Raw genomic sequence first — 130,998 nt, forward strand, 5'->3', positions numbered from 1 at the left:
TGGGGCCTGCATACATGGCAGTCGCACAGTTTCTCCAGTTGCAGGGATAAGTCTTTTTTTTCAGGGCCTCAGAGCCAGCTTGTGAAAACATGTGAATAACAATACTCTTCTCACTTGGATGTGTAGAGAGGATAACACTGGCAACAGCTCTCTTACCTCTTTGACAGATGTGTTATATTCATGATGAGATTTTTAGTCTTTGCCATTCTTAGAAACTTGCTTGCACAGTCCCCAATCAGAGTGGGGTCTGTGGGGTCAATATTTCTTTTGACCCTTGGCCTAGCAGTTGTTTTGAGGCTATTTCTTTGGTTTCGGCCAACCTTACGGCCAGTGGTGTGATTAGTTTTTCGGGCCTCAACATTGTTTGTATTATCACACTTTTAGTTGTTAAGAATTAGTGGGTCACACCTGTTTTGCAATGTGAGTTCAGGTGGTGAAGTGGGTGGTGGTGCCCTCTCATTTAATGTGTTGCTGGATTTGCCTTTGTGGTGGATGACATCATCCCAAGTACTGGCTGTGGGTGAGTGGGTGCTCTTGGTGTGGTGCCGGTGCAGTGCCAGGATTAGGGAGCCTCAACAGCTGATCCATTGGTGTCAGCCAAATCTCTGCCAGGATGGTCTAAAGCTGAAGAAATCTTGTGTATAAAAGTCAGTCCATTTTTAGCGCCTTGTACAGAGGCTGCTACAGAGTGAATGAATAGTTCATTCTCAAGTATTTGATGCAGGGTTGTTGCAGTCCTCTTTTCAAGCTGTGCAGTTTTCAGTAAGTCGCTCACACTCAGTGCAGCTGACAGATTTTGTCGTATGGAGGTCACATTTGCACAATACTGAGATATAATGAAAGTGCTAAAAATATGGTGGTAGCCTTCTGTTTCTTTCATGAATGAAAGTTCCTGTAATTTCCGTAGACGTATCCAGGATCTGCTTTTTTCGAAGCTTTTGGCAGAAAAAAAAGATATCAGCTAAAGAATGTAAGCAAAGCAGGGAGAGTGTCTGCTCTGAAGGCTTTGATCACATACAACATGCTTAGGTGTCTTTTTTTGCAATGGTTTTCAATGGTTTAGATGCATCTGGTGTGCCTCTCTACCAACTGCTGCGCTCTGTGCTCTGACCTGCTCTGACCCACCGTGAGGCGCCAGAATGTGACAGGGCACCCCAAGTTGAAATTGTGGCTACTTTAGCATGTCAGCTGTCACTCTGTGGTCAGGTCTTTCAAGGAGGTTTGCATTTGTGTAAAAATTTGTGTATCAAACAAACAGCAGGGAGCAGCTAGGAATAGTATCTGCAGGCTATTAACAGGCTAATAAGCGTTGTTACTATTGAACTTGCAAGAAAATAATTGTTTCCTCAGACACTGACATTTAGTCTTATTGTATTGTACAGGTCTCATTGGGATAATCCAGTAGGTGTACTTTTGAGTAATCTAATCAGCAATAAAGCAAAATAAATACAGTGAACTAATTTTGGAAAGTGGTTTAACTATCGACCAAGCAGAGATTGCATTTCAGCATAAACTGCTGACCAAACCCAAATCTGTTTTCTGGAAATTCAACTCGTTCAAGTTCATTCAACTGAGTAGTCATTAACACAAGTACTTCTAACACTCAAATGTGTTTGAGGATTGTTGTGTGTGCTTTTTGCATGAACCATATGGGTTTTTTATTGCACTTTATTAGTTATAGTAGTTATAGTAAAGTACAATCTACAAATATGTACCATGACCCACAAATATCCGACTATCCAAAAGCATTTTTTATTACATAAACATAAACAACAACATAAATACATGATAAGTGATATTTATGCATTTGTTCATCCATTTGTACATGTCAAACTGGTTTTGAACATTTGTGGATCACTTGCTGTCAGTCTTTGGGCCATGTGGCATTTGTGATTTTCCTCCTGCTTGTTTGCAGAATTGTGTCCTCTGTGTACTAAGATAAGATGAGATTAAATAAGATAAGATAAGATAAGATAAGACATTATTAATCCCCAGCTGGGGAAAATCGGGTGTTACAGCCAGCAGGCAATAGCAGTAGTAAAAAAATAGCAACAGACTAGAGAAATACAAAATACAAAATAAAAGTTGACTTCATACGTATGTGTGTATGTGTGTGTGTGTGTGTGTGTGTGTGTATAAATTTTATACAAAGGACTATATAAAAGAAAAAAATATGCAAAAAAATATATATTTCCACAAAGAACTATACAAAATATGTCCATAAAATATACTACCAAAAATTCTATAGAATTTAGAGTTTTTACACAGATTGGGTAGAGGCAGGTATAGGTAGATAGAAATTACACATGGTTGGTACAGATAAAGTGAGCATTCACACTATTGCACAGGAATAAATATATATGTGTCACAATAGAATTTGTGTATGATAAATGACACATCAGTGCACAAACAGTGTGAATATGGACCCAGTGCTACATTAAACAATGCTGGAATTGAACACTCTGACAGCTGTTGGTATGAAGGACCTGCAGTAGCGTACCTTCTTGCAGAGTGGATGCAGCGGTTTGTTGCTGAAGGCCCCCAATGGGCTATGTAGGGTGTGGGAGGGGTTGTCAATGATGGATGTCAGCTTGGCGAACATCCTCCTCTCACCTACGTCCTCAGTGGTGTCCGGAGGGCAGTCCAGGACAGAACCAGCCCTCCTGACCAGTTTATTGGTTTGTGCAGAGAAGTAATGCTGTCTAAACTGGGCTCTGGTGGTTGGGGGAGGAAACGGGGGTAGAGTCAAACCTGTTATAAAAAACAGTAACAGATTAAGTCCATTAGCCCATTTCCGGTCTCCAGATTCAGGGCCCCTGCTGTTGTAACAGCTGTTTTCAGCCCCCTCCTAACCTCTCTGGTGTTGTTCCCCTGCAGGCGCTCTTCCAGCTTTCTCCAGTAGCCTCTCCTGATCTCCCTTTTCACCTTCCTCTCCACCCTCTTCAACTCATTTCTGTCCCCAGGCTTAAAAACCCTCTTCATTTGAGGGGACACACAGGTTTGTTGTTCTGGAAACACCTGGTAGGCACAGTGTTGTCTACACAGAAGTTAATGTAGTCCATGATGCAAGTTGTCAAACTGTCAATGTCCTCCCTGTAAGGACTGCATAACACTTCCCAGTCGATGGTGTCAAAACAGTCCCTGAGTGTCATACTGGACTCCTCTGATCATGTCTTCACATACCTGATGATTGGCTGTTGCTTAATCACCAAAGGTATGTAAGTAGGTTGCAGATGAACCAGGCTGTGATCAGATCAGCACAGTGAGGGGAGGGGTGAATAGCTGTAAGCATCCTTAGTGTTCATCCTTAGTGCATGAGCGCTGCTCCTTAACACTGATGTGTCCTGGGTTACACAATCTGTTCTTCACAAACATCACTACCCCACCCTTCCTCTTACTGCTTGCCGTCCCTTGCCTGTCTGCTCTCAGCAGATTAAAATTGTCCAAAGCGACATACGTGTCCAGTGTGAGTTCGTTCAGCCACGTCTCCGTGAAGCACATGATGCTACACTCCTGTTAGCTCTTCCATTTTATTCCGGAGAGATCTCACATTCCCCATAATAAGAAATGGTATGGATGGTTTACACCGTCTTTGCTTCTCCCGGCACTTAACTCCAGCTATGTATCCCCCCTTTGTCTCCTTATCTCCTCGGGGATCTCCGGTCTTTCTGCTGGGAGTACGCTCGTGGACCAAGACAAACCTGGTTAGTTTAGGCTTCAGCCTATTTGGGCGGCTTCCTTGTTAATCTCTTTCTTCTTTCCCTCAAAGGCATCCACTAGCTAGATGGGTTAGGGGTTTGTGTTTTGTTTGCACCCTTCACACACAAAATCACTATGATGTACTGATCATCAGCAAAATATTATATCATGGTTAAGTGGTACAGATCATTAAGTTATTCACCCTCTTTGACTTTAATTCAGTACATTACTCAGTGTATGCAGAACTAAGTTAATGTTTAGTGTCAACTGCTGCTAAAGCAGCTGTGTTGTCTAGTGATCTAAACACATGCCCTGTAATAGTAAAGCTCTCCCAATCCAGTTTACACCTTGGTGTGTGCATTATCCTCTTTGCCCATTCCCAACCTGCCATGACAAATATGTAAGTAATATAATTTATTTTCAATATTATTCTCTGTGTGTTTGTACAACAAAAAACATAAGACCTAGAAACTCCAAAAAGTGGCAGGTGGGTTACAAATTCCACCCACCAATCAAGCTCATATAATGACACTCCCTGACCTCAAGGTGGCGCTGTAATTATCAAGTTTATGTTTTTTGCAATTATCTCAAGTCAATGGTCATAATATTTTCGTCATTCCAGTCTGTCAAGTCATATTATTATCTTGTCTAGTGCCCTCAAAATGTGAAATTTTGCAAGTTTTCACTGCTTGGACTCCAATTATTGCCAATTGTGAATATATTCATTTCTCATTTAATAATTCAAAACAAAATTTTTCTTTTTGAATAATATTTTCCACATTATGTCATGTCTCGTCGTGTCTGTTAATGTGTTTTGTTCACTAGCGTTATGTCTTGTCTTGCACTTCCTGTTTTATTGTGAAATCTAATTCTCCTCTTGTTTCAGACCCTTGACTTCCTGGTGTCCTTCCCGCCTGTATGATTGTCTGCCCCTCCCTGATAGTTTCCACCTGTTCCTTGTTACCTCTGTATATATAGTCTGTGGATGGATCTCATTTCTCAAAATTGTCGTTTCCTCGCTCCTCGATCCTCGATCGAACCGGAAGTACTTCTGGTCCGCCATATTGCCGGCCGTCCCAAAGCGAAAATTGCGGCTCTGAGGAGCGAGGATCGAGGAGCGATGAGGGCCCTCGGAGGAGCTATGAGCGAGGATACATCAGTGCATCCTACCCGGAAGTCTGTCAACTGAACGGTATGAAGACTCCGCCCCCACAGCTGGCGCGTTTGAACGAGGTGGAGGAGAAAGTGCGCTAGTGTCAGTATCCTGCAGTGAATGGCTGTAATTCAGATGAGCCTAACAACGCTACGTTCTCCAAAGAGCGATAATACAAGAACATGAGGATCCGTCATGTTTCAATCACGTAAGAGATGATGTTTAGTGAGCAGGGACGATAGGAACCTGCTCACTATTATCCCGCTTAGAACTCTGCTCACTACTAAAGCATTCAATATAAAGTGACACAAAATAGTGATTAAAACATATTTTATTGATTTAAAATTAGCCTACTCTCGTCTGTCACCGCTCTCACTGCGCAGCGGCTCTGAAAGTAAAACACGTACGTTGCGTAGCAACCGCCTTTGACTGTGCGCAGGACGGCAGGCAGGAAAACTTATTTCTTTACAGATATTCAGAGAAATCATGTCAAATGTGGAGAAGAGACGGGATATCCCAGACCTGAGAGAGACGTAGCTGGAGACAGAGTTTGGTTTACCGCTGTTATTTCTACTGATGGATAAAAGTCCCGCAGCAGCTGATTTCTGCGTTCAGCGTCTTCCATTAAAACATCTGTCTCCAGTTTTGTCTCCACTCAGCAGTCTTTAATCTACAACCTGTTCTAACACTAACACATCGACCTCTCGTCACTCGTTCTGCGTGTTATCTGAGTGAAATAATGTGTTTCATGGCATTGTCGGTTTGGCTTCACTGACAGCTCTGAAATGTGTCTCATTGAACAGGGACAGAAGACACAGCGAGGCTGATAAAGTTCAGCTCAGAAAATGACCACCTGTTCACCTGAAGAGGCGTCCAGCCAAGAATGAACTCATTAATTCTCATGTGTGTTAATAAAAGTGTTTCATATTCATTTGCTAGTGCTGGAGACTTTTTAACAATGTAAATATAAGTATAAAATGTAAATATATCGAGGGCGGGGGGCGGTGGGGGTGTGAATATAACTGCAGCGGGTCCAGCTGTGTTGCGTCATCAGACACAGAGGACGTGACGCTTCAGAGGAAAGGACGTCTCAATTCTCATAAAACATGTTTCCTCGTTTCTTCTCTCCTTGCGTGGTTTCCTTGCATCCTCTCATGCATCCCTGGTGGGAGGGACTAAGACACAAGGAAAAGACGCAAGTGAGGGAAACGAGGATGCAATTTTGAGAAATGGGATCCACCCACTGACATCTCACTTGACCAACCTGTTCATAGCTTAGAATAGCCAACAGGAGTCTGCACTGAATGGAAGTGCCTTGTTCTCTTCTCTTGTGTAAAGAGTCAGACAATTGCAACCATTTGTGCTGATGAGTGGCGCTTCAAATATATTACACAGGGTTTTTTATGAACAGAGCAAATGGCCTCAATATAAAGATATGTACCCTAATTATAAGTAGATACCCAAAATAAAAAAAAAATAGATGGCCTAAATATACTTTGCCTGAGTATGAATAGAGATATTCATCTCAGTACAGTATGGCCTTTTCTGGAGAATACTTACTATATTGTTAGAAAAACGTAAGTAAAATATTCATTTTCTGTGCTATTGTTAGCAATTTTTATTGAACTTGGACTGGAGTAAGGCTTCATGCTGTGGACTCGTTGATGTTTCCAGCTAATAAAAGTCAGATATATTCATTTGCAGGCATCTATTTGCCAAATTATAATAATAAAATAAACAAATCCATGCAAGTAGCACTTCTGATTGCTGGGGATACAACTTCAGTCGTACATTTCAAAAGAGACCAAATGCACTATGTATGCACTCCAAATGGTTGAAGAACAGCTTTTAGTTTACTTTGGGTATGCCTTTGATAGGTCTTCTAGACTAGTTTTATAGGAATGGGAAAGACGTTTTTGAGCAAAAGCGATAAACCTCTTGCCCGAATGCCTGCAGGTTAAGTGGATGTTTAAGTGGATGTAGCTTTTGACAAAAACCCGGTGTACATTCAAACAAAACACTAAGCTATGGCAGTAGAGAGAGAGGAAGACAACTTTCTTCTTGATGCCATGCCAGTGTCAAATGAAGTCCTCGCCTGGAAGAGGGAGGTAGAGGCGACTGCCAAAACCTAAACACCCGGGAGGGAGGGAGGGTGAGAGACAGACAGAGAGAAGCGCTTTCCTAATATAGCTCGAGGAGCCTTGAGACCAGACCTGGACAGGATGTGCTGATGTTCAACCAGCAGAAAATGGAAGAGATGTTTCCCTGTGTTCTGCCTTCCTCTTTTCCTATGTTTCCCTCTCTACTTGTGCAATTTATGGCTTCACGTGTCCTGTCTGCTTACACATCCAGATAACATGCCTTTTATCCCCTGCAGCGTCTCTATATGCTAACCGAGGAGTGTGGACAATCCAGGAGTTTCGGTAAGGATGCCTCTCTTCTTGTTGATGTACAGAGCCTGAGCCCGATCACACTGCACAGTGCTGGAATTCTGGAATGGAATGCATTGTAGGAAAATACAGCTGTTTGTGAATCTTTTCATACCAGTGATTACAGTGAAGATAGTCTGATTTTAGTAGGCTAATGATTCCATCAGTTTAAATAAAGGTGTTTTTTTATGATCTTGGACAAAATTGTTATTTTAAATTAAACATTTCATTTTAAGGTTGGAATTAATGAGGTTTTTGTCAATCTTCTACTGAAATTTAATGTAGCTGCAACATAATTTTAGTTGTATTTCAATTATTTAAACAGTCATTTGAACAGGTTTATTTTGCAAAGATCCTCCATCCAACCCATTACTACCACTACTTGAAGATTATATGTATCTTGGATCAACAAATCTCCCATTATCCCAAAATGTCAGTTTAATGCTCCATTGTTAGTGGAACCATCCTAAAAGACTTAAGGCTTTAGCTCAAGTTGATGCTGTAACAAGGAGAACCTTCTTAGGAACAAACTTCTGCTGTGTTCAGTAACCTGTGCTGAGCTGGACTAAATTCCATATCAAAATAACACATTTCTTGTGTTAATCCTGTGATGGTACATTTTTTTCTGTCCTGCAGCTAGTTCACTTCATATTCTGCAAACCTGAGGCAGGAGGCTCAGAACACATTCAGTTTCGATGCTTCTTTATTGCTGTAACTGTAGGCTTTCAATAAGCCCATTGTGCTATGATGGTTTCTGAATACCACCGACAGCTATCTGCAACACTGTCTATGAAGCCAAGATCTATAACATATTCAGCATGCCTTCATATCACACGATACTGATTAAATATTGAAAAATCTCATAGCAGTCTTGATTACTGTGCCAATTTCTTAACCCTGAAAGGTTTAAGTTGTAGTGAACATCACAGTATTATCTCTGACCACAATAGATAGACAGTATTGGTGTGTAGATAAGGATCACCATCATATATTTATGACAGTTTAGTCTCTGATCACTGTTGGTCATGTTTATAAGCAGGTACAGTGTGCACTGAACAGACTTCATGAAAGCCCTAGAAAATATAAGCCATTCAAACATGTAGTCTGCTCATTTATTTTTTATCATCTGTTAACAGAAAGTACAATATCTCGTACTTGTTGAAAAGACAACTATAACAAGGGCAATCCAGCAAACCTGTAACAATGCATTAATCCTATCACTGACTGAAGTACCTTGCTGTCAGTAATTATTAATTGTCCAGTTCATATGAGCAAAATGAGTTTGACATGGCCACCTGTAATCCTTCCTTGCATGTTGTTTTGGTAATCCAAATTATGTGTATCAAGTTTAGTTGCATCAAACTTTTGGTCTTGTTTCTCCAAAGAGAACACCATTACTATTGGAAAGTAGTTGTCTTTGTTAACTGTTGGTTATGGAAATTTTGTACATAATTCAAAAGGCCCATATTTTGCGACATTTGAGATAAATACAGATAAATGGAACTCAGCATAACGCAAAAGTTTTTTTTTGTTTTTTCTGGCCAGAGCATATTGGGGTTAATAGAAGTGTGTGTGTGTGTGTGTGTGTGTGTGTGTGTGTGTGTGTGTGTGTGTGTGTCTGAGAGAGAGAGAGAGCGAGCGAGCAAAAGACACATATTATATAACATTCACATGAAGCAGACAGTGAGCTGTCAGAAAGGAATTAAACTATAACCTGAGCACAGAAAGCACCATTATCTTGTGAAAGCCTGATAACCTTATGCAAAATGGCCATTTCACAAGGTGTTCTTGTAATGTGTTTTCAATATGAGCGTCATGTAGTGTTAAGTGTTAATATGACACGTTGCTCATTTTCTTTATCATCTTTGACCTTATTTCTGAATGAATAAGTGTTCTATGGTTTATATAAACACGGTAAAAAGTAATTTACTACTGCCGTGTGCCTTTGACTGACAGCAGGTTCAGTCAGTGATAACAGCTTTCTGGACCTTAACAGATAGACATGTAACTACAAGCCATATTTACCAGGCAAATAAGCCTTACCTCCCCCTCTGCACGGCACACAACACAGTTTGCATAGAAAGCGAAAGGATCAGACGAAAGTTATTCTGATGCTTGACAGCTGCACAGAAAATATGAATCAGCTAAGAGCAGAGGGGATAAGTATAAAGGATCAAGGACAGAAGGTTAGACAGAGTTCTGAACATCAAAGACCACGAGCAAGATGTGAGTACAAAAGCTGTTATTCATTATATCTATCATTTTTTTCCGTTATCTATTGAGGATGTATCTCAGTTGAAATCTTACAGTTTTGAACTTCAATTCAACAATATGTTTCTCCTGTGCATGGAGAGAAATACAAAACAAGATAGAAGGCTGCAGTTCTTCTGACACTTGGTTTTGAACAATACAGCACCACTGGATGTTAGTGTTAATATTTCCTATGAAAAGTGATCATTTACTTTGTGAATGAAACAAGTGATCATCATCTGACATGTAACACAGTTACACAAACATAAAAATTTATAAATCTTAAGTTTGATCTTTAAACCCTAGTGTCAAATGGTTATAAGCTGGTTTAGCCCACGATGACTGATTAAAACTAAGATTAAAGTATAAACACAAATATGTCTGTGCTCATGATAAAGACGTCACCCAGTGGCATGGTGTGGCTCATTGATGTGCTATTTATAGTTCTTGGACAACAATGAAGGCCTACGGTACAGAAGAATAGGATACTCTATCAGGTTTTGGATACACACATACGACTTGTTAGTAGCATCAACACATTCTTGGTCTGGGTTTGCACATGGGATTTATTGACAAAAAATAAACAGAATGTCCTTTAACCATGTTATACTGAAGCTGTTTCTTAAAAATGGCATATCACAATTTGAAACAAATCATTAAAATAGTTTAGCAATACAAGTGTGACATTGAGCATGAACCCTTTGTTGCGTATTGTACATGTTTAGGTGGAGCAGGCCAAGTCCAGCTCTGAGCAGGTGGAACAGCTTCAGCTCAGCAACTTCAAGTCACTGTGGACAGCTGAGGTTAGACACTGCCTCACTAACACACACAGTCACACTTCAGATGTAACTACTTGTGTACGACAGTGACACATTCTCAGCTCTGTGCAATACTCCTGTTGGCAGTGTGATGGACATACTCAACCTGTGGAATGATGACCCGGAGGAGTTGCTCTTGGATCTGGGCTTTGGCTGTGATGAACCTGATCTCTCTGGACGCATCCCGACTCGATTCATCAATCATCAGTCTCAGGCGAGGGGAATAAACCTCCAGGTGTTCCTGGAGGCCCAGAAGAACCGGCTGGACCTTGACAATCCAGATGTCAGCAGTAAGTCTAACTTTTAGCAGTTGGTCAGTGTTTATGTCTAGAATGACCATGTACATGTGTGTACCATGTACCATGTCGTCATAATATTAGTATCACGCTCTCTGTTTATCCTTTCTGGTTCTACACATTTTTGGAAGCTGGTTGCAGTAATTTGCTCCCAATTAAACACAAGAGCATTAGTTAGGTCCCACACTGATGTTGGAAAAAAGGAAAAAAAAAACTGACACAGATCAAAAGAACACTGAAGTATGTGATGCCAAATAGGATCCCACCACGCACAAGAAATGCCTGGATCCACTGGAGTCATGTATTCAAATACTCAAAAACAACTTACAAATTATTGTTATTTTTTTCTTCCTCAGTCTTGCACATGATTATACAGTCAAAGATGTTTGTGTGACTGATATAGTTGATTAGGGAAAATGTGGCATAAATATTCACATTTTTAACACATTGAAATCTAATACATAAAATCCAAAACATATTCAGAAAAAAACAATTAAAAATACAGAAGATTTAGCAATGAGATCACAAAAGCAAAAACAATATAAAAGTGAAAATTGCAGCCAGACATTAGAGGCAGAAGAAGTGGCAGTATTTGATGAAATCAAAAAAATCTAGATTTTTGCTTTTTACAGTACTGTTCAAAGTTTGTCCTGCCATGAAAGCTTAATTAAATGGCTACTCTATATTTTTTCATGCTTTCAGTTTGTGAAAAGTCCTCTTTACAAATACATCTATGAGAGTTCACAAAAAACTATTTTGTATATGGAAAACAAAATGTTGTACAATGATTCAACTACACTGACAACTTGAAGGGTAGAGAGAAACAAAGATACCTCTGAACAAAAGTTGAATAAGAGTATAAGAAACCATTAATCATTGAATAATAATAAAAAAAATGGAAGCTTACCATAAAATGCTGTACAAATTTACATAGAAACAGGTTCCTGTTTCAGTGTCAAGTGCACAATATTGCCAATAAAAAAACTGAAATTAACAGGCAATTTCAACTTCAAAATGTTAATAAAAAGTTACTCTAGGGTTAGCACAACTGGACGTTACATGTCAGCAGAATGTACTGAGGCCCAACCAATCAGACTACGTATGGCCATTTTAATGGTAACACTTTACAATAAGAGTACATTAGTTAGCATTGGCTATAGCAGTAATAAGCACTAACTAACAGTTAATTTGCAGTCAACTAATGTGTCTCACAATATTTACTAATGGTGCTCATGTTAACTAAGGTGTTAAAGGATAACTTTTGTTTTTTACAACCTGGACTTTATTTGTAGCATTAATTACAACCATTTAAACACCCTGACAACTTTGGTGGCATTTGGAGTCGTTTTGAAGAAATTAGCCCCAGAGGAGCGGCGTGTATATCTGTATAATGCGAGTTTTCGGGGCACCCGTGCGTAGCCTCTATAAACGCATAATCTGCGGCGAAACTCGTTCATATTCCAATATTTTGTTATGATATGCTGGTGCTATTCCCCTCTGAGCCCACGGTGGCATGTTATCAACATCCAGTGTCTCTAGACAACTACTTCTGACGTGGATGACGTCATTTTCGAGAGGCAGAGAGAGGCACAGCTGGCCAAACAACAACAAACGGCTGCGCGTCCACGAGTAGACGGTAACTGGTGGTGTTCTTGTGGACAATGTTCATCGATGACAACAGAGGAGGATATGTTCATTGATGACAACAGAGGAGGATGTGTCAATAAACGTCTGTATCACAACACTGGAGGATTTCCACACAATGATAAACCAGGCTGTGGTGGAGACGTTTTTTCGTGTCCCTAAAGTGAACTGGAAGACCCAGCCAAAGCCTGCAGGACCAAATGGGCAACTTTCGATTGAGTAAGTAGCTTACACACATGTATAGATTGTTTATTTGCCTTGGTTTTGTTTGCCAGAAGTTTATCATTGCGCAGAAATCCTCCAATACAGACATTTATTGACACATCCAGACGCGTATCTCCTGGCCGCAAGTCCCACTCTGAGCAACAGAGGCATTCCTCCTCTGTTTTCCTCTCTGCTTCCTCTCTGCCTCTGCGTCCTCCTTTCAACGAGCTCCTCGTCCGTGTACTCTGGCTCAAAACGGTAAGGACGTCCATCGTAAACAAAGTCATCGTCCACCACCTCAGAGTCGGAAAAATATTCATCCATTTTGTGAAAAATAACAGTCGCAAACTACAGCTAAACTAGCCGACCGCTGCAGAGTTAGCCGTGTTGTGGCTGGTTGCTCGCAGCGCGTGGCGCTCGAAAATGACGTCATCCACGTCAGAAGTAGCTGTCTAGAGACACTGGATGTTGATAACATGCCACCACAGGATCAGAGGGGAATAGCACCAGCATATCTTAACAAAATATTGGAATATGAACGAGTTTCGCCGCAGATTATGCGTTTATAGAGGCTACGCACGGGTGTCCCGATAACTCGCATTATACGGATATACGCGCCGCTCCTCTGGGGCTAATTTCTTCAAAACAACTCCAAATGCCACCAAAGTTGTCTTTGTGTCTAAATGGTCGTAATTAATGCTACAAATAAAGTCCAGGTTGTAAAAAACGAAAGTTATCCTTTAATTAATACATTATTAGGGAAAGTTTCTAAAGATGCAATTGACATTAGTTAATACTGGCACCCCATCTGGTGGGCCATGTGCTCCAAATTGCTTTTGATGAGACATCATGTTCAAGCACATTTCAGTTGGGGGTGCATTAGATTGGTTATGGCAGAGCTGATAGTGCTTGATATTCTCTCAGTGACATTAAGTGTTGGAAGAAAATCATAGATTTAAAAATGCCAGATCTGATACAATATCAGTGGATGAGGCTGTACCTTTTCTTGTGTTCTCTCTTCTCCTCTGTCTTCTTCAGATCGTTTTAGACAGCTTGAGGTTCTCCAGCAGGTAACTACAGCATTTTCCTCTTTGGTGGGGTCTTCCTCCTCGCCACTCAGAGCAACCCAGGGGAAAGACCTGCTTCCAGAGGAGCAGGAGAGAAAGAGGCGTGTGGGCATGTTGTTCAGACAAGCATCAAAGAAGTTACTCACCCAAATCCACAACAATAAATCCCAGGACCGAACCACACCTGCTGCCACCCCCCCTCATTGTGCTGCACTGCAACCTCTACCCAGCCTTGGAGACAAAGAAGTGCTCGTAAATAGGGCGAAACCTGGACTTCAGGAGATTGTGTGTCTGAGTCCTCTGGCAGAGGAGCAAGGAGCTGGTTTGACAGTGCAGGAAGGAGCAGGAAGAGAAGGTCTCCCCCAGCCAGCCAAAACTTTAATAAAGAGGAAGAAGAGCCCAGGGCATGTCAGCGAATCATTTGAAATGGAAGAGGCAAGTCAAACTCCAACAGTTCATCAAAGGCAGCACTAACAATATTAAAGCAGGGTGGGCTGTCTGTGGGACACGAGGCCCACACATGTGGGGATCACACTCTTGTAGCAATAAAAGCAATAGTAATACTATTTGAGTGATACCCCGAATTCATTTTTTTAATACCAAACAGTCACTCCCTGTAGACTCCCTCCCTTTAAATACCACATTATTTGCTATATAATTAAACAGAAATATGAATGCTTGATTGCATTGAAGTACATGTCCAAATGTGTCTCCAGTGATGTGCATTCATTTATAATGATTGCATTTTGACTTACATTTTTGGAGAAAACACATACTGGCCACCGTTCTGATTTTTTTTATGATACATTTTGCTTGAACCTACATACAAAATGTTCATACTTGCAAAACATTCTCAATCAGTATTTAACTTGTTTTACTTCCAACTTCCACTCCTCACAGTAAAAACATGATTTGTATTTTTATGGTTCTGTTTAACCAACTCAAAACCCTTTCGTTGCATTCACACCTAAATGTCTGCTTCCTCAATTGAACCAGTGCGAATATAATAAATTGTTTCAGCTTTCACAAAGGCCAAACTCAAACGGTCCAGGAAAGTAAACAAAACGATGGGTAGCGATAATGCACCCAAAAGCTGTTTGTCATCCGAAAATAAATCCAAAAGAGGAGGAATGTCGTAAGAGTATTGGTCAGACAGTTGGCAGGTAAAAAGAAGACAACAAACTCTACTTTCTACCTGGACTACTATGATATTTTCATTTCTACTGGACTACTATACATCATGGAGCACTCTCAGGTTAGCTTTATGTTCATGCTTTTTATGATCCGGAGATTGTATCAGCAGACTAGAGGATCAGAAATGGCACATGAAGTGGTACGCTTGTACAATGTTCAGATGGTGGTCACACCACAAATGAACTGATTCTCAGTTCACTTGACAGTGGACTGGAACTGTCCCTTCGAGGTGGACCAGGGAGCTGTTATTTGTTCCTGCATTCACACCACCCCAAACGGATCGCACTTGGGGGTTCAGTCCAACCGGACTAAACAAGGCCAGTGTGAACGTGCCCTTAGTTAAGTGTGATGTTCAGTGCAATTCAAAAGTGGACTCAAGCGCAGGACACCAGACAGGCATGTAGAAGAATCAAAAGGTGGGTTTAGGGTTACACAAAACAGGTAAGCAACACAAACAGAGGGAGCAGGCTGAGACAATCCAAGAACACAAGAGGAATACATAAACCGAACTAAGAACAAACTGGAAGAACCTGAGGAACACAGGCTTGAATACCATCTAAGAACTCTTGTGACTAAAGCTGATGGCCTGACAACTGAGATGGCTAAAACACAACAGGCTATTTAACTAATGAAACACAGGTGACACAGAAAACACACTATTAAGGAATTGTCATGAGTTATTTAGTTTTCTCGCTTCCTGTTTTATGTTGAAGGTTTGCCTCATTTGTCATCTTTTGCTTTACTTCCTGTGTTTTCACGCCCTTGTGATGCTTTGATTTCTCTCACGTGTGTCTCTTCAGTTCTCCTCCCCAGTGTATTTAAGTCTGTGTGTTCCCTTTTTGTCTTTGTCGGTCTGTCCCTTCTGCTTGGTGTATCAAGATTTCTGTCAGTTTGTGAGTATTTCCCTGGTTATCCTTTAGTTTGGACTTTTGCTTTGTCTGTTCCCTGGACGTTGCTTTTCCTTCGCTGGATATTATTGGACTTTGCTCCCTTTTCACTCCTTGTTTTTGATTTTTGACCCTCATCTGCCTCACCCTATATCTTTTGGTCTGTGTATCGGTTCTATCTGTCTCTTTTTTTCCTTGATACAATTGCAACAGGAATGTGATGATTAATTAAGGGAATTAAAACATGACACTGGAGTGTAGTAACTTTCAACATGAAACAGGAAATAACTAAAGCACAAAACCATAACACAAAGTCATGTGCTTTGCTGACCCCCTCACTATTACCTTTCACTGTGACCATCACACTACTTTCTGCATGAGAAGAAAAAAAAATGTTGCCAGTGGACACTGTGTCTACTAATGTTGTTGTATTTTCTAATATTTTCTTTGATGAAGTCAGAATACTTCACATCCCTGCAAAATTTATTCAAGGGGACATATTATGGAAAACTCCTCTCTTTCAGTGCTTGTGCACGTTTGAATATCTGGAATGTCATCCAACGAACAAAATGTGAACTCAGACGACCCAGTCACTTTTTTGTGGGCTGGCCTGCTCAGAAAGCATTGCATTCAACAAGCCATTCAGATTTGGCCCTCCTTCCTATGTCGATTGTGGGGTCATTTGCCATTCAAGTATTGCCGCCCACAGAATGAGAAGGATCTTTGCGAAGTGACACCAAGCAAGACCACTAGCATTTCAAAGCTAAGAACTAAGCACAGGAAGTGCTCTGTTGATGGCTGCATAGAGCTACACATATTGCTCTGTCGGCCTTCAACCTCAAGCGCCAGTGCAGCTGAGTGGATTAACTTTTGATGGAAACATCGCAGCTGCAGTCTGCAAAAACAAGTTCGTGTGTCCACTCGGACTGCCAAGAAAACTTTTCCTTAAAGAGGGATCCATACCAACCGTCTGTAGCAGAAATGTAAGTATCTAAAAAATGATTATGCTATGTATTTCTTTGGCCGGGTAACACTAGCCAACAGCTGAGGTAAATATTAGATGTAAAACGTTTAGTTAGTTACTTGCTGCAGGATCCCGAATAACGCAAATGCTATTTTATTAGTCAAATGTCTGTTAAATGAACTTATCATCTCTGTAACAACATGAGTAAAATAAGAGAACAGATGTAACTTTGATGTCTTTGTTGCTGATTTTATAGCATATTACAAGTTTACGACTTGCTGTGAATCACTGAGGCCATTTTATCGCCAATCGCCCCCCATCCTGTGGTCTGCAGCCAAAATTATAATTCTAATTCAATAGCTTTCTTCAAATGTTTACACGAGATTCATCTGATTACCCTCGATGTTGTCGTCCTAGTAAATCGTCATATCTGCATTTATGTACACAGTGTTTAATAGCTTTCCATGACATTTGGAAAAAAGTGCATGCATTAAATATAACTGCTCTTGGTGTTTTAGGCAAGCACATGTGGACAGTTGGCTGTGGTACATAATGTGGCCTGCGAGATGGAACCACCATAGAGACGTATAGTTGATCTCCAACCTCATTTCAAAAGTATGGGTTCTTTGACCTTAAGTGACTTTATGTGATGTCATTCACTATGTTTCTGATGTTTTTATAAGTTGAAAGTGCTTTTTTTTTTATTAGGCATGATTAACACAGTGTCTGTTTTTATGTATCAAAGGCAGACAGACAAAGGTATCCTGCAGTGATACTAGTGTTGGCACTGTTGCCTTCACAGCTTCACAACCATTCAACACTAAAAAAGGAACAACTTCTGTAAATTTTACATGCTTTTATTGAAAAGTAAATGTGCAAAAGGCATACTAAATATAAAGTGACAAATGTGCAATACTGCTACAGGACTACTGGGTTATTGGACAATTTCACAAAGTATAAATCTTTCTTTTCTGTATTACAGATTACATAGATTAAGTGTTGGACCTCATCTTTGAGTTTTCCAGGACCCTGCCCCATATGTGGGTAAGGTGCTGAAGGTCCCCATCTCTGAGGATCTCTCTGTCCAGTGTGAAAGACCAGAAGACCAGGAAGTGATGGTTTGCTACATGTCAAGATTCAATCAAGCACAGTTCTGAATGCCTCTGTAACTCCCATGAGCTTGAGAGTGATGACACAAATTTTGTTACTGTAAAATATTTTTTTGTATCAATTATGTCTATTGTGTCACAATCAGGACTGTAACAGGTGGTACATTAAATCATTTTGTTTCAGAAGTTGTGTGGTATTTGCTGCAGTTATCTTTCTGTCAATAAAAGTCCAGTCTATATAAACGCTTGTGTTCTTTCAGTTCTTTCGGCAGGCAAACCTACACCCCTTGCTGACTTAACTGTTACTTGAATTTATTTAAATACTATATGTGTCTATATATATATATATATATTCTGGAGAATGTTCTTGCTCACGGTCTGATCTGGAGCCATCTTCCTCTCGTTGTTGCCAAGGTAGCGTTGGCACACCCCGTGGAAGAGGGAGCAATGGCTCATTCTCATTTAAAGGAAGAGGCACTCAAAGCACCCACTCTGAACAGGACTGTTCAGACAGAGACAGCAGGGGGATGTGGTGCTTGGTCCTTGTGGTATTTCGACCAAAGTTTGTCACAGACATTTCGTGAACACCACTGGGGACCTTGTTTATTTGCAGAAAAGGCGTACGTCACCTTTAATTTTGTCTCATTTCAAATCTCATTACAGATTGACAGTTTTGATGAAAGTTGTGTCACACCGAGCTACACAGGAGGAGCAGTAAACTTAGGTGGGTCATAGAGTGTATAAACATAAAGTGCAATTCGTGGGCACAAGAACTTCTAAATCATTTGGATACAGTGTCAGCATCATGGGACTATCTACCTTCATGCAAAAATGCAGTGGGTCGTCAAAGGCTTTTGTCATTTTCATTTTGGGATCATATGTGGTTGTACTGTATGTCACGGGTTTCCTGTCAGGGCAAGATGTTAAGGATGTGAATTTTCACCACCATGTGTGCACTGTCTTTTTTTTTTTTTTTCAAATGTATTATTTATGTGTGATAGAAGAAGCTTCTGTTGTTGGTCCTTTCTCTCTCCCTCAGGTGCAGGGACTACAGTATAATGTACAAAACAATTTAAGAGAATGACAAATTCAGTATGAGCCTGCAGTGAAGTTAGATGAGTCAAGCAGTTTCTCTCTGCTTCCAGACTTTTTCCTAAGCTCAACACAATCTCTGTACTCATTACAGACAAACTGATGTCTTCTCATGTATCCCTTGAAAAGAATACACTGGATGTTGTTAATTTCTGTTTGTAATGCACTGTCCTGTCTTCCCTTTCTTGTGTATGTGAGCAGTGCAGGGTGAGATGCGGACCAACAGCTGCCACTCAGACAGCAGTGGTTTTCTGGAGGAGCTCTTCATCCCCTCCTTGTCTCAGCAGGAATCACCAGGATCTGATCACATCAAGGTCTCCTCATTTACTAATGCATACTCACTCCTCTCGCAAGCTCCTAACTTTATGGGAGTGCAATGCTAAATCATTCCCTCTCCCTTTAATCACTCACACTGACTCGATGACACAATGTGCTAAGTCACTAGAATGCAATGTATAGTATATACAGTGTATAAAAAACAGTTAACATGTGGGTGTTTGACTGTCTGCATTGTCTGTTTGATTGCAGGGTCTGTTGGGCCTGTCAGGCGGCAGCACTGACAGCCAGAGCAGTGAGAGGCCAGGCTCCCCATTATTTCACACCTCACCATCTCTCCTGCTCTCCTCATCTCAGGCCTCACCTGGTGCTGACGAATCTCTCCTTTCCTCACCCTGTCCTACACGAGGAAATTCATTATGTTTTGACCCTGCCCAATATCCTGTCTCATTGCATCTCCCAAAATCTGACATGCAAATTTCAGAGACAGAGAAACCACTGACTCAGGAACAGTTTCCACCTGCGCTCTTTCCAGCACTGCTATGTGAGAACCTTTGTCCTTGGTCTTCCTCATCTGAGCAACAGAACGTAATTCACTTCCAATCTCCAGCGATCCCCTCTCCTGCCTCCTTTACCTTCCTCTCCGACATATCTTCTCCCATGCAATCTGCCACACTGACTGGAGGGTCAGAGAAGATCAAATCTGAGGACAAGGATGCACTATCCCCCCACCTTTCTATTCTTTCTCATGATCCTGAAGAGACAGCATGCTCTAACTTTTCAAGTGACCCTTCTCGTGCCCCAATTCCTTCTCCAAATTTGGATCATACATGTTGTGCCTCGATTGGTATGTCTGACTCAGAATGGACTGAGGTGGCTTTTCATGAAAACTCCCTCTCTGCTGATGGCTTATCATTTCTGCTCCCGTCCTACCCCTATTTACCTCCCGATGCTGCTCCTGATCGTCACTCTCCATCCTTTTTAGCATCTCCCCCACTAATTCAGTCCCTCTCACAGAGTCCAGATCCACTGACCAATACAAACAAGAAAGAGGAAGAAACACCCTCCTCTCTCTCCTTTCTGTTGGACAAGGACATTCCCTTAGCTCCACCCTCTCTCATTCTGGACTCCTCTAAGTTTCAGGATGGTTGTGCCACACTGCTCTGCCTGTCTCCTAACTGTTCCAGTCCAGTTTGTCAGTCTACCGTGCCATCACAATCGCATGATGCCGATGGTCTTGTAGATGATGATAACATAGACTGCACTTCAGCCTCTCCTATCCATAATATTATTCATGTTAAGATGGATCATCTTCCTTTAAACTCAGAGGATACCCTTAAGATGAATAGAAAGGGAGATGTAGAGCATGAGAGACATACTGACACTGTGCAGACTCAAGAAGCTGTTGTTTACAATTCAGATACAGTTAGTTCTGCTGGTCTGTCAGGAGGTTCTAGATTAGTATCTAACAAAGTATGTAACCAAACAAAAATAGATCCACAGGTCCTTTTCTGTAGTTTGCATAAGCTTTCAACTGAAACCAAACCAGAAGAATTAGGAAAAGTCTGTCAAATGGAAATTAATGGCACAGATAGTGAATCACTCAGTTCTTTAGTTTTAAATGATGGCCTTCCAGAGGTACAGAGCACAACTGAGGTTGAACCAAATGATCTTATTGAGATTGACAGCTTAGATGTGGTATTTCAAACCTCAGTAGATGGCTCAGAAAGTGAAAATGGAGATGTGGATGCCTTTTTTCAGCAGCTTGAGACTGAAGGGCGAGTCTACTGGGCAGAACCCATCCAGGTTTCCAATCCAACCTCTGTGCTTGAAGAGTCGAACAGCTTTGAAGCCTCACATGGATCCCCTGGAAAACTGTCTTTCACCAAGAGGTCTGATTCATTTTCATCCACAGGCAGAGCTATACCTTCATCTGTGTCACCCTCAACGACAATGGAAACTGATCAGACCTCAAGAAAAGCAACTGCTTCCCCTGATTCACCCTCCTCCTTGATTCTACCCCCCTTTCCATGCCCATCTACAATACCAGACCTAAAGCCATCAAGCCGCTCTGTTTCTGTCCAGATGTCTTCATCGCTATCTTCTCATATTGTCCACAGGAAGGATATTCCCTACATGACTGCCTCAAAATGCTCCCACCTGCCAGCTGTTCTCCCTTTGGACACTTCCACCCCTTTCCGTGCAGTCCAGTCATGGACTGACCGACAGATTCAGCAAAACACTCTCAACAAGCAGTTATCACATGGGGCTCTTCGTACAGTTGCCAACAAAGTAACTGTATCTGCAAGTGCCTCAGAAATTGAAAAAAGACGTACACTGATCTTCTCTTCATCTCCATCTTTCCCTCTGCTGTCAAATGATGGCCAGTCACATGACTGTCTCCCTGGAATGGCTAGAAATTGCCATACTGTATCAGCCTCTATGGATAAAGGGCTGGTGTTTGATGAGGAGGAAGAGGTGGACAGGAAGGGAAATGAAGATGAGAAGCATCTTTGGGAGGGCAACCAGACATCCACCGTAGCATGCTACTGTGCCTGTGACCATCAGTGCAGCCGGTGCACTCAGAAGAGTTACAACAAGCAACACACTTTAGGAAACACTCCTGTAAGTAACACTGCACGCTCCATACTGTGTCCGTATTTCACTTTATCTATTCAATCAAGCACGAAAATCATGTCAAACATCGATAGCTTCCCAATGTATCATCTTCTGCTTGTGATCCAGTTAAGTCACAGGTCTGTCAGGTCTCAATGTTGAGTGACAATGTTTTAGAATTGGAGTTGCATTTATACTATAGTATTACTGTTTTACAGCATGCATATATGCTTGGAGCTCAGTCAGACATACCATATCCTTTGTGGCTGTGCAGGAATATGACAACCTTTTTTGCTTCTAACTGTATCCCTGGTCACTCATTTTCAATGTCAGTGTAGCTGATCTGACATCACAGCTGCTATCATTAACTTGTATTTTTGTCTATTTTCTCTGATAATGTCATGATCATGACAAAAATAATAATAACATCTGGAGTTATACTTAGAACCAAGAAATACAGAAGTGAGAACAGCTGCAGTGGTAGCACTTGAAAGCAAAACTTTTCCACCACAGTGTGGTTGCGGCTCTCTACAGGGTTGCAAAGCAGTCTCCAGCCTCATAAAATTCAACTGTCCTCCTCTGTTCTCTTTTCTTCCACCAGGCATAGCAAATTCCCTCTCTCATCACTACCGTATATGTATGCAGTGAGGAGTCCCAAGGCAGCTCGTGAATTATCTTACTGTTTTTCATATACAGAGGCTGTGCTGGAGTAATCTGTTTCACACAGGCCTGTAGATATTTAGCCAAAGATGTCTGAAGAAGTTGTTGAAATATTAAACAGGCAAGACAACTTCTCTGTAATCAGTCATTTTCAATGTCGATATATTGCACAGCTGCTGTCATTAACAGGTTTCTATTTTGGTTTTGTCAGAGGATGTCTTTGTCATAAAATATAGACTTGATCAGCTGCCAGCAGTTTGCAATTACTACTGGTTAACATGCAGTATTTTTAGCCATGATCAGATCTATTTCTATCTATTCTTACTTGCCACATTGTCTGCCAGGCAGATCTCAGGAGTCTCAGTGTTGCCACAAAGGTGAACAGGTGATTCAATGAATACTGGCTGGAAGGCCAGAGCTTTTATACTGTGTCAGCAGATGGGTCTTGATTGAATAATTGGTATCAGGAGAGGAAGAGACTGGACCAGACCTGCCAGCTACGCCCTGCAGTAAAAACACACACACACAAGACAGACAAGAGACAGGGAAACACAGAGGCACAAGAGGACAAAAGGAGGGGGAACTTCAGACCCTAACAAGTATCAGTGATCACAGACAACAGGAGGGACAGGGAGTACCAGGCTGTCTCTGAAGCCTTCTCCTGAGTTGACTTTTTTGTTGAGAGGGGAGGGTCTTTTATTTTTTTCTGACCATGCAATTATATTTTATTTCAGCTTTCCCTAGTGACATTTATCAAACAAAACCAAATCAAAATATTGCTTTTTTTGCAGTTTTGTAAAACAATGGATGTGGGTATTTTGTAGGTTTAGTTATTAATGGTTGAATCTCTGTGTTTTACTCACATAAAGCAGCTCCTATCATTTGTTTTCCATTTCAGCAGAAAGCAGAATACTAGAATCAAATGTAAAAAGTAGCCCTAACATATCATTAAAGGTCAGCATCACATTTTGTCAGCTTTTTATGCTAACGTGTGAATTTAAATTAGAAGAACTGTGGCTGTTTACAGTGTTGAAATCCATGAGTGATTTGAAATGACACACTTAATTTGTTCTTCCTCAACTAAACTATTATCACAGCAGTTTCTGCACAGAACAGTGTGTGTAAAACCAAATAGGCTGTGGGCAAAACTAGACCTTATCTCCCTCTCTTTAATGATTTACTAAATGTAATTCAAGTGTGTTTTTACATTTACCACAGTCTATGTCAGGGGTTCTTAACCTTTTTGACGTTGAGGCCCAATTTTTAGAGTACAAAGTGGCCCAGGGCCCATAAAATATTTACACTGTATAGGTTTAATTACCTTACTCACAGTTTGATTTGTATTCAATAATAAACCAAATCCACTTACAGTTTAACAAGCAAAAACCTTGTCAAATAAAATGACATGATACAATGGGATCATCACAAAGACTTTTATTAGACATGTGTATGTAGACCTGCACACCAATATTGTTTACTTATAATAAAATAAAAAGAATAATAATAATAAATGAATAAATAAATAATATAAATATAAAACAATTAATTAATAAAAACTACTAGTAGTACTGTCCCAGCGATAGCGAACAAAAACCAGCAGCAGTGCAGCTTTCGTGACATCCGTTGACTCGTCCAGTTGTAAAGAGAAAAACTGGCTACTTATTCTTCTTTCAAGTAGTTGATGCTGTATGTCTGAGGCCATGTCAGCGATGCGGTGACTCACAGTGTCGTTTGACAGTGGGACAGCGGCCTCTCCGATCATCTCACGGCACATATCAACAGCGGCAGGCAAAACCTACTCCTCCGCAATGGTGAACGCCTTCTTGCTCTGTGCCACACGTCTGGCTACGCGCATTTGGAGCTGCCAGTCAGTGACACGACCGACCTTTTCTGCATCTGCAGCCCACTTTCTTTCCTTTTTAAAAATTCCACTGGCTTTCCCACGAGCGACGGGTGTTTGGTCTGCAGATGCCGCTGTAGTTTTGAGGGCTTTAGTGCCTCATTTGACAGCGTTAGCCCACAATCCGCACCCTGGGCTCTGGGCACTGCCTCAGTACCTCCGTTTACGAAGCAGTATTTTATAAAGTCAGGATTGTACCGACGCACAAATTTACTCTTTTGTGGGGGGTCGGCACGATGTTCGTAATTTTTCAGTTTTCAAAAACTTACTTTTACGTCTCTGACAACTAGCGTAGAAGAAGACAGTCTTCTTCTCTGTCTGGCCTATTGCAGCATTACCGCCAACATAAGGTCGAAGGTTGCATTGTAACTGAGCAGAACATCTCTCTGGTGTCCTCAGTTGATAGCCTATGCCAGTGTTTTTCAACCTTTTTTGAGCCAAGGCACGTTTCTTTCATTGAAAAAATCCCACGGCACACCACCAGCTGAAAATGTGAAAAAAAACCCATTTATTAACAATATAAGTGTTATGTTGTTAATATTAGCTTTTTGTTTAATATTGAAGAATGACGTTACATTATAACATCTTGAATTAAAAATATGAATCTAATAAACACAAAAAAATATAATCTTTCATATTTATACTCACTCAGTGTGAAACCTGGACCTGCTTCGGGTCCGAGCATCTCATTTACCTTGGCTTTGCAAGCAGGAAGTATTAATTGCTCTGCCATAGTGTGGGACTTTTTTGATTTAGCCACAAGTTCAGCGACATGGTAGTAAGCTTTAAGGGCTCTCTCGTTTACCTTTGCAGTTTTTCTCATGAAAGTTGCCTGTTTCTCCGTGTGTTCACGCACGCGAACAAAATACTCCACATTTTTGTTTTGAAGTGAAGGGTGGTCGTTTGGAGATGGCGTTTAAGCTTACTTGGGACCATAGCACTGCAGAGCTTTTCATCACATACCAAGCACAACAGAGTCGGTGCCGTTGCATCTCCGGTAAAAGTAAATGCAAATGAAAAATAGCTTTCGTTGTATTGCCTCGCGCCAGATACTTTGCTGGACGTCACCGTCTTTGCTTTCTTTTGACCTCCACTCATACTAGGGCCTTCATCTGGGTCTGGATTTTGTCCAGGGTCCAGTTCAGAGTCAGCATTTTTCCTCTTCCAAAACTTATCCATCACTTTCACCGTCGTCCTGCTATCCACAATGCCACCGTCAACGCCACCTGCCGCTGCATCCATGCGTCTCTAATTCGCTTGTCTCCAAGGACAAGGCAATTAGCTACCTGCTGCTGCCACCTACTGGTATGGAAGAGTAGGCTGCTACGACATGATTACTCTGCCAGGCGCTAGACCGCACAGGCACACAAATTGATAATTTCCCACGGCACACCTGACAATATCACAGCGGTTGAAAAACACTGGCCTATGCAGTCCCGCGGCCTTTGCGGCCCACAGGTGCAAAACTGAAAGTTTTTTGCGGCCCTCGAGGCGGCGCAAGTTTGGGCCGCGGCCCTATGGTTAAGAATCACTGGTCTATGTAAACTGATGCTGAAAGGTAATACAATTTTGCTGAAAATTATGTTGTATTGTAATTATGTTACACATTTTGTGTAAAACATTTAACTCACTTCAATAGCCTACACTAAAGGTAAAGGTGGACTCCAGGCAAGTACAGAATTGATTGATGATTGTTGTTTGCGCTGCACTGCTAATGACAATAGCTGTGTGATCAGCTATATCAACAATTAAAGTGAGTGATCACATGTTAGAGGTAACAGAAGACTGTCCTCTTTACTCTACTAATCTAATCTTGTGGCAGACACCAGGAAAAAGGAGTTACTGACTATGTGTGCTTCTCCAAACCCCATTTTTTGTTAACTTCATTATGAAATGAATGATGAAGAACTAAAAGACTGATATTTTGCATATAAAAAAACTATAAATTAGCCTATATGCTATTTATAGTTTGCACAACTAACCGAGTAAGGGATTCATGTGTGTGTGCCTGCTTTGCTGTGGCTGGGCCTTCCACTACCTGTGAAGTTCACACTGATAGGCCATTAGTGGAACAAGGGGATATGTTGTTACAGATTGTGGATGTTGAGGCTGTAGTGCTAAACCCATCAATGTCTGGTTAAATCTACAAAAAGGTTATCTTTTAAAAGATCTAAATTCCCTAAATGTGGCCTGAAACATCTGTCAAATCTCTATTTTATGATCATGAAGTTGTCTGGCAAAATAAACAATCAGGGTTAAAGACAACAGTACTGTGTGATAGCAGAGACGCTACCAGTGACCATCAATGCATGTCATGGTGCAGTATGAGCTCATAGAAGGGGAATCCTGAATTCACACCTTGAAAATACAGAAGGCATGCTCTGAATGAAGTGAAGTTATTTCTCAAACCATCCCCCAGACTTTTTCTACAGACAGCAGACGTGGTTTCCCCGTGAATAAACAATGTTTAATATTTCCCTGTCTTTTGTATCAGATTTCAAGATGCCAAATATAGCATATGTTTAGGACAGCCAGCCATCCTTATTTTGACCAAGCATTGAACTAAGCAGCTGGTCACGGTCTGGAGACACCAAACACTAATCAGAGAAAAAAAGCAGACAAACACAGTAATACATACAATCACAGCAACAGGCAAGATGCTTTCTTTCTTTCGTTTTCACAAAGACCCTCAAATAAGCTTAGAATTTGACCACTCTCACAGTGAAAAAGAATCCCTTATTGTAAGCAGTACAGTATATATTTTTCATAGACCGTGATTCAAATCACATCCCAAGACACAGTGATGTAGTGAGTTTAGGTGTGCAAAGCTGAACACCCCTGAACTACTGACATTATTAAATCATGTGGCACAAGTGCTGTGCAACCAGAGCTTTCTTGTGGTGGGGGCGAATATTGGTGATATGGAATGAATAAAAAACAAATTCTGTATAGGCTTAATGTTATTTTGAATACAAAGTATAAATGAACAACAAAGCCCATAAGCTACATTTTGGTCAATAAAACTGTGTCATCTGCTTGATTTTTTATTGTATGTGAGAAGCAGGAGTGAGCCGTGAGCCACAAAGAGTCCATCTTCTAATGAGTCCTGATGTTTGCAGCAGGATATTTGTTGTCATGTTACCATAGTTCTTGAGATGGAGGCCTTTCAAAGCCAGGCTCATATTATCATATGAATGTCTCATTTACATTTGGAGCCTGTCGAGCTCTCTTCATGACAGGCCATCAAGTCTTCCTCTCCCCATTCTTTAGTTTTTCTATTTAAATCAATATAATTCATTAACATCCATAAATGACACCCAAACTGTGTGGAGAATTTATATTGAAATACAGGAATACGGTGCAAATAAGCAACAACGGAGCAAAATAATAATAACAATAATAATAATAATAATAATAATAATAATAATAATAATAATAATAATAATGATAATAATAATGATAATAATAATAATAATAACAGCAAAAAAGACATAACAGCTGTAAGAGTTTAAGTGAACCTTTTCCCTGCAGTAGTGGATCTGGATGTTTATAATCAGAGAAGAACAAATAAGAACAAACAGCGCTTTTACAACTGTAAAAGTTTAAAGTGGCTTTTGCCCTGCAGTCGTGGAAATAATCCCATCTGAACTTTAAAAGTGGCTTGCAGCTCACAGTTTGAAGCCTTGATTTAAAAGAACAAGTGTTGGACTGAGGTTTAGCTTGTTCCCGGGAACCACGCCTCTTACTGGACAGCTTCCAAGAGGGTAGCTCAAAAACAGGATCAGGCAGAGAACTGGTTGGTTCTCATGCTAGCTGACAGGTCAACAGGTTCACTGCTAGTAGCCTGGGTGCAGTCTGGCTCCAGAGTAAGGTCCAGGGAGCTGGATATCAAGGAGCCTTGATGTTAGATGCAGAAAGGATGTACAGTATGTGCAACACAGAGCTAATACAGTTCATGGTAAAAATAAAGGAAAACATTGGCAGGGTTGGAACGATAGACGCACAAGGTAAAAAGATGAACCTGCAGGGTGGAGGGTAAAACATAGACTTCAATGTGCTATGGAGGGAAGGCGAATGAGGGACAGGTGAAACTAAACAACATTCAAAATAGTGGGAAAACACACAGGAAGTGAAACAAAAAAACCTTCAACATAAACAGGCAATAACTACTCAGACTCAACCAACCAAACCAAAACCATAAGACTTCAGGCTTTACTAAATACAGCAATTAAATGTAAATGCAAAAACATTCTCAAACAAATCCATGTAAAATGAACAGTATTAAACAAGGTTACAATTGTGGTTATCCATGTTTGAACTCATGAAGATCTTGTCCACACTGCTGTGGTTTGAAGGGAAACAGCTGGTGCAAGGGTTTGTCTAGCTTGTTGCGACTGTCTATTCAGGAGTGGCAGGTGGTTAAAGACACAATCAAACATGAAGACTTCTGTTTTGATACTCAATATGTATGTAGTTGACTATAAGTATAAAGTTGCATTAAATATAAAAATGCTCAAGTTAAGAACAAGAACCTCAAAACTGTCCTAAAGTAGACTACCTAAGTGAATGCTTGTAGTTACTTTCCTCCACTGAAGATGTATGTGCACCATTTTTCCTTTTGCAGCTCTGCAATTGAAAACAAAATATGTCATTGTCTTGTTGCATATAAAAAGCCCTTTATGCATTTGTTAACTAGATTAAAACCACACTCCAAGTCTGCACTTGTATTTCTCCACAGTACTCTCTGGATGAGTTGGAAGAGATGATGCTCTGTCTGCAGCAGTTTTGCTCTGTGCTCAGCAACATGGAGGAGCAGCTTTCTGAAGACCAGGCTGCAGTTTACAGTGTCCTCTCTGACCAGGACAGGTGCATACTCGGTTTACCTGACATGTACAGGCTGCAGCTTCCACTTAGTGTCAGCATTTTATGGTTGAACCATTCTGACACTATTTATAATGTGCATGAAGTCTCCATCACAGGTATTAGAGCAGGGCAATGATACCTTTTCCTCAGAAACAAAAGAGACAAATTTCCTTGTGAACCAATAGCACCTGCTACGCCAAAAATCTCCCATCTCTCAATTTTTTGAAACTCAGCTGTGAACAGTTTTCATTTAATCAATAGTGAACATCATCAGTGAGCTAAAACAATAATATGTGTGATATTTAAGATTTGTTTGATAAGGGACACTAGCAGATAATGTATAATGTGTTTATAATGTAAGAGTATGTTTGTGTGTGTGTGTGTGTGTGTGTGTGTGTGTGTGTGTGTAGGGAGAAGGTTCGAGACATTGAAGAGCTGAGGCGAGCGGTGAAACAGGAGGCTGCAGAGCTGGAGCAGCAGTTGAATGAGCTGGCCCATAACTATGATGATAGCTTGAAAATGGTAAAATACTCAGTCAAATCAACACATTCACTCAGACCCTGTTTTCTAGGATTTACAGATACTGTAGATTTACAGAATTGAGAATCGGTGCGAGCAATGATTATGATGCATGTGCCTCCAGTTTTAGAAAGTTTAAGGCAGAGACTAATGAAATTTGGGTGAAAAGTTAATTCTAAAAAGGTCATGTTATTAGCTGGATCAAATCAATTCAAAGAAGTATCAAAATTCCCTACTTCTTAAAAACCCCAAAAGCTAATAGAAGAGAACAATCCAAGAGAAAGACAACATGGGGAGAGAAACAACAATCAAATCTCAAGACTGACAGTAGGAGGAGGAATTGAGCTTGGAGAAGGAGAGAGGCCATTTGCTGGTGAACCACTGACCTTGAAAATACCTTATATATCCGATAGAGGGCATGGCATCAGTAGAAAACTTCAGAGAGTAGGAAGAATGAAACAGATTATTATACAAAACACCTTGCATTATTCCACTGATCCAGCAAACAAGACCAGAGTTTTAAATCATTCACGAGCAAGGATGAGGCAAGGTTCACCACGTTCTGACACACATAATTATAGACAGGATATTACCACATGGGATGTGTGCCAACCTTTTTTTGGAATCAGGTTTGTATTTGGTAGTACACTACAGAGAGACGGGGAAGGTCGGAGAGAGAGGGGGCAACTTAAATTCTCAATTAAATGGTAAGGGTCTTAATCAGTCAACCACCAGCACACTCCAGCTTCACTTTATTTTTTATTTTATTTTTGGTGAATGTCTTTTTTGTATATTGTATAAAATTTGGGGGGGGGGGGTATTAAAATTATATTTAACATATTTTCATTTTTTCTGTTCTATATAAGTAAAGTAGTGCTGTTATTTTGCCAGTGATGTGTTTTATGGCATGTTTTCTAATCATAATTCTTTGTTTTTGAGTAGAAGATGCACAGACTGTTGGATGAGCAGTCCCTGCTCTGCTCTCAACTCAGAGTCTTTCTACCTGGGACTCTGCCCACATCACTGAGCCCCACCCACAACAGGACAGTAGCCACTCAGTGCTGTCTGCTGCCCTGGATCCCTCCAGCTGAAATGCAGAGTGGCCACATCTCCTCCTGGAGCACTTGGAATGTGGACTCCCCTAGACAGTCACCTCCTGGATCAGAGAGCATCTGTGAAGGCCTGGGCTGCTCTCCCACTCAGCCAGGCAAACTGGACATAGTGGGCTTCCTTCAGAGAGTAAGAACATCACATCACATTGACATCACGTCATATGCTTTAATGGGACAACAACTAATGCAAGTGGACTCTAAGTAAAATAATTACTTATATAACCAAAAATAAATCTTTCATTGTCAGGGGTGCTCTATATTAAATAATCCAAATAACACAATAGTAAATATACACAGAATTGCTTTTACAATTTGCTAGAAGGTATAGTTTTATATATGTAACTGAAATAGACCTCCTCAGGTGTGAGCTGTATTACACTCAGTACAACACTCACACTTTTTATGTACTTAGGTCTAAACAAACAGCTTCAAATATGCATATATTGCATATATTCTTCTATTTCTTTGGCTTCACTGGATTCACAGTATCGCTGTTTACTGCAGAACTCTCATGCCTGCAGCAACTGGTGGAAACTAAAAATACACCACATTTAATTTAAGTGGATGACAAGTTTGTGATAGTGTTCTGTGTAGTTGGTCAAAAGTAATAGCTTTTATATTAACAGGTGAATTGGTTTCCCCTTGCTCAGACACCTCTTCCCACTATGCCCTCTTACCTGTCAGTGTGCATTGTATGAAGCTATATGCAGTCAACCCTGAAGCTAAGCAGGCAGAGGGTGTGTTAACCTGGTTATTAGCATGTCCTCTCACTGAAACAAGATGTTCTACTTGTCTGCCAAATATGGAAATCAATAACCACAACAGCTACTTTTCATGCAGTGATGGAAGAGTTTGCCAAACAATGCACATCCTTATATTTAGACAGTAGTTTCATATAGCATAGCTCTTACTGTTACTGGGGTCATAATTAAGAAAATGACACTGCATGCCATACCTGGGGTCATATAGTGCAAGCATAGAAGAGGTAACAGAATTAAAGGAATGTTCATTAAAATATGCAGATGAACTGGAAAACATAGAGAACGTGTTTTACTGTTGAGTGCAGGATATGCAGAATTTCATGCTAGATGACAGCAACTATACACATAATTTCTATCATTGTTTCACATTTTACAGATGTATGTATCTGAAGTCATACTAGTATGTAAATGCTGAATCCTGTGTGTCCTGTTTTCCAGCTGAAGGAGTCTTTGCGTCATTCTGTGAATACAGACTCATTGGAATAAACGGTGAGTTAGCAACAACTGCCCTAATCAGCCTGTGACTTTTTGGCTCTTGGGTTTTAACAGCAATGATTTAATCATTGTTGAACAGTCCACTCATAATTCAGTTTCATCTTTTTTCCCAGTCAAGAAGGCTCATTAAAAAAAACTTTTACCAAACATAATACAAACATGTATCTGACACAATGACAAAGAGATGCATATGCAAATATGATTTTTGATAGGAATTTTAAAGTCATGCAGACACATGGTCCCATGTTATCGATCATATATCATCCCCACATCACCCTAGAAATTCATTTGAACTCTGAATATATGTGAGGTCTGCACATTCTTACAACACCAGCTGCTTTAAATAAAACTAGATTGTGAGCAGGCTGACACACTCAGCAGATGGTAATGCTTGAATGTAGCAATAGGTAAAATTTTCAGTCAGGACGCAATGGTTCAGTCAAGGGATTCAAATCTTTTATTGAACTTTTACTCTCTCCTCAGTCTTTTTTATTAGCAAAGAGCGATCCAGAAGACAATTTAGTATTTTTAGCTCGATCTGATTGTCGCTGGTGCTGAAACACTGGGGCTGGTTTTACAAATGTTTTTCAGACTGGTCTGCAGTGTGAGGCCAGTTTGAGCCATTTTGCTCTTTGCTCTTTATAATCTACGTTCAATAATTTGACAAAAATAAAGACTTGATTTATTTTAAGCCTTAAAACGTCTGTTCTGAGCCCTCAGTCCAGCAGCAAGGAAAAAAATCTTTTAACAGGCAAAAACCTCCAACAGAACCAGGCTCAATCATGACATTATCAGATGTTACCAATGAACCTGTTTGCTATCATCCTGTGTTTCAGGTGTCAGGGCTGCTGCCTGAGACTGCATCTGACTGACGAGAACCTGAAATTTTCCGTTCACTCTTGGATATGCCATACCTTTTCAGATTTACACTTTTAGCTTTTACTTGGCATTCATCACATTTTGTAATACATGTTTCACATTTGACTCAAAAGTAAAACTGGCTTGTTAACAATGCTGGGACTACAACCTCTATAAGCTGCAGGAGATGTGACACAGGATGGGCTGTTTTTAAATTATTAGAAGACCATATTATACTTTGTGTTTTTCCTTTTCCTTTAGTGTGTGAGCCTTTTTGTACATGTGAATCATCTCCCAACTTATGAAGCCCAAAGTTCATGCCAAAGGAAGCTATTTTCTCCCAAAGAAAACTCTGCTCCAGAACTGCTTGAAACATCTTGTCAGTAGTACAGCCTTTTCTTCAGTTACTTGTCTATGTCACTATGTAACACAGCACCACCTACAGCTCGGTGACCATCCACTGTCTCTGTGACCATCCTGGCCACCTTGTGGTCTGCCCCTACTATAGGAAGACGTGGAAGGTAACGTTATAAGCAAAGCATTAAATTTTTTTGTTGTTACCTCCAACAACCAACACAAATCTTCATTTAATTGCTCCATCTGGGTATAGACACAGCAGATTAGTTTTTTGGTGGAAATGTGACAGAATGTCTCCACAACTGCAAAAGTTTGCATACATTTTAATGCTACTCCTTTTGACTGCTTGCCACACTGATATAGACTCATAAAAATAACATTAATTTATGAGAAAGTGAAAATATTAAGCAATTGTCAGCTAATTAGACCTATAAAATCCAGCCTTTGGACAAAACGCTGTTGAGGACACATGCCACCTTGTGTTATAAATGGACTAAAATACGTCATGAAGTGCAACATTTCCTATTTTAAAATAATTTTCTATTGATTAATAAATATTTAGTGACATTGAATATACAGTGTAGATCATTCACAACGATCCTATCCCCAGATGAGTGTGGTCCATCATTGACCACCGGTCAATGTTAACTGCTATAGAGAGACTGTTGTGTGTTGTTGCTGCTGAGTTCACACATCACCTGGAAATTTGTTACAGCTCCTAAATCCTTTCTCTAGTACACAATTTCTAAAACTAGTGTAAATGCACTTGGTTATGTGTATTTGTGTTTATTTTTTGTTTATTGTCTGGAAGCCACAGTAGGGGGCGCTCTGCACTGTGGGGGGCAGAAATGATTAAATAGAGTAAGAGGTAATTACTCAGCAGGTGTGCTGCTGAATGAGAGAGAGCAAACAGTTTTTTGACCGTCACGTCACGTCACGTCACGTCACGCCACGCCACGCCACGCCACGCCACGCCATGTCACGTCGGATTGTGTTTGTCGCCTTTGTTTATGCGTTGTGACAAATTATGTGAGCCTTTTTGTTTGTATGCACAGTTCAGTATCGGCGCATAGTGTCAAGAACGTAAATCTATAAATAAATGTTGATGATTGCAAACGAGTGTTGGATTCATTGGACCCGGAAGACGACGGACGCGCCAACTACTAGTTCCAGCAGGTAGCAGCAGCCCCTCAGTGGCTTAGGTTTGTTTTGTTGTTTTGTTAAGAACAAGTCACTATAATATTAATTTATTGATTAAATGTTATTTGGCTTATTGTTAATCGTTCCAGACCCCTGAACTTGAGATCAGATGTGGACCTTTGAGTAATAAGTTTGAGAACCCCTGGTGTAAACATTAAGCCTAATTTGAAGCCAACTTCATGTGAGATTTGATGCCATAATTGTTTTTTCATGTTGTCTTTTGTGACCAAAGACCATTACAAAGCCTAAGAAGATACAGATCAGATTCATGCTCCAACATGGAAACAAAGTGAGCAGAGTCTCCTTACTCCCATGTGTACTGACCAATCAGAGCAGACTTGGGAGCATGGCCTAAAGGAGGACTGGAAGTAAAATGGAGTGTTTTCAGACGGAGAGAAAATAAGTATTGCAGCAATGGACATGATGAACACTAAAGCATGTAAACCTGTTGAGTGCAATATGGCCTCTTTAAATGCTTATTAACAATAAGAAGTATGAGTGAGTTAATGAAGATGTTATTAAACACCAGGTTTCTGCTCAGTGAATGCACAATGCTTCAAATATGAATATGAATAATACCACCACAATAAACCTTAAATCAGTGAAACATGTTTTTTTTTGTGTGTGTGTTCACGCTCTCTGTGAATTTTATTGTCACACATTGAGGCTGTCGCCAGCAGGAACATTAACAATAACAACAATAACTCAGATGAAGAGCAGCATTCACTTCTGAGTAGGATGTGCCAATTACCTGAGTACAAAAGGCTTCGGCTGGATTGGAGCATCAAGTGTTTTATTTGTATGGAATAGAGCTTATATGACTCATCTGCAAGAGAAAGAACATGACCGGAAAGAATCTGTTGTTCCTGTTCATTTCACAATGTCACTGCATATTAGACAGTTAAATACTCGTGCAATATAAAACATTTCAGTGTTTTTATTTTCTTAATGCTTCTTAATACATTACAAAATGTAAAATTAAACAATGTACCTACATATCATCTGTTGTGAATAGTATATACCTAATGACACAAAGAGGGTGTGATGGATTTTAATGGAGAATGTATTTTACCTGGATTCACTTTGTTATTGTTCTCATCAACAAAGAGTCCAAAGATTCAAAATTGTGATTTGAAAATATTTTTTTTTATGTTTTCCAGTGGTCCAGCCTGGGCTGTCACACCACCCTTACCACTGTTCACATACCCCTTACATTTAGGGTACACACAGTGAATCCTAAAACTAAAATAAGCCCTTAGTTTAAATATGAATTTCTTGAAGGATATGTGCACATCACTTATATTGTGATTTTTAGAGAGGCTACTGCAAGAGAGACAACTGGTGGAGTGACTATGAAAATGGGTGGGAGATAGTAGAAATGCAGTCATTGGGGGAGCATGTTTCTGATGTTTCTGCTCCTCTTAGGCGCACTAATGATTGACAGATTTGTTTTTTCCCCCTCCATGTGATACACTAAAATCCATGTGGCGCATTTTATGGTGGTTTTGCCTCCTGTCACAGTTATTTACAGAAAACTACTTGAACAGGAAGACAGCCTGTCTGCCTCCCTGACTTTTGTTCTCTGTCCTCATGTGCCTGGCTCGTGCTCCAGTCTATGCCCTGTCTGTCTGCCTCGTGAGTTACTGGATCTGGAATCCCTCTCAGACCCCTCTGGACTGCTCGTCTGCTCTTGTGATTGGACCTCTTAGATTTGACAGCTTAACATTATTTGAAAGATCATTAAACTTCTGAGCTTCTCATTCATACCTGCCTCTGTGTCTGAGTTACAGCATTTGGGTCCCTATTCTTCTCAAAACAAAAAAAACCTGCTCACATATCACTTGTTATCTGCTGAAAAGAGAGTCATTTAGAAAGCAAATGAAAACAAATGAGTTTGTGGTCTATGCTAAAGGAAGCAGTACGTTGAATGTTAAATAACCCTCGATGGAGGAAGCTGGGGGGGATGCTTCTGTGGCAGATAATGGATGAAAAGGAGAGAGGATGCTCCTCCTCCAAGCTTCATAACCCAGATCACACTGCTCCAGTCTGTCTGTGTGACACTGCTGACTGAGGTAAGAACACACTTTATCATGGCTGCTTGGTTTTTGTCTATGTTTTATTTTTATTTGTCTTTTAGCTGAAACTTTGCATAGTTTTGTTTTCTTGTTCTTTCATTTCCTCTTATTTATTTGCAGGCAAATTCTTCACTACATTTGCTTCTTTTTTAGTTATTTGGTTTCCTTCAATTTTCCTCTTGCTGGCTGTCATCCCTGTCCATTTGGAAAATCACAAAAGATTAGCAACAAAACTCTGACGAGACAAAATGTTATAACAAATGTGAGATTATTTGGACAAGGTATAGATATAAAGATGTAAAATCAGTGTCTTATAGACAAAGAACTGCTGTTTGGATGTGGTGGGTTGATAAACGTGTATGTTCTTTAGTTTTGTCAAAATGTGAAGCAGATTTGTCAGTGAGGTAGTCTCACTGACACACACAACCCTGAAGTGCTTTGTTAGTGTCATAAAGTCCACTCATGAATAATGAATTGTGATTGTGATTGTGTGTGTGTGTGTGTGTGTGTTATGTGATCTGTGTAGAAAGCCCAGAGGGCCTCAGAGATGACGACTGGCTGTATGAGGTCGACCCTGGAGCCTGAACATCGACTGATGACACAGGAGAGCACACACTGTAAGTACAGTGATCTGCTTATTTAACACATTGTGCACCAGATAATGAAACACAATAAGTGGCACAAATAATACAGGGTAATCAAAATTATAATGTAACCAGAGTCCAATTTTCAATGAAAAAAAATCCCTAAATTAACCAAAGAGCAAATCAGTTTGCAATAATTTTCACCTGTATTTTCTCTTCCAATAGATCACAGTAAAGGTCCTATGTGATGAGCAAAGCTACAAAAGTAGGCCAATATGCAATAGGTGAACAGAACACATCAGATAATTTCTGTGTTCTAGAACAAAAAAGAGCCAGATGCCCTCTTAGAAAACGAGACAGCATTAGCTGTTTTTGACTGGGCTATTCCATGGTCAGAAACCTTCAGAATGAACACCCTGAACTATTTGCACCACTTTTCATCCACATGTAACAGGTATAAATATGTAACCAGAAAACAGAGCTAAGGTGTTTCGTATAAGTCTGTTTCAATGGAGTCTGGTATGGTGAAGGTGGTTGAGAATGTAACAGTCTGTCTGTCTGTGTTACAGACCAGGAGGTTCTGGAGAGCCTGGTGGATAGAAAGTCAGAGATGAAGGACGATGAGGACGAGGGTCTTTGTGCAGAGAATCAGCAGGAAGACCTGCTGAAGAAACCTCGCAGAAAAGACACACCTGTCCTTAACTTTCCTCCACATATACCAGGTCAGCACACACGCCCACCCACACAAGCCTTAACCATGATTTCCTTAATTGATGAACTGGAAGTTAAGCAATAAAATGTTTCGGTTCTAAAGCTATTTAGGAATTGTAAGTTTTGAATTGTAAAAAGCATGTTTTTGTTGTATTACCTATAGTCATATACACAAACAACCAATACGAGCTTTTTCTGATCTCACACTACTGGCAGGACAATACTTTCCGAATCATAGATGACCATTACAAAAATGATTCATGTGAGTATTTTCTGATATGTCACTACAACAGTTCATCTTTAGGCACATCAAGGTCTCTGTTAGTTAGAGCGTGGTTAAAATAAATACTTTGTTTTCATTATAGAAACCTCTTCACCACTTGGGTCTAATAATGGGACAAAATAATCTTAAATCAGCATATCATGTTTTCTGGAGCTTTCAACTACATCTTATGGTTGTCATCAGCTAATGACGATGGTTCTGTTGTCATCATATGACCTATGGATGGAACTTTGGAAACTTGATAACAGGTGAGAAGTGGGGAGAAATCAGGTGTAAGATATAAATATCCTCCATGATCTTTCTCTATCCTCCACTGGACGATGACCCCTGACCTCCTCCCAGCAGATGTAGTAAGTGGTTTTGGTCTGGTGTTCACAGACAACTGATGTTGTCTGTTTCTGGAGTTCTGTCTGTTTTCCCAGGGTCCTTCCGATTTCACCGACGGAATTTTCCCCACAGGTGATCACATGTGATGTCATGATGATGACTCTACTCCAGACCTTGGAACACAGCAATATGGCAACAAGTCAAACAGAGCAAGAAACAGAGCAGCCAGAGAGTCAGACAAGTTGAAAACAAAGCAACAGTTTATTCATACTGCAGTTTATTCACAGCATCTAAACCACTTTATTTAGAGGTCAAACTGGAAGTGAATGCAGCCAACATTCTCTTAAGAACCCCTCCTTGCACAGGAAAAAAGTTGTTTAAATCATAGTTTGATATCATTTGACATCCTGCTGCATTTACCTTGAAAAATAGGAAGCTTCTCCCAGACAATCATCATAATGAAATGGTTTCTTGGTTTAAGGCTGATGACTCGTGTTTTCCTTCTCTTTAGGAGTAAGAATGCTAAAGACAGAGAAGCGGATGGTCCACTTAGAGGATGAGGAAAAGGATGTGAAGGATTAAAGCCTTTATTTAAAATGTGCCCATTTTGTTGCCCATAAATGATTTTATGTTAACAGTCTCATTCAATGTTGTTTTGATTAAATGTTTAATTGTCGAAATGTGTCTGCTGCTCCTTTTCTATTCCCCACACTGTGAAGGAACAATGAAACAAAACAGATGTCAAGGGATACTTGATACTACACAGGCCACACACAAGATGTATTAGAGGCATTGTATTACTACATGACATATCTCAAAAATGTACAATTGTGCCACTTTCAGTGCACATGGATTCACAAAGTTTTAAACAAAGGATCCCATTCAGTGTTGAAAGTGAAAGTAGTCCATCCAAATCATTAACATGACAACAAATATCATGTTATACCACATGTAAAAGTCTCAGACTACAAATTAAGGATTTATGGCTGCATAGAAGGACTCATACTGGTCATTTTTATGGTTACTGCACTTAAAAGCCCAAAAAGTGTAGAGGAAAACACAGGCAGGACAGTCAATAAGCTGTAGATTGCAAATAAGATTCAGTATTTCAGTCTAACCTTTAACCTGATCAGCATGATGATGCTTTCCTCTGACAGTGATTGTGAATGTTGGGAAAACACAATGGACTGGCAGAAGGACAAAAAGCCACACTATAGGGCCAAAAGTACCTGGACATTTACTGTAGTGCATTTTTGGTCCAACAAAGGGAATTCCACACACAGTGATGCTTTCTTCCAGTTTTGTGTTTCAACATGGCGATGTCCCCATAAACAAAGCCAGCTCCATAAAGAGGTGGTTTTCCCAGTTTGGTCTGGAAGAACAACGAGAATGACTGGTCTGCACAGAGCCCTGATGTTAAAGGATAACTTTCGTTTTTTACAACCTGGACTTTATTTGTAGCATTAAATACAACCATATAGACACCCAGACAACTTTGGTGGCATTTGGAGTCGTTTTGAAGAAATTAGCCACAGAAGAGCGGCGCGTATATCCGTATAATGCGAGTAATTGGGGCACCCGTACGTAGCCTCTATGAATGCATAATCTGCGGCGAAACTCGTTCATATTCCAATATTTTGTTATGATATGCTGGCCCTCTGAGCCCGTGGTGGCATGTTATCAACATCCAGTGTCTCCAGACAACTACTTCTGACGTGGATGACGTCATTTTCGAGCGCCGCGCACTGCGAGCAACCAGCCACAACACGGCTAACTCTGCGGCGGTCGGCTAGTTTAGCTGTAGTTTGCGACTGTTATTTTTCACAAAATGGATGAAACTTTTTCTGACTCTGAGGTGGTGGACGATGACTTTGTTTACGATGGACATCCTAACCGTTTGAGCCAGAGTACATGGACGAGGAGCTCGTTGAAAGGAGGACGAGGAAGCAGAGAGAGGAACAGCTGGTATTGGGAGGAATGCCTCTGTTGCTCAGAGTAGGACTTGCGGCCAGGAGATACGCGTCTGGATGTGTCAATAAATGTCTGTGTCACAACACTGGAGGATTTCTGCGCAATGATAAACTTCTGGCAAACAAAACCAAGGCAAATAAACAATCTATACATGTGTGTAAGCTACTTACTCAATCGGAAGTTGCCCACTTGGTCCTGCAGGCTTTGGCTGGGTCTTCCAGTTCACTTTAGGGACACGAAAAAACGTCTCCACCACAGCCCGGTTTATCATTGCGCGGAAATCCTCCAGTGTTGTGATACAGACGTTTATTGACACATCCTCCTCTGTTGTCATCGATGAACATTGTCCACAAGAACACCACCAGTTACCGTCTACTCGTGGACACGCAGCCGTTTGTTGTTGTTTGACCCGCTGTTCCTCTCTCTGCCTCCGCGTCCTCCTTTCAACGAGCTCCTCGTCCGTGTACTCTGGCTCAAACGGTAAGGACGTCCATCGTAAACAAAGTCATCATCCACCACCTCAGAGTCGGAAAAATTTTCATCCATTTTGTGAAAAATAACAGTCGCAAACTACAGCTAAACTAGCCGACCGTCGCAGAGTTAGCCGTGTTGTGGCTGGTTGCTCGCAGCGCGCGGCGCTCGAAAATGACGTCATCCACGTCAAAAGTAGTTGTCTAGAGACACTGGATGTTGATAACATGCCACCACGGGCTCAGAGGGGAATAGCGCCAGCATATCATAACAAAATATTGGAATATGAACGAGTTTCGCCGCAGATTATGCGTTCATAGAGGCTACGCACGGGTGCCCCAATTACTCGCATTATACGGATATACGCGCCGCTCTTCTGTGGCTAATTTCTTCAAAACGACTCCAAATGCCACCAAAGTTGTCTGGGTGTCTATATGGTCGTATTTAATGCTACAAATGAAGTCCAGGTTGTAAAAAACGAAAGTTATCCTTTAACTTCATCCACCACCTTTGGGATGAATTGGAACACTGACTGTGAGCCAGATCACATCAGCCAACATCAGTGTTAAAACTCACTAATCCTCATCAATGTGTTATCCTTGTATATGGCATGTTTGCTTTTTTAGGTTAGTTTTAGTTTTTTATATTGCTGCTGTTGTGTTGTTGCACACTCACTTGCTTTGAATTGTCCCTTGAGGGACAAATAAAATACTGTATTTTGAATTTAATTGGATTCATACTTATAAAAGCCAGTAGGGGACTATATTAAAATTACAATGTACATTTCAAAGTATAAAATGCCATTGTGATTTTTTTTGATTTTCCACATATTATTTGCTATTTGCTTAAAAATGAAAATACAATAATCCAATTGCCATTGTCCTTTCCACATATAAAAAATGGAAAATGAATGAAAAGAAGACTCAACCTCTTAAGTGGACATTATTCAAAAATTAATTAAAATTTTAAAATAAAAATGCAATATAAAAATGTAGCTTGTCCAAGCATTAAGATACAACTAAAACTTAAACATGAAAACATTTGCCATTTTATTTTAAAAAGATTAAGTCTATTGCATTAACATTTACATGTCAGCATGCTCTTTTGGTGAAGGAAAAAAATGCTATCTGTAGTCCCCTCATCAAGGTGGGTCTTCAGATAGGACCTCACTTCCTTACTGCGTAGTGGTCCAATGACTTCCTGCCAATTCTTTGCTGCAGCCTATGCATGGACAAGGGCAAATTTTTGGGGGTGTTTGCAAGATTTATCATGGCTCAATGTCAATGGTGAACATATCAAGTAACAGTATGATGGAGAGGATGTGCATTTCTAATGGCCCAACATTGAAAACCTGAAATCAAAATAGCTGAGGATACAGCAGCAGATTAATGCCCATGGTTTAACTATCACACATGCATACAATGTTAAGGTAGCCACAAACTTTTGGCCAGAGCAACATTGCCTGAGCCATGTACAATCTACTACTAAACTACTGACAGTGTTGCAGGTAGCTGACAATGTGCAGTACAGCCGGTTACCAGATCATCAGGTCAGGTTTCCCCCATATCTCATTCTCTTACTTGTTTTTGCAGAAAGCACACAAACCTGGCAACTCTACATATAATGGTTCTTACGGGTAATACTGTGATGAGAAATGACAAGATCATTTGAGATCATTAGGAGCATTTCAGTATCAATATCTATAATATTAGTCGGGAAAATTCAGCAGTGCCTTGATATTATCAGTCTTGTCAGCCCTAAACATGACAGACAAAAACACACAATGAGAATGAGCTGTAAAAACATTAGCATAAATACATTAAGAGCACATAAATGTTCCCAGCTGGACAAAAAGGAGGAAAAGCAGTGAAGCAATGCATATGCCTTTAAATGTATACTGCAGTGTAATCATTCAACTACATAACAGTTTTCTAATTTTTTGTACATTGTGTATTTTACAACAGCGAGGCAGCACTGACCTATACCAGAGAAGAATCGATCATGGCATAGATGGAATAGAGGGTTCAGTATGCAAATATAAACAAAAACTGATTATCATGTGATAGGAGCATTACACTGATGGCAAACTCTATAATATAAGTTCACTTTCGTCGACGCAGGGAGATGCGCTGCAGTCTCCTGGCTTTTCCCCTGGCATCAATGGGTCGCATCTCAGTGACCTTTGACCTGACCAGCTGGTAGGACCTGGCACAGTAGCTGGGTCTCTTGTAGTACTGGATAGGAGGGCGGTCAGACTGAGGGTCTGCAGGGACACCAAAGTTTAAGTTAGGACAAATTCACAGTCTAGTCTTCTAGTCTATAGCTTTGAGCTGTGGGTGTATGTGTGTCTTATCAAGTCTTGTAGCTTGCAGCTTGCATAGCTTGAAGAAAAAAGCAACTTTGCAAGGTAGGAAAGCTCTGTATCTGTAATTGCACAGAGCAAAAACTGGCAAGATCACATTAGTGTAATTGATATGCACTTATATGCAGGGGTGCACATAACATTTTTAGTCATGTATGCAGATGAGCACCAGGAGATCGTGTTTGGGACTCACCCTTACATAGCATAGTCTTAATAAACGCCCATTACTAGCCTTAAGAAATGTGGACTGAAAAACTTACAGGGAGCTTGCCATTGTTTTTCACTTAAATTGTTTCGGCATTTAGCAAATGGTAAATGGACTGCATTTATAGTCTCTCACTGAAGGTGACTTCATTGGGTCAAATGTGTTGACATAGGTGACATGTGCTTATTGATGACCAATGACAGTTGCTGCCGTCTTCTTCTTCTGTTGAGTTTTATGTTGCATTAAAGCGATCTACTAGACTGCAACACCTTCACTATATCAACTATTCACAGTGTTCACTCAGAGTGATCCCACTCACAACGTTGTCTGTTCAAAAAAAAAAAAATCAGACCCAGTTCAGTTGCTGCCTGGTCCAAAAAGGCATATTTGGAAACAACTGAAGAAGTTGAACTTTTTTGTTTACCATGAATGATTACCTGTGTGCACCTCTGCTTATATACGTGAAATCTTAATGGCACAGTAACAAGTAACTATGTGTCAAATACAGTACGTACAGTTATTTAATAAAAAAGTAAGTGCCTCTGAAATGTAGTGGAATGGAGTAAAGTCACATAAAATCAAGTTTAGTTCTCGGGTAAAGGTTCTTTACACTGTCCCTGTCAGGCCGGTACACAATTAGGACTCAGATGCAGAGACTTTAAATGATCACAGCTTAATTTAGCACGAAATCCCAGACCTCTTCAATGAGCAAAGAAATCAGGGTCTATAAAATTATCTAAGATATATATATATATATATATATAGATATAAACAATAATATTATTCAAAATAATGCTAAACTAAGAAAGGAAAAGGGCTAACATAAAGTGCTCTAGCAGAGGATAACAAAATAACAGAAACACTATGATGAATACTACAAACTGAAGTCGCTCCCAACAGAAAACAAAACCTGACTAGAAAATCTATCGAAATGAAAATCCCTCTTTAGAAAACAGAGGAATTCTAACGCTAAGTATGAAAAAGTCTAACAACACAAAACTCTCTTAATGGGGACTACAAAACGGGTTAACTTGGAGAAACAAAAAGTCAAAATCTGAACTATAAAACTTAAAAAACCAAAAACACTCACGAAGAGGACAATGGAACACGTGGACGAGATGCTGTGGCTATGGGAATGGGACAAAGACAGGCACGGGTGAATCGGCTCTCGGACTAAGACACACTGGCACAAGACAAGGGAGACGCAGACTATTTAACACATGGAGGATAATCAGGAACAGGTGGAGACAATGGGTAATCAGGACGGACACACCGATGACACAGGAGGATGGGCAAGTGCTCTGAAACGAGAGAAGAGTTAGACTTTGAAAATAAAACAGGAAATAACGAGACAAAAACCCCAAGACGAGACAAACCTCACCACGGTGTGACAGTCCCAGGTAACAAAAAACGTTCCAATAACATTGCCGGAACGTTCCTTACAGGTTTCTTTTTCTTTTCATTTTTCCACAATGTTCTGAGAATGTGGTGCAAATGTTTTTGGTCAACAAAACATTCCCAAAACATTCTCATAACCACACGAAGTAACATTTTTTTGGGGGTAATTTTGATAACACTTCCCTGATGTTCCCTGGTGGTAGCCTTTTGTGCTGCTGATTTTAGTAGAAGTTATTCAAAAGTGTTTTCTAATGTTTTCATGTTTTTGTGTTATTTATATTGAAAAAAAAGCAAAGGTAATTTTAACAGGCTGATAATACTAAGACCTGCCAATAAAACATGGTGTAGTGTATAGTGTGTGTGTTTTACAAGTTTGCATCACCTTATATACAGTACGGCTTCAAGATTTTTGCAGGAGAAAGCTCCTTAGTGAGACTTGCTTTAAAAGCAAAACATTCACTTCTTATAAAGGTCTTGCCTGAGTAATTTCTTAGACTATTTGCAAAACATGTCAAAGAACAAAAAAGTTAATGAAAGTATTATTTCACTACATTGTTTCAATTTATTCAGACACACAGTAATCAGATTAGCATTGTATCCGCAGGACCCACTTTTTTGATACACTCAGTAATTTTGAACACAACTCAGTCAATGGGTATGATATACCAGGATCCAGTGATCTTTTGTACATCAGCTGACATTCAGTTTAAAAGAAAAAGTTGGACACTTTTGAAAATATGCTTCTATGCTTTCTTGCTGAAAGTTAGATAAGATGATCGATACTACACTCATGTCTGTAAATAAGAAGCTACAGTCGGCAGCCAGTTTGCTTAGCATAACATGAATACCAAATAGAGGGGAAAATGTTCCAGAATTTTGCTAGCTGGGGTGTAATTATTCCCACAGCAGGGTCCATATGAAAAGGCTGTTGGGGTGCATACCATTCTTACAATGCCACTGCTGAGTCCCTGTGTGGCCATCAGACTTCTTCTTTTCGGTGTGATTTGGACCTGATCCCAGCAGGGAGCCTGCAGCCCCTCCTTCTTCTTCTTTAAGATTGCGCTTCTCGTGCTGCCTGCTGTTCTCCACCTCTTCCTGTCCCTCCATGTCTGTTTTCCTCTCTTTCTCTCCTGTGTTGGGTGTGTCATCAGTTCTCTTGGACTCTTTTTCCAGCTGTGACTTATTGTTTTCCTGGCCACCCTCCTCTCCTTCCTTCTTGCCATTTTCCTCCAGGTCTACAAGTGTGGGCACACACACACACACACACACACACGCACACACAAAATAATGTTCATAAAAGATGGCACCACACGAGTGGCAGCTTGTTACAGCAGCTTCAACCACTTTTCCTTGTTTCCTTGTGTTCAGTGTTTTCTTGTGTTTTTCTCATGTTTTTTCCATCACTCATCTCTCATGCATACTGACGGATGTACAACAGGTGAAAAAGCGATTTGCTTTTTACCCTTTTCTGAACTTTTCAACACAAGTTCAGGAGATCCATTCAGCCATGGCTCCATTGTTTACACTCGGGAACTGAACGTGCTCCCAATGGAAAGACTGGAGATCCTCATAGAGATGAGGATACAGAGCAGAGGATGCAGATCTGGAGCAAAGTGCTGGGACAAGCGAAGAAGGTATAAACCATCCATACCGTCTCTTATTATGAAGAACATGAGATCTCTCCCTAATGAGATGGACAGTGCTAACCAGACTGCAGCAGGAGTACCAGGAGTGTTGGATCATGTGCTTCATGGAGACATGGCTGAATAAACTCATGCCGGACACCATGGGTGCATCTCATTTCTCTCTCAAGTGAGGGAAACATGCAATTAAGAGAAATGGGATGTACCCCATGTTGCTTTGGACAGATTTCATCTGTGAGCAACAGAGAGTGGTAAGAGGAAGGGTAGAGGCATAGTGATGTTTGTAAACAACACATGGTGTAACCCAGGGCACATAAGTGTAAAGGAGCAGTGCTGCACACGACATCGAGCTGCTAGCTGTTATCTTAAGGCCACATTACCTCCTGAGGGAGTTCTTGCATCATCGCGATAAAGTTGTATAACAGACCCCCCCTGGCAGGCCCCCACAGGCCTTTCTAATCATAGCCTGAAGAAACAACTGCCAACCATTAGGCATGTGAGAAGATGGTGGCCATAGCAGTGACAGCAGCCCTGAATCTGGAGATCGGGAATAAGCAAATGACCTGAATCTGTTTTTCAGTAGATTTGATTCTACCCCCAGTCCCCACCACCACGAGGGACTGTACAGATCAGCTCTGTGGGGTTGTTCTGCATGTCTTCAACATGAGCCTCAGCCTGGAGAGAGTTCCAGCCCTGTGGAAAACCTCCTGTGCATCCCAGAGAGCCCAACCACTTCAGGCTGGTAGACTTAACTTCCCACCTGATGGATACCTTGGAGAGGATTATACTCAGCCACCTCTGTCACCTGGTGAGCAGCGAGCTGGACCCCAGCGAGGCATTTGTGTGGAAGATGCAATCATCTATCTGCTCCATCAATCTCTGTCCAACCTGGAGAGCACTGGGAGCAGTGTGAGGGTCATGTTTTTTACTTCTCCAGTGCTTTCAACACAGTCCAGCCAGGAAAGCTGGAAGAGGCTGGAGTAGACTGCTGCATGGACAGTCGACTACCTTACCAACGGACCGCAGTATGTGAGGCTTCGCCACTGTGCGTTGGATGTGGTAGTTTGCAGCACCAGGGGTCTGCAGGAAACAGTGCACTCTCCTTTTCTCTTCACCCTGTACACATCAGACTTCAGACAACAACAGAGACAGCTGTCACCTCCAGAAGTTCTCCAATGATACAGCCGTTGTTGGATGTGTATCACAAGGGAATTAATTGGAATACAGGGAAGTCATCACTAACTTTGTTGACTGGTGTAGACTAAACCATCTGCACATCAACGCCAGCCAGCAAGGCTAAGGAGATGGTGATAGACTTCCACAGGAAAATACCACAGAGTACACTGCTGTGCATCCAGGGTTTGGACATTGAGATCATGGGGGAATACAAATACCTGGGTGGCCACCTCAACAATAAACTAGACTGATCCACTAACACAGATGCCCTGTACTGGAAGGGCTAAAATCGCCGCCATCTGCTGAGAAGAATGAGGTCCTTTGTAGTATGTAGGGTACTGTTAAAAACTTTTTATGTCTTTTTATGGCTACATAAAGCAATCTTGCTTGGGCTTATATTCAGACTGTTTTTACACTAATGTGTGATTTATGCCTACTTAAGCCTGCAATGACATACATGAAATATCTTGTGCAATATAACTTTTTCATTCTTCATTCAAGTAATCAACCAGTGCATATATGCTTTTTTTCTATTGTGACACATATATATGTATTACTGTGCAATAGAGTAAATACTTGACTAAACTTATCCGTACCCACCATGTGCAGTTTCAATCCATGTGCACTTTCTGTTAAAACTGAAAATTACCTCAATATTCTTTCTAGCTTCTTTCTAGATTTGTGGCAATTTATATTTTTTCTTCTATTTTTTTAATAGTTCTTTTATAAAAGAAGATTAACAATGTCTTGTCTTATCTTATCTTATCTAAATCAACTTTTTATAATAACTACACTGCTCTGTAGTCCTTTGTGCTGTACTAATCTGACCGTCAACAGTTACCATCACATTTCATCAAAATTCTAAATTTACATAATCTATAGAAGAAAAAAATGCAGTATATGCACTCTGGATTAAAGCTCAAGGAACTTCATTGGCATGTAAAGGCAAAGTTAAAGGTAAGGTCTTTATCAGGCAAATGTACAATATGAGAAAGACTATGTTGTCCTTGTAAAGACTGACTTGTGACACATACTGTATTAACAGGTCAGTGTGGCTACCTTTTGCTGCTTGGGCCCTCCATGTCTCCTTGTTGTGACAAATCTCTTGGTTCCATGTGACCTTGAAGCTCTTGAAGTCCACTGTGGTCAAACAGCAGCTGCTGTCCGAGACTGTACTCTTCACACTGGAATGCTTTCCATCACTGCCACAAATACTGTTGACACTGTGGACAGTGTAGACATGTATGCACACATCACAAACATATATACACATTCATGCAGTCATACATATGCAGGTGTACACTGACTGTTTAATTAGTGACTGTATGGTGGGAAAAGAGGTGGTAGTCTTTGTTTCAAATAAGGAACTGGGTCCTGTGGTGATCCACTGTGAAGCTGTTCACAGTATAACCATGTCATGCTGAAATTACATGCACCAAATGTAGAAGAGGTCATGTCCTTTTGTTGTTTTGTAATATTCAAAGAGCTCTTTGAATCATACAAATTTCATCAACAATGGTGGCAGAATTTCTTTACTAGCTCAAATACAAATAGTCTACTAAACATAAAATTAATCGTTATTTGTTTTAACTTAAAAAATAAATTGTCTATATCTTCTTAATTTCTAATTCACAAATTTATCAAAGTAATGACAGCTGGTTCATTGTAAAAAGCCAGTCATTTCATTCACTCTTCATCTCATGGCACCATACTGACATCTACTGTTGAAATTATACACGGATATTTTATGTTTTTGTGTCATAGAAATCACACATTGACAAAATCACAATTGTTAACAATTGTCAGGATAATGTTAAAATTGTTAAAGCAATTTGCAAGTGTTTTTGATATGTTACAGTTCTATGCTACATACCATAAACGTTAATTTAAACACTATATATACTATACTACACTGTATACTAGTCTTAATACTGTAAAGTCAAGCCAAACTCAATATATCATTAAGAATGGTAAGGATATAATTATTTCCACACTAACAGCTACAACCAGGGTGAGGTCAAAACAGTCAACACATACATGCCCAGGCAGTCCTGAGAAGAACTATAATGACACATCATAAGTCAATCACCTGCGAGGGTGTGCGGGGCCTTTAATAATGGAACTGGCTTATTGACTCAAGGTTTAGAGTGCCAGAGGATGATACCACAGATTTTGCGCATATGCCACTGTGTTTTGACCAATAATACAGTTCCATAATACACCTGAATAAAAGACTTTCGTGACTTTGTGATTGAATCATAGGCAACATCATCATAGAAACTGAAAACAGATGTATATAGGTGGGATTTGTGGGATTTGTTTTAAAATTTCAAGATAATGCCAGAAATATATAACAAAATGAGCGTCAGGTATGTCACACGGGACATGAGAGTCTTGTGTGTGTCACCTAGAGTGTCTAAAGCCAGCCAGTCCAGAGTGAGAAGCCTCTTCAATGAGCGGTGTCACAATCCTCTCGATCATTTCTGTCAATACAGTGAATGTTGGCTCCACGATGAAGTCAATAAATCCTGCAGGAAACGGGAACCATGCCAAATTATCACTTTGTACCCGCTCTTCGTTCGGTTTAAGAACTGGAAATCATTAGATGACCTCAGGCTGGATCAGCAGTGTCAGATGAAAACAAAGCTGTATGAGACAGCATCAGTCAAACAAGTCAGTCACAACTGTTTCTCATTTATCTAAAAAAAATTGCAAATGTTGAACAGCCAGTGGTGGTCAGGCGTAGAGATCATGGGCTATTCCCGAAACTGGAGCACAGTGGTGTAAATTCAATCACACCCCAGCACCAGCCAAGCACTGGACAAGCTGTGTGGAGTTATCAAAATAGGGGCGACTGTGGCTCAGGAGGTAGAGCAGTTATCGACTTTGTCAAAAGGGTGGCGGTTTGATGCCTGGCCTTGGCAACGGCAACTGATGCATATAACTGAGGCAATTTGGATAAAAAATCAAAGTCAAGGAATGCTCCAGAGAGCTTTTGGCAATGCAATGAAGCATTTTCTCTCTCTGGAGAGAGTTAGCAACTTTAGGTACCTCGTGGTTCATATCAGCAAGTAGCAGAACTGGATTCTTTTTCTTATTAATATATTACATTTGACTCACTCACCAGGCTACTACAACATTACATGTTACTCTATACTTTATTTTATTACCATGTTTTAGCTGCTACATTATTTTATATCTTAGATTCCAACAGGAACAAAATACAAGATCGATTCCCAAGACACTCAATAAAATAATGGATTCAGATGCACAGAACTGTAGTTTTACCTGTAGAATCTGTTACACTTAAACATGTAAAATTGCTTTTATCCATATTCTAGATGAACAAACACTATCAGGACTACATATAAGTTAACTAGATTTCTGGTATTGAATAAACCAAAGACAAATCCAAGAGAACCTCATAGTCTTAGCAGCATTATTTCTGTATCTTACCGATCTGAGATTGGGCCACCATGGTGGATTTGCGGTCACAGAGAGGGGAGAAAGGTAGACCCATGTCTGCTTCTTTATCACCCTGAAAACAAATTCAACATCACATGGTACTGTTAGCATAGGTACACTTGGGGTTCACTTACACATAATATAATTTTCTTCTCTTTAAGCATCAAAATATAACTACAATTGCTTAGTGCCCCGTGCTTTTTGGATACAACAAGCCTACAGCCAAACAAATGTAATGCTTTTGAACAACAGAACAAGACATGATTGGATAAGGTCTATTAAGGACTACACCAAATACCAACCATCAAGGGCAGTTTTTAGGCCATGCAACTGTAAATGCTATTATGCATACTCTTACTCTGTTGCTGATGTCATCTTTAGGGCATTCAATCGTTCGCAACTGGACCTCGTCAGTTTGTCTTAGAAGACGTTTCGCCTCTCATCCGAGCAGGCTTCATCAGTTCGTACGCAACCAGACTAGATAGGACAGCTCTAGTCCAATGCAATGGTGTTGGGTTCAAGTATTTATCCCCTGAGTGAGACCAACCCACAAAAAACAAGAATGGTATCACTCTATTGTGAGGCAAACAATCCCCCCATTAAGGCGGGGTGGGGTGCAACCCTTTGGTGTCAACGACAGTCGTTAGCCTCGTTAGTGTCCCATTGTTGTCATTGGGAGGCTCCTGGAGCCATGTGTGAATGGCTTTGTTGTTTGTTTTCAGAGGCTAAATCTTTGAATCTCTTAGGGAGAGATGAAAGGACAGCATTGTATCTGGGAGATAGGTGGTGTCTTAGACCTCCCCCTCTGTTCAGAGATGGTTTTTCAACCTTGACATAGATGGCTTCTCTTACTCAGACAAACTGGCGAGGTCCAGTTGCGAACGATTGAATGCCCTAAAGCTTACAATGACCTGGATGAATGAGAATATTCACAGGCATCTTGCTGATGTCAGAAACCTTGTTTTTGCACCCATATTGGACATCTCGTTGTGGCAGAAATGCTCATTACACCTCAGGAATAGTCCCCATGAAAAACACAATTTTAAAACTGATTCACAAATTGTCATTCTGAGCTTGTCACTACTTGTCACTAGAGCCGGTAGAAATCATGACTCACAGTTTTCAATATGGTGATCAGTTGTTATATAGATTAGCCACTGCAGGACACCAGACAAAATGCGATTACAGGACCTCTGTTCATTTTATTATGGCAGAGATTGCTTACAATACCAGGTAGATTTTGTTAACAATATTTATTTATCTTAGACTTAATATTTTCAAGGGACACTTCACTTTTTTTATTTGCCATGTTGAGCATTTGACTCGCCATGAGCCCTATGAAGCATGCATTTAATCATCTCTGGAAACTGTTGAAGATTAACAGCAAATTAATAAATGGTGGTGGGGGTGTGTTCTTTCTTTTGGTAGAAGCATGTCTTCATATGCAGTAGACATGTTGGATTTATTATGCTTCTCCATGCATTTCCAATAGGCTTCAGTTGAACTGGCACCATTAGAACATTGGTATCAAAACGGACTGGCCCATTCTTCCTCTATAATGTATTGTATTGTATTAGAAGGCCCCAGGCCAGTAAAGCAGGAAGTAGGTGAAAAGCATTTTGGTGACTACCTGTCTGAAGAACTCCTCCAACAGAGATGTGGTCCAGCGATGGTGGAGGTCCCATTGCTTGGCAGGGTGACTGATGTCAGCAGTGTGCAGCAGCAGGGATAAGGCCTTCGGTTTGTCAATCCTGAAAACAGAGTCCAGTCAGTCATTGCTGGACTGCTGTCAATGACTTAACCTGATGTTGGTCAATCGCTACAGAAAAGTATGTACTTTTGCCAACACTGAGTAGCTCATTTCATACTCTGGAGTCTTAAAGTATTGAAAGCTTATAAAAAGGACCCTTGAAGACAAATTCTCTTGAGAGAAACCCAAATTGCAAAATGTGCCTACAGGATAGTGTGCAATTTCACATTTGATTAGAAACTGGAATGCTAATGAATTGCTATGCTGGTAATAGTTGGCACTTTTGCTATTATGAGCAGGTAAATAATTTGGCTTCAATAACGCAGCAGCTTAGATCACAGCAATGTTTTATTTGACTAAATATTCCATATTTATTTGTAATTCTTATCCATATATGATTTATCATGCATTTATCTTGTCACATTTAGTTTATATAATAGCAAACTTCTAACATAGAAAAGAATAAAAAAGTCATCTAACACTCAGAGAAGTGATTAAGTAATAGCATTGCATTCAACATGTGTGTCCCTTTTTTTTGGAGGAAAAGAAGAGGGTCTCTAGGTGTAACTGCAGTCAGTGCAGATGAAGTCTGTGTTTGGCAACTGTTTGGAGAGCAATGAAGATTGTCATCTTTGCGTACTGTGATGTGTGCAATCCTAAGTTGACCTGTTGGGGCAGATATGGGTTTTCATTTAGCCATATGCCTTAAAAGTATAATGTGTAAAAATTTGCCACCTGTCAAAGGTTGTTTCATACAAGTAGGGCGTGGCACATCGCCAGAGTAACCGCAAACTGCTGCTTTTTGCCGTAGCTATCTTTGGTTGTAGCTACAAGCTGCTGTTAGCTAGTTAGCTCAGTAAGTTGTGCAGCCAGTGGCCCTATTACCTGACTAGAGTCTGCCCCGACCGAGAGATCAGACCACCAGGAGATTGTTGGTGTTTACACAGCAGACCAAGGAACCAGGCTCAGAAGTCTCCCACTGAACATGGCTGGATCGGGACTGAACACAGCCCCGAAAACCAGCAGCTCTGACCACTTTTCTTTGCTTTAGTGTGTTATTGTTATTGTTTTTTTGTGTGTTTTCCATCACCAGTCTTGGTCAAACATGTTCACCTACAGGTGTACAACTGGTGAGACGAGTGATATGCTTCCTACTCTTTTCTGGACAATTTAACACCACAAATTATGTGTCTCCTATTCACCGTTTGCAGTTTATGGCAATTAAAAAAAAAATTTCAGGCGATTTCTCACTGCCTCTGGCACTCTAGCTGATGACATCACCCACTTTAGGGGCAGAAATTCTGAGCATTTTTTGAGAAACTTTATGGTCTTCAGATGGTCAGGGATCGAAAACCGTAAGAGCTATCAAAAAGTGAGCCAAGGTTTATTTTGAGCCGACAACATTATCGTTTTAAGGTTTGAATGAAGTCTCTAGGACAGCCATGTCCAAACTATTCCATAAAGGGCCGTGTGGCTGCAGGATTTCGTTCCAACCAAGGAGGAGCGCACCAGGCTGGACTCATTTAATCAGCTGATCTCCCTTTTCAGCTGATAACTAAGGGATCCCTTGATGTTGATTGGTTGGCCTGGTGTGCTCCTCCTTGGTTGGAACGAAAACCTGCAGCCACACGGCCCTTTATGGAATAGTTTGGACATGCCTGCTCTAGGAGAAAGTATGGCGAAGCAGCGGACAACTGAAAAAGGCTGAAATTTGAGGAAATTTCCCATTCATTTCTTATGGGAAATTCTTCACAGTTTTTTGCTTATAACTTTGCGAATTATTGACGAAAGAGCTATAAAAGACATAGCACACCATTCCCGATCGAGCCGCACATTTTGATATATAGTTTGTGAGGGTTTTCTCAGAGCTGCAGGTTATAGCTCTTTGAGCTATAGAGGCGAGTGGCTCTTGCGTTGCCTCGTGCCACTAAAAGTGAGAGATTACAATAATACTTGGCAGTGTTGTGTCTGCTGCAAACTGCCACATCCGACACACAGTCCTGAACCCTCACATGCTGTGGTCTGTCAGTGATCAAATGCAGAGTCTTTGGAACTGGAACCACATAGGAAGCTTTCCACAGGGCTGGAACTCTCTCCAGACTGAGGCTCATGTTGAAGATGTGCAGAGCGACCCCACAGAGCTGATGTGCACAGGTCCTAAGCCAGGGGTGGGCAAACTTTTTGACTTGTGGGCCACAAAGGGTTCTAAACTTTGACAGGGGGGCCGGACCAGGAGCAGATGGATGGAGTGTTTTGGTAATCCACCTCATAAGAGAAAATAAAATCTCATAGGATATGTAGAAAACATGTAATTTAATTTCAATTGAAAATGAACAAAAGCATTACAACTAAATATATTTACATAGTATTTTTATTACAAACAGTTATTATTTTAAAGCACTGAAAGTTCTGTTATCCTTCAGGTTATTATCATCATCACTCTCCTCCTGACTGTCTTTTATTTAAAAAAAAAGGTTGAAGATGCAGGTCTACTTGTCCTGCTCCTTCTATTCAATCATCCCTAAAGCCAAAACTCAACAATGAACACTGACAACGTGGTTTCCAAGCCCAGGCTTATTGAAGAAAGCAGCTGATCGGTGTTTGGTACAGTTAATTTAAACACAAGATACTTGTGCTCAAAAAGAGGATTCATTCTCAGTGAAGAACCTTGGAGCTCTAATCTGCCTCTATACCTGCCAAAGAGCAGTGATTCCTAACACGTCTCTGGGGGTCATCAGGTGGAAACCTCCCTTCAACAGTGTTTCGCCTACTTAGTCCCACTACACCTCCAGGAGGTTAGGCAGTGAACTCCGGCGTCCCAGAGTCACCCCCCCTAGTGCCAGTTCACACTGCTCCTACACAATCCAAACAGCACCGCCACGTTCAACTGACCCAGAGATGCTCCAGGTAGTGCCCAGTACCGATGCTACCATTTAACTATTGCTAATGCTAATGCTAACCGCTAGGAAGAACAGAAGAAGACAATACAGTTCCGATGCTACCATTTAGCTAATGCTACGTGCTAACCGCTACCTGCTAAGAGGAACAGAAGAAGACAATAAAGCTAGATTCACCTATACTATTAATGTTAATTGCTAGCTACCAATACTAACTGCTAAGATACTATCATACTCTCACCGCTTTAGCTATTGTTAGCTGCTACAATGCTACCACAGGCCTAGATGCCACATGTAACTGCCGATTGCCACACTACCATCATCTACCCCTGCCTCTCACCAACTGCACCAAGAAAAAGCGGGGTGGGAATACAAACCCTGGTTCGGGTAGGGGATAGAAAATAAAGAGGTAGAGTCAAAAGATGAAAGTAGGGATTGGATACAGACCCTTGTTCGGGTAGGGGGTGGAAAATTTAGAAGGTGCTGAAGGTGGAGGCCTAAACCACAGACTAGATTTAACAGCCTCTTCTAACATTTCCTTCAAGAAGCAGCAAACCCTACCATTTCCTTCAAAAAGCAAACAGAGCAGGAAAACAAACCCTAACATTTCCTTCAAGAAGCAAACAAAACAGGAAAACAACCAAAAAGATCAAAAAACAAGCCAACTCTGTGTCTTACCACGCAAACTCACCTGAACAGGCCGCATGGTCCCAAAGAGAGACTCTAGCTGGCCACACCCCCACCTTATCTAAACTTCCTGGTTCTCTTCCTATTGGCAGAGCGAGAAGATGGGGCGGGGAAAGCAGAGCAGAGGAGAGGTGTCTTGTTCAGACATTAACCTCTTCTCTTGCCGGGTTAGGCATGCATGTCCTCTGCCCCCCCCCCCCCCCCCCCCCCACTGTCCCTATTTCACCCCCAACTACTATTATTTCTCCTGATCCATATCCACTGACTAGACCTAGCAGCCTCATCTGACATCTCCCTCACTGTCTTTCTTAAATTTTGCCCATGCACTCCCAGCTCCCTCAACAGTGAAACAGCTGACCCTGCAACAAAACCTCTACACCCCACTTCAACCGGACAGACCCTGGTCTTCCATCCCCTCTGCTCAGATTCTGTCTTTAAATCTGCATACTTAGTCTTCTTCCTTTCATAAGCTGCCTCCACTGAATTTTCCCAAGGGACTGTTAACTCAATAAAATACACAGTCTTTTTACTCATGGACCATAAGACAATGTCTGGCCTCAGATTACTATAAACTATTTCCTGGGGCACAACTAGCTTTCCTCCCAAGTCGACCTGCATTTGCCAATCATCAGCCCCTACCAGGCAGCCACCTACCTGCTTTCTCCCTGACTTAGCAGCTCTATTTTTCTCCCCCTCTCGAACAAACTGCACATCTAACCTCTCCTTTCTAGAACTTCCAGAATTCACCTGCTTCCTTCTCTCCTCAATGCCTGCGGCTAAGCTTCTCAGCACCTGATTATGCCGCCATGTATACCGGCCTTGTGATAAGCTAATTCTACAACCTGACAAAATGTGCTTTAAACTTGCTGTACCTGAGCAGAGTGGGCACGATTGATCGCCCTGTACCCAGAGACTTAGGTTCTGCGGGGTTTGCAACACATCGTATGTCGCCCCTATCAGAAATTTAATACTGCCTTCCTCCATATTCCACAGGTCCCTCCAACTAAGTTTCCTCTTCTCAACACCTTCCCAATTCAACCATTGTCCCTGTTTGGCTTGACCAACTGCTTTTGCCCCTCTTAACAACTCCTCCTGCCTACGCACCTGTTCCACTACAAGCTTTCTTTTCTCCTTTAGACCTGCTTTATTCCACACTGGTTTGCCTGGGCCAAGCCCCAAGCCTCCCCGGCCAAATTGAACATTTCCTACTATTCCTACTATTTCTGCATGCCTGAGAGCTGCCTCTGCCTCCTGCACTGCTGCCCTTGGGTTCCATTTCCTCCCCCCAGAAGGATTCGGAACCACATTGCTGACTAACATGTCCTTACTCCCAGATAATAAGAGTTCTGTCCTAACCTTAGTGCATTTAAACTCCTCTGTTAGACTGGATACTGGCAGCTGAAGCATTCCTTTCCCATACAAAGCTACATTGCTTAAGCACCTGGGAGCACCCAACCATTTTCTAATATAAGAGCTAACTAGCCTTTCCATTCTCTCTGCTACAGATAATGGGACTTCATATACTGACATTGGCCACATTAACCTAGGATACAAGCCAAACTGCAAGCACCACAACCTCAGTTTTCCTGGGAGCCCTGATTTATCTATTCTCTCCAACCCTTCTGCAACATCCTTTCTAAATTGCACAACCTGTTCAACATCATTCAGGTCCACATTGTACCACCGTCCGAGACTCTTAACTGATTTCTCCCTAATTGTTGGGATTTCCTCACCATCTATAGCAAACTTCCTATCACTTACTTTCCCTCTGTATATTGAAATACTCCTTGACTTACTAGGCTTAATCTTCATGCTAGCCCACTTGAGATTCTGATTGACTTTATCTAACAACCTCCTTGTACATGGCACTGTTGAAGTTAGCAGTGTCATATCATCCATATAAGCCCTAATTGGTGGAAGACGCATTCCATTCTGCCGTCTCTCTCCACCTACGACCCACTTGGAAGCCCTAATAATTACCTCCATAGCCATTGTGAAAGCTAGCGGGGACACTGTACATCCTGCCATAATACCAACCTCCAATCTTTGCCAGCCTGTTGTGAGCTCTGTGATACTTGCACACAGTCTGATGTCTTGGAAATATGCTTTCACCAAGTTAACAACTATCTCCGGCACTTTAAAGTAGTCAAAGGAACTCCAAATAAGGTTATGTGGCACTGACCCAAACGCATTAGCCAGATCTAAAAATACAACATTCAAGTCTCTTTTCTCCCTCTTAGCTGTCTGAATCTGATGCCAAATCATGCTAGTATGCTCTAAGCATCCCGCAAATCCTGGTATCCCTGCTTTTTGCACTGTCGTATCTATCATACCATTCCTTTCTAAGTATTTAGCCATAAAATATTTAGTTGCCCACTCCTTATTAAAATCTGGACATTCTTATTAAAATCTGGACATTCTCTGTCCACTTTTCTTTTCTTAGCTCCGCTCATCTTTACAGAAGGGCTGAGGCTCGAAGAGTAAACCGCAAATGGAGTAATACGGCACACCTCAACAAAGCTCAATGTATCTAGAGTGCGCCATCTATTGGGAAAAAGACAGAATTGCAGAGAAAATATAACATTAACAAGGTTCATTTATATAGTTTCTTCAAGTTCAGCGGGCCGGATTTAAAAGCTCAACGGGCCGCATATGGCCCCCGGGCCGTAGTTTGCCCATGCCTGCCCTAAGCAGTCTGCAGGTGTTGCCAGTGGCAGATGCCAGTAGCCTTCCTCGCCAGGATTAAACTTCAATATCTTGATCCAGTCTGGCTAGCCTACACCACTTCTGACACCATGTAATACCTGCTTGACATCTAACTAAAAAAAAAGGGAAACACTCATAGAGTCTGGAACACTCAGTATCCTTTACTACAGAACTGTGAAAACTGTGGAAAAACACATCAGTGCTTCCTGACTGTTAACAATGACTCACATACCTCGAAATCTCGGAGCATGTGTGCTGATGTCGTTGAGGTACCATTTATGGAAAAAACTGTTTAGTCAACTTTGGGAGAAGTGTTAGGATATCCACAATAAGCTTCAGCAAAAAAGAAAAAAACGAAGACAGCCATGCTGAGCGGTGCATTCCAGAGTAGAGGTTTCCTGAAAGTTGTACATTTCTTTTTTTTTTTTTTTACCATTTAATCAACAAGGAACACTGCGGCAGGGACAACTATCACTCAGCTCTTGGGAGAAGGGCAGTGCAAGTCAAATTAGACTGCATTCAGCTAAAATAATATTACTTCCAAATTATTCTCTAATATATACAACAAAATCTTTTTGCCAGTAGTAAAACCAGAAATAATCATAAAGGTGATTAAACCCAACTTTGCCTCAATTTGACAGTGTCAGCATCCTCACAAAGAGATTTGTTAAGGACCTGTTGCCTGTTTACTACTTTGGTAGATATCAACAAAACTGACACTGACTCAGATTGAAATCCAGTACTCACGTCTCAGGCTGCTGCAGGTGGCTTTTCATGGCTTTGATCTGCTGGAAGTGGCAGGACATGTCAGTGGCCAACACCATCTCTACTACCAAAGTCCGTAGTTCTCTGAAAGATTGAACTAATGTGAAATATTTCAACAACCATTACATGGATTGCCATAAACATTCTTGTTCCCTTCGGAATGATTTGAAAAAACTTCATGCAACACCATTGTCTGGTCAAAATTTTAAGTTGTCCAATAATTTGGTTTGACAAAAAAAAATCACAATTTGTGATTTTGATTTAATCATTTGTGTGTATACTAACTGTATTTAAAGTAACTGCTGCCTTTGTACACAGGACAACATCTTAACGTCAGCCTTTTTTTCCCTAAATATTCTTTCTAAAGCCACAATTTATATGATCTCACACACCTCCTCTTAAATCAGTACACCTTTCATGTATGTTCAGTGCAATGGATGAATTGATGAGCAGGAAAAAAGGGACTGCAGAAGGGCTGGTATGAAACACAGCTTCCAGGACATTTGATATTTACAAATTTAATAATTAATTATTACTCAGAAATTACAAAAGCCAAGCAAGCATATTTTAAAATTTAATAAACAGTAAGAATCTCATATATCTCAGTGCTATATCTCAGTGCTAATGGCATTTGACAATATATCAATCAACATTTCTATCATACATCAAAGGGCATGATTTTAGTGTTTTGTCTTGGCAATTTTTCTTGATTTTTTTTTAAACGGTGACAAAATGGAAATCCTGGTTATAAGGGCAATAGCTAACAGATAGGAAAACTTGCCATAACTGTTTCTGGAAAGCATCACACAGGTCAGAAATCTCGGTATCATCCTGAATGTTGAATGTATCAAGGACATTGATTACTGGATGTCTAATATTTTTCTAGTTAGACAGTAACAAAATTTAAATCCTGGTTAGCAAATTTTTAGTTAAACAGTGACAAAACAGAAATCCTGGTTATCAGGGTAAAGTTAGCGGACTAAATTGTCATGACTGTTTGTGGAAAGGAACACACAGGTCAGAAACCTCGGCATCATCCTGGACGCTGACCTCACTTTTCAGAGCCACATTGACAGCAGAGATAAAACTGGATTATGCCATTTCAGAAATATCATGAAGGTGAGGAACTTTTCATCCCAGATACTAAAAAACTTGTTGATGCTTTTATTTCCAGTTGGCTCCACTACTTGAACGCCCTGCTCACAGGAATCTCTCTATCAACTATAGCTACTCCAGAATGTAGCTGCCAGAGTATTCAAGAACAAAAGGGAATGTGACCATAAAACATCTGTGCTGAGGTTGTTACACTCACTACTACCACATTTTAGAATTACTGTCATGATTCTGAGTTATTTAGTTTTTCTCACATCCTGTTTTATTTGGAAGGTTCACCTCATGTGGTATCTTTTGCTTTACTTCCTGTGTTTTCCTGCCGTCGTGATTGTTTGATTTGTTTCACCTGTGTCTCATTAGTTCTCCTCCCCAGTGAATTTAAGTCTGTGTGTTCTCCATTGTCAGTTCATCCCTTGTACTTGGTGTATAAAGATTTCTGTCAGTTTGTGAGTATTTCCCTGGATACCAGTCAGTTTGGACAGTTTTGGACAACTATAATATTGCTGCTACTTGACAAACTCAGCGACCATCAGTCACAACATCTATTCAGGTCCTATTCCAACCTTGAGCAATGGCAAATGGACTGCATTTATATTGCCCTTTTCTAGTTTACTTCGCCCATTCACACAACCACACACTGATGACACAGCATTGGGAACAATTTGTAGGACAGGAATACATAAATCTCTATGTATTCCTGTCCTATCAGGGCATGTTACTACGTGGCTTCTTCAGCGGAGTCTTTGTGCTTTCCCGTCTCACAGGTCCAAATGGACCTCTCTCTCTCTGTCTCTCCCTCTCTGTCTCTCTCTCACCCACCCAATTGAAGCAGATGGCCGCTCACCCAGAGCCTGGTTCTGCTTGAGGTTTCTACCTGTTAAAAGGAAGTTTTTCCTCGTCACTGTCGCCAAGTGTTTGCTCATGAGGGAATTGTTGGGTCTCTGTAGATAAAGAGTTTGGTCTGTACCTGCTCAAAATGTAAAGTGTCCTGAGACAACTTGCGCTGTGATTTGCACTACATAAATAAATAAAAAGTGAATTGAATTGAATTTTGGGCTTCAGTATCTTGCCCATCACCCAATCTTAAATTTGTCAATATTGAACATTAACACATAAAGAAATACCATCAATCAAACAATTTTGTGAAAAGAAATAGTTTGATTGAAGCAAGGATAACGTTACTATTCTAAAACAGCATAAATGCTGGGAGGACTACAACTCATGTTAAATTTGCAGTGAGCAATGGGACAAAATACCAGTCAATCTGTTTCCTTCCAATCATCAGATGGGCCAATCCATCACCTTCATGCATTCTTCTGCTGCCCAAATCATGGATTAACACACTGGACTTTATTTTTGCAGTGTGACTGTAACACCAGATATTTGTCTTAATGAATGGGGAGTCTGTATTTTGAAATCAGTGTCTTGTCTTGCATTAATAAAAGCCCAGTTGCTGGGCATCTAAACCCATTATAGCTGAAGTTTGTCCTGGGGGGGCAAAAAGGCTTTCTGGCAGAAAGCCACTGTTCATGTCCTGTGTGAAACCAAAGCTCAAAGTTGACTTACTATTTTACCTCAATCAATGATCTTTTCCTAAACCTCACCAACTGGTTTCAGTTCCTAAACCTAACCAAATTGCAGCTGAAAACTGGATGAAAAAAATAAGAGTTATATTTTACTTTTGGGTTTACACAGGCCGCAAACCCCAGTCTCCTGGGTGAAGGCCTTTTGTTTGACACATTCATCTGCAATGACATGCTGCCTATTTAGACTCTGGCCCTTTTTATACTATGTCACCTGACTGCCTAGTTGTTCTGACAGAAAGCCCCTAAGGCAAATTTCTTTCATAACCATCAGTTTCCATGTACATAGTTTTACGATATGTTCCTCAGGTAGAGTGCTCTTTTGGGGCTCTAGTCTGGTGTTTTCTATTTTATTTTCTTTATCTGTGTTCTTATATCAGGCTGTGACTCTGTTGCTTATACTGCTTTGAAAGTTAACTGGACAAAGACACAATAATGCGTTGCATTATGACAAATGCATTAATATTACCTCTTAATACATACTCAGTAACTGCGCCCTACTTAACTTCAAATTAATAATCAATTAATGGTTTATAATGGACATTTAGGTACCTCATATCATGCTGTGTAAGGCTACATTATATTTGATGTAAGTCATATTTTTTATCATTTTTAATCTGGAGTGAAACAACCAACTCTATGTTTATTTTGCTCATTGGGGGGGTTCCACGTGTGCGTACACCTTCATCAACAAAAACTATACAAATTGTGACTTTTACACAGAGATGTAACATGGGGAAAAAAATGTTCAGACTGCCCGCAGAGGCAGCAGATAATCTATACTACTGATGCTGCTGTAATACTAAATTTCCCCACCTGGGGATTAATAAAGTTGATCTTATCTCATCTTATCTTATCTTTCCAAAAACTGTACATTTTTCAAAAATAGCTGAGGTGTTCTTTGAGTGGTGAGAGAGCAAGAGACAGAACTTGAAAGCAGCCATATCATCCCAAAAACAATAACATTTTTCCCTCCTGGAGTCCATAGGAAAATAATGACACATCAACCTCAGCTGTACCTCATGTTTAGTGTTATTTGGCACATTAAACTAAGATGATGAACATGTAAAACATTATTTGCCAAACATCTGCATGTTAAAATTGTAACTGTGAGCATATTAGTATTTAGCTCTACTTCTGTACAGCTGAGAGAAGGCCTCTGCTTGATGGGTTCCATTAGTTGAGTGTGACAGCCTCACAGAGCTGACAGCCACTGTGACTCTTGATATATAGCCAATAAAAACTGTCTCACCTCCAGTCATCTTTGGAGAGATTAGAGAGGATGTTTGCGTCATCATTATCCTGTAGAAGACGATAGGCAGCGCTGACATGGTGGTTCTCCAGAACAGCTCGGTCATTGTACAACATTGCTGTTTCTGACCTGCAAATTCCACACAGCTACATTCATCAAGATTCACCTTTTAACGAAAACTTTTGGTTTAAATGGAAATAATAATAAAATTAACAATGACTAGTAATGCAAGAAGATGATTATAAACATATTAAAGTTTAATCAAGTTCTGCTGTGATTAAACATAAAACATAAAAAATGCTGGGTGGAAATTACCTGGTCTGAATATGGAAGTTATTGGTTGTCCCTGTATGTTCATAGTCATGAATGGCAGCTGCAAAAATGATGGCAAAGATCTCCAACTCAGTTAGCCAGTGCTGAAAGAGAGAAAAATGTGACATTTTGGGATAAACACAACAGACGAAAATAACATAAAGAAAAATGGGGTTTCTTTGCAATTGGATCCATATACATAACTGATTGAAGAAGCGATTACATATTCCATGTTTTCAATGTTTTTTTTTTTTTTTAAAGTTTTTATTATATGTATGCAACTCGCAAGCTTGAATATGATCTAATGACACAGGATTGTGGCACCTTCCTGAATAACTATGAGGGAAACAAGTTATTTTTCGTAACTGTAAAGACATTTTTTCACAGTCAGATTTCCAAACTGTTTAGTATGGTACCTATCTGAGGTGCAGAAGTGTGATGTTCCATATTGTATGGGAGAAAAAAATAAATAAAAACACTGTATAAGGCTATGTTCAGACCATAGACTGTCAAGGTGCCTTAAACATGAATTCTGAACACAGTGGCTGCAAGAAGTCCAGTAATATGTAAGCTTGTGAGTAAATGACTGTACTTCTCACTTCATTTCTTACCATTTATTTATTAGGTAGCAGTTTCTTAATGAGTTTGTGGTCTCAATTGCTAGTTCAAGTCGATCAGGTCTTCTGCAATAAAAAAATATTTAATGTTTCACCTAATCAACTGATGTTTGTTAATATACTGTGTGTTTATTCTGAATTTGATGCAGCAACATGTTCCAAACAAGTTGGCACAGGAGCAACAAAAGACTGGGAAAGATGTGGAATGCTCCATAGACACCTGTTTGGAACATTCCAGAGGTAAAGAGGTTTATTGGTAACAGGTGACTGGTTATCAAAGGGGCATCCTTGAAGGATTCTGTCATTTACAAGCATGGAAAGTTCACAATTTTGTGAAACATGATTGTGTTAATGAGATTACTTTTTAAATGTCACATTACATATGAAAATAGGGTATGGGAAAATGTACTATAACAGTAAAATCCTGACTTTTGTCCTCTGTAAATGTCTGGATGTCATTTGCTAAAGCAAAATTACAAATTGTTTGAAAATACATATATCAATAGGGTTCTTTAAACCCTTACAAAAAAAAAAAAAACAGGTAGCTAGTTCTGTTTTGAGATATTGCAAAGGGGCCAAAGATCATGTGGGTGTCACATTGAGTTTGACAGTGTTTTGCTGTTGTTGTAAAGCAATCTGAGATGGAGATGGTTTCTAAGTTTTCAGATGATTCTGAGTCAGAAGTTTGTGATTTTCATCATCTTGTCACTTAACTGAGAGGTATGTGTGGTATTGGTTACGTTCATTTTGGATTTAATTATGGATTTTACTGGTTATTGGAACTGGTCTCTAACAATCCTGTGCTTCTCGATTAGTGTACTGAATAGCATGAAATGGTTTGTTTTGGAATAGGTGAGATACAAGAGATTTCTTGCCATGATGGACAGTAGAGATGGTTGTTATGTAACTGGAGGTTTGGGTTGTGCAAAACTGGAGTGTAAATTGTAGCAATTTGCCCAATGAGAGTGAGCGGTAGCTTGGTCCAGCATTTGAAGCCACCTTCTATTTTTTAGCAAAGGTGTAATTGAGGTTGAGGAGAGTAGACAAATAGTAATCATTACCTTCTTGCTTGCTCACTCAATTTGAACAACACTCAGGCACAAGGGTTTTGGACTAAAATGCAGGACTCAGAAACACCAAGGAGGGAAAAAGCTCAAAGGCTGGTTTTAATAACAAAAATCTCTTCAGATAATTACAAAGGGGGCAAAGGGCGATTGGTCATCAAAATACAAACAAAAGACACTAAGAATATCAATCAAAAAAATAAAATAAGGGATCAAGAACTATCAAGGCAAGGCAAAAACTAGCAAGGTTACCAGACAGGGTACACAAGGTTCACAAGACAATGTGGCACAGGACAGAGGGAGACGCAGACTATATATACATTAGGTAACAAGGAACATGCCTGTGGAAATTTCATTCATCCAGGTCATAGTAAACGTCAGGGCTTTCAGTCGTTTGCAACTGGACCTGATCAGTTTGTCCTAGAAGACATTTCGCCTCTCATCCGAGTAGGCTTCCTCAGTTCATGCACACCAGACTAGATAGGACAGCTCTAGTCTAATGAAATGGTGTAAAGTTTAAGTATTTATCCCCTGAGTGAGGCCAACCCCCAAAACCAAGGATGGCATCACTCTATTGTGGGGCAAACGATCCCCCATTAAGGCGGGGTACGGTGCCACCCTAGGGTGTCAACGACAGTCGTTTGCCTCGTTAGTGTCCCATTGTTGTCATTGGGAGGCTCCTGGAGCCATGTGTGAATGGCTTTGTTGTTTATCCTCAGAGGCTAAATCTTTGAATCTCTTTGGGAGAGATGAAAGGACAGCATTGTATGTGGGAGATAGGTGGTGTCTCAGACCCCCCCTCTGTTCAGACACGGTTTTTCAACCTTGACATAGATGGCTTCTCTTACTCCTCTTTCAAACCATCTGTCTTCTCTGTCCAGAATATGCACATTTTTATCCTCAAAGGAGTGTGCTTTCTCCTTGAGATGCAGGTAAACAGCTGAGTCCAGCCCTGAAGAGTTTGCCCTTCTGTGTTGTGCCATGCGTCTGCTCAGTGGCTGTTTGGTTTCCCCAATATACAAGTCTGTGCATTCCTCACTGCACTGGACTCCATACACCAGATTGTTCTTCTGAGTGTGAGGTGTTCGGTCTTTGGGGTGCACCAGCCTTTGCCTGAGAGTGTTCCGAGGTTTGAAATGTACCGGGATGTTGTGTTTGTTGAAGATTCTCCTGAGTTTCTCCGATACACCAGACACATATGGAATGACGATGTTATGCCGTCTGTCCCTCTTTTCTTCCTCTGTGACCCTGTTTTTTCTGGAAGCAGCTGAACTTTTCACAAAAGACCAGCTGGGATAACAACTGGTTTTTGTTTCCCTTAGGTTGTTCTTCTTTATAGCTGATTCTGTTGCCGTGATCAGATCAACTATTGGGACTTGTTTTGGTGTCATGACAAAATTCAATCCTTTAGCTAAGACCTCCTTCTCCAGCTGGGTAAGGACTCTGTCAGACAAATTCTTAACCCATCTATTATGTAACTCATTTTGTGTTGAGTCTTCACTTTTTTGCCTCCAGGTGAGAAATTGCATATTAGAAGTGTTATGTCTTGATTGCAAGTTCTGAAATTTCTTTGTTTGTCTGCCTTTAGTTTCGTTGTGCTGGGCAAGTTGGGCTTTCCATGTGAAGTCCATGACTTTCTTCCAGACATCTTCAGGTAGTGATGACATAAGCTTGTGCTGTAGGTTGTTAAATTTCACTCTAAATTGACCTGCCTTACTCTCTCATTCAGAAGTTGTTTTTTGAGCCTTTTCCAGGATTTTGTCGGTCCTCCTTTTCATTTAGGATCGTAGGCGTATGCTTACTGGTGTGAGGAACACAACAAGGTGGTGGAAACAATCAGGGCAGGGCAGACAATCAGACAGACGGGATGGACACCAGGAAGTCTATGGTCTGAAACGAGAGGAGAGCTAGCTTTCACAATAAAACAGGAAGTGCAGGACAAAACATGACGCCAGTGAACCAAATACATCAACAGACAGTTTGTTAGTTTTCAAAAACAAACATCGTGCATGCCTCACAGATTACACACACTGTTTTGTTTCACAGCTTACGATCCTGTGCGAAGATGAAGGTGACGGCATACAATGGAAGAATTTGCAAAGAAGCCTCATCAAACATGAGTGGTCGACCACGCAAGTCAAATCATGCCAAAAACGTTTGGGATGTCCGGGATAGACTTGGGTGCGTTTTTGGGCTTTGATGACGTGAGTGAGGACAGACGCTCCTGCCATTGCGGAGTACGTCCTGGGAAGTACGACTGTGTTGAAAAGCTTGTAGCTCAGATTTACGATGGCGCTGCTGTAATGGCCTCAGAACTTAATGGGGTGCAGGCTAAAATAAAAGAAAAAGTTGCAGCTCTTGAGCGCATGAGACTGAAGTTTGATGGGTTTTTTTTACCGTTTTGAGCAGAAATACAGCGTACTGCACCTGACAGAGAGTGGAGACAGACAGTCGATTAGATGTGAATGAAAAAGAAGAGTGTTCTGTAACATTGGCTAGGTTTGATCATTTTGGTGAGCTGGCTTTCCTTGGTTGGTGGACTGAAATTCGGTGAAATGTCGCAACATTTTGATGACACGAAACTGCAGAGCCTGTCAAAAAATGCCAAATTCTTTGACTTTGTGAAACTAAAGGCGGATCTCGTTGGACTGTATAGCTCACAAACGGTGAGGGATGCATGTAAATCTCCTGGAAAGCTTCTCGGCTTTTTGGCACAGAAGGATCTCATTCAAACTGTCATCTCTTTTGAGACAGAGAGACTTTTAAAACTGAAGACAGATAAGGAAGACTTCTACAAACAACTTAACAATGCTTTTCTTCAGAAGGAGAGGCACATGGACTTCATTTATAAGTAAAGGTAAGACGATAATAACGTTTTTTTTTATTAAATGTGCTTTTTTTATGCCTCAGTTTGTATATGTAAAGAATGCTGATATGGAATTTTAAACCAAACACGTTAACTGCTGCCAGTCAGATGGTGAATAAGCTACTCTGTATGTTTGGAAATCTGACTGATGACCTCAGTGCCTCACCAGCCCTGAACCTCACCGCACGTCACTGGTCTGTATGTGAGAGGGACCACTGCACCATCTCCTCTGGCTATTTGAGAGGGATTTAGAGGAACTACTCCAGCTGTGTGAGGCGGACTCGCTGAGCTGAACCCTTGGGCTTTGTGTGAAGGATTTGGTGAGACTTCTCCTGACGTGTATGACAGAATCACTGGGGGTCATTCCCTCGATGTGCATGGCTTTCAGAAGCACTCCTTCTCTGGCCCTGGGAGTGGGCCAGAGGGATTCCTTGGGCTGTATGCAGAAGATCCAGAGGGACTACTTTAGCTTGGAGGCTCATTTATTCCCCTTTTTTCTGCTAACAGAATAGGTGACCGTATGTTAAGTGCAGCAGAGCTTGTTTTTCTGTCCACTGTGTTTCACCTACAAACAGTTTATATTTTGTATAACGCAAGTCAAGCACACTAAATAAGTCTGAAGGTGTTTAACATTCTGGCACAACAATGGAATAATAAAGAGAAAACATTACAGACCATGTGCCTAAGAGGAAATACTCTACTGGCTGCGTGGGAGGGGCTCATGGAGCCAACTTCTCCAGCTGTCTGAGAGGCACTCTTGGGGCTTCTGGTCTGAGAAGGACTCATTAGCAGTACTCCACTGGCTGTGTGAGAGGGACACAGCAGGACAAGTCCACTGGCTGTGTGACAGACGCAGTGGGACTCTTTCGGATGTGTAAGAGGGATTCAGTTGCACTCCTCCTTTGGTCCTGTGAGAGGGATTTCTTGGGTTGCATGCAAAGGATCCAGAGGGACTGCTTGGCCTGGAGGGATGTCATTTTTACCCAATTTTTTTTTGCTCATTCAATTAAAAGATGACTGTAACATTTAAGTGTAGCAGAACCTTTTTATTAACCATATTTCACCCAAATGCAGTTTATATTTTTTATCATGCAATTCAAGCACACTAAATTTGTCTGAAGGTCTTTTGCATTCTGGCACAATGGAAATATTTTAAATAAATAAATAAATAAATAAAGACCAAACTTTTTTGCAATGTGTATGACAAAGAAAGTAAGCAAATCTCTCTTTCATAACAACAATCCTACTTCAATTGCTGTTCAGCAAAAATAATTGTTAAAAATAACCCCCTACCAGATTATGCATTCTTCTGAAACTTTTTGGGCAGAAAGGGTTATATTGTATATACTGTATATATTTAAGCAGCCAGGACAGCCAGGACAGCTTTAAGATTTGTCATGTATCCAGGACTGGACTGCATGAAAAACCATATAACCAACCAAAATAAAATAAATCTGATAATTAATTTTAGCTTGCTTGTTCAACAACTGCACCGACAATTAAAATAATGTTAATGTGAGTGATAATCATCTCTAAATAACCATATAATATAAAGTTTCCTGATAAAGCACACCGTTGACACTGGCCTCTGTCAACTGCTTCTGCTATGGTTTATCAAACCCTGAATGTAAGCCTGTACTCTACGGTGGTCAGATTTAACACGGCATATCCTGATTTTTAGGTTTTAGAACAGCTTTTTATAATGTGTTCAATTAGCTTTGAATTTGTACAGTGTAATCCTGATGAACTTGAAGACAGCACCAATGGAATGCAAATAAACAGATTCACAATGGCAGCCGACAACAAGAAAATCCTAGCTTCACATAACCATATGCCATTAACGTTAAATGTAGTTGTCCCCACAGGGATAGGGGTCAGATGAAGCCATTTATTACCACATGACTGTGTGTGCCCTTTTTAACATAATGATGACTGAAATCATCCAAATAGCCCTGATTAAAAGTTTGCATACCCTTGAATGTTTGGTCTGATAATATACACACAAGATGACAGACACAGGTTTAAATGACTGTTAACGGTAGGTTTCCACACTTGTGACTTGTTTGATTGTAATTAGTGCCTACTTATAAACAATCAAAGACATTCTTAGATTCTTAGCTCTTGAGACAACTCTGCATATTTCATCCAGGGCTGCACTGACTTTGCTTGATACTGAGCCATGTGGGAAACACATGAACTGTCAAAGGACCTGCAACAAAAGGTAGTTGAACTATACAGTATAGATAAGGAATTGGTTTGAAAATGCCAATCAGTTGTGTTCAAGCATGGAGGTAGATCGCTGATGTTTTTGGAGTGTGTGAGCTACAGCGGCAGAGGGAATTCACTCAGAACTGATGCCAAAATGAAAGCAGCATTTTATCAAAAAATATTCAGAGACAATTTCATTCATTCATCAGCCTGGAAACTGCCAATAAAAATGGGCAGCTTTACCACATGAGAAAAAAGAGCCTCATCCACAGTGGACAACACACAGTATGAAGAACTGATGGTATGCAAACTTTTGAATGGGTACCACTTCAGAATTTTCTTTATTACTATTTTGTTCAATGATTTTGCTATTCTGTGATGCATTTAAATCCCATTAAAAATATCACTCTTTTTGTAGGGATGGTACACATCTTATGAATTCTTCCAGGGGTGTCTAAATTTATAAACACAACTGGAGCTCCCTAATTAAAGAGATGAGGGCTTTGGTCTTGTTGGTCACATCAAGTTTTTGTCTTTTTGGGGGGGTTTGGAATATCAGGATAGAGTCTGTGATTACTTGCATATTCATAGATCGCTATCAGAGTAGATCTCCTTTGGCTTCCTCTTATCTGTAGGAATCTGTAGTGGCTCCTACACAAAGTAGCTCAATTCAGCATTGGCCATCAAATCATGGTTTTCACACTACCTTTGGTTATCTAAAAGACCTTATTATATACAGTTATACAAGTATAAATGCCATGGCATTGACATAGTACAGGATCACTTATACCCACGCGAAGTCAAAATATAGGTCAGTATCATACTGGAATCATGAATGGCATTGCTTCTACCCCAAACACCAGATAGATTCCCAATACACCTGTGCAACTTGTAGCATGTTAACAAAATATGATAATTATATTCAATTTCAACTTTTCTCAGAGGGAATTTCATCCATGCATCTCGGGCTCTTTGCAGGTTTTCATGGTCTTTTTCACTTCTACAAAACCAGTCCAAGCCAACCCAATCCATGGTAAGACTTTCTCCACCTCTGTGTTGCCTTCTCTCCATGCAGCTCCACTATACAACAATCATACAGAAAAATAAAAACACAATGTGAAAGCTACTGTAAATATAAATATTGCTCTTTTTGTGGGGATGTGGAATTGTCAGTATTGCACACTATTCTTTTGCAGAGAATATGCTGTGTAATATGTTCAAGGAATGAAAGAAGAAATGGAACACCAATGCTGATAAGTTTAGAGTTAAATCAATTGCCAAACAAATTCAAAACAAAACTGTCAAGGTCACATCACAAACACACATTTTATTGTTACTCTTGTCCCTCACAAAGGCATAAAAGGACTGATTGCAAATAATATAATAATATTGCAAGGTTTTTTTTTGTTTTTTTTTTACAACTTCTGAGATGGTCAGGTGGTTCTTGAACTGAAATGCACAGACCTACTTTAAACTGGGTAAGCTGTAGTAGGTGTTAAAATACATCAGAGGCAGTAAATGCTACCTGGAGGAGATTAGGGCCTACTTCGTAGTAATGTATCCTTTTGTGTTTTATTGACAGAAGCGCCAAATCGGAGCAAAAAGACACCCAAATGATCACCAGCTGCCCAAAGCCATTATTATTTCATTTTACATTCTCCAACTGAAAAAGTAGTCCAACGTGCAGAGCCTAGCTACAGCTATACACACATACATACATTCGACTGTCTATGGAAACTTGTGCCACCAGTTAACATCAGCAGCTAAATTATCAGTCTATACATTTTAGGTCTTTAAAAGAAAACTGTAAAATTAGCTCAGCTAAATTAGCAGTCCAACAAGACACATGATGACTTTGGCTCCCTGGAAACTGCACTTATAACTGTAAAAGCGCAAGTTGACATTAAAGTACCCAAAAGTATGTGACAGAAATTTCAAAAAGTTTGCTTCCTGGCCACTACAACTAGCTAATCTAGATTAAGATAAAATAAAATAAACCAGGCATTGGCATTATGCATTTTAGATATATCACTCTTTATGCCTTTCAAATATTGATTTAACTTACCTTAGAAGTTGTGGGGCACAGTGTGATCTTATCTCACTGCTGCACTCTCTTGCAGTGTTTTTCATCATGGATCCATGATCGAATAAGAAAAAGGTGCTTGTGGAGTCACACAGAGCTTTGTGTAAAGCCATTAAATTGTCTAGTCTTGTGTAATCATGCAAGACTACCTGACCACTTGAGTTTGTCTGGGTGTGGATGGGGCAGAAAAATAAAAATGGGCTTGACAGTGTGATAAAATATATTTTTTTATGTCAGATATCTGAATTATATCTACAAAATATAAGAACATAACTTTCTATACAATCATAGTCAATTATAATATACATTTTTATTATTATTGCTGATGGTGTTGTTGTTGTTATTTTCTATTTCTAAGATCAAAAATTTTGATTTCAGAAGTTGTCTTATAATACAAAATACAACAACACACACAAGAAAATTGCCAACAAAAATATTAATGATCGTGAAAATGATTTTAAAGGCAGAAATTTCTTGTATGTTCTTGATTCCACATAGATCTAGGAGGTTTCATCAACAATGCTTTCTAACCACGATTTTGTCTTATTATAATAACTCTTGGCTGAACTCCACAGTGCAGAAATGAAAGCTGCAAAAGTCACTAAGCCATTTGTTAAAAGAATGGAGAAAATTTGTGCAAATCTGAATTTAACACAAGACTTACCACCATGCCAGTCTTGAGGAGCAGGTAATGGATGGTCTGTGTGACATCAGCAGCATGCATCAGGTTGTGGTATGGGTTCTTGTGTTTGCTGTAGCCCACCTCCAATGACTCCACAAATGATATGAGAGCAGAAATAGGGATCTGAAACAGAGGCAACATAAAAATGAAGCACAATTACCACTACTGCAGCATTAATGGAAGTTAAAAAAAAGGAAAAAGAAAGGATAACTCCAGATTATTCCAATTTGGAGAATATTTTTGCAGTTTTGTAGACAAAAAATATGAAATCACTTAAATTTCCCTTCCAGACCTTTTTTCCCCAGATTCACTGTAATTGCCATTCATCAATGACAGTCAGAACTCTACATACATCAAGCACATATTATCTGAACTGATTGATGAACACAATGGAAAGTTTGTTAGCATACCTTGAAACAGTTGATCAAGTCGTATCTGGTGAGCAGCTCATAGAAGACAAATTTCAGAGCATGGTCTCCACTAGCATCATTCAGTGCAAACACATCAAAGGACCACATGTCTGCATGCTAGAACATATATATACAAATAGGTTTTGTTAGCACATGAATATCAATATACCCATTCTTCTGCTCATTGCCATGGTACCTTATTTTTTAAAGTGATCATAAAAAAAAATGCAGGTGACATTTCATTTGAAATGCTCTCATAGCCATGTAGAATTAAAGACCATGAACAAGATTAAGTGTTTTTTTTTCGATATTCTATGCAGATTATTATTGCCCAGCACCTGCAAACAATTTCCGTGTGTGTGTGCCTTTTGATGGATGCATCAACAGAAAATATTAGAAAATAAATAAATTACCCGAGATACATTCATTTTTTAGGGTTTTATAAATCCAGCAAATATAAGTTCACACTCCAAGCCTTAGTGCTCAATTTGGATTTAAGACTCAGATCCAATTTTTATCTTTTGCCAAATAGTTTTTTTAAAAGTGGCAAATACCAGATTCCATTGTGAGCTGGTCATGATCTTGAACTGATCCACAGCTGTATAAAAAACAATAACAATGTTACATGACATGTCATATGAAGTTTACTGTCATATACAAGTCAACACGGAGGCCACTGAAGTCAGCATTTACAATTTGATTTATAAGTTGATGTGCAGTGGAAGTCAGTTAATTTGTGTGATCTTGATAATGACAATTAGGACAAAGATGATCAAATTATTCATGATTAATTATTGATTATTATGTCTTCTTGTGGAGCAATGGCTTCTTCTTCTGTTTGGAGGTATGTGTGAATGCCAGAGTCAGGAGTGGTACGATCACGACATGAATGGCTTCACAGAAACAGGTTTCTTTCAAAATTTCAAAAATGACGTAAAGTTCAGATGTGATTTATGCTGTTCACAATTTAATTGAAAAAAAAACATATATGAGTCTCACTTTTGTCTGCAGTTTGAATGACACAGAAGTCAAAATAATCCATTCAGACTTCTTCATCAGATACACTGCCTTCCCCTCATTCACCCTTCCACAGACCATAATAATACCAACTAAATTCCTCCATCTGCAATACCAAGAGTGGATCATAAGTGTCAGCCCAGCTAAAGCTTCAATTTCCCACATGTACTCACTCTGGTGGATTTCACCTTTTCTTTCTGTCAGTCATTACTGCTTTGTTCTTTCACACCACTTCGTGCACCCATTCTGTATCTTCCATAAGTGCTGTGGCCTTTTTAATAAAATGCAGTTACTGTGATTTAGCTTCCCTAGGATCAGTATCACTACACCATGTCTATCCACAATCTCCAAACAACACTTCTGATCTCACCTTTTCACCCTGAATTCTTTTTCATACAAAAACCTTTTTACAAAATAACATGAATGCTCAATGCTATTTGTATACCTGTCATGCCCTCCACCTCTGGCTCCACCTAGCGGAGCTTTTCCCTCCCTTTTCCTTCTCCCTCTTTTTCCCATACAGGTGACGGCAGACAGGGAGAGTGAGTGAGCGTGGGCAGGTGCAGCCGATCAGTAATCACTGAGTGTCTCCAGCTGCGGCGGGGAGTGGTTCTGCCTTTGTCATTGTTTCAGCCTCCCTTAAGAGACACCAGCAGACCACTACACGACGCCAGACCGTAAACTTACCTTGTGTCAGTAGACTCGGCTCATAGTATTGAAGCTCAGTCACAGTCGTAGCTTTTGTAACTCTCGTGTTTATTTCTTCCACAGTTCCGACCCTCCCCGCTGCCTTGGTTTCCCTGTTTCATATCATCATCATCTTCCTGGGGTCCGTTTCACAAAGCAGGTTCAACAAACTCTGAGTGTAACCCTGAACTCTGAGTTTATCTACTCTGAGATAGGAAACTCTGAGTTTTCGATTCCACAACAGCAGATTTGAGTTACTTTGATTAACTCAGAGTGGGTTCACCTCGAGTTAAGCGTGTGCACCGCAACTATAAAAAGACAGCATCAATGGAACCTCGATTTGAGGAGTCACCATGGCAACGGGGAAGTGGAAGGCTGCCTACTTCACGCCACTGGAAATTAGACATTTTAATGCGCTCATACAGCAAATATGAACACGTTTTTAGACAGAAGTCCAACACCGCTGCAGCTGCAAAGGAGAAGGAGACGGCGTGGGAGAACATTGCTGCTCGGGTCAATGCGTGAGTATAAATGTAGTCCTTTGAAATCACAATAATATTACAGGGCAAAACTGCTTGGATGGTTGCCTTTTAATTTATTTCATTTAGGTGCAATCCCGCGGGGGAGAAGCGCACTTGGCAGCAGCTTAAATTGAAATATAAAAACATTGTTCAAACAGGTAAAACCTCTGCATGATCTCATGGAGGTAGCTACCTCATTTTGATCATGTTTTACATTGTCAAGTAAATATTAAGTGGCTCCCTTTCATTGTAAAATTGGTTATATTGTGTTCATATGTTTGTTTTTTGTTAACGAATGAAATAAAATTTAAAAATGAAAAAAGTGTTATCTATATCATGTTATGTTAAGCCTATATTTAAACTAACACAGACTTTTACTCAGCCAACAGAAAGAAGGCAGATGCACGAAGAACGGGTGGTGGCCTATCACCGATAACTGTCTGGAAAAGCAAGAACATCGTGGTCTGATAACTATCTCCCGACGCATATTTAATTCTCTGCGCAGTATCGCTGCACCTTCATCCACGGGGTCATGATCAAAAGACGTTAACATGCCATGTTAACGAAAAAAGTCACCACCTACTGTGCCTAATGGACTTCCACTGACTGATATTTTTAATGATTTTTTTAATAACAGATGGCAGAACTATGCCAAAACTCATCTGCCGACTGAATGAATGACTGAGGAAGTGAAATACGGTGTGTGGTTGAAAGAGGGCGGAGACACAGAGAAACTCGAGGTTCCTTGAGTAAAACCTGGTCCCGACCAGGTTAGGTTCATAGAGTCAGTTACTGCGGTAACTGACTCAGAGTTTAACTTACCTCTGTCTGTGAAACAGGCTTGAGTTACCCCTCTTTCTCTGGTTTGACTTACCTTCCTATGTGAAACGGAAAACTCAGAGTTTCCCTCATTTCAGGGTTAACCTACTCGGAGTTTTCAGTAAACCTGCTTTGTGAAACGGACCTCTGCTCATCTACTGGCTTTTTCATCCACGTCACCACGCCTGCCGCCTGCCTTCCTCCTCAATACAGTAACCCCTCTGCTGGTTCACCCTCTCTTGCCTTGTCCTTTTAATGTCCTTAGTCATAGTCTTGTTTAGTTATTGGTATTTTTGTGTTGTGTAATTAGAATCCTGGTAAGTTTCAGTTTCTCTCTCTTGTTGTAATTTCCCCTCCTTATGAGGGTGACTTTAGTCTACATTTAGTTTTACTCTTGTGTTTTGCTTCCCCTCCTTATGAGGGCGACTTTAGTTAACATTAAGTTTCCTTCCTGTATTTCATTGTATCCCTGCATTAGTAAAATTGTTTTCTTGTGTACGTTTGGTCTGCTGAGTCTTGTGTCTGCCCCTGAGCCTCTGAACCTGATTCGTAACAATACCATTCTATTACAAGCTTTTCACAATACACAAACACATGCACAGACACACACACACACGCATAAATACCTTGAGCACAGTGATGACATTTGGGGGATAAATGAGACCAGCCATGTTGGAAGTTCGTCTGTACATCCTGTGAGAGCGATTATAATACAGACACACACACATGCCACAACACAAGGTCAAAACAAACCAACACACACTAAATGCTACACTGGCAGGTATGGTAAGAATTAATCAGTTGGAATTGAAACATGTATTTGTACGATAAAAGACAAAACTCTCTAAACAACCACTAAATATTTCCATCAAGCAAGTTCAAACCATCATCTCCTCTCTCCCATTTCGACAGTAACAGCACATTTGAGTTAAGCCAGTGTCACTGACAACTGAACAAGGGAAGTTATGTTGAGATTTCCACTTGCCTTCCAATTCCTGCTCTCAGCAGATGCTTCCGCTGCTTGCTCTCTGCTTTGCTTACATTCTGTTGCTGATATCCTTTTTTTTTTTTTGTCAAGTTTCAGAAGGTGGATCCAGGGCACTTATAAATCACATGGACTTAAATTATTGAAAGAAACACAAGGCTATCACCATACTTTTGTCACTTTTATTATTTTTCAGGACTGAGTGTTTTGGACACTAGGTCCTGTAAAAGGTACGTATTCTTTTTTACATTTGGCCTTAGTCTTTTTCTTCCTGCTTCAAAAATGAACACTCTCTCGTCTGGTCTCTCTCTCGGGTCGAAAATCAGGCTGTTCCACTTAGCACTTCCCCTAGAGATCTGGAGAACATCTGTTATGTTGACAACATATGCAGCATTTTTCTGTTGCATTTAATTTCAGGTTTTTCCATTTTAGGCTTTGTATCGTGTCTGTATTTGCAGCTTGTTTGCATTTAATGCCTTTGTTGCAGCTTTCTGCAACACTTTTTTTTTAGTTTGCACTACGTTTCTGCTGTTTTATGTTGGACTTTTGTTTATGTTTTTGATTTGGTATCGCTTCTGAGGCTGCGTCACAGTTCTCCTGTGGTGGGCTGTTGCATACTGTTAAATAGGACTTAAAATGCACTGAGGCCCATCATTACTAGCTGATGCTGTCATGTCTCGCCATGTCTGTTAAGTGTTTTGTTCACCTGCGTCATGTCTCATCCTCTTGTTTAGACTTGTTCAGACCATTGACTTCCTGGTGTCCTTCCTGCCTGTCTGATTGTCTGCCCTTCCCTGATTGTTTCCACCTGTTCCCTGTTACCTTGTGTATCTATAGTCCGTGTCTCCCTTTGTCCTGTGCCAGATTGTCTTGTATTTTTCATCAAGAGATCCAGTCAGTTTTGCCTTGCTAAAGAGAACCTAGTCATTTTTGTTTGCCTTGCTAAGAGAATTTAATGACTTTTGTTTTGCCTTGCATAGTGACAAAAAACAACAACATAGAAACAAATAAAAAAACTATTTCACTATGGCAGAGGGGAGACTGAATTAACTGGTGATTCTATCAATTTGGGAACACCAGAGCCAAGTCGTTTGATTTAGATGCCATGCAACTAAATTAAGTCAGCAGGCTATAGTCAGTTTTAGTCGACGGCACGTTCTGGGCACCTGTTGTGCAAGTCTTTTGTAACAACGGGTGACTTGGATCACTGCCAGCACAGCCAAATGTGTAAAGTGCCATTTTTGACCAAACCAAACCAAAGAAGAAATTATATAGTCATGTTCTCGTGGAGTTTGTATCATAAACATAACATAAACATTAAAATGCCCAACTTTTCTTCCTACTGGTTTGCAATGATAATTCACAGTTTTGTTGATTGGTACCAGGTATTAATAGAGGTACAATGAAGGACAAATAATGTCCTGGACTGCCCTCTGGACACCACTGAGGATGTAGGTGAGAGGAGGACGTTAGCCAAGCTGACATTGATCATGGACAACCCCTCCCACCCCCTGCATAACACAGTCGGGGCCCTTAGCAGCTCCTTTAGTAACAGACTGCTGCATCCAGTGTGTAAGAAGGAATACTACGGCAGGTCCTTCATTCCAACATCTGTCAGATTATTCAGCATCGCTTAACAAAAGACTGTGTTGTTTGACAAATTAAGCTCATATCCATACTTTTTGTGCAACATTACATATTTTCTTTTACATTCTGTGAAATATTACTTTTGGTATATTTTATGCTTCTGTGCAATAGTAGTAATAGTAGTACCAATGTATAGTCTTCTTTTTATTTGGCATTTTGTTTTTTTTTCGAATGTTCTCTATCTCTGCTGCTATTTTTCTTCCCATTGCTTTTACATGCTGCTGTAATACCCAAATTTCCCCGGCTGGGGATAAATAAAGTTTTTTTCTTATCTTAAATGGTTATTTGGCAAACAGAATTTGATCTTACAAAACTGCATGTGGATAAAATGCTGTCATATATGCAAACTGTTCTACAGTTGTATAAAAAATGTTATACCACTTTGTCAAATCTCAATATTTTTTATGAAAATTAATCATCAAATCAATATTAAGGACCAACAATCCCACAGGACTGTTACATCAAGTAAACTTAACAGACAACACAAGACCCAACAAGCTAACCTTTCTAAAATCAAACAAAACCAAACCTCTCTACAAAGATGCCAGCCTGCACTGCATGGACAATGCTGCGGAAACGTGGCTTATCTTCGTTGCGGCGGAGCATTAGGCCCCTCTGCCGGGTAAATGTAGAAGCCAGCCAGTCACGAACCTCTGATGGTACTGAGTCTGACTGGATGTCACTCAGCTCATCCTCTGGATCCACCATCCGTCTGCAGGGAGAGGCACATTCACAAAAAACAAAAACTCAAAAACAGTTCCTACAGGCTACTATATGTATGCGTATACAAATGATCATCTGACGCTCTTGCACAGTTTATGTATTTGCACTGTTTAGTTATCACACTGTTTCTCTGTTTTTCATATTTTTCACCTGTGAGTGTGTGAGTGTGTGTGCATGTGCATGCTCTCATTCTCATTAAAGTGAAGATGTGGAGATGTGGAGACACCTATTGTGCCAGGAAAAAATACAGAAATGGTCCTGAACACTTTGTTTTATATGTTTAACAGTTTTTTCAAGAATACAGTTTCACAATCGTGCAAGATTGTAGTCCTGAAACTATACAGGTGTGTACCTGAGATCAAAATGAAGGTGTAGTCCAGCCCATGAGTGCTAAATACCCATGTGATAATGTAGTAGGACAATATTCATACATTTATATCATACATCCAAAGGATTAAAGTGAGTATACAATATGTTTGCCATTTCTGTGGTTAAAACCCTTAGAGCAAGTGACACTGTAAGACTTGCTCTTGTGCCTGTTTAAATTGTGCTTCCATGGCCTCTGTGAACCTGGAGTGACACAGTGTCATTAATACTAGTTCTGGAAGTAATGTGTTACTTGGAATTCCACTGCTTTCAGTCGTAACTAGAAATTTAGCTCATTACTTTTTCAACTGAAATAACACTTGTGCAATTACAGAAATTTAAATGGGCTCGTCTGCTACTTTTATCTTTTGTGAAAATGGTGGACAACTGTAGAGGATAGAAGACAAATGCAGTCTATCCCCAGGATTTTCTGGTTTTGGATCAAATGTCACTGAATGTTACAGTGGCACAAGACAGTTCAGGCTATGTGAGCTGGCTTTTCATCATAGTGAGTATAATGTTTCCAATATAAACGGAAGAAATTTGGGTTTACTGAATCTAATTATGTATTAACTATTGTAGCAAAGCTTGGCTAAGATTTTAGTATTCTTCTACCAAATCATACTGCTTAACCAAGACAATACAAGCATAGCCTAATGGTAGGACTACGAGTTGTTGCTACCCTCTGATGGTTGGGAATATTAATATCTCCTTTTGCTACAGTGATAATGGGTACAGTGATCCAGACTCCTGTCCTGTCCCACACTGTGCTGCAGCAACACTGAAATCATATTTTGTCCATTAATGTGTGCATTAATGGACAAAAGTAATGCAAAATTTACCTTCCCTTGTAACTAATTACTTTGTTATGCAGTAAAGTAAGTTCCTGTTGAAGTCTCCCATATACTCTTATGTCCCAAATGTCTACATACATGTACATGTGCCTCCATCAGTGTAGGCTTTACAGCAATCTATTACTCAAAGGCAGTGGTAAAGCACTGTATGGTACCACAGGTTTAGGGTGTGCGAGAGTAAAAATTTAAGCAAAGATTTGGAATGCAGGGCTTTTTACTTGCTAGTAAAGAAAAAAAACTTGAAAACTTCTTCCACCACTGCTTAAAAGTCTGTGTAATAACCAGTAGTGATAGGACCAAGCATTCAAGAGCAGATTTTCTATCAACAACAATCTTTGTGAAACAAATGTGAACTTTTGGTATCACATGTTTAACTGTAGTATAGTTTGACTAGAGCATAGCTGAGCTGAAATCTCCTTGCCTGGTTTCCTCAATGTATAGAGATTCAAGGACTGAGGCAGCATACTCCAGGTTTTTCTTCAGGTCCACCACAGATGCCTCTCCCCTCTCCAGCTGCTTTACAAGACATCGCAACCTGCAACACATAGCCACCACACCAACATCAGCATCACCACTTCATCGAAACAATGCCCCATGTTTGATTTGGGTTGTGGAATCAGAACTCAGGGAGAGAAGGAAACACACAGCTTGTTACAAGCATTCAAATATCCCTTACATTGACCCATTGTCCCCCCACCTTTGATCTTTCATTAGTAACTTCCTGAGTGCCTAAACTGTTATCTCTGTTTTACAATTACAGATATTGCTAAATACATGCATATGTTCATAAATCCAGAATGATATTTACAGTAATACAAATAGTGTTAATAATACATACAGAAAAAGCAGTAGATATGGACATTATGAGAAACTATAGTAACTGTTTGAGGTGTGAGAGCTATTTTGATTTTGAGCAAGGAGCCGTAGTTGTTAACTTTTTATAATGCTTTACAATTAAACTAATTGCTCTGAATAATGCATTTCTTAAATCTGTATCCAGAGCCACTTCCCACACATTATTTAGGATTAATTAAAACAAACTTGGAAATAGGATGCGTGTACTTTGAGAGAAAGCCAGTGTCTGTCTAACACAGTTCATTCACCACAAAGCGAAATACAGAGCTGTTTTATTCGTCCATCACTTGCCGGAGGTGCAGACTCAAACAGCCACATTGCCATGTCAGCCCATTCCTGCAAGATATCTCCACAGCTACAACATAGATTTACATTAGTTGAATGGTGAGCTCATTCACTGACAGGCTCTTTTTCACTCTCTTTTCATTTTGGGCACTCTTTGAATTTTCTTTCTACACAATCAAAGCCAAATGGCAACTTTGCAAAAAGCTGCAGCATTTTATCTTCTTGTCAGTAAATTAAATGAAATTGAAGCACTTTTATGCTCCCAAAGTGATGACCTTGGCCTTTCCCCTGACATCACTTAAAACTGTCAAACTGCAATTTTTTACACAAGATGACTTATGTCATTTTACATATGCATGTAACGTTATTCAACGTCACACTGTAGCAGGGCTGTATGCTCCTACTTAAAAATGTGGCTACACATCAAGGCTACAGTGGTGAAAGACATCGTGGAGACTCTCCACTGTAACTGCAGTTGCGGATGATACATTTACATACATACAATATAAATACTGGTAGGGAGAAAAAAAGGACAGTTTATGTTTGTACTTTGTTTCTTTTGGAGTGTCTATGTATGGGTGTTGTTTCTGTCTGCATGTGACCTGATTGCAGTCTTCTCCATGGCGTCAGGTTCATCAGGGACTGGCAGCTCATCAGCCAGGATTTCTGCTGTGCTGCGTGGGTCAATCAGAATTCCTTTGTGGTCAGTGATGCCAGTGCAGGCTCTGACAGCGGTACAGAGTGCATTCTGGGACTGTGAGCCTGGACAATTTTCATACAAACATTCTTTACATATTTTTACATGTATCATTAAACACTCCATATCTACCTCAATGACACAACTCATGGCAATAACTTCTGAATTTCCAGAGTTGAACTTGGTGAAAATTGTCACCTTTGGTGAACTCACGTGCAAAGCTGGCCTTTGGATGGTGGTTGCTTTCCCCCGCCTCATTGGCAACTGCAAGAAGAATTAGGATTTCTTTTGTATTACATTCTCATTGGTTATGTGTCGTGCTATATTGTGTTTATATACTATCTGCTATTAATATGTAAGTACATCACATACTATGTTTAGATTACGTCACATGTACTTCATACAGCTATAAATTTATTAGAGCTGTCAATCCTGTAATTGCATTTCTGTCCATCCCCTGACCTCTCTCTGCCTCTCTCTCTCTCTTTCTGGTTCTGCTCGAGGTTTCTGCCTCCTAAAAGGAAGTTTTTCCTCGCCAGCCACTGTTGCCAAAGTGCTTGCTAATGAGGGAATTGTTGGGTCTCTGTAGATAAAGAGTTTGGTCTGCTCTATATGGAAATTGTCCTGAGACAACTTCGGCTTTGATTTGGCGCTATATAAAAAACTGAATAGAATTGAATTAATATAAAACAGATGTTTAAATGTATCCAACAGTACAGGTTCAGCCCCACAGGTGTTTTCACTTCCTGCACCTGATCAGACCTCTTCTCAGAAGTGTAGTGGAGTTGACATGCTTTGCTTGACTGACATCTCTTATACTCCCCTGTTGCACCAGTGAAAGTGGGATAAGCTGCACCTTTATTATTCTTACTAGCACATTCATGTTGACCAACCATGCAGAGGTCAAATCAGCCTGAAAACACCTTTATGGGTGTACACACAACTAAAGATGCACTCTGTAACTTTACTTATTGACGCTCCTCCAAACTGCAACCACAAATCCTGTAAGGCAGGGGTATTCAACTAAAACCATAAGAGGTCCAGTTAGAGAGAGTTTCTCGAACAAAGGTCTGGAAGGTCATGTCTAACTATTTATTTTGATACATTTTTAAGTAGCCTAGCAGTTGTATCAACGCCTGCATGTAATCAATATCTTCATCTGCTTGCATGTGGAGAGGGCCATTATTTACCCATTTAAAGTGCCATGTGACTTCCTTTGAGAACCCCCTGACATGGCTGTGTTGAGAAATGGATTCTGAACGAACATGGTGATGTCATGTCCCGCCGTGTTTGATGTGTCTGTGTCTCACAGTGTTTAGTCTTGTCGGGCACTTCCTGTTTTATTGTGAACCCTAACTCTCCTCTCGTTTCAGACCCTGACTTCCTGATGTGCTTCCCGCTTGTCTGATTGTCTGCCCCGCCCTGATTGTCTCCACCTGTTCATTGTTACCTCATGTATATATAGTCGGCGTCTCCCTTTGTCTTGTGCCAGATTGTCTCGTACGTCATGTGCCCCGTGTCTTGTCTTGCAATTCGTCCTGCTATCTATATCTACTCAGTTATTGCCTTTGATACCTTAGCGTCTTTAGTTCTCCTTAGAAAGCCTTAGCGATTTTTGTTCTTGCCTTTGACATACCTTTGAGCCCTGAGTTTTTGCCTGTATTGCCTTTTGCCTTTTTGTTAATAAATCAGCCATAGCGCTCGCTTTTTGTTGGAACTGTGTTTGGTCTCCTGCATTTGAGTCCTGACTCCTTTGAGCCCCTGGGCCCTTTCAGGTGAGCTGCTGTCCAAAGCTGAAGCTGTTGAAACGGTTGCTGAAGTTTATAATCAGCTTATCAATAAAGTTAACAAAAGATGACACATCAGTCTGTCCCTGAACCTGTTGCTGCACTGATGGGAAGTGTGCACAGTCTTCCTACAGGTCTTCCCTGAACACCTCAAGTTTCCTCTGAAAGGAGCGGACAGTTGCCCCATAGCCTCAAATTCAGTTCATTCAGATGTTGCTGAGCCATCTCATACTGTTGTGCAGCAAAGGATCATCAGCATTGGCATCAACTTCTCTGAGGAATTCCCTGAGCAGATGAGGAAGAGAGGAAGAGGATGCCCTGATAGAATTGATCATTTTCATCATTGTATTCATCACCTCAGCATGCTCACCTGACAGGGAGGCACACAGGACAGACTGATGAATGATGCAATGCTAAGCTATGAGCTCAGGATTGTCTTCTTTCAGGCTTCTTTCAACAGCTCCCTTCTCTCTCCCGATCCTAGCGGGGGCTTCATTTGGGGTTTTTGAAACCACTTGTTTTGGCTCTGTTCCTCTCTTTGTTAACATCTCTTTAATAGCCAGGTGGATGCATTCTCCTCTTGTACTGGTCTGAAGCTCTTCACAGAACATTTTCTTGTCTGTGTTGAAAAACCTGACATACACTAACATCTGAGCATTGTGACACACATCAGTGGACTCATCCACAGCTAAGCCTACACATGGTGCCTTATGCATGGCTTCATCCAGCTGGGTTAGCACATCCTGAGTTAAGATTTCACTTTTCGTTGTGGCCGATGATGCTTACATGGGTATTTGCTTTATTTTATCACAAAGCTCTTTTTTTAGTGTTTCAGCCACTGCACTCATGCATTCTTTGACAACCCCTCCATCAGTAAATGGCTTTTTGCGTTGACCCAAAATCCAAGCAACTCTGTGGGAACACTCATGAGCACGCTGTTGGGCAGTGAATGTGTGGCTCAGGTTCCTGGTGGACTGATCATATTGGTGTCTGAGACCACTTATTTTCTGTAATCTCACTTCAGATTTGAGTGGGTATGTTTGTTCAAAGCCTTTATGTTTTGTCTCATGATGGCCTTTCACACTGGTACTTCTAGTACGTGCCAAGCTTTCTGAACATATGAGACACACTGCTTTAGTGCGCCCAGTGGGAACTATGAACAGTGTGTCATTTGTTACTTATTTTTCTCTTCCTTTCTCCGTCTCACTCCTCTGTTTCTCAACTTTCTCCAGCGCAGTCATCTGCATATCTCCCTTTGTTTTCTCTTCCTGTACTGCTATCCTTCTTTTTCTTTCTACCATGTTTTCATGTGTTACTTGCCTCTAACTATCTCATCTGTCTGTATAGTCACAGTGTTTACTGCCTGGAATGCACAGACTTGATTTGCTGAGTAGTATCACGTGGGATGGCTAATGGCAATTGGTCTGTGCGTTTCCTCATCCGCTAAACCACTCCCGTAAAGGCTACAAAAGCTGCTGGTTAAAATAGAAGTCAGGTTTTAAATCATAACCTTCTGTTTTGTCTGTAGGTTCAGGTCCTATGGAACTCGGACCGTGGTCCACCTGTTAATGACCTATGCTGTAAGTTTTCATCCACTTAATTCAGTATCCTTGGTAGTCTGTGATACTTCACACAAAGGATACCATATAGTTTCAACGATCCTCTGTAAATGAAAGAATATGGTCAAGACCTAATTGATATGGAAAGTGTCATTAGACAGCTTTGGTTGTGATTTGGCACTTCTGCAAATTTCTCCTTGGAGATAAATAAAGTATCTATCTATCTATCTATCTATCTATCTATCTATCTATCTATCTATCTATCTATCTATCTATCTATCTAAATAAATACAATTGAATTGATTTACACTGAGTTAGTAAAATCAAGGATAAATCAGAATAAATGTGGGTGTGTGTGAGAAAGTGATTGGGAGATGGGGAGTGCAGCTGAAATCAGGCAGAGGAGATAAAGTGCAGCAAGATTACGCTGTGACAGAGGCCACTTCATTAGTGATAATGACTCCCTGAGCTCAGCGCCCTAACAACTGACAACACACAAACGTTTATTTGCTCCAGTCAAAATGATGTCATGATCATTTCCCATCTCTTCTGGTTCCCATAGAGACAGCAGATAGTAAACATACACAAACTGTAAAACTGCATGACCCTCTGTTCTACTAATACTGCATTTTCTCTGAAGACAATAATGTTCTGTATACAGGCACCCTTTCCACAGGCATATGACCACACTTAGAATTTGCTAGCATTGCAGTGAAATCTAAGCATTAATAGGATTAGATCAAAGAAGGCTCATATGGGTCATTTTAGTCTAAAGGACTGTGGAGCATCATCATTGGCATGTCTGTTTAATGTCATCAACAGGAAGAAATCATAATTCGGACAAACCGCTTGCTGGCTGGAAAGTGTGGCTTCAGTAAATATATTCAGGGAGCCAACAGACTATACCACTGCTTTCAACATACCTAACACGTGTGATGAGCTGTGTACATATGTTGAAGCCAGCTACAATATTATGATTGAGCTCTTTGTTTTTTACAGAAACCTGCCATAATTCTGCAATCCAAAACAGTGCATATATGCAGCTCCTTGAGAGAGAATTAAAGGCAGTTATCTTATCTCAATCTTATTTGTGTGTGTGTTTCTGTCTCACCAAATGATGAAACTACCAGAGCAGAGTGTCAAATCACTTATGTGTTCATTAACATCTACTAAACAAGCCTGCCATACCAATGGTGACCGTAGCAGATTTGAATTATAGCTAATTGCCGATCTCTCTGCCAGTCTCAGCAAAGTGTAAGATGCACCACAAAATTAGCTCTGCCCAGCTCATAGTGAGCTACTAACAAACTGATTGGCAGTCCGAGCCACCACAGTTCTCAGTGGTAATGGAGAGGTCATGGATGGGAGATGCCTTCCCTGGAAGGAAGAGCAGCTCAGGCTTGTTGAGGTTGCGTTTCAGGTGGTGTGCAGACAACCACTGACATATGCCAGCAAAGCATACAGCACTACAACCTGGGTTTCAGACCAGGCAAAGCCATGGGAGTAACAGAGCCAAGTTGCTTGGTGTAAATAGAAAAGAGAGAAAAAGAAATTCCAGTGTCATGAAATCCTTAGAAAGGATCATGTCTGAGGAACTGCAGAGGGAGGTGGGATTCCCTAGATGAATAATGTTAGAAAGAAACGCAGCACTGATGATGTCCATATTTTGACCATAGTGCCTTTTGTTATGAAGCACTATAAAAGGTTTGTTCTGTTGCCATACTCGTAGCCACACATATTGCTTAAAAAGTAGTCCAAGTGAGGCTCCGCATATTAGGGGCTCCACATTGACAGTAATCTTAGCTAGTACACCCATGTTGCAAATGTTTGTGCGCTTCCATCTATCATTCCCTCAATTTATATGCTTATTAAGGTGTATTTATATATCAGTGAGTGTGTTTTAATGAATAGGCCCTTTGGGTATTTCAGTTCAAATCAGTGTATCCAAACACACTTTTCCTATTTAAGTGTGGTTTTATTAATGTATGTTTTTTTATGTAGCAATTCTTTTAAACTAGTTGAAATGGGTGGGCCCTATACAACACATATAATGATACAATAACCTGAAGATACAAACTGCATCTGTTCAGCAACACAATAGCACCATGGACCAAACCACTCTCGCTGTCTTTCTCACACACACACACACACAAGCATGCACATCCTATAACAAAGAGTCTCCTACCGATAGTAAAGCTGAAGCCATCAATGCTGAAAGTGGCACTCCGACACTTTTTAAATCCCTGTTGTTTAGATGTCGGTTCTGTCATTGTGGCTTTTGATGCACACTCCTCTGCTCTCTGCCAGGCAGTGGGTGAGTGTGGAGAGCAGAACACTATTTCCCAGGAGACGAGTGAACCAAGGGGCTGTTCCCCCTTGAGTGGATGTAACCCTGGCAGTGGTTTTAGTCCCACTTGAGACTGGAAGTGCTGCGGAGCTTCCAGCAGACGTGTTTAGTTGGCATGCTGACATCCTCCCCTTGTTTCTTCCCTGCCTTTCATCACTCAAGACCACTGTGAATCTACAGGAGTAGCAGTCACAATAGCCGTTCCCTCCCATTGTCTCCCTTCTGCCTCTCTCTTACAGCTGTCATCCACACCTGATAATCAATCAGATAAACACTCCTTTCTCCCTTGTGGTCTCTTACATGGCCATCCTCACATCTGCCCCAGTTTAGTCTCCTCCTCCTTCACAGCCTTCTTGTATATACACACACACACATACACACTGCTCTTTTGCTCTGGAAACAATAAAATTATAAGAAATGTGACACACACACATACCAAACACATATGCATTCATAGCTTTTATGCACCATGACTACTTTACAGATTATGTAGCAGCAGTGTGTGCTTTCACATGGTGTTTATAGTTATGTTTATCTCTGGAATTGAGAGTGACGATACTTCATCAGACAGGGATCTACCACATCAAACAGGACCCCAGGTGCAGGCTGTGCAAAGGTGCTCCTGAGACAGATCAGCACATAGTAGCAGGGTGTAAGATGCTGGCAGGAAAAGTGTACATGGAACGCCATAAGCAAGTGGCAGGCATAGTGTACAGGAACAATTGTTCTGAATATGAGCTGGAAACCTAAAGATCAAAATGTAAGACACCTCTTAAGGTGGTGGAGAATGACTGAGCCAAGATCCTGTGGAGATCCAGACTGACAGGATGGGGGTGGCTAACCAACCAGACATCGTGTTGATGGACAGCAACATCAAGAAGAAGGAACACGAGAAACTCAAAAAAAATATGAAGGGCTGAAAGAAGAGCTACGGAAGATATGGGAATAAAGGCAACAGTAGTAACAGTGGCAACCTTAGCACTGGGGCAGTGACCCACAACTGGGAGAATGGCTTCAGCAGCTTCTAGGAATCTGCTCCCAAATTTTCTCCAGTATCACACAGTCAACAAGTAAAGAACCGGCTACATCCTGCTAGCAGACCTTCACCACCGTTTCATGCTTGCCTTGATGCCAAGCACGCTGGGCAAGCACTAACTCTGCAGGCTGCCTGTCAGTGCTGTGCATGTCTTCCTGCAAAGGACCTCCAGCAGCAAGCAAATGACTTCATGGAGCTCCAGGTGGAGGGCGGTAAGCTGAATTGACAGTGGCAGTATCCCTCCAGAGGAAAGGACAGAAAAGCTCATCTTCAGTGACAACTTCCCAGACATCCTGGTTGGGGACTCAGATGGTGGGCATAAGTCCGCAGTCTCAGCTCCCTCCATCTTGGGCTCTCCTCCTGGTTCTCCTGTTTCCTGCTGGGAGACCAGCTGTCATATTATGAGGACAGGGTTCTGCATCTGTGGCTTTCCCTGTTACCTAGCTAGCAATCTTATCTCATCTGATAAATGTATCTATGGTGGCAATGCTGTTTGTCCATGGGGACTTGCGTAGATAGCAGTTTTTATGTGACGTCATCGGCAGGCGCGGCCTGAGGGGGGGGGGATTCACTGGTTGTCATGGAGATGTGCCTGGTGTGTGTGTGTGAATGTGTGTGAATGTGTGTCTGTGTCTGTCTTGAATTAGTTGGAATTGTTTTGGTGATTGGCTCTGTTCTGTTCAGTACCTCATAGAATAATACAGTTGTTTTGATAAGTGATAATATTGCCTATCCACTTGTAGGATTGCTTCCCTCTTTGCAGTACATTGAGTAGTTGAGAAGTGAGAACATTATTTTGCATTCATAACTTTCATTATTGATTTTTGCCTTGCCTTGCCTTGTATTTCTGCCTCTCGCTTTAGGTGAATAATCACAATTTCACCACATCTGTCCATAATCCCAAAATTAAGACATGAGGCTTGCTCTTCCCTATATATATTTGACAGGGTTTCACACACATACCATTGGTGCCTGAAAAAGAGTCCACACTTGAAACACATTGGACTTGGTTTGCACGTATAATTGCATTTGTGTGGAAAGCCCGAAAAAAGCTGAAAAGGATGCGGAATTGAAGGCTCTGAAGTGACACACTCAACTCCCCCCAAACAAAGGTCAGATAAAGAAAATAATAATGTCAAGAAGCCTACATTTTTACATTTCACCAATGGTGTGCCTTTGCTAAGAATTAGCTCCTTGTCCATTTTCTTTTGTAAATCACATTTAATTTGAATTTATTCTATAGATGGTTCTGCTGTCCAAAGTAGTTGTTCAAATCAGAGTTTGTGGATAAAGATAAAGATAAAGAGGCTTTTCCCTCAGCTTGGTGGGAAGGAAATTGAGCTTTAAGTTATTCCCCTGCCTCTATATGTGAAGACTCCTGCTGCACAGTGACTACCTGCAAAGATCTGCCCTCTACATCCAAGAAAAGGTAACAACATACGTTGCCATCAAGCATTGGCACCCAAGGTAAGTATGAACAGAAAGGCTGAAAAATTGTCATTGTCTGTGATCAGCTTGTTTTAAACTCAAAACAACCTTGAAAAGAGAAAGGATAGTTTCACTGGCATTATTGCGTGTGTTTTATTGCATGGGTATACTGTTTTGGTTTGCGGATCAGCAGAGCGAATAACCAACTGTTGGTGTTTGCCAACAGCCATTAAGTTAAAGGATAACTTTCGTTTTTTCCAACCTGGACTTTATTTGTAGCATTAAATACGACCATTTAGACACCCAGACAACTTTGGTGGCATTTGGAGTCGTTTTGAAGAAATTAGCCACAGAAGAGCGGCGCGTATATCCGTATAATGCGAGTAATTGGGGCACCCGTGCGTAGCCTCTATAAACGCATAATCTGCGGCGAAACTCGTTCATATTCCAATATTTTGTTATGATATGCTGGCGCTATTCCCCTCTGAGCCTGTGGTGGCATGTTATCAAGTCTAGTTTAACTGTAGTTTGCGACTGTTATTTTTCACAAAATGGATGAATATTTTTCCGACTCTGAGGTGGTGGACGATGACTTTGTTTATGATGGACGTCCTTACCGTTTGAGCCAGAGTGCACGGACGAGGAGCTCGTTGAAAGGAGGATGCGGAGGCAGAGAGGGGAACAGCTGGTCAAACAACAACAAACGGCTGCGCGTCCACGAGTAGACGGTAACTGGTGGTGTTCTTGTGGACAATGTTCATCGATGACAACAGAGGAGGATATGTTCATCGATGACAACAGAGGAGGAATGCCTCTGTTGCTCAGAGTGGGACTTGCGGCCAGGAGGTACGCGTCTGGATGTGTCAATAAATGTCTGTGTCACAACACTGGAGGATTTCCGCGCAATGATAAACTTCTGGCAAACAAAACCAAGGCAAATAAACAATCTATACATGTGTGTAAGCTACTTACTCAATCGGAAGTTGCCCACTTGGTCCTGCAGGCTTTGGCTGGGTCTTCCAGTTCACTTTAGGGACACGAAAAAACGTCTCCACCACAGCCCGGTTTATCATTGCGCGGAAATCCTCCAGTGTTGTGATACAGACGTTTATTGACACATCCTCCATCGTAAACAAAGTCATCGTCCACCACCTCAGAGTCGGAAAAATTTTCATCAATTTTGTGAAAAATAACAGTCGCAAATTACAGCTAAACTAGCCGACCGCCGCAGAGTTAGCCGTGTTGTGGCTGGTTGCTCGCAGCACGCGGCGCTCGAAAATGACGTCATCCACGTCAGAAGTAGCTGTCTAGAGACACTGGATGTTGATAACATGTCACCACGGGCTCAGAGGGGAATAGCGCCAGCATATCATAACAAAATATTGGAATATGAACGAGTTTCGCGGCAGATTATGCGTTTATAGAGGCTACGCACGGGTGCCCCGATAACTTGCATTATACAGATATACGCGCCGCTCCTCTGGGGCTAATTTCTTCAAAACGACTCCAAATGCCACCAAAGTTGTCTGGGTGTCTATATGGTCGTATTTAATGCTACAAATAAAGTCCAGGTTGTAAAAAACGAAAGTTATCCTTTAATTTGTTTTTTTTTAAAGAAACTGCTGCTGAGCTGCTAGGCCAATTTGTCCAACCTAACTTGTGCTGTCTTCCTGGCTTTTTACAGTTTCCTTTTACATGACTGACGCGCCAGTGTATTGAAAAGCATCCCGAGCCGTTTATGACATTTTCAACTACACAACATAAACATTTGACTCGAACGTAATGGAAGCATTTAAAATCATTTTCTTCATCTTTTTATTGTAAAGCACTTTGTGCTACATTTCCTTTTGTATGAAAAGTGCCATACAAATGAAGTTATTATTATCATCATTATTGTTATTATTTTCCTTTTATTTATTCAGATATGATTTGCTATCATGACTAAACTTTATTTATTTTTGTGTATTTTATTTTATTTTGTTTCTCCCTTCATAACTAATTGGGATCTCCTGCAGAAATGATGAATCTCAGTGTGCAGTGCCAGGCAGACAGCAGCCGATGATTTCTTTCTGTTGGCCAAGGCACAATTTTTGTGCCATCAAGAAAAAACTGGTAAAATAATGACCTGTAATCTAGGCTGAGGATTGTATAGACTGTATAGATGTCTTTTGCCCACGAGGCCTTTCCAAAGCATGTGAGCTTTTGTTCACCCATTTAGTGTTTTTATGTAATGAGATGTATTTCATGAAAGCAATACCCCTCTTCATAAAGATCCACAACAGTGAGAAACACAGACACTTACAAAATGTCTAACAATGCAGATAGTAGCAAGTCTTTGTCAGAACTTGAGCACTGGGTTAATTAAAAAAAAAAAAAAAGCTCTGCTCACTTAGAGTTTTGTGAATTTGTTTAAGTATTGAAAAGGTAACCTTTAAAGCATTTACAACATTTACAAGTTTTTTGTTACCTCAACACAATCTCTGCAAGCGCCTCATGTGAAGGACACCCAGGGGAATTACCACAGGAACCGCTGACATCGTGGACAGCAGCTGCATGACAGTGAGAGCTGTCACGACGTTGTGAGGCGTGAAGCAGCGGAGGACAGCTGTCAACGCCTCCACTCTCTGCTCTCAGCCGCGCTCTCATGTTGGTTAAGCTCCACTCGCACATAAATGACAAGCTGAGAGGTGAGAGGACAGCTCTTTTTCCAGTCTATTGTAAAGCCTAGGCTTGAAAGATCATCGTCTGCAATGCGTCTTCCTCCTAAAGCCAGCCAGCAAGGTCGCGTATATGGACTGACACTCTTGTCCCCATCTGGCGTAACGGCTCCAGAGCAGTTTCCACACATCTGGAAAAAGTGCATGGAGCCAGCCGCCCTCAGTACAGATGAGACAGCAGTTGTGGAGTAACATTCTGGTGCTTCTGGAAATATTTTGCTTTCTATTGTTTTCTTCTTTGCCAAAGTCATCTGTAGAAGTGGAGAGGATCAGTTTCATCTCTGATAAATCAACAGCTGTGGTTTCGATGTCACATTGCAGAATTACAGTGTGAATGGGTAGTTTTTAATTTGGTAATACTCATATTTTTTAAAAACACTAAGCAAGAAGGAAGAGAAATGATAAAACCCATACAGACACTGCAGATATGCAATTGAACATTTTATGTCTGTGCTCACCCATGAGTGAAAGAAAATAGCCTGTCCAGATCTGACAGAGCAGAAAAGGTTAACTCTGAGGTGATCACTCTGCTTCATTATTTTTGGGTTACTTCTTCCAGTTGCTGAGGTTTAAATGTGAGACAGGGTGTGACACAATGTATCTTGTCGAGATATGACTGTCAAGAGTGTTGAGCAACCAAGCAGAAATGAAGCTGTATGCTCCCTTGAGAGCAAAGCTGGACGAACAGGCTCAATGATACACATAAATGTTTGTTTATACTTCCTAATTTCTTTGATCAAGTAGGATGTCTTTTTTTTCAAAGACATTAGCACTGGAACTGGACTGACCTGGACACACTGCCAGTAGTTGTCACTTCAGTATCACTTGCAGCAGCAGAGGGACAGACAGAGGCAGAGAGCTGTATCATCTTCTGCTCTATCACATACTGCCTCTAGGTGTCTCTGTAAACCAAATATCTTTGCAGCTTCCCTTCATTGTCTCATCCTCAGAACTAAATTGAATTAAGGTCATTTCCTTTTCAGCAAAGCACATGATTATCCTGTGATGTTTTGGCATTTTTGCCTTTCCTTTATGCCTCTCAGTAGCTGGAGCTGCTGCAGTGTGAGTAGTAAGTTCAGACTGAATTTTCCTGAGGCAGTTTGGAGCGAAATGCATCCAAGAAATTGGTTCTTTGCAGTTCTGGTGGTTGGTACCTCTGACCTTTGTTGTGCTGGACCTCTACATGCCCAGTGCAAAGTAGAATGGTATGCTTTATTTCTTTTTATATATTCTTTGACAGAAGATGTATGTTTGGTTTTTATAACAAACACTAAGATTTTTTTCTTCAGTCAATATTACAAGATTTGTACAAAACGACTAAGTAGGAAAACCTTGTATTACCGCTGTCGTAGTAATATTAAAAGCTGTGTTTTAATTACATTTAGTATCTGTTAGTTATTCATTAAATGTATTAAAAGATCATTATATTTCCTAAAGTAATAATTATCTCTTTGTATCTGATGCATGTATGCCAGAGGTTTTGGTTCAGGTTCTGCTGATCTTCAGCAAATCTTCTGTTAGGTATTATTTTATCACTGTTAGAGTGTAAGGGTCTCACGGGTTTTTACGGTATTCAACACATTGCTTTGTTTTATAATGCTTATGGTTGATGCATCCTAAATATAAACAAAAAAAGTGTTTTCTTTTTTCTTTCAGAATTTTATATGATGTTGAGAGAATTCACAGTGAATTGTTGAACAATTACAGACATCTGTAGAAACTCACCACGACCAGCTTGCATTAAATTTAGCATGATTTACTTGCTTGATTTGATTAACTTGGTTTTTATAATTGTGATTGCAATTGTGATTGGGTGGACAAACTAACAGCAAGGCAAGAACAAGAAGAGTAGCAAGAAGACGAGTATAAGAAGAGTCAAGCCCTACAGAGGTCATCTAAACACACATTGACTGTTACTGCATGCTGCCATTCTTACAGACAGTTTGTCCATTGGGTGGCAGTACAGGAGAGGCTCTGACTTCATTTAAAACAAGCATGTATGCCAGCAAGATTCCTTTGATGTTTCCTGTGTGCAACTGAAGTTGTAGTCTGAAAAAGGCTCTATTTCCAGATCATCTCAAGAGCAAAAAGCACCAGTAACTTCTAAACTTCACTAAGGTTGTATTTGCTATTGTATCAGATGGCATTTACATCCGATCGTTTACTTCCATATCAATTGGAAAAATAAAAATATTTCAAATTTTCTGTATGCATTTGGGAATATGTTGGGAAAGAACATGTTATGATATGATCATTTTAGCTGGTACAGATTTAACTGGTCAGGCTAATCACAGAAATGTAATTTCTACTGTGAATGGAAAACTACAGCAGGCCTTGAACATGGACTGGACTGAGTTTTTTTATTAGCTCAGCCCACCCTCACATGATCGTCACGCCATAAGAGAAGTAAGGGAAAAACAGGCCAAACTCCCATGAGAGACAAAATAACTGAACGTTTTCTTGAATTTTAATCTGATCTTTATTTTATTCAAGTTCAATAAAATACAAAATAATCCAAATTAATAATGGAGACATTCTGTTTTGCACAAAAAGTATGTAATGTTGCCACTAAAATACTACTGTAATGTATTTAGTAAAAGTCAGCCTTTATTATCAAGACCACGGAAAACTAGTCAAGCACAGCACTCACAGCTAATGTCCAGTAGATGCCACTGCTGCATTTACAATTCAGGACAACCATGGCATATTCAGTGACTGCTTGTTTTTCTTACGCAGGTACTTTGAAATACCATGTCAAGTGGTTTATGAATCCCTGGTCTCACAGATTAAGAAGTGGAGGACCATGGCTGGCTGCACCATGGGAGGACAGAAGTGCCTGTACACGGTGTGTGTGTGTGTGTGTGTGTGTGTGTGTGTGTGTGTGCGTGTGTTTGTGTGTGTATTTGGGTTTGCACAGTTACATTGTGGGGACTCACCTTCCTTATGAGGACAAAAGGCAAGTCTCCACAATGTAAATCATTACATTTTAGGGTGTAGACTTGGGGTAAGGTTAGCTTAGGGTTAGGGTTTAGTGTTAGGGTTCGGCAAGTAGTGGTTATGGTTGGGGTAAGTCTCCGGGAATGAATGTAAGTCTATTTAGTATCCCCAAAAATTATGGAAACATGACTCTGTGTGTGTGTGTTTGTGTGTGTGTGTGCCCATCATACTTCATCAAACATTTACAACACACATAGTGTAATTCATTAGACTGGGGGACAGCTTCATTCATTCTGTAGAATATATCTCAATACTTACTTGATGGATTGATAAAATTTCCCAGACGTATCTCACTGAAAGTGGTGATCCTCTGGCACAAGCATGTTGAAAATTTGCCGTGAAATCTGATACAAACTTTTAAATGGTACCTAGTAAACGGCTGCATTGATATAGCACTTTTATCCAAATTGCTTTACAATTTATTCACCCTCTTTCACTCGCTCACAAACACACACACACACACACACACACACACACACCACTGGGATTATGAGCATGATCTTGAGATTGAACCAGCACACATGTTAGATGTGGACTAGCTGTTCCACTTTTATGGTTTAACAGAAGATGATCTGAAATAACTTTTATTCATCATGTCATAATTTCATTTCATTAGCTATGAACTCTCAGTGCTGTATTTTCCTGCAAGGCAAGGGAAACAACTTTTTTTATGCAATATTCATTGGACCCTAGCCTTTCTTTTATTTTTTTTTTTGTGTCTGGCACCTGTTTGCTCATTTCCTGGCACTAAACAGACATTTTTGCGCAGACGTACGAGCAGACATGCAGCTTCAGCTCTGTTTATGCTGTTTAGTGCTCATTTTGGGATAACATGCATTTGTGTTCAAACCTGCTCAGACCACTTCTCACAAGACACACACACAGACACACACACAGGCCTCTTCAAAACCACTTTCATTAATGTTAAGTTTGAGTTATTCTATTCATGTACGGCAGATTCATGTGCATCAAAATGTAATTTTTAATGTGAGTTTTGCCAATAATACTATCCACATGAGTGTAATCCAGTGACACACAGTTCCATAGAAGTTCCATGAGTGAGTTTCCCAAAACAACTTGTGAAATATTGTCTCTTTTGTGCAGTTGATTATCACACAGTAGCAGATGTGATATGTTTGTTTCATCTTTTGTCTCTGATTTGTGAGAGGGGCTGTGCATGTGCGTGAGTTTTTCATTTTACCAGTTGCTGTCAGACATGAAGTATTTGCAATAGTGACATGCCCACGTGAGCACACCCATACAATTGGGATGCGAAGTACCTTCTAATATAAGGGGTTCCATGCTGTTTGCTGTTCTTCCAAAACCAGCCCATCCTTACCCGGAAAACATCTGTGTAGGCAGGTTATTACAACCCATATTTACATCTGGTGAAGAGGTTTAATGGCTTTATTTTGCTGATCACATGACTAGCAGAGCTTTCACTGAATGTTTCAAGCATAGAGCCATTTTCTTAAAACTTTTACTGTTATGATTGCAAAGTTGTCAGGTGACATGGCTTTAGCTGAATACAAGCATAGATTTTTGTGCACTTTTGTTTTAGCTGCAAACTTGGATGACACATACAGTATTCGGATGAAGACAGCCAGAGTGTGGCCTCTTTATACCTTAGGGGAATTGTGTCAGTTCAGTGGAAGTGGAAGTGTAATATGAACAAATACAATTATTAAAAAAAAAATAAAACAAGTGCAGACAGTAAGGACAGTAAAGTGCAAGTAGTATAAAGTTGAGGGAAGTGAAATCACTGAACAAAGCGCCACACATGTGAATGTATGTATTCTTCTCATCTGTACTCATTATTTTAGGTTTAGAGATAAATATATCATAAGACCAGGAGAGGATAATGATGACTTATAATTCCTCAAATGACTTCTCTGTATTGTTATATTTGTTGTGTTGTTGGTCAACACTGGCTGCAGATTCATACTACTTTTGAAGTGTCTAGTGGAGATGACATGATGAAGCTGAATATCTACAAAGACTTCACGGTGATGTCCCCAGGAAGGGGTGGAGGGCCGAGCATAGCAGCTGAAGGAAAGAACTAAGATAAAGAGAGATCAAATGTAAAAAGACAGCAGCGAGATGATGCTAATTGTGAAGGTGTGCCCCTGTGCTATTGGGTAGATGTGACCAGCTGATGAGAAAAGCTGATATCTCAATTGACAGCCACAGAAAAATGACAGCAAAGAAGTTAAAAGTGGGCAGGATGGTATGAGAAATAAGCTACACACTTAAAGAAATAAGGTACAGGCATGCAAAAAAATACTGTACCTGACTGAACTTATGGTAGAGCTTCATTACATGGGCTGGGGAGCACTTCATAAAACCGTTGTCAGTAAACATTGTTTGCAAATGACTGCATTCTGTTTTCATTTATATTTTACACAGTCTCCCAACTTTTTTAAAATCAGGGTTATATGTAAAGGTGGCATTAGAAAGCACTAAATCATTTTGTCTCCAAATCTTCAGACATTCTTCCAAATATGTCTTTTTTCATTGAACATAATAATCACTTCAGCCATAACAGATCATGAAAATACATGAAAATACATGCATTCAGTTTTCTTTATGTTGTTTTTTAATGTCATTTGTGAAAGTCAGACTTGTGTGTGTGTGTGTGTGTGTGTGTGTGTATTTTGTGGCAGAGTAAAATAAATCATACTGCCTGAATTGTAATATTACATTCAGTGAAAATATGCATATTTCATTTGTGTAATAAATTAACTGCTTGGGAAGTTTTATTGCAGATTTACTAATACTATTTAATGTTTTATACGAACTGCAAAAGCACCAAAAAATACTGAATAACTTTTAGTTATTAGTTATTATTAACTAATAGCATACCACATTTCATTCCACCCATGCGCCTTTTCATGAGACTCATGCTTTTAGTTTGGATCAGAGATGGTTGGTAATGTCACAGGAGGTGCTGCATGGCAGGATTATCTCAGGTGAAATGTAGTTTTTGCCTTTCAGTTTTAATTTTTACTCAAATTCTTACTCAAAGAAGGGTAAGTTCATCTGTAATTTGCTAGTTAAAAAAACAAAGTCTCCTATGAACAGTTGATGTTGAGATGTACCTGCTACTTGAACTCTATGAAGTATTTATGTGAGCTCTAATCTGAGGTGCTGTTAATTTACGGTTGCTGAGGCTGGTAACACTGATGAATGTATCCTCTGCAGTAGAGGTAACTCTTGGTCTTGCTGTCCTGGGGCGGTCCTCATGAACGCCAGTTTCATCATAGCGTTTGATGGTTTTTGCAACTGAACTTGAGGATACATTCATTCAAAGTTCTTAAAATCTTCCAGATCGACTAACCTTCATGTCTTAAAGTAATGATTGACTGTTGTTTCTCTCTGCTTAGCTGAGTAGTCCTTTCCATAATGTGGATTATAACAGTACTCAAATAGAGCAATTAACTGTGTACCAACCCTACATCTGCACAACACAACTGATGGTTTCAAACACATTAAGAAGGCAAGAAATTCTACAAATTACCTCTTGACATGGCACACACAATTAAAAACCATTTCAGGTGACTGTTTCATGAAGCTGGTTGAGAGAATGGATGTACACTTTAGTATGCTCAGTAAAATGACATTGAATATATTTTAGTGTTTTTTGTTTGTTTGTTTGTTTGTTTGTTTTTTACTAGAGCTGAATTCATCAACATATGGTTACACCGAAACACAATGACATCTATGGCTGGTGAATTCTGTCTGGCAGGTGGAGCAATGAGGCCATAAATGAGCATCCAGTAAGTTTGCTGGTGAGGCAAACTTCGGACTTCAGAGGCTGACAGTATTCAGGATGAAACAGTGTCTCCTGACCTTTGTAGTACACGTATCTATCTGCAGTAGTAGAACATTACTACTTAACATAAATGAAAGATGTTTTCGTGATTTCAAAGGTCAATGTGTGAGCACAAACATTACTGTGCCAGTTATGTTGTACAAACTGCCATGCTAACTGTCCAATTAATCCAATCACGTAATAAATGTGCAAATAACTGGTAATGAAGTGTGCATTTATTACAATCTACAATAAGAGTTGGTCTGAGCAGGTTTGAACGCAAATGTAATTTCATGCTAATTGAACATCAAAAATGCATTGTGCCACCTAATCAACACAAAACAATCTCTCCTTCCACCTCAGCACAAAGGTTTTGTTCTAAGGGAATTAGCAGGTGACCGATGGAAATCAATAGACCTGCATCTGAGGAAAATTGCAAAAAGAAAGTATTTTCCCTTGCACTGGCTATGTGCTGAAAATAGAGCATTTAGCCTGGTTTACCAAGCAGGCAAAAGTAGGCCATTTGGTAAACTAGCTTTAAATTCTTTCCTATTCATTTGATTAATTGCAAATTTGTTTGGTATCAAGGTTTGGTATAGATCAGGCATGTCCAAACTATTCCATAAAGGGCCGTGTGGCTGCAGGTTTTGGTTCCAACCAAGGAGGAGCGCACCAGGCTGGACTCATTTAATCAGCTGATCTCACTTTTCAGCTGATAACTAAGGGATCCCTTGATGTTGATTGGTTGGCCTGGTGTGCTCCTCCTTGGTTGGAACGAAAACCTGCAGCCACACGGCCCTTTATGGAATAGTTTGGACATGCCTGGTATAGATTGTCCATTTCATGACAACTGGAAGTTCAAGCATAAAATTTAAAATCCAGTTGTTGCATCCTAGTTCACTCAGTCCATTACCTACCTTATAGAAAAAAATATACTGAGAATGACACTTTAGATGTCTGATGTGTGATCTCATGTTAGTTCAGCTATAGTAACAACACAATAGAAATTACTGTGGTCACGTGTGTGCTGGTGGGCATCCCAGCCATTAACAGGCCACACCCCACCTCTTAATCTACTAAAGCCATGGCCGGCAGCAATTCTGTCTACAGTATTTAGGAAATTAGGATCGGCTTGATTCTTCGATCCAATACTTTGATAATCTTAAAATCCTTCCAGGCACTACTTAAAAAGTTATATTCTTATTTTCATTTATTTCAGTATCAGATTCATTTTGATATATTTAGTCTGTATTTCCCCTTTTTCTTTTCACTGTCGTCAATACTTGATGGCGGAAGGAGGGCTTGAGGTGATGGGTTAAAGTAGCCTGTTTTGGATAGGGGTTCCACTTTACACGAAAGTTAATAGAATTTTTGTTCTTCTTCTAACTTTGAGGAGCTAAATAAAGACAGCTTTATGTCACCTTCTTTTAATCAAACATGGTTTGTTTTCTCTGCAGCTACAGTCTGCCTCTGTCCACTTTATAGCAGCCAAACACACCACTCCCTTTAAGAGGTTTGTGGACAACATCCACTTCCAGCTGGTGTCCTATCTCTCCATCAGTTCCTGTCACGTTTCGGTAGGTTTTATTTCTGTTCGAATTCATTATCTGACAGATTCTGGAAAACCAAACAAGCTAAATGTCAATGTCTTCAACCATTGACAACAAATAAAGAAAGTGGTTCCTCTTAGTCTGAATCTCTGTTTCTCCTTTCATGGTATCTGTCTTTATTCCTGTTGCTGCTGTATCTGATTCTGTGCAGCCTTGCCATTTATTTAACACATATAGTTCTAACTTTGTTTGTAGGCCATGTCCATCTCTGAGACCTGGTATGCCATCAAAGACCATGGCACTAACTACTGCAACCTCTACAACCTCATGGAAGGTAAGATCAAACAGTGTGGTGATCAAGCCACTGACACCCTTTTAGTAATCATTCAGTTTCCACTGATTTTATTTGTCCTGGAGCCTGAGGGAATGGACAGGATGGTCCTGCCACTTCATTTTAAGGTTTACAACACCAAAACATAAACAGCATAGCAGTTTACAGTGATACAGGAATGATTACATTTGGTTACAAGTGGTAGTTAGATTAGATTGATTAATTGAATTAAATTATTAAAATTTGTAATTTGTAATTTGTAAATTTAATTACAAGGTACTCTACCTGAAATACTTGCACATTTGATTGGCCAACATGACATGTTGACTAATGTTGAGTCAATTTTAGTCCATTCTGTTTTGGCAAAGGAAACTGCTCTACAGCCAGCACCTTTGCCTCCACAGGCTGCACTGGCCCACAAAACGTCCAAGGTATATGAATGTTGCACAAGCAAAAAAAATCTCCTTAACCGGCAGTCGTGCATCAGCCAAACATTCCAATAACACATGGCTGTCGCAACTATTGCAACCACGTCATCCAAATAAACATCACAACCTTCTAAGTCACCAGCCACCATATTCATGAGAAGTTGGAATGCAGGTGTATTTACTCACAAACTAACAAATCCAACCTGGTCAATGAGCCATCCATGGAAGTAAACATGCATCAAGTTTGGTGAGACTATTGACCTCATGAAAATCAGAGCAAAACCTGGGGGTGTTATCAGACTTAGGGACAAGTAGGCATGGGAAGGTCAAACTAGAAGATGATGGCTCAGTAATATTGTTTGTCAGTATGTACTTTACCTGGGCATCTAAATATTTGCACTTATCAGACACATGGTAAAAACCTTGCTTAGTTGGTTTTGCATCCCCCACCTGTCTATCATGCTCTATGAGGAGAGTTTGTGAAGATGTGTCACCAAACAAACTTGAAAAATTGACAACAAGCAAAGCTAATTCAACACATTTTGACTACTGCAAATGGCTGAAACAATATAGAAGCTGAATGTGAGACTTTTCCCTCTCCATCTCTGCCACTGACTGAGAGGGCGTACCCCCCAATGTATTCGCAAAAGCGTCAGGCTGGACACCATCAAACTTTGTACATTTGCCACACCCGGCTGCACTACACTAGAGTAAGATAAAATGACTTTTAATCCACAGCTGGGGAAATTTGGGTATTACAGCAGCAGGTAATGGCAGTTGAAAAAATAGCCAAAATATGTAAAGAATTACTGTGTGTGTGTGTATATATATATATGTATGTATGTATATATATATATATATATATATATATATATATATATATATATATTGTACAACGGTGAATAAGGTGACTACAGCATTTCTGATATTGCACAGTAATAAATATATTTATACTGTATATGTCACAGTAGAAAACCAGATAGGCAGAGTACTCAATGAGGTTGACTAAAAAAAGTAATTATTGCAAGGTAATTCATGTATTGAAAGGTAATTTGTGTATGAAAAAAATAAATCATACATCAGTGCAGAAGACAGTCTGAATATGGAAACCAGTGCTCCATTAAGCTTTGCTGGAGCTGAACACTCTGACAGCTGTTGGTATGAAGGACCTGTGGTAGCGTTCCTTCTGAGTGGCAGAGTGGATGCAGCAGTCTCTTACTAAAGGAGCTGCTGAGGGCCCCCACGGTGTCATGCAGGGGGTGAGAGGGGTCAATGATAGATGTCAGCTGGCTAACATCCTCCTCTCACCTACATCCTCAGTGGTGTCCAGAGGGCAGACCAGGACAGAGCCAGCTCTCCTGACCAGTTTGTTCAGTCTCTTTCTGTCCCTCTCAGAGCTTCCACAGCCCCAGCAGACCACTGCATAAAAGATTGCAGATGCAACCACAGAGTCATAAAAAGTTTTTTTAGTAATGTCCTACATACGCCAAAGGACCTCAGTCTTCTCAGCAGATAGAGACGACTTTGACCCTTCCTGTACAGGGCATCAGTGTCAGTGGACCAGTCCAGTTTATTGTTTAGGTGGACACCCAGGTATTTGTACTCCGCAATCTCAATGTCCAAACCCTGGATGCTCACCTGTGTAGTCTGTGACACCTTCCTGCAGAATTCTATCACTATCTCCTTAGTCTTGCTGGGGCTGATGCGCAGATGGTTCAGTCCACACCAGCTGACAAAGTTGATGATGACTTCCCTTTATTCCAATATGTTCTCCTGTGATGCACATCCAACGATGGCTGTATCATCAGAGAACTTCTGGAGGACACTGTAACTCAACACTAGCAGAGGACCTGTCATGACCCATGCTGTAAACGCCGCTTTTTGTTAAGTTTCCCCTTATGTGTTGTCTTTGTCTGTTTTTTGTCACGTCCTGTTTTATTTTGAAGGTTCATGTTATGTTTCTTTGTTTACTTTATTTCCTGTGTTTTCCTGCCCTTGTGATTGTCTGATGTGTTTCACCTGTGTGTCATTAGTGTTCCCTCCTTGTGTATATAAGTCCGTGTCTTCCCCCCTGTCTTTGTTGGGTCGTTGTCTGCGTTTCCATGGCTGTTTCGAAATCTTGCCCCATGCCACGTTGTTTGTAAGTGTGTTCCCTGTGTTGTCTTTGTTTATGTCCATGTCATGTTTCTTGTGAGTGTCTTTCTTTGTGTCATCTTTGTTCTTGTCTTTGTTGCGTTCTTGTAGATGTTTGTCCAGCGTCTTTATAATTGTCCCTAGCCATGTCACAGTCCAAGTAAGTGTGTCTTTGTATTTAGCTATGCCACAGTCCATGTAACTGTATTTCTAGCATTGTTTTTGTCAAGCCACATTCTTGTTAGTGTTTTTCTAGTGTCGTCTTAGTCCATTCCATGCTACTTTCAATGTGTTTGTTCTGTGTATCCCGGTGTTGTCTACATTTCCTGTCTTCAGCCCATTTATCCTAGTGAGTGTTTTTCTTTCTTAGTTCCCTGAGTTTTGGTTTCTAGTTTCCCTTTCGTTAAATAAATAGTTAAATTGAACCACCGCCCCCTTGTGTGTCTGCATCTGGGTTCAACCCTTAGTTCCCCTAAATTCCCACTTTTCCTGACAGGACCCAGTACAAAACGTGAAAACACCAAATCCTTGGGGCTAAACCAAATGCTGACATTAGCTTTTCATTGATGATCTGAAGGAGGTGAGACTTGCCTTCGATAAACATTCATCAATAAGCTGAGGGTCATAACCTTTTGGAACAAATCAGCAACTCTAAGCCCTGAGTTTTTGGAGTTCCAGTCATGGCAGAACTGTTAAATGGGACTAATAATCCAAGAGACATCGTGTCAACTATTTTGGATTCATAGTCTTCTGCCAGCTCTACTTCCTGAGTCAGTCAGGCACAGGCCTGCAAGCTTCCAGCCATGTCCCCCAAGCTTTCTGCCCTAGACCCCATGCAAGAATGCGAGGTTCCCGAGACACTGATGCTCCCTGTCATCAAGTTCTGTCATTCAGCTCCCTGGTCTTTTTTCTGCTGGACCTTACTCTAGAGCCAAACATCCACCACACTGTTATCTTAGGCCAGTTCCCTGCTTGATCCTGCCCTGCAGCCTCTTTCTGGGAAGCCCTCCAGACGGAAGCATGGCTTCCGCCGATGTCCAGCCTCTCAGCTGCCCAGCTCCTCATCCTCACTGCTGCCTAGCTCCATATTCTCACCACTGCCTAGTGTGTGGAGGGCCATCTGCCCAGTGCCATAGGGGTCAAGCTGCCCTGCACCTTGGAGCTCCCACTGCCCAGCACCCTAGCTGACATCTGCTCCTGGTTCCCAGTTGGGTTTTCAAGGGCAAAATATATTTTTCAACCAATTAATAACACAGCTGTGAGCGAAAACACAATTCATCCTTCATATCATTAAACTTTTCATATTTTTAAACGTACCTTTTGATGCTTATCTTTTTACAGTTCATCCAGTTCCTGTCCTTATCTGTGGATAATGATGCTCCCCATACCTGTTTCATTTGTCCTTTATTGAACAGGAAGTGGTCTAACTGAAGCCAGAGGTTATAAGGAGGTCACCAGTGACTTCCTGTGTACGCAACGCTCCACTGCTAACTGCACAGTCTACTGACCTGTCCACTGACTGAACAGTTAGGACCAAAGACCATCACAGTCTATCAAGAGTGATCACTGGGCAGTTTAGATGACTGGATTTTCTTCTCTTTTTGAATGGCTACAAAAAATATGTACTTGCAAATTGTAACGAAATCATAAGCATGGCATTACCTTCTCAATACTGTTGTATTATGGGGTACATTGTCTTCCTGTTTCCCTTATGCAATTCATGCACAATGAATACACTGAAACATTGTTCAGTGTGGTCTGACCAGAGCTTTGATGTATTCTCGCATTCATTTCATGCTTATCATACAAAAAACATGCATTGTCATACCATAGCCTATGAAAAGTGATTTTTTACAACAATACAACTAATTCCCATTTTTATTTAATCAAAACAAAACTTTAGTTGTGGTTCTTGGTTCTTTGGGTGTATCTGAAGGAGTGATATGTACCACTTGAGTGAAGATATCCTGAATGACATTGCAGATTAACTAGAGACTTGAAATCAGATATCAATAACCTCATGATTGTACTCGTTATTGGCTAGTAGTTCTAAAATCCACTGCTGCATGGTTCATTTTAAAGTACAGGACCAACTTAAATGTATGAACTCTTAATTTATCTTTTTTGCTTATTGTTTCTGAAACTGAACTTGGATTGGTCTTTTAAGTTTGATGATTTTGTATTAGTGTATGCCCTATTTTACCATGTATTGGTACTGTATTTGACTCATATTTGGTAAAATAAATACTGCTAATTAGTTAATAAATTACTGACGACTTTCTTAAATACATTCATTATATATTTTACCAATTGCTCACTATATAATGGAGTCATAAGGATATTGTGAATGAGGCTGAATTCTAAAAAAAACAAATTGTGAATGCAAGTGTGAATATGGTAGCCAGCAGCATGGCCAAGAGACAGGAAGCAGGTTCTGACAGTGTCAGCCCTACATTGTCAAACAATAGAGAGTGGATATTCAAAACACAGCTAGTGCCAAGAAAAGCAGCAAACACCAAACTAACTGTAGAAGAAACTGGCAACTGTAGAAACTGGCAATGATTAACTCCAACTACAGTGCAAAGGGAACAAACACATTGCAGACTAAGAAAATGCAACATTTATATTCTAGGATAGCTGAGAAGAGCAAATGGATCCAACTAATCAGTTCAACCCCAAGGCATGATGGAAAATGAGAAGCATTGCTACAATATGTTTAGCTTTTGCTAGTTTGAGCTTCAGAAGTTGGTGCTCTGACAACAACACAGTTCAAAGTGAAAGTGAAAAATTCAGGCTTGTGTCAGATCATTAATGATCTAATCAGGCCCGAACCCACTTCACCTCATATATAAAACAGAGCCCAGCTTCTGTGTTTATCAATGATTATCAATCTTCCTGTTTTATGAACTGTGTATTATTTTCATGGCTCTTCTTTGGCCTTGTCTGTCTACTAAAAGCCAAATAAAGACTGAAATATCATTTTGAGTCTGAAGTCACCAGCTAAAAGTTTGATAATGTTTTCTGTCTTTCTTGTTTGTTTGGGCCCTTGGTAAAAACAAGAGGGAAAAAGAAAATAGCACACACTAACAGAAAGCCACTTGGTGTGAATACAGCTGTGGATAGCGCTCAGAGGTGAGTTGCAGTCTGACGAGGGGCATCATTCTTTCTGACACCTAAACCAGTTTTCGCTCTTAAAAATGATGGTGAAGTGAGGATGGCGGAGGGAGCCACAGAGAAAAAATATACCTTTAGCTGCGTGTGGATTGCATGGCAGCTTTTATTAAGGGAGCAATATGCTCAGACGGGCTTTGCCATCCATCACTAAGCACCCCCACCCCACCCCCATAGTAGACTTCGGTGTGTCTTTCAACTTTGTGTCTTTTTTCAGGGCTGAGCAACTGACCAGCAGGCGTGTGTAACATCCTAGACAACGAATAATAGCAGAATGGCTGCAAGGCCACAACTATATGTTGCACAATGCACAATGAAACATATTTCATTCTGCATTTATGTACATTTCAAACAATCAGATAGTAAATTATGATAAAAATCATTACTATGCTTTCCGCATGCTGTCCACAATAATGATTGTATGACAGTAATAATATTCATAGTTATAATAATAATATGAAATGCTATGTAATCCTCTTTATTGTTATTGCACTAACCCCACTGAACTCACGTTGGTGTATGACAATTTTTACTACAAGCACAAGGGTAAACTGCCAAAAATTGCCCAAAACGATGATTTAGTTGACACATTTTTGATGAATGATCACAGTCAATGGTAACGTCAGTGAAAAATACACTGCATTTCTGGTTGCTGCTTCAGAATAATTGATTTGACTGTCTGTGAGTGAACAGTGATATGAGAGTAAATTACACTGGATTATAAAATGGTCTGTGAATCCCATGTGCATGTGATGGCAACTAGAATCTACCATGGGCAGAGCAACTCCACCACTGACACGACTGTACTACTGCTGAGTACAGGATACTGGCTGGTTATGGGATCCACTATTCAGCATTTTTACAATTATTAGAATGAATATTTTTTTATCAGATTGCAAATAAAACTAATTTATTTAGAAAAAGCAACAGCTTTTAAACCATTTTAAATCATTCTGCCAGAGTCTATAATGTACTTTGTTACAGCAATATACAGTTACTATACACACACACACACACACACACCTTTGGAAGGCCTTATCCTCCTCCCTATTGGGAGACAACCATATACAAAATACAGGAAGAACACAGGGAGTTGAAAGTGGTCATATAACACTTGATACATGGAAAAGACATCTTCCATATTTGTGTAGTTTTCACATTAGAAATTGGTAGTGCTTTTCCAGAACTGCGGTGGGATTTCACTGCATTGCCTTGTGTCGTGTTATAGTTTATTGTCAATATAAAAATCCCCAAAACATTTATTTCTCTTGTAGTAACAATTACTAACAATAACAAAATACTAGTAATGTTAACTTACGTACAAGTTAAGTGAATCAAAGTGAAGCAAAAGTGCTAACTTTACTTAGTGGCTAAGAAAAGGTTCTTAACAAGCTCCGAGGCTCGAGGTTTTTGTACTCAAATGCAAACTCAAAACACAGGAACAATTGTAGATTGCACACTGAGACTGGTTTTAATAACAGAGAGTAATCTGGTTAACAAGGCAAGCAAAATTCTCTAGGTTATGTTACGAGGCAAAACAAAATTTACAAAGTTCACCTGAGCTAGGCTGGCTGGATCACTACACAAAGTACACCACATGATCTGGCACAGGACAAAGGGAGACGCGGACTATATATACACAAGGTAAGGAACAGGTGGAAGCAATCAGGGAGGGGCAGACAATCAGACAGGCAGGAAGGGAGCCAGGAAGTCAATAGTCTGAAACGAGAGGGGAGTTAGGTTTCACAATAAAACGAGAAGTGCATAACAATACATGACGCCGGTGAACAAAACACATTAACAGACACAACAAGACGTGACAGTTGTCTTCCAAATATTCACACTACATTCTGATAATTCTTTTGGAAGCTGAACATCCACTATGATTGTTGGCACTGGATCATTCAGGAAATGGTCAGGTCACTGCTCACTGAAGCAGGTAGCTGTCTGAGACACACCCAGACTGAGCATGACGATGTGACCTTGCCCCTCCAAATGTGGATTTGTGCCCTGGTCTGACATTCACGTTCAGAAGTCTTCTGCATACAGCTAAAGATGGTCATGTAATTGAGTTTGACTAATTGTCCTATTATGCGCTGTAACTCTATATTGCTTCAAGATGATAAAACAGAGATTTGTGTCTCATAACTAACTCTGCTCATCAGACTTACATTGGGAGGGCAGTAGTAGGTTCTGACTTCAAAATAGCTTTGGCTTTCAGAGATCATTTTTAATTGACAGTTTTCTGTCTGGCTGACACGTTTTATCTGCCCCTCCTGTGTCCGAATGTGAATGCATTTCACTCCACCCCGATCTGTCCAATTTAAGGGTTACTTTGCATGCGTAGTGCATTACTGCGCATGTCAAAATTGTTTATTCAAGAGTAAAATGCATTCTCTTTTAATATGTCAGTTTTATCACTGCATGTTTTTTTTATGTTTGTTTTTTCAAAGAATGGAATGAGGAATGAGGACAAAGAACTGGCAAGAAAATACACACCCATCGACACAAACACTATCTATACCTCTCCCGTTTTTTATTGCTCTTTCTCTTTCTTTCCATCTCTTTGCCTCACTCTCCGCTTTCCTCTCTGTCTCTCTTTAGTTCAAAGGCTGCCAAATCCTTCCCAAACCAATTAGAGTGTATGTAAGGTCCTCAGGGGAGCCTTGTGGTGACATTACAGGGTACGGAGTGGCAAGGGGTCTGAAGAGGCAATCACAGTCTGCAGTATTCAACAATATCAGAGAGGAACAACAATAGCAGGCCATAAATCAGCCCTGGAACAGTGAATAGACATTGACTTGTTGGATATGGCGAGACAAGAACAGTGGCTGGTTGAAGGAGCAGGAAACACACATAGAAATCGTAGAGAACAGAGGAGGACGCAACGAATGGACACAAGTATTCAAAAAAAAATCCCTGTCTTTAAGTAAGCATGTTTTGTAGACATAATCATAGGGATGCACTGAAATACAACATTGAAAAATAGAAAAAAGAAAATATCTCATTAGCCTCTTTACTTTAGATCAGGGATTCTCAAACTTATTACTCAAAGGTCACCATCTGATTTTTAGTCAAGGTCAGAGGTCCGGAACGATTGGCCATTACAAAATGATATTTAATTAATTAATTAATATCACGTCTCTTGAGATTGGGCCAGCATGAAATCAAGGCAGACAAGGCTCACACAGTTTGTCCATATTTATTTCTGACATATTCTTACAACTACATTTTCACAAGTTATTGTACAAGAGCTCTCCAGCTACACTGACTTTTTACAGTCATTAACCATGTATTGATCAATGGTAAATTTATTTCAAAATACATATTACTGTTAAATAATTTTATTTTCTCAGAACGTTAATGTTATTTTTATGAGTATATATCAGTGTGAACATACTCCTGCAGGAAAAAACATGGAAAATCCATAATGATAAATATATACTGAAAATACCTGAACCCACAATTCAACTATCAACCAATGATAGCTCAGCTAAAAACTCCTCTTCTGGGACTACTACAGTTGACCAATGGAAATAAACCCAAGTGACACGTCTTGACAAGCTTTGTGATTCTCTTTGAAAATCTTTTTCTGTGAACTATTAATTACGTACTTTTTAGAATACAAAACCCACAGTGCAACTACCAATCAATAAGTTCTTGTCTCAATAAAAAGCTCCTCTTCAGGATCCCAAACGAAAATACTCAGTCTGAGACTCAACACTACAGCTTACAACAGAACAAGAGAAAATATACAAGTAATGCCTCCAATAGACAAGCTTTGTGATTCTTTGTGACTATCCCTAAGTGGATTTTCTGGCTGGTTGCCACAGGTTGATAACCTAACTGAGTCACTTTTTAAATTTTTCTTAATATTCTGCAGGCTGGGAATGTGGCAGGCTGGATGTGACATGCAGGCTACCAGTTGACAATACCTTTTGGTAAATTCTTAAAGTTGTAAAGAAGGCCTGCTTTACAAAACAAATCTCAGCAGGTGCACTGCAGCACAGAGGAACTTTAGTTATTAGTGTCAACATTAGTCTCCCAGTGTTGGATGATATCTAGCTTGGGCAAAAGTAAATGAGTTAGTGTAATCTAATGTAATGATGCCCATTAGTTGATAAATCATAGCTGAAAATGCTCTGGGGAAGGGCCAAAGGTAATGCCAAAGCCAAGCCAAATCTTTTAAACTGATTTAAAATTCAACTCTTTCAACAAATGTCTTTAGCTATAGCTTTTTAGCTTCAGCTCAACACAAGATGATTAGATGTTTGCTACCAAAACATTGCAGAGCTGCTGTGAGTCACAATCTGTTTTGAAGTCCATCGGCTTGCACCTTTGACTTTGAACCAGATGTAAAGACTTTAATACAGCGGTTTACAGTTTGAACTGAGTGCTAAAACTGTCAGTCACCTAAATGGTATTTGAGAAAATCTATGTGACTTAGTGTCATTTTTTTTTTAAACTTAGTATTAATTTTTCAATGAATGTATCATTCAACACTGGCCTTAGAGTTCAGACAGGTTTAAATACTGTTGTTGTTTTCATATTGTTTTTGTTTGAGGGATAGAACTAATATTGGTTAGTAACTAATGTTTGGTATTAACGGAACATACCAAAAAAGGACAAACGGCCTCTGTGTTACATTTGTCAACATTTTCCACACCCTTCAATACCGACTGCAAGGTAGTTGTGATAACACATGAAAAGAATCTTTTGAATTTAATGTGCAAAGACTGTACTTCTTAAAAGAACAGTTATTTTGAAAGTGTGGAGTGGAGTAAATCAGTGTGTTTATCAACTTAAACTAAAAAAATGGGAAACTGAGTTTCTGTCCATTATTCAGGAGTACTTTAGTAGCTGTTAAGCAGCGGAGCTGGATCCAGCAGGCTCCCTGCAGCTCTGCTCTGATCCATCACTCAACCCTCAACAAGCTCATTAATCCTGACAGAACATGAGCTCAGCCAAAGAGGGCAGTAAGAGAGGGATGAAGTTCCACTATGACCCAGTGACAGCCTCCGTGTTCACAGCAGCATGGTGGATGCCATTAGTGTGTGTGTTCCTGAATGACAATAGTTCTGTACTGGATACTGAGATGACTGAATACCCGTATGTCATTTTGTTATGTTTGGAAAATTTGATTTGATTTTACATGCATGTGTACACATTTCCTATGGTGCATACATGCTGTGTCAGTTTGAAGAAAGTCTGTCTCCCATCAATTAGTTTCATATGTAGCTTTCCTGCATCAGTGATTTATGTTGAATGGCAGCCTTTAGTGCTAATGGAGAATGTAGTATGATATTCATAAGAAGCAGTGAAATGGGACTGGAATGTAAATGATGTATGCCTTTAGGACTGGCAGCTGGGTTGCACACCAGAACACTGCACCCCCAGTAAGCAGGCTTACTTGCGGTTCCTAAAGTCTCCAATGTCAGAATGGGAGCCAGAGCCTTTAGCTATTAAGCTCCTCTCCTGTGGAACCATATTCCAGTCTTGGTATGGGCGGTCCATACCCACTCTACATTTAAGTGTACTGTGTCTGCACACATTCATGTCCCATAAATGCATGTACTTTCTCCTGTTGCAGGTTCCCATCATCTCTGCACCTGGATTGTGGTTCATAGTTGTGCCTGCCGCAGCTATTATTGTCATTACTGTGTATCTCTCTCTCTCTCTCTTTCTCTCTCTCTCTCTCTATCTCACACCCCCCCCCTCCCTCCTTTTCCCTCTCTCTTTCTGTTTCTCTCTCTCACCAACCAGTTGAGGCAAATGGCTGCCAAGGTTTCTGTTAAATTTTTTTCCTCATAGCTGTTGCCAAATGCTTGCTCATGGGGGAACTTGTCCCGTTGTGTCTGCTGATGTGTCTGTTCACAGTGTCATGTCTTGTTATGCACTTCCTGTTTTATTGTGAAACCCTAACTCTCCTCTCCTTTCAGACCCTTGACTTTCTGGTGTCCTTCCCGCTTGTCTGATTGTCTGCCCCGCCCTGATTGTCTTCACCTGTTCATTGTTACCTCGGGTATATATAGTCCGTGTCTCCCTTTGTCCTGTGCCGGATTGTTTTGATTGTCTTGTGATCCCTGTGAACCTTGCTCTCTTGCTATTACCTGAGCCATCCAGTTCTTTGTATTTTTGCCTTTTGTCTTTTTTGTCAGCCTAAGCGCCTTTTGTTATTTCATTATTAGTATCCTAAGCGCCTTTTGTTTTTGCCTGTTTGGAGAGACTTCTTTTCTTAATAAATTCAGCCATTGAGCTCGCTTTTTGTTCGAGTTTTGTGTTCTGCCTGTGAGTCCTGAAAACCCAGAGCCCCACAGGCTTATCAGTACAATCTGGCATAATATGGACTCAGCAGAACCTAATCACCTCCAACAGCCCTGACCGCCCAAGGAAGCCTCCTTCACCAACGCGAGGACCAACTCCGAAGCATACAGTAGGGTGTTAAAGAACTTTCAGACAGGCAACAGGAGCTTCAACACACCGTCATGAACCAGGTAAATCTACTTACTGACCAGCTCCTACGGATGACTAACCACCGAGATAACCCTCCACAGATCCACGCTGCCGAACCTCCTGCCGAGCCACCTGCCATCGCCCCTACGGTCGGTCGCCGTATGGTCCTGGGAACCCCACGCCTCGCCTGTCCGGAGAAGTTCTCGGGAGACTTCGGTGTCATTCATGATTTCCCATCTTACAGGGGGGGCAGCTGCTTGGGCAACTGCTGAGTGGGCCAGATAATCTATTCTTTGTCAAGATTCAAAGCTGTTTTCAAAAACTAAAGCAAGCATTTTTGACCATGAGTCCCCAGCCCGAGATGCCTCTCGAGCCCTGCCCCTGCTCCAGGGACGCCGCCGGGTGGTGGACTATGCCATTGATTTCAGCAGGTTAGCCGCGGATAGCAGATGACCAGCCCTGAACGACACCTATGTTAACGGACTTTCGGAGGCCGTAAAGAATCAGCTCGCCCCGTTGTAGCTGTCCCCTGACCTGGAATCCATCATTGCTACTGTGGTTCGCATAGACTCGCGGCTGTGTGAACAGGAGCGAGACCACCGGAGGGAAGGACTTCCTGTAACGGAGGGTTGGAGACGACAACAAGGAAATGTGGAGAGACAGCGTCCTTCTCAGCCACCTGCTCACTTACTAGCTCTGACACCGCCACCTTCCGGTCTCTGGCTTCAGAAAAACAACCCTCAAACAGATTGGGCAATGGGAAGGATCCAGGGGTGGGGAGGGAATTGTGTTGCTACTGTATCTTCTGGGTCTGTTCACAGTCTAGCACCGGATCCTGCCTTGCCACTGGAGGGAGACAGATTGGTACTCAGATTTGGCCAAGGTGCTGCGATGCTACTGGGATCTAAAGGAGGTGTTTAACAAAGATAAAGGAACCTTGGTACCACCACACAGATCCTCCTACTGTGCCATTGATTTGCTTTCTCGTGCCTCAATTCCCAAAGGCAGGCTTTACTCCCTCTCTGGACCTGAATGCAAAGCCATGAATAAATACATCCAGGCTTCCCTGAAAGTTGGCATCATCCGCCCTCTCCTATCCCCCGTCGGGGCAGGCTTCTTTCTTCGTGTAGAAAAAAGACAGGATTCTCCGGCCATGAATTGATTACAGCCCTCTCAACGAGATTATGGTAAAGAATCGTTACCCATTGACGTTAATGAACACTGTGTTTGAACTCTTGCAGCAGGCACGCTGGTTCACAAAGCTCGACCTTTGGAATGTTGTCCCGTTTAAGCTAAATCATGTGCACGAGATACTAAAGCGTGCACTCGATTTTATGCACTCGTTCATTTATACAGACAGGTAGCAACAACAATAGACAGCCGGGCTCCATTCACGACTGAATCTGATTTTAATATTTACCGTATTTTCTGCACTATGAGGCGCACCTAAAAGCCTTTAATTTTCTCAAAAACCCACAGTGCGCCTTACAATCCGATGGGCCTTTTATATGGATCAATATTGGTTAGTTATTGCTATCGTAGTCAGGGGGGTGGCCAAAGTAACAGTGGTAAAAGTGCAAAGGGCATTCCACTCTCTGCGTGCCGTCATCCTTTTACTGGCGCGTGCAGTCAGCTGTCAACCTGGAGACAATAAGGAAAAGGGAAAACACCACCATGGAGAAAACAGATCATCAACCAACTCAAAAGGATCAAAGCCACAGAGCTGACCAGAGATGGAGAAAGACTAAACTTGAGGTCCACTATGATATCTAAAATAACTCCTAGTCAAATACAATACAGCAGTCCGAAATGACAGATGATCTCATTCCTCTGAACTGAATGAAATCAATAATTTAACAATCCAAGAGTTTCTTTTTTTTTCAACTTTTAATAGTCTCATGAACCTTGCCCCTAACTGCAACTCAGATTGCCTGAGCACTACAAAATGCCATGAATGAAGATCACAGCCATCAGGTCAAACATGATTCAGAAAAGGGTGGACAATGTACTACAAAGTATTACTCCAAAATCCAAATGCACCATGCACTGCTTTACAGCAGTGGACTTGGAAATGAATGAGAAAAATTGTTAGTTAAAATTCTATACCTGGGCTCTTGATCCCAATGCAAATGCTTTTTATAGAATAGTTTTTAACTGTTTTGAACTGTTCACAGGTTTCTAACAGCTTTTAAACTAGTAATTAAACCACTATTTAAAAAGACAATCTGTCACTGCTAACTAGAGCCTAATTCCCTGCCTTTCCTGAGAAAGATTTTAGAAAATGCTTTAAACAGCTGAATAATTTCCTCTGTGACAAGAGTGTGTTTCAGGGCCCAGCACAGTACAGAAACAGTTCTAGTCAAAGTTGTGAATGACTCAGAGTGAATAATGATGAGGAAAAGCTATTTGTGCTGGTCCTGTTAGATCTCAGTGGTGCATTGGACACTGTAGATCATTATATTCTGCTGGACAGACTTGAACACTGGTTGGTCTCTTCATCACAGCTCTGGTATGGTTCAGATCTTATCTAACTGGTCAAAAGTTCTATGATGTGGCCACGGATGACAACATCTCCAAAAGATATGTGGTGTCCCCCAGGGTTCTAACTTTATTAATCCCCTATCGGTGTGTTACTAGCAGTAGGCAATAGTAGCAGGAATAAAAAAAATACAAAATAGAAAGTTGACTATAAAAAATACATTGCCAGTGGAAAATATGTGGAGATAATTGCACCAGGTTCCGAGAAAATTGTACATGGATTTTTGAAATTGCACATGGCTTTGAAAAAACTGCACATGGTGGGCATGGGTAAATTAGAAGTGTTGCTCTATTGCAAAGCAATAAATATGTATGTATCACAGTAGAAGAAAAACACATAAATAACTCACTAGTGCAAAAACATTCTGAATATGGACCTAGTGCTACTTTAAGCAATGCTGGAGTTGACTGATCTGCTGTGGGTATGAAGGACCTGTGGTAGCGTTTCTTCTTGCAGAGTGGATGCAGCAGTCTGTTGCTGGACGAGCTGCTAAGGGGCCCCCACAGTGTCATGCAGAGGATGAGAGCGGTTGTCAATGATAGATGTCAGCTTGGCTAACATCCTCCTCTCACCCACCTCCTCAATGTTGTCCAGAGGGCAGTCCAGGACAGAACCAGCTCTCCTGACCAGTTGATTCAGTCTCTTTCTGTCCCTCTCAGAGCTTCCACAGCCCCAGCAGACCACTGCATATAAGATTGCAGATACAACCACAGAGTCATAAAAAAGTTTTTAACAGCATCCTACATACTCCAAAGGACCTCAGTCTTCGAAGCAGATGGAGATGACTTTGGCCCTTCCTGTACAGGGCATCTGTGTTGGTGGTCCAGTTCAGTTTGTTGTTGAGGTGGATAACCAGGTATTTGTACTCCCCCATGATCTCAATGTCCAAAACCCTGGATGTTCATCAGTGTAATCTGTGGCATTAGAAATCGCAACATCACTTTCAGCTCTAACAATGATTGCATACAACTCTGACATCAGCCTGTGGATGACTCAGAACTTCTTACAGCTAAGGAACAGGTCAAAAAACCTTGCTTTAATCACTGACTCCAACCTAAATTTTTAACATCACATTAGAAATGTGACTCAAGTGTCATTATGTAATCATTTAAAGAATATTGCCAGAGTCAGACCATTTCTATCCCAGGCAGACAAAGTAAAGTTAATACATGCTTTTATCTCCAGCAGGCTGGACCATTGTAATACTCCCACAGTACTCCAATCTTAAAATCTTTAGAATTGGTTACCATTCTGTAACAGAACTCATTTTTAAAAAAATTTATTGGTTTTTAAATCATTAAATCATTTTTCTTTTTGCCTGATAACTGTTTTAACTTGTCTTATCCTGTTGTTTAAATTCTACTTTATTGTATTTTATTTTATTTTTTTTATTGTTTTATTAAACATTATTATTTGCTTTTATGTTAAGCACATTGTGTTGTATTTTATTGTGCTACATAAATAAAGTTTTTACTTTATTATTAAGTTATTACTATTACTGCTACTACTACAGTATATTTTCCAAGTAACTTTCCAAACAATGTTGCTGCTGTATGTAAATTTACCTAATAGACATGACCCATTGAACGCTGTCTGTTGTACTTATATACTTTGGGTTTTCTGCCAAATAAAGGCAGTTGAGATGCATTATCCTACCCCTTAGCTAACTAACATTAATCACATTATATTTGCTTTTTATATCAACTTTTGACTAAATTATAGGGGAGGTTATGCCTCTCAAAACATTTGTAGGCCTATACCTCACTTTCATTACTATTTCGGGCAATAGATGCATATATATTTTTTATAATCTTCTCTTTACTAAGATGTGTTGCCTTACATTGTTCACAGTGTGAAGATGGAATAAGCATGTTGTATGCTTACTCACTGTCCACCTGCCTAATTTTATGTGCTTGATTTGTCATTTCCTTCATCTTCCTTTCTTTTCCTCCCTTTCTTTCTGTCTTTCAAATATGTGGACCTTTTGTATTATTAATAATCCCTACTACTGTGTGCTGATCAACAGGTATCCCCTCCACACATAATTGGCCGGCCAGTAAAGTGACCTAATGTCCAGCTGTGTGTGATGCTGGCAAGGCTCAAAGTACTGGACTCAAATGCACGACTCAGACACTTCTTTCAAAACAAAATGGCTTCAGGCAGATTTCTTAAACAAACTCAAAATGCTTCCACAAAAATGGAAACAAAGGAGATCAAAAATGTTAAGTACAACAAAAATACTAAAGTACAATAAAAAGCGCTAAGGATATTCTCTGATGTCAAAAACCAATAACAAGACTCTTTACTGACTGTGGATTCACTAGGACAAAAGCTGGACTGACGTGTAACACAGGGTTGGCACGAGACAATCTGGCACAGGACAGGGGAAACGCAGACATTATATCCACGAGGTAACAAGGAACAGGTGGAGACAATCAGGGCGGGTCAGACACGCGGAAACACCTAGAAGTCAAGGGCCTGAAACGAGAGGAGAATTAGTTTTCACAATAAGACAGGAAGTGCAAGACACAGACCAGACAACAGTGAACAACACCTCAACAGATCCGACGAGACATAACACCTTGTGGCTGACTGGCCATTCGGCACAGCCCATCGACACATACCATTCGTTATGTGTCTGTCAGTCACCCATTTGCTGGATGGCCGGGGCTAACAGAGTCACAGTAAGTGAGACAGGTAAGGTGAGGAGCCTGATGACATTATGGAAAAACAACCACCAAAAAAATGCCCCGGTGGTGCTGAAAAGCAACAAAAGAAGAAATGAAAGCACTGGAAGCAGAGGCCTCCAAATGCAACACAATAACTGTGTTATTTGGTCCAGCAGCAGCAGGGGCTGCAGCACCAGCAGCAGCAGCATCCGATAGCAGAGGACAGACCCAGCAGACCATGCTTGATCCTGGTGCTACCCTCCCAGCTTCAGGTTACTTATTGCAACGTCATTACCAGCAGGAGCAAGAGGACCCGGTGGCACAACAGGTGATGGAGAGTGAGCCTATGGAAGTGGGGGCAAGTAATAAAAATGAGCATGACAGATCTGGAAGCAGCACTACCAGTGAAGTTAGCTGAGAGAGAGCTAAATTTCAAAGACACACTCAGGTCAAAAACAGAAACGCTGTTTTTGCATGCAGACACCTGATACATGTGTCATTTTACATAGGCATAATAATGTAGTAGAGTCAACATGCCTACTGCCAAAATGCCTTGTTATGTGCATTTTTGGCAGTCAGTGAGTTATACAAACCACATCCGTTACCAGTTATATCTCTTTTGTATGCTAATGCTGCCAGTCTCAAATATTTTATTATAGATGCCGTATATTAATGAATTTCATTATTTTGTATATAGATGCATTAGATACACCTGTGCAATCGAATGCAATCAGACAACTGCTACGCCATAATTTCTATTTTTACAAAGCTTACACATTTTCAGTTTTTGTTGACTTTGTCAGGAGTGTGATCATTCTACGTAATGTGTACTATTGAGGTCATAGTGGATGGTGGTGGTGTACTTGAGTGCATTATATGGAGCTGTGTGTTCCTTATACTTTTGTCCAATCGATTAACATACATTAACAGGGACAAAATATTATGAACACTTTTCAATATATTGCACTCCAGTGCGCCACCACCACCTGTTACAACCTCAATAACAAACACTAAATGTATGCATGGCAGAGCTGATGTATTTGACTGCATTAGGTTGGACAAGTGTATCTAATGAAGTGGCCAGTGAGTGATGGAGCTTGGCAAAATGTTTTTGTGTGATTTCAAAAAGGTGGTTTTCACTCATTTGAGAATGGCTGTTATGTATTTTGCCTTTTTTTTTTTGTTCGTTTGTTTTTGTTGTTGTTTTTTTGTTTTGTTTCCTCATCCAGTATTACACTCTCTACCCATGTCCAGCTCAGCCAGGTTCAAGTCAACTCAAGACATCAAGCCAAAATGACTCTCATCATTTTAACTGCTTCTTGTGTTCGGCCAAGCTTTCTGGAGCACATGGCCAGCACAGAATGGCCACCAAAAGAAAAAGCTCTAGTGAGCCAGGAGTGTGTTAGACAATGCCTAGATTATTTTTCATGCCCTGATCAAAATTAACCGGAAGTCTTTTTTAAATTACCACCCTCAACAAAACATGGACAACTCAATCATTTATCAATGTTCCTGCCTCTTTCTATTCCATCCTCTCTTCTGTCTCATTAGGTTGTCTTTAGCTGTCACCTTTATCAGCTTCCCTTTTGGGAAAAAGAGCCTTTTTGAGTTGGTGAGTATACAGCCTGTTGTCCAATGGGTGTCACTACAGCACCAAACACAGTGCAAACCTATATGTACTTGCTCTACTGGATTGCAACTTTTTTTCCAACTGGTCAACAAGGTTGTATAGGTCTCTCAAGATGTCTTTGAATTTTTTTTTTCTGAAAATCCAACCTTTCTGTCAGTTTTTACATTGCGTCCAAAAATCAGTGCTTGATTTAGTCAACCGATAATGTTGCGGGCCGGTCTGGGACAAAAATGCCAGGGCTGATTTTTTGCCCCAGTGCACCCCTGCATCCACACCTACACACATGTGAAAACATCAGACTGCCCCACATCCTCTTTAATACACACACCCCACATCCAGCCTGTCCTCAGTAGAAAAACAGCCATATAGGCCATCTGTGCAAGTAGGTTATTAGAGAATGATCAACTGACACATTTTCACTTTCCCATCATTTTGATTTGTTTTTAGGTTTGGAAAGTGATTGAAGTGATTGTATCCAATTCAATCACACAAAACAATCTTCTACTTTGCCATTACCTTATGCCTCATTTGATTTTAGCAAAATGATAGCAGACTGGCCAAAATGAATCACAGACAGATCACCTGCTCAGGATAATGATATCTGTCCTCATTAAGATGCTCTGTACCTTCTTATCCTCACTAGCTCAACGTATCCAATCATTCTTTCATTTGGCCTGTAAGTGATACCACCTCCTCCAGTTCTGTTGAAGCTTTAATGAAATGCTTGTGTCCTCTCTCTTACACAGGTTATTTCATTTAGTATGATCAGTAATAGCCAAGGAAGTAATAATTACATTCATATATTAATCTCTGTTGTTGGGACAGAGTGATGAATCAAAATCCTTTACTTGCTCTGTTTCCAGAGTCTCTCGTCCAATTTGATTGCCTTCCTATATCCCCTGCTCCCCCTTGTCCCACCCAACAGATTGCGATGACAAATTATTATAATTCCCCTTCACATGATAAACGGCTGGACTTGAGGTGGGGTTTTGTTCAGAGGGTGTGGAAATGAATGAAGGTGACAAGCGTTTCTGTGTGTGTGTGTGTGTGTGTGTGTGTGTGTATGTGTGTGCATGAATGCACGCGTGCGTGCATGTGTGAGAGAGAGATCTTGTATATGTATCTAGTTAGTTGATGCATTCAACCAAACCATCAAAGCACCCATCAATATCTACAACCCCAAATTATTAGCATTCGAAAATATAACAAAAACTGCGATGTGAAATGCAAAGAAATGTGATTTGCATCCAAAATAACAGCTTCAGCATGACTGTATTTGGTTTGGTGTGTGATTCTTTTTTTGGATTTCTTCCTCTCAGTTTTTCTGAGCTTTGTCTTTGCAGCAAAGAGCTAATGTTTTAGGGGCAGGGATTCCTTCTCACGCACCTCTGCTGCAACTTGAAAAGCTCAAAGAGAAACTGAAAAGAACAAATAAAAAGGAAATACAATCACTCTGCAGTGGTTTTGGATGCAAGTCACACTTCCTTGCATTTCACATTCTAGCTTTTTTTCATATTTTGGAATGAAGAAGTAGTTTTGGGTTGCAGTTGTTGTTGGATGGTTTGTAATTCGTCATTATTTTTTATTCACAGACAGAATTAATCCCATAATGTTCCACTTACCTTTTTTTTTCTGTAGCTTTCAAACACGTCTCACAGTTGTCACTCACAAATACAGTTGTCATGGAGATGGTTATATTGTCATCAAGTCACCCAAATATGGGAGTGCAAATAATAACAGGAAAATTAACTTAGAAATGAATTGACAACACTATACTGCTAATCACTTGAGTTTGAGTCAGTTCAGTTCAGATCTCTCTGATCTTTCTGTGCAGTAAGGCAGCATAAAAACATAGACACATAAACCATAAACACTAGTACTGTAAAAATAAAAATACCAAATCTGTTGTCCACATTTTTTTTTGAGTTTTGATTTTAGTTTTTTAGTGTTGCCAGCTAACTGCCAGTCATTACAACTTTGAACAGTGCAGTACTCATTCAGATGTTGTGTGACAATGTATAGGTTTCTTTAAGCAGGCTGGTGGTAGTATATGAGCTCACTACATTCAGTGCTACAAACCTGTATACTTGACTCAACTTGACCTGACTCAACACAGCAGCTGCTGATACAGTGCGAGCATTTGTACATACTCACTGCTCTGGACACATATTGAACTGCTGCCTGTGTGGCAAAGAATACTAAAGAGCTTTGGGGCTCACCAGATTCATTCATGTACCAGAGTCAGACAGTGCTTGTTAACCTGCTAGCCTGTGGATACTATTCCTGGCTGCTGCCTGCAGAGTCTGACAAAAGACTTCCTATTGCAGTTTGATTGATGGACATCTTTGAGTTCCTGTTAGTGTTAATAATTGTTTTGCCTATTGATTTAAATACTATTTCTTACCTCTGCTACAGTCATGGTACAAATTACATATTTGTTTCTATAAAATGTTGTTTATTTTCTGTGTATATAATATGTCATACATTAAAGTACACTTGTGGCCTGCACTCTCATGGCTTCCCTAAGTCTTGAAAACTTTAAAATCTTTGATGTAAAGTTTTATGTATTTATTGGTCTGGATCTGGATATACTGAGCCAATGCAACACTTGAAGTTCCCATCGCTAATAAACAGAATTCAATTAAAGTTTCATGTGATGAAAACAAGAAAAAAGTACAAGAGTAGTGCTAAAGAAGAGGGTCCAAAAGAAGGATGGCAGAAGAACTCTGAAACAAGTTGAAAGACACTAACATACCGTTGCGTTATAAAGTCACTGTAATGCATACAATTACCCCTTTACAAACAGAGAGACTTACAAAAAATAAGCATTATTTTCACATGGTGTTTAAGACCATCCGGAAAAGTATAATAAATGAAATTTATAAAAAATAAATAATAAATTTAAAAAAAGTTCATCATTCACCTTTCCTTTAGCCCTGTTTTTTTCTTTGCCAGATCTTGAAAACTCGTAGCAGACTTTCTCATTAGATGCTAAAAATTAGGTTGCTAATTTAGCAAGCCATTTGATGCTGGGCAGTTGGTGTACATTGGGTTCATCAGAGCTTGATTTATGTCAATGTCTGTGTTCTGCAGCTGGAAAAGGGGTAGATGGGAGTAGTGAGACAAAACCATACATTAATAATGCCCAATACTGTGAGCTAAAAAAGGATTCAAAGCTACTAAGTAGAAGTGAGTGACAAATCTCTGTGAATTTATTCACACTGCACTTTGTGTCATTATTATATTGAAATATTGATAATAGGATAATTGGAGCTTTAAATATGGTACAGTAGAGAGTATTCATCACTCAAAACTGCTGCAACAAAATTAGATTAGAAGTAGATTGCAGGCAGTTAACCAGGAATTGTGCAGTGTTTACACTGTACTGAACTGTACTGTACTATACTGTACAGCAATGTTCCCTCTAAGCTGCGTGCTTGCGCAATCGCACACTGCTTGAACATACTCAGCGCACAAGAAAATCTATGCAGCGCACAAAATAAAATTAAACAGAAACGTATTAATTAATACCTATTTTTAGAACTGATATAATGTAGTTAATTAGACCAATAATATTGTTTTCTGTACCATTTTGCAACGTAACTCAATGAGCGACAGGTGTCCAGCCAATAATATGATACAGTTCATTTATGCTACGCAGCCAATCATAGCATTGACAGTGTTTGCATATGTGCCCTGCCCATACGCGCCGTGCAGGTTAGCTAGCTAACAACAGTGCAGCGGAATGAAGAGACGCAAATGCTAAGCCCTTATCATGGCGAAACGAACAGGCAGCGACATATCCACTCATCAAGCCAAGGTAAAAAATGAATGCGGTTCTTTAAATCGTCTTGAAGTGGCACATTTGGACCAGCTGATGCGCACAAAGTCAAAGCAAGAAGCAGAGGAAGTCATCGACCTGGACAAAGTGTACAAGCGTTGGAGAAGCGAGAAGGACAGACGCGCACAATAAGGTAAAATTTAATGCAGATTTGTGCATATTCTAGTGACATACATGTATTAATCATTAAATGCTGTTACTATTAGGTAATTTATGGGTAGGGTTTCCGCCCATGGGTGAGGGTCATGTTCTGGAAGGTCATGTTCTTCCAGAACATGACCCTCACCCATGCCATAACTCGACCTTACCCAGGCCAAAGCAGAACTCTTCCTATGGTTAAAGCAGGACTCTCACACATAACATACACATCTCATGAACAACGATATTTTTGTCTTTTTCATTTTAAGTGGGCCAAATAAATTATATTAAAAGTAAACGAATGAAAATTGCTGCTGTAATTTGATTCTTTTAATAAGCCATGTTACTTGCTATGACCCAAGGTTTTGAACAGGTGTGATACTGGCCACAGCGTACACATCTGTTGTTGCTCATGGTGGTCCTCAGTGTGCTCAGGTAGCTTGTGTGTCTGCTCAGACACATGAAAAATTAGAGGGAACCTTGCTGTACTGTACTGTACACTAAAATAAGGCATGTATAAGGCATACGTAAATGGGAACTTGACTAGGTCGGTAATCATGATCCCTGGTTATACTGTTATACTGAAATTTTCCATTACAACCCCTATTAGGAAAGTAAATGGCATATGATCAGAAGTCTTATCAGTTATTGACTAATTTCTGTGACTTACTTGGCGCTGATGTCACTTTGACCTCCAGTCATCCACTCTGGGCTATGGCTTGCCCATTAATCATACATAAATGCTTGTCACTGGTGGATTATGTGCTCATTCAACATGAGAGTAGGAACCCCAGCCCTTGTCAAATGGTTGACAGATGGTGTAAGGGGGATAGCATTGAAAATGACCAGACAGGAAGGTGACTGGGCACCCAAGTGGGTTGCATAGGGGACACAATGATCAGCTCTCACTTTTGATCAAATTGGTCAAGTCCTATGTTTAACACCTTTCAAACATGATTGCATTAAATTTTCATTGGGGACAGAAAATAACCTCTATCACATTTCAGAAATGCATGTGCAAGATGAGCAAAGCAGGGAGGTATCTCACTTGCTACAGACTGTTTTTCCAGCCTGAGGCCTGGATGGTGATTTGAATGTGCTTGCCCTGAGATGAATGTTTACCAAGGTAGTGTTAAAAAAGGTTGTATTGAAAAAAACACAGGTCACTGAATAATCATCTGTTATGTGGGCCAGTCTTAGAGCATATATTAGGCAAGATGCACAGTACACTCTAGACAGGTCTTTAGTCTATCAAACTGCGTTCACATATAATGTGTCTCCCGAAGCTGCAGCTCAGCGTCTGTGCTACGCTGACCATATAATTTACGTACTCTACTCCAACAGTTCTCTACTACACAAAGAAGTTGTTAATTTCCTGCTGTACCAGCCCAGTCGCTTCAATCTGGGCACAAATAACAAATCTTTAGACTTTGAAATTGCATACAGTACATGCACTGAAGTCCAATTTTGCATGCAGATGATTCGCCAATCATTCCCATTACGTCCTTTGGAAAACAGATGTGTCCAAACACTGTGCATTAAAAATTGTCAATTGATGTAGTATAAAGAGCAAGAAAGTCCAAGTAGGGTGGAGATTGGGCTTGATGGATGAATTGAAGAAACATAGGACTTTCACCCAGAAGACTGATGTTCATGTCCTATGTGAAAGTAAAAGTTGCCGTTGACTTATTTTAACTTCCGTCAATAAACTTATTGACGTAACAATAACAACAACAGACGTAACATATTTATTTTATGTAAAATACATAATGTAACGTAGCATAGCATAATTATTTTAACCCAAGGCACACCATTCACTTCCAAGGCACACGTTTACAAATGATTACAGTTCTGTAATTCATCAGCGAGAGAGAGTGACAGAGATAGAGGGAGCTTTAAACAACAGCAAGAGTGCAACAGAGGAAGGGATGAGGATGTGAAGATACGATGTATTGATGTACAATGTATGATTACACTGCGGTAAGTCATAAGCAGCAATAGAATGCTGGTTGATGTACAACTGTGGAACCATTGAATATTGGCCTGTGGTTAGCATTCATGGTTTGCTTTAGAATCATCTCATATTAGTTGGTGTGTTCAAATAAGTGTGTGAAGACTTGACACAAAGTATTAACCAGTAAGTTCACACTGCTTAAATCTTTATGTAAAATGCATTGATAAATACCATCCATTTATGATTTTATCATAAAATGAGAGATTTTGGTTAGATTGTGGTTGCCATATGCTGATTACATTACACAACCAGGACAGGAGAAAGGAGAAGAGGACAAGAGGAGAGAGTGGAGGAGATGAGGAGTGCGACAGATAGATTAGACACCAAAAGAGTTACTGGAGAGATAAAGATGAGGAGAGTATCAGATAGACAGATAAGACACACAGTAATACAGTTTGTCACAGTTCAAAAGGAGCCCTCGTCACACAATAGAAGCAGCAGCTATGAGACCAGGGTTGGTCAGTTTTCAAATCTGAACAAAGCATTGGCAAAATCCAATCTAGCATGTGTCTACTTCATCAGCATCAAGACCATATTTTTTCTTAGGGTTTTAGTCTTGCCTATGATGATAAAAATAATAAAAGTTGAATGAGAACTCAGATTGCAATCATTTTGTTTATTTTACTTTCATGTGGTGAAATCCAAGCTATGCTATCACAGTGTCTCACATTTTAGATTTATTTTACTCGGAAACAACTGGAAAATTGTGAAATTATTCAGTGAAAAAAGACCTTTGGGTTGGGCACCTGCTGAAACACAATCATCAGGAGAAAATGTATGTTTTTAGACCCACTAATATTCAGGGTCTAATAGCAAAATCAGTTTTTTTCATCTGGTCCATCATCTTTTCATATTGTTGAATGTAATGGACACTGCAAGCTCAAAGGGCTGCTAACTTAGTACATTTAAACTTGTTGCAGGGTAGGGCAAAGTATCAATCAACATACATGATAAACATACATGATAACATACATGATAAATAGTGATATATGAAAGCCAATTTCAAAGACAAGGGAACCTTCATTCATTCTGTAACCACCATCCCAAAGACTTGTCTACTCTTGCTGGTGAGTCCTTCTCACATGCCCAAAATACCCCCACATCCTGCCCACAGGTGCAGAGTAAACCCTCCAGAAAAAGGTGCTTAGAAGGGGACTGCTGATTTAAATGCTAGCAATGGAGAACTAGCACTGAAAGAAATATGTGGTAATTAACTAGTGTCAGGGAGGGAGACAAAGAGAGCCAAGATATAAAAATGAAAATAAGTTTGGTAATATGGAAAAAGAGAAAGAACAAGGTAATGCTGTGGACAGAGAGATGAAAACAGGATGAAAACAGCGAGGGCTTAGGAAGGACGGATAACTTCTTGCAAACCATCTCTGAGTTGTCCAGCTTCAGAATTGGCCGCTGGTCAGAGTGAATGATGCAGTGTGACATTTATTGGAGCCCAGAGACCAGAATGTGCAGATAGAGAGAAAGCTATGAGAGAAAGGAGGAGAAAAGAGTAGTGAATGAGTGCATGAGATGAGAAAGGAAGACACAAAAGAGAGAGAAAGGAATGGTAAGAGTGAGTAAGCCATAAGGAACTCTGGTTTTCTGATGTTAATGTGGGTGCTCTGTCATTACAAAGACAGACCAACTGCCACAGAATATATCCTCCAAATGTTTCCTTCTTTCTTCTAGCCTCATCTTTCTTTTCTCTCTGCCTCTCTACCAGGGAGTAGAGAAAAGGCAAATATATCAGCCACTTGGAGTGAGGTGAGATACTTTACTTATTGAAGGAATAAAGTTGGGAATTGGGCTTGAGTGCCACGTCATCCATTATGTCCCCTTTCATCTCCTTGCAATTACTCACTTTGGCTCCTCAAATCCCAGCACATTGACATTTATTCAAGAAGCAATTGCATCCCTAGAAGAGTCATAATACTGTGTTGAATGTCCTGGTGTCTTTGTTACTTTTTTTCTTTTTTTTTTTGGTGGAGGGGGGGCTTACTTTACCAAGTCATGGGGGGTCTATGACATGGTTTGCGTCAGGCAGTGGAATGCCCCCACCGAAAAATTCAAGTAAGTAAGTAAAAAAAAATATTAGTTTCAAAATATACTTACACTATAAAAAGTTATATGATTCTGAAAGGGCCCAATTTCAGCATAATGTATATTATGGAATTTTAAGTATTGACTGCCCACATTACTTTCATATTGCTGCCGGTAAAGGTGGGTCTTTACTGCTAGATAGCTTGTGAATTTCACCCCAAGAATCGTCTTATCCTATCCAAAATTACATAACAATGTATTTATGGATTAGATTTTGTATTAATAATCTGTTAAGTAACTGAAGTTATAAAGGTAGAGACTAAAAAGTACAATATTTACCCCTGAAATGTTGTCGAGTAGAAGTAAAAAGCAGCAGAAAATGGAAATATGGCACCATGCTAGTGCCAGCTTGTTGCTGTAGCTCCAGTCAATGTCTTTTTGTTGTTGTTGTTGTTATTTCTAGAGTTGGGGTTGCCTTTTTTTCTGTGGGTAAACTTTACATTAACATTCATTTTACTTCACTCACATGGAAACTTTGTGGCTGAACCAGCTACTTCTCTTTTTTTCTGTCACTTTCAACTGGTTGTAGCAGGTCACCATGATAACGGGTACACACCCACTGTGTTGGGATTCTGGTCTCCCTCTTCCTCTCCAGCAAGCAACAGACTTCAGGTATCATGCCCCCACTTGCTGACTGGCGCCCCAATCCCAATGATCATGGTCATGGTCATGGTGGAGGCTTTTAATGATTTACCTCTCTCTGGTCTGAGCTCACCTACTCAACTATCCCTATCTCACTACAAAGTCTAATTGGTACTGACCACATGAAAATCACATCCA

General features: G+C 40.3%; 1 protein-coding gene across 2 annotated transcripts; it reads right to left on the reverse strand.

Moving 5' to 3' along the window:
* Window positions 1-42,947: 42,947 nt before the first annotated feature.
* On the reverse strand, window positions 42,948-89,161 carry pde1ca (phosphodiesterase 1C, calmodulin-dependent a). Of its 2 annotated transcripts, XM_041961525.1 has the most exons (18): window positions 89,077-89,161; window positions 83,759-83,809; window positions 83,451-83,610; window positions 82,130-82,243; window positions 80,295-80,477; window positions 77,760-77,826; window positions 74,090-74,206; window positions 73,662-73,802; window positions 64,163-64,263; window positions 63,848-63,976; window positions 59,882-59,983; window positions 52,725-52,845; window positions 51,086-51,167; window positions 50,037-50,157; window positions 48,689-48,852; window positions 45,872-46,045; window positions 45,752-45,820; window positions 42,948-43,108 (listed from the first exon to the last, which is right to left on the reverse strand). In XM_041961525.1, the coding sequence occupies exons 1-18, from the start codon at window positions 89,159-89,161 to the stop codon at window positions 42,948-42,950; spliced, it is 2,142 nt and encodes a 713-aa protein (XP_041817459.1). The 2 variants fall into 2 exon arrangements, with proteins under 2 accessions (XP_041817459.1, XP_041817458.1); XM_041961524.1 differs by having other exon boundaries at window positions 45,752-46,045.
* Window positions 89,162-130,998: the final 41,837 nt, after the last annotated feature.

The sequence above is a fragment of the Chelmon rostratus genome, chromosome 20 (genome assembly GCF_017976325.1).
Source record: "Chelmon rostratus isolate fCheRos1 chromosome 20, fCheRos1.pri, whole genome shotgun sequence".
Lineage (NCBI taxonomy): Eukaryota > Metazoa > Chordata > Actinopteri > Chaetodontiformes > Chaetodontidae > Chelmon > Chelmon rostratus.

What these genes read in the sequence shown, in the direction of transcription:
- pde1ca (XM_041961524.1), bottom strand. Translation starts at nt 89,161, where the DNA reads ATGACAGAACCGACATCTAAACAACAGGGATTTAAAAAGTGTCGGAGT. An exon ending in TCCAAAGGCCAGCTTTGCAC is followed by an intron (nt 83,611 to 83,758) that starts GTGAGTTCACCA and finishes AAAATTGTCCAG; the next exon opens with GCTCACAGTCCCAGAATGCA. An exon ending in GCAGTGGCATTGTAAGAATG is followed by an intron (nt 43,109 to 45,751) that starts GTATGCACCCCA and finishes GTGTCCCTGCAG; the next exon opens with ACCCTCAGTCTGACCGCCCT.